We start from the raw sequence: 144,179 nt of genomic DNA, 5'->3' as shown, positions 1-144,179 counted from the left end.
GCCATTTGGGCCCCGGGGTCCCCATCCCCTGGGGCTTGGCCTCACGTTGGGGGCAGCGGTGGAGCACCAATGCTTGAGCCCCCCACACTTCAATTTTACGCATAGCTTTGGGGAGGTGGTGGTTCTTGGGGCTGTGTGGGAGGGCAAGAGCCCCCTACACACGTTCTTTAAAACATTGAAGCCCCAGGGAGGTGACGGTACCCGGGGCTTTGGAGTGCCAGCGAGGCCCCCTTCACATAATTAAAAAATGCCCCTGGGAGGTGGAGATCCGCAGGGAAGTGTGGGGAGGAGAAATCCCCCCACACACTTTTTGTATTTACAGAAAGCATCTGGAGGTGGTGGTCTCCTGGGCTGCGTGTCCCCTGCAAATCATTATATTTCCCTGGGTAAGTGGTGGTGCCTGAGGCAGCAGGGGCCCCTGCAGGTCCCCGCATCATAAGTAGGCTTAGTCCCAGGGACCTGGCCCACCCGGGGGCTTAATCAAACAAAGCACGGGAGACTGCTCTTGTTTTCTTTTTTTTTCAATGGTATTCACAAAACCTGAGCCAATCGTGCCGGAAATATGTTTAAAAAATTCTTTTTTTGGACTTCGGGGTCCCTGTGGGACCCTCTTTGCAGGCCAAGGGGGTCAGGATTTTCCTACCTTACCCCTTTTTTTCAATCTTTTTTCACTTTTTTATGCAACTTGGATCAACCAAGTCACAAGTGTTGACAGCCAATCAGAGTCATGCTCGTGATTGAGATGGTTTGAGGATCCACCGCGGTAACCAGATACTAATATTTTTTTTAAAAATGCATTTCTCAGGAAATACTGAATGGATATACACCGTTTAATTAAAAGAGTACTTTCTGAACCAAAAGCTACCTTTTTGCCAAATCTGGTGCAATTCCGTTCAGCAGTTCAGGCTGTAGCCATGTCTAAATGTTCCTATGGAAATTACCAGGGAGACAACACGTTTTGGGACCCTCCTTTTTTCTCAGCCCCCGCTTGACGAATCACTCTGAAACTTTCAAGACAGGAGCTGACTTTAGCGCCTCATTGGTTTTAAAAATTTCGCAAAGATTCATCAAACAGCGCCAAAGATATTGGCAAAAAAAACACTTTGTGAATAGAAACAAGGTCCTATCTATAACTACCTACTGGCGACTGCCAGTAGGTTATATATATATATATATGTATATGTATATAGAAACTATGTTAACTGTAAACTTAGTAAAAGTCTAAGTACAATGTGGGTAGCTGAGGAATACTTTGTACTACAGTTCAATGTGTATAAATGAGGAAATCTTCTATGTATCTATTCGGTTTTTAATGTTTGAGAAATTGATGAATTATACTGCTCTAAACTGAACCAATGCTGGGCCCCGGGGGAAGCACAGTCGCTGATTAGTCTTCTCCCGGGGTCATTCGCGCAAGATAAGACAGGGAGGGGAAGGGGAGGAGCTAGGGGGTGGGTATAAGGTGCAGGGGAGGAAGGGAACTTTCTCTTCCTGTACCTGGCACCATCGGTAGGGTTGCAAAAGGGGAGCTCAGGGTAGTGATAGCGTGAGTCTGAGTGTAGTTAGCGAGCCAGATTAGTTTGTGGCGTCGGGGGCTGTTTAACGGCAGCCGGGTTCAGGTATGCTTGAAGCGTGCTGTTTGTCGGCATGTCGGGCGTCTCGTCCGAGGAGGTCCGGGCGGCCTTGCTGTTGCTGGCCCGCGCTGTCAGGGAGGACCTGCTACAACCAGGTGTGTTGGGGCAAGCATGGGTGGGAGCCACGAGGGGCATGCGATCGGCCTCGGCAGGTGTCAAGGCAGCGGTTGTTGCGTGCCAGGACGACGAGCCATGCACACATGGGCAGGCGTTGGAGCGGAGGGGGGGGAGCGCCCAGAGACTCGGCGAGGGGCAGGAAGCGCAAGACCCTGCCCCGCGAGTCTTCCCTCCGCTCGATTTCCTGCCAGGGGCCTCTGGGGCAGTAGAGAAGGGCGCGTCCCCCCCGGGCAGCAACCGCTGCAGGATCAGGAACCGGAGGGCGGGGAGGGCAGGGTGAAGCAGGGTGACCTCCCAGCAGTTTCCACACTGGTCGCTTTGGGAGCTTGTGGGGAGACAGTGGACCCTGGGGAAGGTGAGCATTGGGAGGACACCCCCTCTGGGCTAGACTTGAGAGTAGGGGCTGCGACAGAGGAACTGGGGCAATGGGACGATGCACCCGTCGATTTGTCCACCAGCTCCAGGGCGCCCACCCCTGCCCCGTCGGGACGGGAGGCGGCCAGGGGGTCAACAGGTTTAGGTGGGTCAGCTGTCCCTGTCCCCCTGGGTGCTGGGGGGGTGGGTCCCGGGGAATGTTCAAGGGGGTTTCTTCCCCCCGGGGGCTGATTTTCTTGGCTATTGCTTGCCCCGCCCCCACAGATCTGGGGCTCCATGTCTTGGGAGGACAGGGCCAGGAAGCAGCGGATCCTGGAGCAGATCCAGGAGGTCAAGTGGGCGGAAAAGACCATGGCCAGAGTTGGGGCAGTGTGGGGGACCAAGGTGGAGGGGCCGCCTACTTCCACCTCGGAAGAGGAGCGGGAGGCAGAGCTGGAGAAAGCGCAAAGGTGCATGAGAGCCAGGAAAGTGGTGGAAGGGCCCCCCATGAGAGTGATGGCAGGCGTAGGGACAGCCAAGATGGCTTTGAGGCCCGATGGTGCTGGGGCCCACTCAGGCTGGAGCGACCTGAGGGGCGGGAGGGGAACCAAGCCGGCGGTGGTCAGCAGAGCCCGGGGGTGCCTGGCGGGACGCAAGACGGCCCCAAAACGCAGGACTGAAGCAGCAGGGCAGTCTGCGGCGGCTGTCCCTCCTCCGAGGGCTTGTGCTCCGGCGGCGCGTGTGGCGTCTGGAACGCGTGTGTCTGTGGGTGTGCAGAAAGGTGTGAAGAGGGCAATGAAAGAGGTAGTGAGTGCGCATGTGGAAGTGGAACCGGTGCTTGACTTGGATTATGGTGACGAGAGTTAGGAGCTGGAAGAAGGGGACGTGCGGGATGACGTAGATGACGCAGGCAGCGCAGCGGACAACGGCGCGCTTGGTGTCTTACAGGCCCCGACGGCGGTGAGGAGCAAAGCCAAGGTGGTGGCGGTCCAGGTGGCGGCGCCCAGAGGACGGCCCAGAGAGCGGATTGCGGAAGTCACAGGTGAGGGTGCTTGGTGGGCTGCTTAGGACGACGGTCCCCGAGGGGGTAGGAAGAGGACGTGCAGGTCGGTGGGTGTGGGGGATGGTTCTGCCCGGGAGTTGAAGGAGCCAACGGGCGGTCCACCTGAGGAGGGTGAGAAGGTGGACGGTAAGTCGGTGACCACGGGGGTACAGATGGACAAAGGGGAAGGTAAGGAGGAGAAAGGGTTGAAGGTGCCGAAGAAACTCCCCTGTATGGGTCTGTCGATGCCTTTGGGTTCGCATCTTTCGGAGAAGCTCAGGGCGCGGGTTTGGAGGCACGAGTTTGTGGATGTGTTCAAGTTGCTACATAGGGAAGTACAGGCCAAGGAGGGCTCGAAGGAGGAAGAGTGGGAGCTGACTAGGCGTCCCAGGGTGCCAGTGACAATGGAGAACTGGACTTCTGCGTTCTTGATTTATGCCAGTATATACTGTGAGAAGCATCTGGATCAGGCTATTGCGTTGTTTAAATACATGGACATCATTTGCAAGGCTCAGATGCAGTTTGGGGGATTTGCCTGGTTGAGGTATGACGAGGAATTCAGGGCACGGGTTAGTGCAAATCCGGAGAAGAGTTGGGGGAAGTTGACCAGGAACTCTGGGTACAGTGGATGTAAATGTAAATAAATGTAAATGTAGTTGAGCTTATATAGCGCACAGCTACCCGCAGTGGGTGTCCCGGCGCTTGCTTAGGGAACCCGTCCTGATATTCCCCTGTGTGATAGCCCCAGCGGGTATCCACAAGGTGAAAGTCAGGCATCCCGCCGCGAGGGGCCGTTGTGGAGATTAAGCAAGCTATTGCCCAGAGTCGCAGAGTGTGAACCCGTGAGTCGAGAAGGCACCGGAAAGAGAATGATCGAGTCCGTGGAATTTTTAGCCCAAGACCCGCCGAGGCGGGGAATTGAACCCTGGTCCAGGACCGATCTCAGCTTCCGGGTCTGCCACCTCTAACCCCTGAGCCACACTTCTCCACTGGCGTCCACGCACTCCACTGCATCTACGCAACAGCCAGCGGGTTGCTGGTAATGTATCGGTCCTTTCAGCCGCATCCCGCCCAAGGTGGGGCGGGGGGAGGTGCGGTGCCCAACACCATCGTCTCAGGTCAGCCGAACAAGTCAGGGGGATATTCAACGGGGGCTTGTTGGAGATACAACAGGGGATACTGCTCCAGATACCCCTGTAAGTTTAAGCATGAATGCTCAAAATGCGGCGGGAAACATGCCCTCACCCAGTGCCTCACGCTTGCCACTCCCTCAAAACAATGGAGGAACGCCAAAGGGCGGGGCCACCCTGGACAGAAGGGCGCCTACACCGGTTAGGGTGGAGGCAATGGCCCCGTGGCTCTCGTGCTACCCAAATCAGGAGATGGCATCGCAGCTTTTCTGGGGTTTCACGGAGGGCTTTAGGGTAGGTTATCAAGGCCCCAGGGTGCGTCTGTGAGCAGACAATTTGAGATCAGCTAAGGAGTTGCCCAGTGTGGTGTCTGCCAAGTTGAAGAAGGAGGTTGAGGAAGGAAGGGTAGCTGGCCCGTTTACTGATTGGCCTTTGGAAGACCTTATCATTTCTCCATTGGGGGTGGTGCCAAAGAAGGAGGAGGGAGAGTTTCGGATGATACACCATCTCTCGTGGCCGGAGGGCCAGTCAGCGAATGATTTCATTGCGGAGGAGGATTCTAGGGTGCTCTATGCTTCTGTGGAGGATGCAATCCGTTTGGTGAGGGTGTGTGGGTCGGGGGCTGAATTGGCGAAATGCGACATCAAGTCAGCCTTCCGTCTGCTGCCCATTCATCCGGCGGATTTCTCGCTCTTGGGATTGCAGTTTGGGGGGCCATCTACGTGGACAAGGTTTTGCCCATGGGGTGCGCCATCTCTTGTGCACTGTTTGAGCGCTTTAGCACTTTCCTGCAGTGGGCCATGGTAAGATTCAGTGGGTGCCGTGAGGTCACCCACTACTTGGATGATTTACTTTTCCTGGGGAGGGCTAATTTTGGGGATTGCGGCAGGGCCCTGTCGCGATTCCAGGAAATGGCCTTCCATTTTGGCGTGCCTCTGGCACCGGAGAAGACGGCTGGTCCCAGCTGTTGCCTGACGTTTCTGGGGATTGACCTGGACTCGGTACAGTGGCTGGCGCGCCGTCCTGCGGCTACGGTGGCGGAAATTCTGGCATGTTTGAGGTGGGCGATCGAAGAAAAGCGAATCCCGTTGAGAGCTGTGCAGAAACTCTTGGGCTTCCTGAATTTTGCGTGTAGAGTGGTGAGAGCAGGGCAGACGTTCTGTAGGCGGCTCGGCATGGCCATGTCGGGGGCGGTAATCCCACACCACAGAGTCCGGATTTCCATGGGGGTGCGGGCGAATTTGAGGACCTGGATTGCATTCCTGAACGATTTCAATGGTGTGTCCCTGGAATTTGATGAGTAGAGGGCAGTCTGGCAATGCCAAATTTTCTCTGATGCAGCCGGGTCAGCTGGGTTTGGTGTGTTCTGGGATGGTAGGTGGTGTGCTGAGAGCTGGCCTGCTCACTGGCTCAAACAGGGGAGGAGCATTGCTTTCTTGGAATTCTTCCCTTTACTGGTGGCGCTGGAGGTATGGGGGGAGGAATTTCGGAACATGTCAGTGCTCTTCCACGTTGACAACATGACGGTGGTGGAGCTGGTGAATCGTCAGAGAGCTAGGGACTTGAGAGTGCTGCGGCTGTTGCTGAGATTCATGTTGGCTTGTCTGCGGCTGAATGCGGTGTTTGCATTGATAAGGGGTTGTCTGCGGCTACGATCTCTGGTAAATTGGCAGGGATCGCCTTTTACTGTTCTTTGTTTCTGGGCTTTGATCCGACCAAGGATGTGATTGTGAGCAGGATGCTCCGGGGTTGGGGGAGGGAATGTAGGGGTAGGGGGTAGACTGCGGGAGGCGGTCACGTTTGAACTGTTGGTCCGGCTGGTTGGGGTGTTGCCGGAATGTTGCTACAATCTTTCGGAAGCAGGACTGTTTCGCTTGTGCATGGTGTGGATGTTTTTTGGTGCGTTTCGGGTGTCTGAATTGCTGGGTACAAGGAAGTTGGCTGGCAGGATGTTTGAGGAGATTCGGGTGGATGGGGCGCCTGGGGATTTGGTTGCGGTGCTCAAAGACTGATCAGTTGGGAAGGGGCAAATGGTTGTGGTTCAATGAGATGAATGATGGTGCAGTTTGCCCGGTAGCTGAGTGGCGGACCTTCCTGGGAAGAGTGAGGGTGCCGGCAGGTGAGATTTTCTGTCATGCATGGGGGGCGCGAATGACGGCTGGCCAGTTGTTGGCGGTGTTGCGAAAGGCAGTGAGTTGTTTGGGTTTGGATGCGTCTGGCTTTGGGACTCACTCCTTTTGTATTGGGGCCACGACAGCTGCGGCCCGGTTGGGGTTGTCCTGGGACAGGATAAGACAGATTGGACGTTGGAAGTCACGTTGTTGTGAGCGCTATGCGAGAAAGTGAGGTGACCTTGGTAGTCAGTTGATGAAGCATGGGGTTTTGTTTTCTGTGCTAACATATTTCTCTTCGTAGGTTGCGTGGGTGGACCGGGGACTAAGACGGTGACCTGGATCGTGGGGCACTCCTTCGTGCACTGGCAGTCTAAATATGCTGAACAACGGGTGTACGGCCGTAACCTGGGACTGAAAGGACATTTGCACGAGGTACAATGGTGGGGTAAAGGAGGCATGCAATGGGGGGCACTACTGCCCTGGCTCGCGAAGATGATCCCGCAAAAAGGTTGCCCGGATTTGTTGATTATCCATCTTGGAGAAAATGACTTGGTACAGCTGTCAGGTTTGGGGCTTTTACAGCTGATGCAGAGGGATCTGGAGGTATTGAAGTCTAGGCTTGCAGGGACCTGCATTGCCTGGACAGAGCTGGTCTCCAGGATAATGTGGAGGGGGGCGATGAAGCATGGGGGAATTGAGGAAGAACGAAGGAAACTCAACAGGACAATGAGACTTTTTTGCGGGGACAAGACATCAAAGTGATCTCGTACAGTCGAATACGACTGGAGGAGCCTTTAGTTTTTAGAGACGACGGAGTGCACATGTCACGTCTGGGAAATGCATATTACATGATGGAAATGAGAGATGTGGTGTGCAAGTTGCGGAATGAGGCTATATGGTGTTGCAAGGAGTGAGTGCGGACGGTGTACCAGGAGTGTGGGGATGGCAGAACCAAGGGTTTGGGGGGTGGGGCAGGGAACCGCCCTACAGGGGGTTCCCTGGTTGGCGGTACTTTGAAGGGACAGGGGGGTCAAGAGCAGGCACACCCATCCCTTGGGGAGGGAGTTTGAATGGCGGACAGAGGCATGACTGGAAGGACACAAGGATCGGGCAGGAGGACAGGTGATTGGTTGATATGAATGAGGTACGGTATGGGGCAGGTAGGGGTTTGTGATGAGGTGGAGCGGGTGAAGTGTATGAGAAGTGAAGTGTGAGTTGGGGGTTTGATGTTAATTATCTGTTGATGTTTACTGTTATGTAAGATTACGCAGCCTGGTCTAATAAATGGCCTTTTACACTCAACACACTGCGTGGTCTGTTTATTGCACGATGCCAGGCCCCGGGGGAAGCACAGTCGCAGACTAGTCTTCCCCCGGGGTCATTCGCACATGATAGGACAGGCAGGGGAAGGGGAGGAGCTAGGGGGTGGGTATAAGGTGCAGGGGAGGAAGGGAACTTCCTCTTCCTGTACCTGTACCTGGCACCATCTGGAGGGTTGCAAAAGGCCTCCCATCTGCCCTGCAGTTTTGGGTTGGCTTATGGCGTGCCAGTTTAGGCCAGAGCTGCGCTAGGCAGTACTTTGAAGGGACAGGAGGGTCAAGAGCGGGCACACCCATCCCTTGGGGGGGGAGTTTGAATGGCGGACAGAGGCGCGACTGGAAGGACACAAGGATCGGGCAGGAGGACAGGTGATTGGTTGATATGAATGAGGTAAGGTATGGGGCAGGTAGGCGTTTGTGATGAGGTGGAGCAGGTTAAGTGTATGAGAAGTGAAGTGTGAGTTGGGGGTTTGATGTTAATTATCTGATGATGTTTACTGTTATGTAAGATTACGTAGCCTGGTCTAATAAATGGCCTTTTATGCTCAACACTCTGCGTGGTCTGCTTATTGCGTGAAGAAAGATAATATACACTTGCATCTTGAATGTGGAATGAGTAATGTTATCTAACATGCTCCAAAATGGCTCCCAAATTAACACAGTGAATGGCTTCGATGTGCAATGTGTTTGTCTATTGTTAATGTCAGTTTACACTGAAAAGTATTTAATGTTTAGTAAAATGGTGAACTGCATCATGAACAAGGCTCCGTACAGCAGCCGAAATGCGCCGATTCCATCACCAGGTAAATAAAGCTTGACTGAAAATAACCCCCTTGGAGTGCTGGATCATTGCCTTGGATGTAAGGGAACTGGTTCGGGATACATAGAAAACCCGGTGAGCATTTCACAACCAGCTCCCGTGGCAATCAGGAAGCACACCAGTACTGCCGCCATTCGGATACTGGGAGAAAGGTGACAGGTGTGAACCCCCGCTAACCCAACAATGTAACCTGTACAAAAGGAACAGAGTTTATACATGAGGATTCTCGGGGCAGGAATCAGAGGATTACAGTCTGTGCAGGTGTACTCGCAGAATACTCGGTAAGCAGGGTGAGCAAAGAGGAAGTGGGAGCCGTGCTAAATAGCGACAATCTCTGCAAAAGGAAGTGAGGGAAGCAGAAAAGAGTCGCAGGCAGACTTGGGGCATTTCACCGGCAAATTACAAAATGAGTGATGAAGAATGTGCAGCTCAAGAGGAAGAAGCTCTAAAGCTCTTCGAAGAAACAGCCATACCGCTGAACATGGATAGAGGAGATTCAATTCCACTAATGAATAATGAAATTTGGGAAGCAATTCCAGGAGAATGAAAAATGAAAAAGCGGGAGATCTCATGCTGGTGGGAAGTAGCATCCCTGAGACACTATACCCAAGTAGGCAGCGTCCCAAGAGGATTGCGTATTATGATTACGCCTACATATGAAAATACCAACCCAGAACTCTTACTAGAATGGGCTGATAACAGTGCAGACAGCTCCACCAATTTGATCAGGATATTAATTAAATATTCAGAAATAGAGAGACAAGAAGTTGTAGCGAAAATCATGGAACTCAATGCCATATTGGAAAAGAATGCAGACCAGAAAAGAATAGTCAAATTTAAAGGAGATTTGAAGAATAGGCCGGATTAAAGACAGAAAAGCGACAACATTTTCACGTGACCGATTAGGTTATGAAAAAGGAAAAATATACATGTTTGCATAGAGAATCGATCCAGAAAGGAGGCAAAAAGTTCCAAGTGGCAACATCACGTCAAGAAACCTCACAGAGTGAGGCTAGCTCAAATACTGGTTCGGAAGTGGAACAGGAGGAGTCCACTAGGAGGGTTGTAACAAATATGAGACTCACTGTCAGGGATGAGCTTCGTTATTTACAGCTAGATCAAAAAACGGTCCGCCTACCGACAAGAGATCGGGGAAGGAAAGAGGACGAGGAAGAGGAAACAGAGGAGAGGAGTGGAAGGATATGGGAGAAGCATGAGGAGAGAAAACAGATGGATCAATGCACTCCAGTACAAGAGAGATATCAAAGAAGTAACCTCCAACAATACGTTTATAAACCTAAGCAACTTCTTACTATAGGAGGACGACAAATCAGTATTGGAATTAGGTCTTTCATGCTGTGCTAAAAATTAATTCAACTATGCAAACTGCAGAATGGACCTTTACAGATTTTTACGCAAGCTAAAATTGTACAGGAATAATACAAATCTCCAAGGAACCTCAACATCTCCACCAATTGACATTCCCCCGAATGAACAATTCAGTTTAACTGTAATGGATATGCCCACCTTAGAAGATCTGTGGTCATTACACAATGAAAATAATGAGGTGGACTTTGCAATGAATGGACACCAAAGAAGCAATGTCCAGGTCCAGGCACCGCCAGACTCGTGGGGGTGCAGAGGTCTCCCCAACGCCCTTTAATGGAGTGTGCATTGGAACCGCCACAGCCCCGTTGCAGCCGCCAGGGAACCACTATTCCCTGCCAGTGTTGCAGTGGTGTAGAGGCATCTACATGCTTGTCTAGACATGCTGCATTTACTTGGCAGTTCCTTCTGAGAGGAAACAAAGGGGTCCCTATGGAGCCCCTGTTGCCTTTGCACCCTGTGGATGCACAGAGGGGGACACTGCATGTGCCCCCCTGGACTTTTAAGTCCATGCCGTGCAGGAACTGTTTTTGGCATTACCATTGTGGTGCCCATTTTTAGAGGCACCACAGTGGGATCATTAAGAAAAAGCCCGCCAGACAGGAGGAAACTCCTAATCTGGCGGGTTGCCTCACCATGGGTTTGGCAGTGTGACATCAGGACGCAACTGGCATTTCACGTTTAAATTCGTAATCAGGCAGTTAATTAAAAAAAAACTTTTAGTGAAAGAAATACTTGCAAAGGCACACAATTTTGATCCAGTGCATCCTATGATAGGGCCACACAATAGAAGATATCGTTGTGAATGTAAGGAAACACAATAACACCTCAAATCTAATTGACATATAAGTTAGGAACATCCTACGGGATCTAATAAAGCAAGCACAAGCTTACAGGAACTATGCTAAAAATATTATTTGCCAATTTCCTTAAGAAGTACCTAGATAACTTGTTGCCATAAAAAGTATAAGAAATTCCAATAATTAGAACAAGGAGCATTTCTAGGTACCATGCAAAAAATTAGAAATCACCCCACAATATGACACTAACACATACTAACCAACATTTCATACTAGATGATAGTGAAAATAACATAAAAAAGATTATTGGTATGCTACTGACAGATACTTACTAATCCTAACACAATGCAACACATGGATGAAGAATAGGACATTTAAATAGTGGCCAGGACCATTTACGCAAAACCACACTGTAATCAGGTAAACACAAATGTCCCTTTAATATATGCCTTAGTGTTAAATACGCAAAGTGAGACCTATTACAATACAATACAATACAATACAACAAAGCTTTATTTCGATATGTGATATCATAAAAGCACATTTACAAATTAAAACACAATCCATAATAAATACATTAAAAAGAGTATTTCTTTTAAAAAACGTATTTTTTAACAATGAATAGATAAAAAATGTATTAAACTTTAGCAGCTTTGTGGGAGTTTAAAAACGATTAATTATACAAATTCTTCATAAAGCCTTTAGTCTAATCAACCATGCCCAGCTTAGAAATTTAGCCACCCTACAGGCTAGGGTTGTACTGGCATCAGTCTTAAGTATTCTAAGTGCAACAGAGTGGTCCCTGGTTTCAAGCTGCAGGCACACAGGTTTAAGCCATTTCAATCTAGGTTTTATATAGGCTGGGCATACGAAGAAAAAGTGGGGGATATTTTCAACAACACCTGCACAGTTTGGACAGTCCACAGGCGTTTTGTGCGGGGGCTTCCATTTGCTGGTACGATCGCGAAGAGGAAGGGTACCCATTCTAAATTGGATAAAGAGAGTCCTGTCTCTCGGCTTTGTAATAAAGTCCAGATAGGGCTCCAGGCGAGGTATATGCTTGTGTTGACGAAATACCTCAGTCAGCCTGCATTGGTTTGGGTCCCTCTGCTCTTGGTTATCAACCCATGCCCAGAATGCTCTCTTGGTTTCTACCTTTGATAACACTGCCCCAGACTCCCAAGCAGTTAAAAGGCCAGTGGCCAGAAGAAGCTTCCTTATATTAGCTAGCCATCCGATCTTATGTGATCCTTGGAGATTCATGACCTTGTAGATTCATGACCTATTACAATCCTAACACTAACCAAACAAAAACAATTACAATGTACAAAAAATTAATTATTTACTTTGAACATGTTTTGATGTCAACAATTTTTTTTTTGAACCCCCCCCAAAAAAAAAAAAAATTCTAAATGTATCCTCACATGTAGCAATACTAGGTTGCTACTATGATGGTAATCAAAGAATAAAGAGGAATCTACAAAATGCAACATATACTTTAAAATACATCACATGTACAGTACAGAATTTCCAGATGATGTATACTAATTGATAGCATCAGCCATCGTTCCTGTGACACATGTAACCAAACTTTGCCACTTCTTAATAGAGTACCAATACTACCAAAAACAATTAACAAAGTGTCTCCACCGATTTAACTGGTTTGAGGACATTTACGCTGACCACCTGCACCAAACAGGATGCAGGGGCCTACGCAGATTAAACATCCATTGGCGGAATGTCTATGATAACACATTCTCCCAAAAAGAAAACCTAACAATATAGTGGAAAGGTGACACAATTCCTTCCAAGGAAATCATGGAGAAGACACTCTATAATTTATCATTTTCTAGAAATATTTAGAGATCTAAGACTAGAACAATCCATATCACAACTAAAACCCCAAAAATCTCCCAAAATTAAGGAATGCACAAAATGGTAGCACAAAGTGTCATTATTTACTAATAACCATGGCCCACGCTACCTTGAAACAATATCCAAAACACTACTGAATAAATATCATCAGAAAATAAGTCATACAAACACTAACTGAAAAAACTAAATAAGAATAACCTGCACAATATTATGTACAATAAAACCTTACTACCTTATTATCCCCCTAAAAAAACCATAAAGCCTTATATTAGAAATCATTTATTCAGACAGCTAAAAAAGTACAATAGTTAATTATTAAAAAAACAAATGCTCAACAAACCATAATAAGCATGCAATATTATACCACACACTTAGATAAAAACACTTTATAGCATACAAAAATCAAATTATTCATATTTACAGAATGGAAACAAATATACAAAACCAATAAAAACAGATCAGTCTAACCAACAATTAAATAGCATAAAAATGCATTAATCCTTTTCAACCATATCAAAACCTAAAAAAACATTAAATATTGAAAAACTACTGCAGGAAAATTGCAAAAGACCAATGCATATATTTTAATTCAAAAACATAGAAAATACTTTAAAACTGTTGATATAAGTAAATAATAATTTTAACAATTTTACATACAAATGTAAATTTACCAAAAAATCCACATGACATGTAATGAGGTAATATATAGATGAATGAAAATGGAAAATGGAAACCTAAAAACACTTAGGGCCTAATTATGATGTCAGGCAGATCACCGCCGACAGGTCATTGGTGGCAGTCCGTTTGAAATCTGAAGGATTAGTCCTACTGCTGGATTATGATACAGGCGGTCCGAGCACATTGGGGTGGGGGGAAGACCGCGGACTCGCCTTTCAGGGCAGTGTACAGAGCATAATCCCTACAATGGAGGGGTTGCCTATGGAGACACTGGCGTAGGGATTAGGATGTCTGTTTCGAACATCATTTTCATGGTGGTCTGACTGCTATGAAAAGGATGTCGGAAAGTAACTTCGGGGTCTCCTAGCAGTGCCCCCATCACCCTTGGGTCTCTGCTATGTGCCCCCCCCCAAACATCCATGAACAGTGCCCCACATGGTGACAGGCACAGGGTGCATAGATGTTCAACACATCCCTTTTTCTATTGCAGCTTTTGCTGTGGCCCTTTTCCGTGCTATAGCACAAGCCTGCAAAAGAAAATGTCATGTTTCAGAATACCTACACGGTTGTTGTATCTTAATTTGGTGGGTGAGGCCCCCCACTACATGTCAGGCGGCCTCCATCCCGATACAATGGTTGTCAGACTCTTGCCCGACCGCCATCATAATGAGGGCCATGGTGTTAAAACAAATATTAAAAACACAAGGCATGGAAAATTGTATGAAAAAATCAACAAAATGATTATGCGTATAAAAATATACATATATTGAATGTATTAAATATAGTTCAAAATATACTATGGGGCCAATTAGAATGTCGGTCAGAGAGGTTTCCGAATGGCATTCGGTTAGTCTGAATCCCAGTCTGAAGCCTTCTTTCTGACCAACTCGGAAACATTTCCGAACAACAGATTACGGTGGTTGGAAACCATTCGGAGTGGTTCCGAATTGCGTCCAAATGGCATTTGGAGACACCTAGTCAGTCAGAGTTGACTCGTACATCTGTACGGACCGCTTTTGTGACCGAGTGATTATGATGTCAGATTCTGACAGCCTTTCCAAATCGGTCTGTCTGACACGGATCTGCTATCAAAATCTGACTTTGGGGGCCCATAACAGGCCTCCCTTCACCTGGATGCCTCCTGTTTGGGTCTGTGGGGGTATCTATGGGTCCACTATTTCCAACCACACACCGTGTGGTAGGCACCAAGGGGTGCCTTCCACAGGGTGCACGGTTTTCTGCAACCATCCCTTCTTACAAAGGGAGCCTGTGTTGTCATTCGGAACACAGACTCCAATTGAAATCAATTAGTGTCCGACCCAACGATGTTCGGAAACATTGTTATTGGTCGGTCTGACACCCTGGATCTGAATAGTTCAGAAAACATTCCTAGACCGAGTTGGTCGAGCTGCTTTCCGACCGACATTGTAATGAGTTCCTATGTTATACTATACTGAAAAAATTAAGGTGAAAAAATGTTCGCTTTGTGAAAGATGTCTAAAATTATTTTTTATTATTTCTTTGTAAAATATATAAATAATTTCCTTTTTTCAAAACTACCCAACGTAATCACTTTGGTTAAATTGTTAGAGTAAAATGGATTGAAATGTGGTATTTCTGGTCCATCCCTAACTATATTGTGGCAAGTTCTGGGCTTGTGGGGCAACAAAACATTTTCAATTCACACTCCAAACTTATCCACATTGGGAAAAGTGTTGCACTTTGGAGTGGGTTGTATTATCTATTCCAACTCCAAATGTAGCCATATTGGAGAACGTCTTGATCTTTGGGGGTAGATGGCAGACCTAATATTCACACTCCAAATGCTGGACAATGTGTTGAGTCGGAATCACTATTCCTATTCCAAAGTTAACATCATTGAGGAAAGCTTTGGACTTTGTTGACGGTTGAATTTAATACATTTTCATCCCAAATTTAGTGACAGTGCAGAAAGTGTTAGAATTTCACATGGCCTGGATTTACTACTCCCATGCCAAACTTAGGACCTGATTAGGAGTTTGGTGGTCTTACCACCATTCCGCTGCAGCGCCGGTCCCAAGTACTCCATGGAGTCAGGGGTCTTCCACCCACGCTAGCAAGATGCATACAGCCTAAACTGCCTACTGCATCAACAGAGTGTGTGGCACCTGCGGCGCGGCATACTGCAATGTTGGTGGTTTATACTGCATTGCCATTAGGGCCAAAGGTTCCTGCCAAGCAGATTAAGAAAACACAGTTTACTGGTTGTCCCTTTGCAGCGATTTCCAGAAAGTGGTATGGCATCTTGGTATGCTCTCAGCAAAGCGCCATAAAAATGGCCATTGGATGGATACTAGTACAACACACCTGTTTATTGGCTAAATGGATATAACTGCAAATCACACTATAAAACACAGCCTGTTTCATGCCATGATCCTCTGCTACTCAACTGCAGCATAGTAATTCTCAGGCAACATTTTGGTGCGAGAATTTAGGCCTTTTTTCACCATACCTTAGGCTAATCTCCACACACTTTTCCAGCACATTATTTTTTCTTCCCTTGGTGCATTTTTGGTTGCATAGTCACTGACTGTAATTTGGGGACATGGCCAGGCAACAAAATACACATTTTTGAGAGACAGAGTTGTCAGCAATGATGTATGAAATCATAGGATCCACAATTGTTTGGAACCCAAGTCCAAAATACTGCTATCATTCTGAAAAGGGATATGTGGACCAGAATAGTAGACAGAGTGAATGCTGTAGGTACCACACTGCGCACACAGAAGGGAATTAGGAGGAGATGGAATGACCTGGGGGGGAAGGTGTGTTCCATGGCCTTCAATCAACACCAGCAGGCCCAGAGGACTGGTTGTAGTCCTCCCAGCCCATCAATAAGATTGTTATCCTTTTAGGAGAAGGTATTACGGGTCTTACATCCTGAAGGCTTGACAAGAATTCCTGAGGTAGAGGAGTCTGGTAAGTTACACTTCACTAACTGTCACAATACCTCAATTTCCTGTTTGCTCTCAACCCAGCTTCTGCCATAGTATTGTGTACCTAGTTTCCTAACATGCAATCTTTAAAGTATCAGAGATGTTGGATTGTCTGTGTTAATGGGTATTGTTGCATGTGAGATCACATGTCTCAATCTCCATTACCTGCTACATGTTGTAATGGTGTTTGTAAGTGTATTTCTATAACAATTTAATTCCAGGACCCATGTGTTGATATGTGAATGTATGGTCTATCCCAACTATATTTTGACACTAGGTCTGTTACACTAATCATTCTGCATGTGTTGGAAAGTAGGCAAGACAGGGCTCCTTCACTCCAGAGCCCCCTGGCGGGGGCCCCAGCAGCTGGCCAATCCCCTAGTTAGTCAACTGGAATAGGCCACTCAAGCACATAAATATGCACATCGAGGAATCCGACTAAGCAAGTATCATTAAAAACATCATTGGCTCAGTCACATTAAGTCTAAAGGAGTCCTGGTCATCTCTCAAGCTTCCCCATAGAACAGCAAGCTCAAGCCAGACCCTACCCCATGAAGGGGGACGATTTCCTGTCTTCAGCAACCAGTCCAGCAAAAAAGGGGAACATCAGGTACTTTACTCGGTCCTGTGAGAGCAGCCCCAGATCGGCTTACTCCTCCCGCATCAACTGAAATTAACTCAACCTCCCACACACCCTCAATTCAGGACACCAAAACCAATGTCAGAGCACAAGACGGTTGTTCAGAAACAATGCAACTACAAACATCAACTGCCTGCCCATTATTTCATCCAGAATACAAGTCCAAAACCATATTTGATATTCTATACTGTGGCAACATCCTCAAGCTAATCTGAACAAGAGACATGCAGGGAGAAGTTACATTACAACAGATCGTACCCATTGAGTTCATTATGCCTGGGCATGGCCAGAATAATGACACAACTAAGGTAACCTGGTAAACCAGAGAGTTAGCCTTGAAAATCCTGAGACAAATGAACATCTTCAGAAAGTGGGGGAATCACCATCACCCCGGCTAAGGAACCAGGCTATTCACACATCCTTGAAAGTCAGACGGATGTGGTCAATTTAAAAGCTCAGCCCAGTCTGGTATACTCGGTCCTCAGAGGCGCATTAGGCAAAACACTGGCACCCCTAATAAAGCAAACAAAGGGTGACCATAAAAACCAATCTGCGGGCCCAGAAAAAGCAGAAAATAGGGCATGGGCTACAGGGGCTATGAGCTACACCCGACTGCTACATTGACAAACCAGCCTCCAAACCGGACTCTCTGGGCAAGCTGATCATAAGTATTTACCTACCCTCCTTTAATTTACCAAAAGAGACTTGGTCACAGACGTCACATAAACTGGAAGACTATACAAATCAATACATTCCCACAACCAAACAACATAATTATGGCAGTAGCAGTGGAGCCCTTGCAATTTATGTAGCTACTAACAGACTAATTCTGATAAATGTTTACATCCACCCCAACCTAGGCTCAAGGACTGCTCTCTCCAAGAAACTGATCAGCACAATTTTAAACCTCATATCAGAGAATGCCAGTATTGACATTATAATATTAGGAGATATCAGGACATGTGGCTAAGACCAAAATATCCGCAAACGAGATAACGCAGGCCCAGGATGGCGATTGGGCATTACCATCTCAAGATCATCCAGGGTGGCACAAAGAAGACTCGAGAGAACGGGCCCTCCAAAGAAATCTGGAACACCTTGGTCTGAGGGATCTTAATGGTCAATTCCTCCCTGACAAGCCACCTGGCCTCTCATATCTAATGAACACTGGGGCTTCCTAATTGATAATATACTTGTCAGCCTTCCCTTATTGAACAAAATCACTTCATTCGGCTTTGGCGAAAAAATGTTCAGTGACCACTGCCCTCATCGGGTTAGATATGTATGATGCTGCAGCTGATCAAGGCTTTAAAAGCTATACTATTAAGCTCAAATGTATCAAGTGCTTCATCAACACCCTCCCAATCTTGGTTGCAGAATCTAAACTATTATCAGCCAACACTCACAGTTTTGAGTGAGACTTAGTTAGTAGCTGGGCAACGTTCACTGAAAAACTGGAAGATCAACACGCTAAAGCCAGGAGTGGTAAAGACAATGTCCCTCAAAACCCAAAAGTTGCATTCCGCACAATAAAGGAACCAGCCACCTAATATGGATCACCAAAAAGGTTCAACCAGCTGTGGACAAGCATTAAAAGGTTGTCAATGGACCCCAAAATAATAAGCCGCCTAGGGGACGCTCGAAGACATCTGAAGGCGGTGAAAAGGGAAAACCAAAGGAAGATATGGAACTCATTCTGGACAAAACTACTGTACAACACCAGGATAAATAACTGCAAACTTTTGGTGCACTATAAACAGACTGGGTGGCACTCTCCCGAAAGTGGCCTCCTCCAACATCTCAGAGCCAGTGTTGTAACATTTTCTATACAAACACTTCAACAAGCTATCACAACCTGATCAATCCTCTATTCTGGGGGAAGGTTCTCCGGCAAGCAGTTTCTCAGAACATCTTACAGTGATTGCGATCAGGCTATCTCCAGGTGCCCCATCACAGGCACCCTGATCCAAAAACCTATTTCGAAAGGACACAGAGACGGGGCGCCAGGACCAGGTGGCAGTTCACTGGCCCTCTATAAGGAAGACTCACCATCCTGGGCTACCCAACTAGTCACACTCTATCCAGCTTTACTTTAGAATAACTGCATCCCCCCTCATGGAATGGTTCGATACTCACTCCAATATTCAAGGGGGGGAGACAAAAACTATTTTCTGATAGCTTTCATCAACAATGAAGCAAAGTACTTTACTGGCATGCTGCTGGACTCACTACAAACATGGGCTGAAACGAAAGAAATAATACTCCAAACCAAATTGGGTTCATAAAGCATACAGGGACAACCATCAACCTTATTGCCCTCTCCTTATTGATTGACCATGCGGAATTCAAGAACCATCATGTCTATCTGGGCTTCATTATTACAAATCCACCTTCAACAGGGTTGATAGGGGAAGCTTTGGCAGAAACTTGTGTACCTCAACATCCCAGATATTTTCACCAGTGCCCGGCAGCTGCTGCGTTATGACACGTGGGTCAGAATAAAAAGTGGAGACAGGTCTTGCCTGTCAAGGCCTATAACCACTATGCAAGGTGTCAGCAAAGGTTGGGTTCTAGCACCTACCCTATTTAACTTGTTTCTATGTGACTTGACCTTGGCCTTGAACACAGTCAACTCTCACATTCCCAAACAGGGCGTCTTTCACCTTTCAAACCTACTGTATGTAGGCAACCTGGTTCTCATCATCAAAACAAGGATTTGCCTGCAACGCCTCCTGGACGCAACTGCCACATTTTCAACTAGGAACAGTCTGTCAATCAACAAGAAGGAAAGTAAGATCCTGAACACAAAAGCTGATGTAGTCTATGGAGCAGGAAAAACTAGATGCAACCAAATGCCATTAGGACCTAGTAGTCCACTTTAATGACAATGGTAGATACAGCAGCCAGATGAACGAAATAAAAAAGAAAGGCACTGCACTATAGTTTGCTCTTAGATCTGTATATACCAAGATAAAAGGACCCAAAATCATGCCTATCCCCCAAGATGCCCAGACAAAGAGTCTCCCAGCCTTAACATATGTTAATGAGGTACTTAAAGGACTGGAGATTGTGACACTTAACGGAACACTCACAAAGGTCTACAGAACAATTTTCCAGCTTCCCTCTCATACATCACAGGTTCGAATAAGACTGGAGTTTGGCATATGCAGACAGTTGCTGGCACAAAAGGCGGCCTTTGCAATAAGCTGTTCTAAGCTTAGGGCTGCAAAGGAAGGCACTCTTGGCCACCACCTATGGACTGAACTGGCCAGAAAACAAATGTCAGGGGGGAAAGTACTATCATACTCAAGCCTTGAGCAAGCTTGGCTTGACAACTACTTGTAACTTAACCATCAACAATCCGGAATTCAAAAGGGTGACAAAAATCTGTAAAAAAAACAACATTCACTCACAGAAGATAAGGCAAGCCTCGCTGCACCAAAACACGGCTGGACGACATTGTGCACCTATAAATTCTTAAACTACAGGGCTACTTAAACAAGTTTTACAATGACAGGACAAAGCCACCGTTCATGAAGCTGAGGATGAAGGTAATCCCTATCCCAAGTTATCTTCCAGCTCGGAAAAGGTGTGAGGAACAAGCAATGTTTGACCTCTGCAAACAGAAAAAAGAGGGCATAATACATTTACTTGCCTGTGCCCCACGCTCCTAGAGGATAAGAGTGCTCTTCTATGAAGGAGGAGGATCGCTAAGGGCATAAGATTCGGTCAGGAAGCAGTGCTGGCCTGCTTTCCAATACTATTTTAAACTGTGCTTTGGTAAATGTATTTCCATTTATCAAGACAGATAGAGGCCCTGGATCACACAGGTGAAGGGCTGGGAATCGACTAGGTCACCACTGAACCCCTTAATACCTTGATGTTTGAATGCGCTCTGCTGAGGGCATCCCCCCCTTTTCTTGAGATTACTAAAAATGACCAAGCTGACACCATCAAGTTAAGGAGCATAGGCATCTAGACAGAGCACAAACTTCTTTACCCAAAACTATTGCACCCTATCACTTGACTAGGCCTACATTTGTGCATCAATGCAAACTCCTCAGTTTCTCTTATTCTATTCAGGCACACACTTTACAATGTTTCACAATCACTTTCGAAATATGTAAACTTGGATATTAGGTCACCTTTTTATGTTCCAAGGACTTTTACTTTCTATTTTCTTTATGTATGTATTTTACAAAGAGGCAACCTTTAATGAAATATGTAAACTTGGACTTGGTGTCATTTTACTCCTGTTGCAAAGGTTTTAATTAATCATGCAATAAAGTCCTTACCAATCTGAAAAATAAAGTGTTGGAAAGTACAGATTGAAATGAATACAACAACCATGTGACCCTGTTTCTGTAACTCAAAACAAGATGAAATTGTGATTTTGCCATTTCTCACTTGTCATTTTACAACTGTTGTTCATTTCTCATGGAGTGGGCAATCTACATACAATGCTCATTGGAAGAGCTGTAAGATGAATGACAGCCCCGCCCCCAGCAATGGTGGGTCATTCCTGGCGTGCAGCAGACTGGCGTTCTCGCTCCTCCGGTCCTGCTGAATGATTGCGGTTTGCAGCTGATCCTCGGAATAAGCAGTGAAGCGGAGCATTTCTTTTTCGGCGGTGTCTTTTTCCCCTGCTTAAACACGAGAGCATTTTCTTGAAGGAAGGGTTTATGCTCCCTTGGCAGGTTTAGACGGAGCCCGCCGCAGGTCAGGAGAAAGAGGCGAAAGAGGCCACGGCGGCCGCTTCGATGTGCGAACGCTGTTCCTCACTAGAGCTTCACAACGCTGAGGTCTGGGCATAAGCTGTGAGCCCCCGCTGACGAATTGATAAGGGGACAGTAAATAGTGAAAAAGACCTTTGCATCCTGCATGGCCTGCTGTAAACGGAAAGCATGATAGATTCTGGCTCCACTTTTTTCTTCCCGCACAAGGTGTGTCCTCCGCTCTTCTGCAGTTTGCAGCACGTCTGCCTCAACTCCATGCTGCATCCTGGGAGATATTTTGTGTGAACTTCATGCCTCATTTTGGGAGAATCTGTTTGAATAAAAGAGGCATAAATCTATAAGCGCCTTCAAAACTATCTTGGGGACTTGGGCTGACACTGACCTGGGAGGTCTTCATTTGGGCTCTTCGTCCACCGCAGCCTCAGCACTGAATTGCTGCAACACTCACCAGGCTCTCTACTTCTCTGCTGCCTGCCGCTTCCCAACTATTGCGGCGAGGCGGCAGATCAGGGACTACATCCCCCAGCACCACCTGCGCCTAGGAAGGCGTGCATCCTGTCCCGCCCCCGGAGGTGCGCTTAAGGTCAGCGCGAGCCCCCGCGTCGGGGGATCATGCGCGGGTCGGCGCCCGGGGCTAAGCCGGTGAGGGCGGGCCCTCAGAGGCGCGAGGAGGACGGGACGGGCCACCCCATTTGATCTTATCACAGGAGGAGGTATTGTGATGCTTCAATTTTATTGACTGTTTTGGCGTATTCATTACTATCATAAACATTATGTCCATTTGGGAAGAGCTCAACGCCCTGTGTGGCACAAAGTACGTCCCTGATGTAATAACCTCCCCTACTGTGGGCACCTATTGTGTAAACTCTAATGGCTCCCCACGGGACCTTGCTCCTCCCGTAAATAAAGACCACAACCAAGTAAACGCTTCGCCCCTGGGTCTCAACATTAGAGGGAAGCATGACAGCGAAATTGACAATGGGAACTATGCAAGTACACAAAATCTGTGCACCAGCCCAATATTATCTCCCGCTAACCCAACAGCACTAATGGAGGACCCGCGCGGGCAAATTAGATGACCCTGTCTTGTCTCCCCAATTGACTTTATTGGCCCGAAATGAGCAACTGTTGTCAGCTGTAATCTCACCCTTGGTCATAAAAATCAACGATTTAGGGGAAAGGCTGATTAGCATCGAGGCAGTAATCAGAAAGTATCCTCCTCCAACTAATACAATGGTTACATCCGTCTGCCCTAACCCTTCCATCGCCCCCGAAAAGTATAAGTCTGGTACTTGTAAGAACGGTGTCACTCAAATACAGCCTACCTGTATACCTATTCCAACAGGCCCCAAAGTAATCTTAAAACCTGTATTAAAAACTCATACAGTGGCTAGACCCGCTCTGGTTAGAATGCCACGTATCAACCTACCTCCTGAAGCCGCCCCATATGTGTCTGTCCTCTCTGGGTCCCTGCCCTCACCCAGGGAACACACGAATCCCAGCAGGACCTGCTAAATAAGGCCATTTTCTGGCTACAAAACAATAGACCTTTGCCACCTGAGTTAGATGGTGGTATCTTGAGTGTCAGGAGGGTGGGATGGTTAGGCACGCTGCCCAAAGACATCGCTGGGGACCTGGTACTAATCAAATTCAAAAACAGGAATGTTGTCCCCTATTTACGATTTTGCCCCCCCCCAAAGAAAGACATGGCACCATTCGCATTTGGGATCTGTACGACTTTTACCCGAGCTCCCCACATATTACATAGAACCAACTTTTTAGCCTTTAATGGTTTTGAACTTTTGTCCAAAAAATAGTATTTTTAAGACCCCACTATTAATAGGCCACTCATAAGTTTGAGTACAGTTGTTTCATTGATAACGAAATCCTTGCATATTGATTAGCTGATTCGTTATATTTATTTAATCTTGTTTTATTAATTTTGTAATGATCCGTTACTGTGTCTACGAAATGTTACGGTTTTTATTTATGTATTGTTGATGCTTTTATGATTTTTAAACTAAAATCGAATAAAGCTTATCTGATATGATATGACATACAATGCTCTACTTTGCTTTTTCTGTTCTGGTCTCCTCAACTGAAGCAATTTATGGAATTAGTGTCACCATACCAAGTGTGCGGCTGAAATATTTTTAAAGCAAAAAGAAAAATTGATTGACAGAATGTTGCATAATGTCAAACATTCACCCCCGTACAGAGATCTGGACCTAAATCCATTGCTTTGCTTGCTCCCCCATGCAATACCAGTTTAATCCTAGCCATATGCAAATCAATCTTGACCCTGCTTCCCATGGGAACAGTCCAGCCAGGCCAGGTCTACCCTGGACCAGAAACAAGAATTCTGGTAGCGGTTTTCAGGATTTCACCCCTCATCAGCCAGGCTAGCTTGACTCAAGTGTCACAGAGAGCACTGACCCACACCTGGGAATACCTGTCCCACTTGGGGTGACTAAAGCAATTATTTGTAAGGATTGAGGTTTACTCAGTTGATTAGAAGTGGCAGGTAACACATTGACTCTGCACAGATCACATGATGACTATTGCTAAATATACAAGCAAGTTGTGTGATTGCCTGTTTTGTACAGTTAGGCCCTTGAATGGACAAAAACACAATGCCTCTCCACTATGTTGGCTTACATGTTTAGGAGATGTCATGTTTATTCCTTAATCCAAAATGAAACATCTTAGGATGTCTAATGAATTGCTTAATTCAAGTACATGTATTTAACATCTCAAAATTCTTGTTAAAAATGTCAATACCAACTGAAATATAACACAATACTAATCTCTACCTATTTTATTTTTCCTAGGTTTGAAATTCCTGTGTCACAAAAGATTTGTGTGTAGACACCACTCTTACACAGGTCCCAGTGGGATAGGGAACACTAGGCTGAAGGTACAGGCTTGTGGGGGTAGGAGTTGTGGAAGGGTAACTGTGGGCCGGCAGAGTGAGGCCATTGAGGCCACTCACACCCAGGCCACCATCGACCAAGTCTTACAAACCTATCATGAATCCCAAGAAGTGGGAGATGAAGCAGCAGCAGACAGGGATACAACATGAGATGTAGGCCCATATTTTTAACATGGATCTTAATGAGGGTGCTGCAGGACATACACACGCTTGTGCAAGGATTTTCCAGCACCATCAGACTCATCCTGCGGTCTAACAACATCAGGCCCATCAACATTGGTTGCAGTCACAGGTAGGATAGCCCTGACAGAGGAAGACACACCTACAGACACCCCTATCCCTGCAGCTGTGGGTCCCTTCCACAGTGCCAGGCAGGTAAGTCCACACAATTACTAAGAGGTTGTGGATTGCAGGACCTCCACCTCCAGTATCAAGAAACCTCAAACTTTAATTCCTCCAATGTGTGTAGCACATTCACTCTGTGGGCTTTTTCTAGACACATTTACCTTTCTGATGGTGGGGGTATTATGGACATTGGACTACAAATGATTTGGCATCTACAACTATGGTTTCATTCAACATGACTGACTTCTCACTTTTAATTTTTCCTTTTTGGTTTGTCCAGTGTTTCTTTTCGCCTCTCACTTAAATAAATTCACTAATCTGAAACGCAATGCCTGCTGTAGTATAGCTCCCATCTAACAATGTATATATGTACTCCCATCTTAACTTTAGAATGGCAAAAAAATCAACTTGTGTAAGCATGGCTATGTTGCAAGTACACAATGTTTAGCTCAGCATCACAACCATTTTCTCATCAAAACATAAATACAAGTGTGTTCTCATATAACACCTCTATACCATTGTATGGACAATAGGCTGGCATTATGTCAGAAATATAGCAAATTATACATGACCCCAATAATTTCTGTACAGTTGCATGCCTTAACAACTTAGAAGGAGGGGATACATTAGACATTTTCCTATTAAAGAGGAAAAAATAGAATTGGTCAATGTCATCAGCTGAGCCCTATTGCCGAGCTCACAAATGGAATCCCACATCAATAACACCACTGGACAAATGCATGGTAGTACTTAATTTTCTGATCACAGTATCATTCCAATACATTGTTCAAGTATCTGGTGGAATGTACCAAACAGATTTCTGTGGTGTGCCACAAGTACTTTGCCCTACAATGAGGAACCACATCAACAGCAACATACACCTTAAACAAAATGAGGATTTAGCCAATGTAAATGGAGAATAGCATGATTTGGCTCCACAACAACATTTGTTTGAGCATATGATGGCACACATATTGTGTTAAGACCACCACATGACAAGAAACAAGTCCAATGGATTCCTCATAACTTCCATCCTATAACTGTGCAAGCCTTCTTGGAACAGAATGTCGCTTTCATTTCCAGGAACAACCTATGGCACCTTTGTACTTCCAAACAGCACCATATACCCGCAAATGTCCCAACTCTGACATTACCAAATGAAGATGCCATGGTGAAGGTACCTAAAACAGACAAAACTAAAACAAATATCTATCAAGCCATACATATAAGACAATTCACATAGTCAACTTCTGGAGAACACCGTCGATGATAAAACTCTAAGCAAAACAAAGCAACACAAACAAAATGACCATGTGTCAAAACCTAGTTCAATTAACACCTTTCACCTGTATTTCCCAGAGCTTGCCCTTCCTAATATTTTACTTTAATATACTTCTCACATTATTCACAGCAAGAGTTGCTGTAACAGTCAAAGTTATGACATTTGACAAAATAATCAAACTCATGAGAAGCAGTTGTTGATGAGATCATGATGCAAGCCAACTCCTTCCTCTTCACTACTTTCATCATCATTTGGCATTTCAAGATCCTTACCGGTGGCACGTCATAGTCTCCATCCTTGGCAATAAAAGGTATGTTCCATTGCAGGACGATTTTGTGGAGCATGCAGCATGCCACACGATTTGACACACCTGCCCTGGTGATTAGAGGAGGGCTCACCAGTTTTGGCCAGACATGTAAATATTGCCTTTAGTACCCCAAAAGCCCACTCTCCTGGCGGCCATGTCCTTCACTAGGCCTCATTAAAGTGGACTTTCCCTGGCATTGTTGGATTCCTCAGAGGCTAGGTGGGATAGGCTGTTTCCCCTAGATGGAAGAAAGACATAAGTGCAACAGTAAGTTACACACTTTTGGATTATACTATCTGATATTACCCACACAAGGTTAAGACAGATAATACTTACTACCAAGCCAGGCCCTCTCTGATAGTAGTTGTGACTTTAGATTGAGCATGGAGCTGTTCTGTAATACAAAGGAATCATAAGCTGATCCAGAGAACCGGGTACAGAATTTTGAGATATACAAATCTGATGAGCAGACAGCTTGCACGTTGATAGAATGGAAGTGCTTCCTGTTACTGTAAACCTGTTCCTTGGCTTGAGGTGGCACTAAGGCAATATAGGTGCCATCAATGGCTCTAATAACATATGTTAGGCTGGAAAATCCATAGAAGTTGACCTTCACATTGGCTAAATCCTTAGGTCTGGGGAACAGGATGTAGCTGCCAATGTGTCTCATCATTGCCGAAAGCACGTCTTGTAGTACACCACAGAACATTGGTTGTGACATACCACCAGATATTGCCACAAAGTATTGAAAGGAACCTGAGGCCCAAAAATACAAGACTGCCATGAGTTTCACAGTTTGGTGTGATACATGCAGGATTAGTGTTGTGAGGCAGGAAATAAGGCCACAACTGATTACATAAATCCAGTATGCTTTGCCTAGTCAAAATAAAATTCTTGATGATATCCCTTTCTTCCATGGTATGAAGGTCTGGAAATAGGCAGTACACTGTAGGATGTCTTCTTCTCCCTCTCCCAGGGCACCTATGTGTGACTTGATAACAGTTTTTGAACTTTGGTCACAATGTCCACAGTAGCATATGTGAAGAGAAAGCCAAAATTGATGTGACAGGACATAAATGTTTCAGATTGCAATATACACATATTATTTTTTAATAGCAAACTCTGCAACATCCATCACAAATCCCCATTGTGGGCTTGACATTTGTCTTGACCATTAGTCTTTAAATAGTACGTCTTTGATTAACTAGTTTCACCCTTACTTATTTTGGGATAAAATGCTGTCAATGGTGGTGTACACTGCATCGCACTAATAAAGCCAACATGCACACTAAGGCTCTAGACAAATGAAAAGTGTAGTTGATTTTAAGTTCATTGAATTTGTATATATTGAAACATGGAACCCCTCATTTTGAGTTGTGGTGATATAGTTAACTGTCACCAATACAGTACTTTCAACTGCTAAAATGGCAGCTGTCTGACCTCGCATAAAGGACATTATGGATCTGATGCTGCAGGTGGAAGTCGACCGCGCAGTGGGCGGTTGACTCCATGATGGATATAGCCATAGGCTAACATTGGTGATTGTGATCGTAGAGGGCCAATGGCTGTTTCTATATGTGTTGATGCACTTGTACACCATGGTTTGAAACATCCTTCACTTGACTCCTCACACTGCTGCTAGCAAGATCTCCTGGATTTTAGCTGCTGTTTGCCACCTGTTTGAAATCATGCCAAGCTAAGCAGGTGAGAGGGCCTATGCCTTCTACGCAGAGGAGCTGGTGCTTCAGGCTGATGAGGTCATTTTCCTATATGGCCAGCTCTATGGCTCGGAAGAGGAACAGGTAAGTCTCTTACATACACATGTTACTCTATTTTACTCTATCATTCCCAATCCTACAGGCTACAATGTGCCTCTAAGTTCCAGAGTTAAGTCTGATTTCTGTTGTTACATTTAGTAGTCCGTAAATAGGACAATCATGTCAGGGACTGAGGAGCACTATACATTGTGTACTTAACATCACCATTGGGATGTATGAGGTGTCGAAAGCCCTATACTCTACTTCTGGTGCATGTACACATATATGCATGTATAATTTTATGGTACCTATGATATATTTACTAATCAGATCATACTAACTGTGCAAACAAATGTATAGCCTTTACAGCAGGGGTTCTGTATGTATCCTGTAAATTGAGGTGAGGATGATGCTTGGTATGTGTCCAGCCCCACATATCACTCAGCCTAGGTCAGGGCTCACCCAACTGTTATCTGGAAGTTAGCAATAGCTCCCATACCCCTTCCGAGTTCCACACAGCCGTGAGGTCATGTAGTGGATGGCCACAAGCTGAACTGTTATATATTGACCTAGTGGATATGTGATGTTCTTGTGGGTGAGTATGCTTAGCCTACAGAGAACAGGGCCTGACAATGAGTTGTGCCCAGTCTGAACCATGGACCAGGCTGGGGTAGAGTTTCTGTGGCAATACAACTTATGCACAGAGTAAAATCCCTGTAGACCTGTAGATCCTTGGATGCTGACAAACTGAGTTTTCACAAACAATAGTAGCCCTGATTGGTTATACATGGACTATATTTGGAATGGTAAATGTGGGAACTCATTGACCCGATACTTCATTCCATAGACCCACATTATCAATGTATGTCATTTACTAATAGGTCTGTTTTCACTTTTCCATAAGTCATACTTGCACTGTACAGGCCTCTTTCACATGTGACACATTAATAGTGCAAATAGTTGATTACTTCAGAGGAGATTTTGATACGTGAATCGATCGCTTTTTTGCAATCAACCAATCAAACAAGAATTACAATGGTATGTTGATGTCATCCCTGTAACAGTACCATATATGGAAAAAGGGTTTTCCTGTGATGCCAGTACATACCACACAAGCTCAATCAGAAGTAGCATGATATCTCATTAAGTAGTTCACATGCCCACACATCCCCAGAGAGGAAACTCTCAGTGACACACATGGCAGCTTTTCCATAGGGACCTAAATCTTAGGGTATAGTCTACACTATGGTACCAGGTTGTATGGATTGTATGCAGCAAGTTAATGGGCCTGACTGTAAAGGTGTCTGTACAATAATGCACAAGTAGTTTACCCTTCAAAAGGTCACAATGCTATGTAATGTTTCATAGTAGCTCACATCACAGTACATGTAGGATGGTCCAGGGCTACATGATGTTAGTGGGCTGGCTTAGCCAGTGTAGGACATGTTCAGTGATGAGGATAGTCCACAGATGACTACAAAAGTGTATATTTATGTTTTCCTCTCTTGTATCCATACAGGTCAACACTCATCAGAAGCGGGCTATTTGGAAGGCCATCGGCTGAAAGATGTGGACCCCAGGGGGTCTATGGCCGGCACAGCATTCATTGTTTTAAAATATTGGAGGACCTGAGGCGATGGACCCAGAAGAATGCAGAAGTCGAGCTGCGGAGGTCCTTCCAACGTGGATGGGATGTGCACTGCACCATGACCCGATAATTGCCCGCATACTGATAGTTGCCTATCAGGAGCTTGATGGCCAGTTGAGGGCCCAACAGCAGCTAAAAGAGGGTGAGTCGTGGCCAGAGTTATACATGTTACATTGCCAAATTGTTTAGTTAGGCAATCATTCTAACAAGGCAATTGGTGTTTGCAATACAGCATAATGCTGTGATGTGCCATCCCATTTGTACTAAAGTCATTCCACCTATACAAGGCCCAGCCCTTCCCAGAATCTGTACTCCTGAGGCACAGCCGGGAGCTCTGTTGGAAATTGGATCATTTTTAAAAATATCGTGTGTGAATTGATTTTAAAAATTTACGCTTCTTTCCCTCACCTGCTAGGCTGGTTGGGGCACTCATCCTGTTACTAATTACCCGTGTAGCCGATCTGAACGCTGCCCCGGGGTAGGAAACTGCTAGCACCGCCATCAGCGAGCGAGCCTGCTCACAGGCCACGCCCACTTCTCCAAGCCACGCCCCCTTTGATTATATAACGCGCCGACGCCCAGCCCTTCCCAGAATCTGTACTCCTGAGGCACAGCCGGGAGCTCTGTTGGAAATTGGATCGTTTTTAAAAATATTGTGTGTGAATTGATTTTAAAAATTTACGCTTCTTTCCCTCACCTGCTAGGCTGGTTGGGGCACTCATCCTGTTACTAATTACCCGTGCAGCCGATCTGAATGCTGCCACGGGGTAGGAAACTGCTAGCACCGCCATCAGCGAGCGAGCCTGCTCACAGGACACGCCCACTTCTCCAGGCCACACACCCCCACGTCCTTTTCTCTGCATAAGAAGATGTGTAACACCCGGACGCGCAGCGGACGGGCGCAGCGGGCGCGCCGCCAGCGCGCCGAAGGCGCGCCAAAGGATAAGTCCGTCTGGGCCCGTCCGGCCCAGCCAGACCCAGGCCCAGGAACCCTGCCGGATTCGCAGCAGAAACGTGTGGTGTACACAAGTGACATGCTCCGAGCCCTTCGCAAGGAAAAAAAGCAGGACTGCCACTACGACCACGCTGAGGGTAAACCCTTCGTCAACTGCGCACGATGTAACCCAGCCGATCAAGGCTTGGGAAAGCCGGGACGACAGATGGGCCTCCTTAACTGCCGCTCCCTTCCTAAGCATGCTCACGAAATCAACTTGTTGATACAGGATCATGGCCTGGACGTGCTGTTTCTTACAGAAACTTGGCTTTCTGCTAGCACGGACTCGGACATTGTCAATGCCCTTCCCCCAGGCTACCTCATTCAAACTTTACATAGACCTAAAGGGAGAGGAGGGGGGCTGGCAATTATCCACAGAGAACGTCTCGCCTGTAGGACTAGTAACGCCAACATTGCAGACTGCGAAAGCTGCCATTTCGCCCTTCAAATCTCCCCGACACACTCCATCTCAGGACTGTTGATCTATCGCCCTCCGGGGACAACAGGGAGTTTTCTCAACGCCCTCATTGACATGGTATCACAATCAGCCTCCTCCGCCTCAAACTTTCTCCTCGTGGGCGATCTCAACCTTCACCTCGGCGACCCCACAGACCCCTTAGCTCTGGATCTCCTGCAGGACCTTAGGTCATTTAACATCCGACTTGTCAACAACAAACCCACCCACGATAAAGGTCACCTTCTGGACCCCGTCCTGACTAACATTGGGGATATCACCTCAGTTCCCCCCATCCCTCTTCCGTGGTCAGACCACTTTCTCGTTCCCTTCTCCTGGGACCTTGCCACGGCACTCCCCCAAGCCCCCAAAATCCGAGTTACGGACCGACGTTGGCACAAGCTTGAACCTGCAGAGTGGGCCAGTCTACTCTCAGATTCGACACCTGCCCTCTCCATGGATCCTGCCACGGCCGACGAACAATTCAACTCCTGGCTCACATCCTCACTGGACCAACTCCTCCCCAAAACCACCACTCTTAAACATAAAAAAAGAGTGGCTCCCGCTCCCTGGTATACTCCTGCGCTCAAATCCTTGAGACAGGAATGTAAGAGAACAGAACGCTTTTGGAGGAAGGACAAATCTAACGAAAATAAGGCAGCCTATCACACCGCTTCACAAATTTACAAAACCGCCCTCCGTAAAACCAAAAGTCTATTCTTTCAAGATAGAATAGAACACTCCGCTAGCTCTAGTAAAGAATCTTTTACCATTTTAAAAGAACTCCTCAAAGTCCCTGACTCGGGACCGAGAGACCCCCCAGACCCCAAAGCTGATGAGGAAAAGTGCCACAAGCTGGCCAATTTCTTCAAGGAGAAAATCCAAAAAATCCTCGATTCCATCCCATCCACAAGTTCGAACGAGGAGAGAGATGCCAGCAACTCTCCGACTCTCCCATTCCTCACTTCCTGGGGACAGGTGACAGTAGAAGAGGTCGAAGCGGATCTCCCAGGGACCCGGCCCCCCTACGTATTCTCAAAAAGGTAGCACCCTCGATCGCTCCTTCTCTCACTCACCTCATCAACGCCACCCTCCAACAAGGAGTCATCCCCCCCAGCTGGAAGGCGGCAGTCGTCAAGGCACTTCTAAAAAAAACCTCCCTTGACCCTGCCGACCTGGCAAACTATAGACCAATCTCCCTTCTCCCGGGAACCAGCAAGATCGCGGAAAAAATGGTGAACAGAAAGCTCTCACAATTTTTGGAGAACAACAACCGTCTAAAAAACTCGCAGACGGGTTTCCGCCCCGGGCAGGGCACTGACATTGCCCTTCTCATGGCGGTGGAGGAGGCCAGAGCACTCTTAGACGAAGGAGGATCAGTGGCAGTGATCCTCCTCGACCTCAGTGCGGCCTTCGACAACGTCATCCATCAGCTCCTTATCCAACGACTCATGAGCGTCGGTGTGGAAGGAACCGCCCTGTCCTGGATATCGTCCTTTCTGAGTCAACGCTCCTTTCAAATCTGGTGAGAATAACACCTGCTCCTCCGACACTCCCCTCCAATGTGGTGTGCCTCAGGGCTCCTCCCTGAGCCCCACATTATTTAACATCTACATGTCCCCATTGGAGGAGGTTGTTGTCCCGTTCGGAGTGAGCATCGTCAGCTATGCTGACGACACTCAGTTAGTGGTGTCCCTTTCTCATCCGAAACAACAACCTGCGGACCTTTACAACTGTCTGACACAGATACAAGGGTGGATGAATAGATCGTCTTTGAAACTCAACGGTTCAAAGACTGACATTCTCCTCCTTGGTCAGAAGGGACCCACTTCACTTCATAACATCTGGCCACCTTGTTTAGGCCCGATCCCAGATCCGAAACAAGAGGTAAAAAGCCTGGGCGTCTGGCTTGACAAGGAACTATCTTTTGCAACACAGGCAAAAAAGGTAGCCGGGACGTGTTTTGGACTGCTCAGGTCAATTCGAAAGATCTTGCCCCTACTCCCCCACAACTCCCAAAAACTGCTGATCCAAGGACTGATTCTTTCTAGGCTCGACTTTAGTAACTCCATCTACTTAGGGGCCCCAGAGGCAACCCTGAACAAACTACAAAGGGTCCAAAATGCTGCTGCCCGGATCCTTACTAACACCCCAGCCAGAGCCTCAGCCAAACCAGCGCTAAAGTGTCTCCATTGGCTTCCGGTTAGAGAACGGGTGATGTTCAAGTCCCTCTGCCTTGCACACAGATTGCTCCAAAACAATGGCCCCCCAAGCCTAAAAAAATTTATCAAACCATACAAAGCCCCTAGATCCCTCCGCTCGGACCAGGAACACTTCATTGTCACCCCCAGAATTAAGAAGGCCCGAACAGGAGGAAGACGTTTCTCGGTACACACCGCACGTCTTTGGAACGCCTTACCGCACCACCTGAGAACCGAATCCAACTACCTACGGTTTAGGAAGCAACTGAAAACCCACCTCTTCCCTTAAATTGTCTCTCCCCTCCCCCTGTTGACTTCCAGTTGTACTGATTTTAGCGCTGGGATACTTACGGGTGACTACGCGCTCTATAAAATTAAATAATAATAATAATAACATGTCATAAATATTCACTGACACACAACAACGTTCAAAGGTGTACTGGCTGTTAGGAATGCAATCTAAGAGTTATGTTGTCACCAGTAGCAAGCATGATTGGGGATGTTAACAGGGCTATATGACGTCTTATATGTGCATTTGTAGTATATACCTCCCAATACTTCGGCCCTGTATATCTGCAGGCTACTTTTCTATGCTACATGTTATATTAGCAAAATTCCTTCAGTACAGGTGTAATTTGTCCATTTTGACAGTGGACATATGATGAAGTTTTAATTAAAACGTGACATTAGTGTGAAATGGGCCTCTGCATGTGACATGGTTTCTGCTACAGCACATTATGCTGCCACATTGCTGTTTTAGTTGACACTCATTACATCATAATGTTCTTTAAGGTAAATGAACATTTGGTGAATTCAGGGGCTTGTGTGAACTGTGTGGTAATGTATTTTGTGCAGCCTTCCTATTTGATGGCATCAGTTCACTATGGTTTAGTACAAAAACCAAAGTATACATAGTAATCAACTATCCTAGTATATACAAAATGATGGAGTGTAGACAAGATCATTAATGGTACTGGACCTGTCTGGTGTTCTGACATCACTGTGACCAAATGTTTCCTAGTAAAATAGCATGCATGCATGTCCACATACTAATGTTAAAGCCTATATAGTGAACCATGAATCTGGTGTAATCTGTGGACTTTATAATTGTTTTGTGCTTACATGTAGTGGTTAGGTGTGTTAACGAAGTTGCAATAAACCAATTTTATAAATCATTTCAGGTTCTTCCCAGGCAAGTAAAGGAGAAAGGGAAAACATCATTGGGGAGACAGCTGGTAACAGTTTTTCCAGTCCTGACAGTACCGACACTGAGGGACACAGTTAGTGAGAGGATGTGGGGAGATCCACAGAGGATGCAAGCTCTACTTTGGCTCTTCAGAGTCATCCTCCAGTGCACACTCCCAAGTATTGGCGGACCCCACAGGATTTGTTCCAACATCATCCTTGTCCGGCAGTCCTAGTTCCATCTCAGCCTCCCCTGTTGCTCCCCAACCAGTTGGCCAGACCCACTCAACTAAGAGGGGAGCAGTGTCCTTCGCTCCAGGCTCCTCAGTCTCTGCCCCTGCCCCCAGCTGTGCAGAGTGAGGAAGCTATTGACCTCCTGAGACTCATCTCTGTGGGTCAGACTGCACTGCTGAATGTCATCCAGGGGCAAGGCGGTCATCTTCAGCAGATGGTTGCCTACTTGGAAGGCATTCAAAGTGCAATATCTGACCTACAGACATCTTTTCAGGCTCTTGCCTTCTCCCTCAGTACAGCCTCTTATCCCCCAGCCTTGTGTTCTTTCCTCTGCCCTTATCCATACCATTACCCTATTCCAAACCTTTCCAAACCACATGCAAACATTTGCACACACACACTCACATAGACCCAAGCAGCACATTCACACATAAGCACGAACCCCACAGAAAAACCTGTCATGCATCTAACTAGACAGATTGTGCACCCACAACCACACCCACAAACACCTCCTCCACCATCATATCCATGACTACCACTGACACCACATCGACATACTCACATTACTCCCCTATCACATCCCCACACATCACAGATACATGCACAAACATACACCCACCATCACAGACAACAAACCCACATCCACCTCCTCCATCCACCATCACTTCCATACACACACCACACACAACCACACACACAGTTATTACCACATCGGCATCTACAAAACCCGCACCCAGCACTTCCACGAAATATCCACAGGTCCACCAGGCACATACTACACACCTAAGAAATGTAGACGCACACAATCAAGCACCCAATTGACAGTACAAAAACAAGATACACCCCTACTTGCAACACATACCTCTGACACTCATGCACCTGTGCCCTCAGCAAACCAAAGCATATCACACACAATCACTCCCTCTACTTTCAAGACCCGACTCTTTCCAAAGCGTACAACTAGTATGTACCCTACTAAAGATCTTTCAATTTACCTTGCCCCCCACCCTTCCAAACCTACAACCACATCCAAGGCCACCCCTTCTATCTGTAAATCGACCCTTATTCCTGACCCAGTCATCCATTCCACTTGCCAAGGCACCTCTGCCACACATTGTTCCATGGATTAAAATTCCCAAACCCCTACTCCCAAATGTTAGTCCATTCTTTCCTCTTCCCAAACACCACGTCACAACCTGGGACTTCCTTACCAAAATGTCCTCTTCCCAAATAATATCTTTCAGGTGCCTGCCCTGCCCAATGGATGCCCCTTCATGAAGAGGTTACCCATGCAGTGTCTTTCTTGGCACATTTTCTGGCACTGCTGTGTGCAAACCAACACAAAGTCTGTATGGACTGGCCATTAGCCTTTTGTTATGTTTTGTCCCTGTGTTCTATTCAGACAAATACATTCTGGTTGTTTTTTTAGCACATTAGTCCGGGCATTACGATTCCCTAGCAAGTTTTGGGAACCTAGTAATGTTTCAGAGGTTATATTTTGATGCAATGCTACTGTGCCTGCACATTATAGCTCGTTAAACTACATATATGGTTAGAGAGTACTTTGTTATGTATATGCATAATTTGTTTTGCTATGTCATGGTGACTAATTTATATGAGCAAGCATCCATCATAGTGATGCCCACTTGCACCACCTATTGTATGTGATTTGATACATTTGAAAGTGTGACTACAGGTGTGTTTGTTTCACCCTTATGTGTGATCATAATGAACATGTTTGTATATTAGAGATTGAACCTGTGCAGGAGTCTCACAGGAGAAAGGGAAATGTTCCATAGAAGGATAAGTGGGATGAATCCAAATTGGGCCAAACATTTATTTGGATGGTATTTCAAATGGTTTCAGCTTGTTTTGAGCAATGTCTACATCATTTTACCTCCACTTCTCCCCATGATGAATATTGGATATGTTTTAAATGTGTACAAGTTAGGTATTTGATGAGCCACACCAGAAGGTTGTATAGTTGTCATACTTTTTGTTGTATATTTTTGGACATGTTGATTATTGTGTGTGTACATTTCACCTATTATAGTTATGTGAGAAGAATGCTGTTACAGTTGTGTTTACTGGAATATCTTACATATATACACATCACACACATATGCATGGCACTTGGTGATGCTGCTGGTTGTCCTGATATACTTAAAGCAATGGGACCTGTGCACAGAGAAGTTTAGAGTCATAGGCAGAGTGGTCTCTGACCCAGGGAGCCAAACTTTTGGGGTGCCGCCTGAGTGCGCCAACCATGTTCCACAGAGAGTCTTTGCTTATGATGAAAAACTTCTTTAACAGATTGTTTTAATGAACATTTTCCAAAAAGTTCTTTTTTATGTTGGTGGTGTGTGAGAGTCTATTACACACATTTTGAAGAGAAGGTGTGCTTCTATTTCATGAAACATCAATACTTATGCCTTTTTCATATCAAAACAGGACCTAGCATGTGAGAAATAGGAGGGTGTCATAGGGAGTAATTGCTCTAATGTGAATGAGGAACAATATTAAAAACATAGATCATTATCAATAAATATTAGATGTGAACACATTTTGAATTTGATTGAGAGTACTTGTGCAGAGTAAGTGACCTGGCCAAAGAGGACATCAAAGAGCCAAATTTGCATCAGATATTCAAAGCTGTTCCAAACAGGGACCCATAAAAATAGGTTTGCCCTTCAGCCCCCATTCACCCTAAGAGGCTCCTGCCTGTGCATCTGTTACCTAAGAAGTCAATAGAAACTGGTTAGAATGTGGCTTCCTGTCAGTTGCATCCGTGATTGAATGTCATCAAGCAGCAGGTCAAGACATGTATGATCGGATCCCTGGTGGTAGAGTTTGTGTGAAACTGTCTATAGTTGAGTTACTGCCTTATATCTGTCCCTTTCTGCCAATTCAGGTGTGGAGGTTTTGCCTCCACAGTCACGTCAGTGGGAAGGGACATTGTGATTGGGCTGGCAGGTAAACTAGTGGTTCAACCTCCAACAGGCATATTGGCCTATCCCACCGCCATCGCGGTTGAGATTTCCTGGCAGCAAGGGCAGTCTTTAGTCTGTGCACCCACTTGCTTCACAATTGGACAAGCAAACCGTCAACTTGGCGGGCCTGGAATCCCAAGCTGTTTCGATGGCAGAACCCTTTCTGCCAAACTCCTAAGCAGGCCCCTAATCACATTTGTAAAAATGTTCGACATTGGAAGGATGGATTAACTATTCTAACTCCAAACTTAGCCACATTGGATAAGTGTTGGATTTTGGGGTCCCACATTAGGGAAAACATTGGTAGTTGGAAAAGTTGATATTACTATTCCCACTCCAAACCAATTGGGAAGGCTCCGGTTGCAGGAGGGGCCGCAACGGGCCCTTACAGTCTGATTCCGAATACCAATTGGAGTCGGACTGCATGATTTAGAAAGGCTGTCTGAATCCACCATCGTAATCAGTCGTTTAGAAATGCGGCCCGTAGAGACGTATGATTCTGCTCTGTATGGCTTAGTCATTCCGAATGCCATTGTGTTCGGATTGGAATATTCCTAACCCCTAACTCGCATCATACTCGGTCGGTCGTAAACCTTTCCAATTCTGTCGGAAAGACATGTTCCTGATCCAATTTGGACTGAGCAAATGCTGGTAGGAGGCCTTCCTAACCGCATCAGAATCGGGCCCTAAGCTGTACCTCACAATGTTTTTTCATTATGTCTTGAGTATAGACAAATTAATATGGTGAAATATTTAGACTGAAAAAAGGCTATCAAGGAAACATGTATTTATGAAATGTGCATCAGATATGCAGTTTATGTGTATATTTCTTATGGTTATAGGTACATCTCTGAATTTGTTGGTGATTCTAGGGGCATTTTTAAGAATTCCTACTTTCTAAAACAGTGGCTACATTTGGAAGTCATAAATGCAGTGAAATCCAAATAGTTTAAACCTCACATTTTGACCGCTAAAAATAGTTTTCCTCACATTTCTGTGATGGAAAGTTCTGCAATCTGCAGTGAGCCACAAACCTCCTACCAACCAGCATTCCTCCAATTTTCCCATTAAAAATGGTGCCTCACTTGAGTGGGTAGCCAAGGGGAAGGGCAACATTTTCAGTTCTGCTGGTGGAATTTTAGGAATTAGGAAATTCTGAGTTACCAGAGTAATGAATTACCCATAAATTCTGATGCTCAGCTGGCTGAACCAATGTGCACTGATGACACTGGCAATGCCAGTCTGCGATCCTTCACGGTTGTAATAGCATACAAGTCTTTCTGTCACTCTCAAGATGTCCTTTTGTCTATCCTTGGAGGCACTCGCATCAGTAACACTCCTTCCCCAACCACACATTGTCTATTATGGCACTCAGATGGGCTATGTTGTGATACCACATACCTCAATTCTTTGTTAGTGTTGCTCCTTGGCCCCAGTCCAACGCAGCGTGTGCCGTTGCTCGGATGGCAGCTTGGAAGCAGAAGCGCGGTTAGCGCTCCAGACTATTAGCAGCATTAGCTACTTAGGGGGAAGCCCATGCACACGCGCAGCGGACATTGACAGTCTGATGTTAGTTGCGGTGCGGACATTCAAGCACTGATATCGTGTTTTAAAAACTGTATTTCTGTATTTTTAATTTTATCACTCCACATACCACAATTCTTTGTTAGTGTTGCTCCTTGGCCCGGGTCCAACGCGGCGTGTGCCGTTGCTCAGAGGGCAGCTTGGAAGCAGAAGCGCTGTTAGCGCTCCAGACTATTAGCAGCATTAGCTACTTAGGGGGAAGCCCATGTGCACGCCCAGCGGACGCGCGCAGCGGGCGCTTTGAAGGGGTGCCAAAGGCAAGCCCATCTGCGCTCGTCCACACCGGGCCTAGGGCCAGAACCCCTGGAACTTTGTTACTTGGGCACACTAGTTATTCTAGGGAAGATTTATTGAGATGGATGCCTATACCCACGATGTCTTGTTGCCCTAGGATCAATCTGCTTAGGGAACCAAGTAAGTACTCAAAGTGCAATCTGTGTTTCATATTTGAGCAACCATCGTCTCTGACCCGTTTTAAACAGCAAGAGTCCTCTATACAGACTAGGGCCATGTTACTTAACAGCCGCTCTTTAATTAAACCTAATATAGAAATGGCGGAGTTGATAGATAAACCAAAAAGATAGCACCGACACTAGATGTGTGGGTGTCTCTTAGGGCACTGATTGATACACTAGAAACTCCAGTCAACCTTCAATAATGAAAATTGTATGTTGAAACCAGTTGTTTTCTATATCCAAAGTATTTTATTCATACTTCCATATGGATCAATGATTATCCATGAATTCATAAAAATACATTTCTATTTGATGAATTGATCACCACAAAACTTCCACTGCATTTCGGCTAATAGCCTTCATTGGGGAAGTCTGTAAAGCAAAGGATATAGCTATAACCCCTCTATGTTACACAAAATCATTGTATTAACAAGAATACATAACTTCTACTCAGTTATATCATAGTATTTACATCATGTTCTGAAAATGTAAACGAGAATGTTATGGAAAACAATGCTGTAAAAATCAATATAATAAACGTTACTTCTAGTGTGGCAGTAGAATCATAGAAGTCCTATAATTATCGTTCCCTAAATCGAATACAATGAGTGAATGAGCAAAATAAAACATGATGGGACCAACTTATGTAAATGTTATCAATGCCTTCTCAAAGGGTCAGGATGTTGAAATATGCTCAGTGCGTGCACTGCATCCACACACAGTCAACGATGGTCTCGCTATAATAGACCTCTGTTAAGTGAATCCTCCCGGGCTCAAAAAATAAGCCTCATCAGTGATCTTACCGTATATCTAAAGTGGTGGCTTCCACGGAACAGGGTAGCCGCCCGTAAGGTCCATGCGGTTAGGTTGGTGTTTGACATATGCGGAAATAAAGTAGCAAGCTGATATCTAATGTTATCGCGAGAAGACGCGATGAGGCATGTGACGTATACGGAAGAGTTTAAAGTGATCGCAAATGAATGCGGTGTAAACATGAACGATTAAAGCGATAGTGTTACACATGGTCAGTCGAGATAAACAATAAAGATAAACAACAACACTAAAGATTCATGGTAGATGAATGCATAAACAATAATATTAGATAGCGGGTAGAAGACTCTAAAAACCTGAAATATGGTAATGCATGAAGATGGTACGGTTACTATTTGCCAAACAATATCAAACTATGCGCTGCACAATGAAATATCTACAGCAATTCAGCACTGTAGTTGAATGGTACAGTATGGACATGATTCTTAACCCCTTCCATGCTCATGACAAGGTCAGCTCGTCATGCAGTACACTGGAGCTGTGCTTATGACGAGCTGACCTTGTCATGAACAATGGTGATTGAATAAATACAGCACAGGACGGGAATTCCCTTAGCATTCAAGGTGATAAATAGCAAGAAAATTCTGTCCGTTCATTCATCCCTCTCGGTTTGAGAGTTTGTAGATGATATATCCAAAAGTTCTCACGCATTAACAGCGCAACAGTTGATAGATAGCCATAAACGTGATCTAGTTTTCGTTACGGAAACTTGGGCTAACGAATCTTTGGATCCAGACCTAATTATGGCAGTACCCCAGGACTTTCACATCACGAGAGTAGACAGAATACACAAACGAGGGGGCGGACTGGCAATCATCGCTAAAAATGACATTTTGTTAAAAGCCTCTTTAGTGGGTACCTCACAGGACTGTGAACTACTTGAGTTTCAAGTCCAACTCAACCATAACGATTGTTTGAATGGACTTTTAATCTATCAACCCCCTAAAGCACAGCATGCTTTGCTTGAAATATTGACGCCATTTTTGGAATCTAGCATAAATCATTCAAACTATACCATTCTAGGGAACTTTATTTATCACTTAGAAAATACATCAGACACTCATAACAATGATCTGTTTGAGGTAATGAATGGACTTAGCCTGGAACAACTGATCAAAGAAAGTACCCATGATGCCGGACATACTTTGGATGGCATCTTTACGTCGGACCCTTTGGTCAGTATTGATAAGATTCTCCCGCTTACCTGGACAGATCATAGAGCCATTATATTTACAATGAAAACAATTTTGCAAAATAATATAGGGCCTACGCCATCTCCTGCTCTCCCTTTTTGGAACTGGAGTAAAATTGATCTTGAGCTTTTTTTATACATGTCTTCAAGACAATAAACCTAAGGTAGCCCCAGATACCGAGCTAGGAGTCTGTAATCCTAATGATTGGATTTCTCAAGCAGCTAATACTGCTGCTCCCTTGCTAACCTCCTCAATCCGAAGAAAAAAACCATCAGTGTTAAGGGTTAATATGTATTTTAGGTTTCATGGTATCTTTGAAGGCTTGAACAGAAGAATGCCGTAATCTGTGATGAATCACAAAGCTATTGGAAGTGTAAGTCCTGTTGTATTTATGGTATGCATTCTCATTATTGTTATGAACTGCTGCATTTGCCAATGTTTGTTGGCTTTCTTAATATCAGCGTAGCCATGCAGAGAAGGTTCCACATTAAACACGTTGCTCAGGCGCACGTGTAAACTGTTTTGGCCCTCACGTGTGCAGCATGTGTTCACAAGCCGTCAGCAGGTATAAAAGGCAGCTCAGTACTCGTGATGATGCTTCGCTTCATTCGAGCGATCGCAGCTGAGGAATTCTCCAGGCCTTTTATCCTCCGCCCCTTTTTCCTCAAGAGCTTCCGACTCCAGAAATCCCTGGAGCAGTTTACTGGCACCCGCATCCCTCCCTCAAGACTTACCTGGACCCTTGAAGTCTCCGGACGGCGTCTTCAATCCAGCATTTCCTGGGGGTTCCGCTTCCCGTTTTCAGCGCATCATCTCCGGTCTCGGAGTCAAGTAAGGTTTCATTAACCCCTACCTTCCTGAGGACAGAAAGAACATTTTAAAAGAATACTTTACTTTGGAAGACATCCACTCGGTGAGAAGAATCTTGACTTTTAAAAGCTGTTCCGTTAATTTCTGGAACTACTATTCGAGACAAAAAAAACGTTGGTCCATTCATATTTACAATAAGCATTGGTCCGTACAAAAGGACAAGAATCTTTGTAAAGAAGTTGATATTACTGTTTAATGCGAGTGCACATTAACCCATTGTATTTTGGTGAACATATTATTTGTAATCAATGCTGTGAGAGAAATAACAAGCATTGTTAAAGCATAAGAATCATCAAAGAGAGAAAGCATCACTAGGGTGCAGTTATTTTCTTGTTTTGTTTTGTTTTCTTATTTTTCAGATCAGAACCCCAAATCCAGTATAAACAACAATTACTCAGGTATGCTACAGTTGTTAGAAGTTGTTTTAGTTTATACTAATAACACTAATAAGGGTGTGTGGTGAATAACAAGAATTTGGTTCAGGATTCATGATGTATATTCTATTTTAAGGCTTTGTCAAGAAAACGAAGAGTTTGATAATTGTTGAAGAGTAAGCCTGGGCCAAAAGCTAAAAGGTATGTTCAGATTGACAAAGCATGATAATTGGTAAAGATTTGGGAATAAACAACTGTATTGATAAGTGTTATAATTTGCACAGCAGTCGAAGTCAAAGTAGCAGGCCCAGCACACTTACTCTGAGAAACTACACTGACCAGAAGAGATCCTGTGTTTTGTCTCTTGTTTCTCACTCTACTTCCCCTTTTCCTTGCGGAAAAATCGGAGTAATCAAGTGTTACATCCTTGTTACCTGATTGGTCCAAAAGGGAGTTGGGAGTTTGCAGCAACGAAAGGAAACAATCTCAGCAGCATCGTGGTGGAAGCTCAACAGAAAGCGAAGCCAAAAAACAAACTATTGTTTCCTTTGATTGCTGCAAACTAAGAAGGATTTCAAGATGGATGTTGATCAATTAACCCAGTTGGTACAAAGGTTAAATGCTGAAATGCAGGAACTGCATTCAGAGAATCAGTCGTTACGACAAAAACTTGACAGAACCAGAACAGGTTTTACATCTTGGAGAGAATCTACAGAAGAAGGGCACCCTATTTTGCCCCCCCTAAGTTTGGAGTATCAGCTTTTGGTTCGCAGACATTTCGTACTCAATCAGCCCCTGTCACAGAACAACCAGTACAATTGACAGTGGTAACCCCCACTCCAGTTCACTTGGCAAACCCAGAGCAGTTCACAGGAGATTCAAATAGGTTTTCAGCTTTTATGAGCCAATGTCAGTTACATTTCTAATGCAAACCACAATTCTTTACTAATGATACAGCTAAGGTTTCTTTCATTATTTCTTATCTGGGTGGGGTGGCAGCTGATTGGGCAATGCCTGTAGTGGACAATGATGATCCTCTTTTGGACAATTCAATTAATTTCAAAACAGCTATGACTATTTTTTTTGGTAAACATGTTTTTTTTCAAGCCTCAGATAATGAGTAATTGAATCTACGACAGGGTTCTAAAGATTTAGTTACCAATGTTACCACATTCAACAGATTACTTGCTGAAACTCATTGGCCAGCTGAGAACAGAATTTCACTTTTCTTTCGGGGTTTGAGAGATGAGATTAAAGATTCGCTTGCTCACATAGTTGAATTACTAAACGTGTTTGGTGATTTTCAGGAATTAGTAATCAAGTTAGATCATAGACTTAGAGAACGCAAAGGTGAAAGACCTAAGCATGATTTTAAAAATCTTCACTTTAAGTCTGAAAGAAAAGAAATAGACAATAAATCCTCTTCCATAGAACCAATGCAGATTGGAGGGATAAAAGGGCCATTATCAAATTATGAAAAAGAAAGACATAGGAAAGGAAATCTTTGTTTATATCGTGGAAAGGCTGGTCATTTTGCCAAGGACTGTCCAGTAAAACCTGTTAAAAAAAGCTCTTGTTATCAGTACAGACAGGGAATCGGAAAACTGATTATCCCACATCCCAAAACATTTTACAGTAAGATTACTTCTTATTTTGACCACTCAACAAAGGCATAGTATTTCTGTGCTCATTGATTCAGGGACTACAGGTAATTTCTTTGACATAACTCTAGCTAAAACTCTGCAATTACCTCAGATACAAAAAAAAGAATCAGAACCTGTGATGGCGGTCGATGGTTCAGCTTTATCCTCAGATCTGATTAGGTTTAACACCACGCCATTATTATTTGTTGCTGAAAATGGTCATTCTGAGTATGTAGTTTTTGATTTGATTGACACTCCATCTTTTGGGGTCATCCTTGGCATTCCATGGCTGGAATTCCATAATCCCAAGATAGATTGGCTCAAACGTACTGTGACTCTTGATTCTGCCCACTGTAGACTACACTGCTATCAAGACAGTAGAAATCCGATCATGCCTCTGTGTTGTGCTGCTTTAAAGTCCTCTAATCCTAAATTACCAGTTGAATATCAGGACTTTAGGGATGTATTCGATCCAGTTAAGGCAACTACTCTCCCGCCTCATAGAATCTACGACTGTAGAATTGATCTTTTTCCTGGGACGAAACTACCATGTAGTAGAATATATGCCTTAACGGACCCAGTAAATCAGTATTTATGAACCTACTTAGACGAATTTCTAGAACTAGGTTTTATTCGGCAGTCCACCTCACCAGTCTCGTCGCCTCTTTTCTTTGTAGCGAAAAAGTCTGGCGATTTGTGCGCCTGCATTGACTATCACGCGATTAATAAGGCAACTATTAAAAACAGGTATCCCTTGCCATTGATCCCTGTACGTTTAAATCAGGTGAAAGGTTCTAGTATATACACTAAACTGGACTTACGTGGAGCCTATCATCTAATCTGCATAAAAGAGGGCGACGAGTGGAAAACCGCTTTTCGTACTAAGTTTGGGCTTTTTGAGTATACAGTGATGCCTTTTGGTTTATGTAACGCTCCTGCAGCGTTCCAATACTTCATAAACAGAGTATTGCATGAATTACTTGACATCTGCGTCATAGTATATATTGACGATATTTTAATTTACTCAAAAAATCAAGAAGAACATACTGAACATGTGCGGTTAGTTTTGAAAAAACGCAGAGACAATGCTTTATTTGTAAAACAGGAAAAATGCTTATTTAATTCCTCTAAAGTGGAATTCCTGGGATACTGGTTATCTCCAGAAGGTATCACTATGGATCCAAGAAAAGTGGAAGCTATTCTCAATTGGCCTTCACCAAAATCAGTAAAAGATGTTCAGCGCATTCTTGGATTTGCAAATTTCTATAGGCATTTCATTGCAAAATTCTCAGAAATTGTGGTACCAATCACTGCATTGTTAAGAAAAGGAAAAACATTTCTTTGGACTCCCGAAGCTGAAGAAGCCTCTTCAATTTTGAAGAGGACTTTTACCTCAGCTCCTATTTTGGCACATCCAGATCCAGATAAGCCTTTTTTTGTAGAGGCTGACGCTTCCCAAACAGCAATCGGGCGGGTTCTAATGCAAAAAGACAATAAAACAGGCCATTTACATTCAATTGCCTTTTTTTTAAGAAAATTGTTGCCGGCTGAGCAAAATTACACAATAGCTGAGCGGGAATTGCTAGCTGTAAAGGCAGTCCTACAAGAGTGCAGACGTAATCTCTTTGGAGCTAAACACACTGTGACAATTTTTTCTGATCATAAGAATTTACAATTCTACTCCAAAGTGAAGGCCTTTACTCCAAGACAGATGAGGTGGTTACAATTTTTCAGCGAATTTGATTTTATAATCACATATCATCCTGGAGAGAAGCAATTACTTTCGGACACTCTTTCTAGATTAGTATGTGATAAACAAAAAGATTCAGTCAGAAGTTCACAGAGCATAATCCCTCCTGACAAAGTATGTGCAGAAATTTCTTCTGCTACCTTCCTTAATCAGTTAAAAAGTAAAATGCAGTTGCTTGATCAAAAAGAATGGTTATCTCAAAAACACAACTCAATTAACAACGATTTTTTCTTTCATAAAAAGAAATTATTTCCTCCAGACTAAGAGTTACGTCAGTTAATAATTAAGTGGAATCATGATTTAGGAACGGCTGCACATCCAGGAATTAATACAACTCTAGAACTTTGCCAGAGACACTTTTGGTGGAAAAGTAAGTTTTTTGATGTCCAACAATTTATTAACACATGTCCAGTTTGCACTCGTCAGAAGTCAGTACACACAGCTCCTAGAGGTTATCTACAAACAATGACCATACCTCCATACCCTTAGCATACTATAAGTCTACATTTTATTACAGATTTGCCTACCTCAAATGGATTTACCACAATCCTGGAAGTGGTGGATTTACTATCAAAAATGGGACCTTTCATTCCCTTACACAGGATACCATCTGCAGAAGAATTTAGTCAAATATTTTTACAACAAATAGTAAAATTACATGGTTTACCGGATAAGATCATTTCAGACAGAGGGCCTCAATTTGTGTATAAATTCTGGAAGAAACTCAGTAATTATTTAGGAATTGAACTGGGATTATCGTCAGCTTTCCACCCTCAAACTGACGGTCAAACTGAAAGGGTAAATCAGCATATTGAACAGAGCTTACGTTTTTTAATTAATACAGTATCATCAAATTGGGATGAAACATTGCCTTTAGCATTATTTTCTTATAATAACACCCACCACACTGGTTTAGGTTGTTCACCTTTCTTCTTCATGACTGGTCTACATCCACGTTCTTTACCAGAAGTAATTCCCGAAGTAGAGCAAGATATGCCAGCTGTAGCCGAGAGATTAGCCAAATTACAGTTTATTCAGGAACAAGTTAAGAAACCCCTGGCTAGGAACAATAGTAAAATGAAAGAGAACGCTGATAAACATAGATTACCTAGTCCATCCTATAAGGAAGGAGATCAGGTTTGGTTATCAACCAAAAATATCCAACTAGATGGACCCAGAAAACTGAAACCACGATTCATAGGACCTTTCTTGATTGAAAAAGTGCTAAGTCCAGTTTCTGTAAAATTGCGGCTTCCAGAAGACTATGCAATTCACCCAGTTGTTTATGTTTCCCTCCGAAAACCCTTTATTCCATCCACTAGACCAGATAATCCTCCCCCACCGATAGTAATTTGGGATCATCTTGAATATGAAGTACACAGAATATTAGATGCTAAAAGATTTCATTGTAAACTTTATTATCTGATTGATTGGAAGGGTTACGATTCTAATGAAAGATCTTGGGAACCTGAAGCAAATGTTCATGTTCCTCGTCTGGTCAAAAGATTCCATACCTTGCACCCAGAAAAACCTAGACCCATTAGACGACCTTTGGAGGACGAACTGTTAAGGGTTAATATGTATTTTAGGTTTCATGGTATCTTTGAAGGCTTGAACAGAAGAATGCCGTAATCTGTGATGAATCACAAAGCTATTGGAAGTATAAGTCCTGTTGTATTTATGGTATGCATTCTTATTATTGTTATGAACTGTTGCATTTGCCAATGTTTGTTGGCTTTCTTAATATCAGCGTAGCCATGCAGAGAAAGTTCCACATTAAACACGTTGCTCAGGCGCACGTGTAAACTGTTTTGGCCCTTACGTGTGCAGCATGTGTTCACAAGCCGTCAGCAGGTATAAAAGGCAGCTCAGTACTCGTGATGACGCTTCGCTTCATTCGAGCCGTCACCACGATCACAGCTGAGGAATTCTCCAGCCCTTCAGTCCACCGCCCCTTTTTCCTCAAGAGCTTCAAACTCCAGAAATCCCTGGAGCAGTTTACTGGCACCCGCATCCTTCCCTCAAAACTTACCTGGACCCTTGAAGTCTCCGGACGGCGTCTTCCATCCAGCATTTCCTGGTGGTTCCGCTTCCCGTTTTCAGCGCATCATCTCCGGTCTCGGAGTCAAGTAAGGTTTCCTTAACCCCTACCTTCCTGAGGACAGAAAGAACATTTTAAAAGAATACTTTACTTTGGAAGACATCCACTCGGTGAGAAGAATCTTGACTTTTAAAAGCTGTTCCGTTAATTTCTGGAAATACTATTCGAGACACAAAAAACATTGGTTCATTCATATTTACAATAAGCATAGGTTCGTACAAAAGGACAAGAATCTTTGTAAAGAAGTTGATATTACTGTTTAATGTGAGTGCACATTAACCCATTGTATTTTGGTGAACATATTATTTGTAATCAATGCTGTGAGAGAAAAAACAAGCATTGTTAAAGCGTAAGAATCATCAAAGAGAGAAAGCATCACTAGGGTGCAGTTATTTTCTTGTGTTATTTTCTGTTCTTATTTTTCAGATCAGAACCCCAAATCCAGTATAAACAACAATTACTCAGGTATGCTACAGTTGTTAAAAGTTGTTTTAGTTTATACTAATAACACTAATAAGGGTGTGTGGTGAATAACAAGAATTTGGTTCAGGATTCATGATGTATATTCTATTTTAAGGCTTTTTCCAGAAAACGAAGAGTTTGATAATTGTTGAAGTGTAAGCCTGGGCCAAAAGCTAAAAGGTATGTTCAGATTGACAAAGCATGATAGTTGGTAATGATTTGGGAATAAACAACTGTATTGATAAGTGTTATAATTTGCACAGCAGTCGAAGTCAAAGTAGCAGGCCCAGCACACTTACTCTGAGAAACTACACTGACCAGAAGAGATCCTGTGTTTTGTCTCTTGTTTCTCACTCCACTTCCCCTTTCCCTTGCGGAAAAATCAGAGTAATCAAGTGTTACATCCTTGTTACCTGATTGGTCCAAAAGGGAGTTGGGAGTTTGCAGCAACGAAAGGAAACAATCTCAGCATCATCGTGGTGGAAGCTCAACAATCAGAACCATGGTTTTCAGAAAAATTGAGACTGCAGAAACAAGGTTGTCGCAGAACAGAGAAACAGTGGAGACCGACTTATACTATAGAATCGAAAAGGAAATATGCCCTGTCACTGGCCACCTATAAAAAATATATTAAGGAGGAGAAGAGCAGATATTACGAGGAAAAAATCTTAACATCCAATAATTCAATAAAAGAGCTCTTCAAGACTGTTAAGAAACTGGCCAAACTACCCGAAAGAGCTTTCTCAGGTGATGTTGCCAAATTCTGTGACACTCTGGGTCAGGCTTTTGTTGATAAAGTGCAAGCAGTCTGTGACACTTTTCAAAATGTTGCCATCGAACCCCAGGCTGAAATTACATTAGAAAACAACCCTCAGAGTTTTTGTTTTCTTCCACCCATCAGAGACCAAATCGTACATACCATCAAAGAAATTAAATCAGGAGCTCCTTCCGATCCCTGCCCCCCTAATGTATTCCAGCTCTGTTCCTACAAACTCAGTACTCAGTTATTGGATGTGTATGAGGAAATAATATCTTGTGGAAAGTTCCCAAGGATCTGGAAGAAAGCTTCCGTGCTCCCATTGTTAAAAAAACCCAATTTGAGCCCTGACAATGCCAATAATTATCGCCCCATCTCCAGAATTCCATTCTGTTCTAAGGTCCTGGAGAAACTTCTCAATTTGCAGTTATCTACTTACATCTCCTCTAATAATCTACTAGATTATTCTCAGTATGGATTCAGAGAAGGACATGGAACTGAATCCGCCTTGATCACGGCAAGCGAGGAGCTCAGGAAAATTCTCGATGGAGGCAGGAAGGCCGCCTTGATTTTATTAGACCTCTCGGCGGTCTTCGACACCGTCAATCATAACATCCTTATATCGAGAATCCTAGAGCTTAGGGTCCACAGTCTGTCTGCAACACTGCTGTCATCCTATTTAGCGGATAGATCTTTCAGAGTGGAGGTAGGTGAGACTAGCACACAAAGTTTTGACTTGCATTGCGGAGTGCCACAGGGCTCTTCTTTGAGCCCTACACTTTTCAACGTATATGTGGCCCCGCTAGCCGCTCTGATTAGACAGTTCGGCTTCTCAGTAGTTAGTTATGCAGACGACACACAAATTGTGGTGTCCATTTCTAATAATGAAGAGGAGATGGCAGACTGTTTTAACAGCTGAATGTCACATGTTAATAGCTGGATGCAGGCAAACTGTTTAAAATTGAATGGCACAAAAACCGAGGTACTACTGTTGGGTACAAACCCTCTGAGCTGGTCGCCAAAATGGTAGCCTACTGAATTAGGTGATTGCCCCGTACCAGTATCCAAGGTCAGGAACTTGGGGGTGATCTTCGACTGTCACTTAACTTTTGACAGCCAGATTAACTCCCTTACATCTAGTTTCTGGGCCATACTGAAATTGATTAGGAAGATTTGTGCGTTTATTCCCCCTGAAGCCCTGAAAACAGTCGTAATTGCCCTTGCCATATTAAGGCTGGATTATGGTAATGCACTGTACCTCGGGATACAAAAACAACATCTGAATAAGCTCCAACGCCTGCAGAATGCGGCGGCCAGACTGATTCTAAATGTACCAAGGCATGAATCAGTGGCACAACGGTTGACAGCACTTCACTGGCTGCCAGTCCGGAAAAGAGTTGCATTTAAAGCACTCTGTATTACATTTAAAGCACTTCATGGCAGCGGCCCGTCCTACTTGACTTGCAGAATAAAGTAGTATGCCCCATCAAGGAGTTTGAGAACCGCTCAGCAGAAGCTGCTCCAAATACCAAGGGCCTTATTTATGAAAAGTGACGCATCGCTGCGTGAAAACAGCGATGCGTCACTTTTCACTGCTCACTCCTTGCGACACCAATGATGCGTCATATTTAATGTATGATGCATCATGTCGCAAGGGGTTACAGATACGTCAATATTTCTGACGTATCTGTAAGCGCAAAAGTGACGCATTGCTGGAGTGTGTCACAAAAGTGACGCAACTCCAGCAGTGCATCCTTTCACATGTGGAAAGCCCCATGTGAAAGCCCCATGTGAAAGGGCTTGCGTCAGTCTTACGCCTGCTGTGAGGCAGGCGAAAGATTTTGACGCAACAGCGTCCTAAAAGTGATGCAGTGAAATCTCATAGATTTCACTGCGTCACTATTACGAGGCTTTTTGCGGGGGAACGCCCCCTCTGCATACATTATACCTGGCGCAGGTATAATGTGGCGCAGGGGTTTAAAAAGTGACGCATCTACCTAGATGCGTCACTTTTTAAATATGGCGCAACAAGGCGCATGTTTTACGCCACCGATGCGTCACAAAAAGTGACGCATCAGCAGCGCAAAACTGACGCAAGGCCTCATAAATCAAGTCAAGTCAAGTCAAAGAATTTATATAGCGCACTACATACCCAGAGGGTCTCAAGGCGCTTGGGGAGGGAAGGAGGCCCCAAGATTCAAACTGGTACGCTGGGGGGGCAGGAGCTTTCTTTTGAGAGAGGCAAAACTTTGGAATGGTCTACTTATTCCGATTAAAACTAGTGCGAATCTTACCACTTTCAGGAAAGACCTGGGGCCTCATTTATGAGGCCTTACGCCAGTTTTGCGCTGCTGATGCGTTACTTTTTGTGACGCATCGGTGGCGTAAAACATGCGCCTTGTTGCACCATATTTAAAAAGTGACGCATCTAGGTAGATGCGTCACTTTTTAAACCCCTGCGCCACATTATACCTTCGTCAGGTATAATGTATGCAGAGGGGGCGGTCCCCCGCAAAAAGCCTCGTAATAGTGACGCAGTGAAATCTATGAGATTTCACTGCGTCACTTTTAGGACGCTGTTGCGTCAAAATCTTGCGCCTGCCTCACAGCAGGCGTAAGACTGACGCAAGCCCTTTCACATGGGGCTTTCCCCATGTGAAAGGACGCATTGCTGGAGTTGCGTCACTTTTGTGACACACTCCAGCAATGCGTCACTTTTGCGCTTACAGATACGTCAGAAATACTGACGTATCTGTAACTCCTTGCGACATGATGCATCATACATTAAATATGACGCATCATTGGTGTCGCAAGGAGTGCGCAGTGAAAAGTGACGCATCGCTGTTTTCACGCAGCGATGTGTCACTTTTCATAAATAAGGCCCCTGGCTTTTTCAAACAGATATCTAAAGTGTCCTCCCCTACTCAGACTCGTCCTTTTAGTTTCCAGCGCCAAAACGCCTCCGGGCATTCGTTGCGCTTTATAAATTTATAAATCAAAATCAAATCAAATACATTGCGTTACTATAGGCACTGAGTCTGTGATGCAAGGTGGCCTGTACTTCTGTTGCGAAAGATGTCACTTGTGGTTATAAAATAATCAGGAGGCAATAACAAGAAAAGGGGAAGAACAGACTAGCCAAGCTGAGCTGTGAGTTGGGATTATAGGTGTCAGGGGCTGGGTCTGCTGCAGTTGATCACTGCAGTGCAGAAAGAGGTGAGAGCTGCGCAGCAGATACTGCAACTCTGAATGATTGTGTGGCTGCTAATCCCATCAGCTTAATACATGCACTTATTCTCCAGTGACTTCTGAACTCTACATAAGACTCATGCCACCATCACTTCTGTTAGCACCCTGTGGCTCTCAGGCACACCGGCCGGTGCCATCCTGGAATTACTAATCATGCAAAATGGCAGGGGGAAGCTGGAAGTGTCACAGCATTAATACAACCACAGCTTCTTACAAACAAGCACCTGCTGGAATCCTTTGTGACAACATTGAACTGTACTGCATGTCAGAGTGCCAGCTTTGCACAGCTCACTGAACTGCTCTAATTCTTTATAGAATTTGCCCACTTAAACATAGGTTATAAACTTCATGAAGGAGTGATTGCAGAAGCTCCATTACAATCTTTAACATGATTTCTACAACCTACAAGATTTAGAGCTGAGCCCTTCTCTGTATTTGTCTTCAACTCCTCAAGGGAAGTGTGAGTCCACCCATGTGCCATAAAATGAGGGCCAAGAGTGCCTCCATGCTCCCTCAGAAATGGTTCTGCAAGCAAATTTGTTTGCTGCACAATTTTCTTAAGGAAGTCAACATCCAAAAAGAGATAGAAGTAGGCATCAGAAAAGGTTTGCTGCATCTACTTTACATCCAGCATCTACAGTGAACAGGTGAATTGGAGGCTACACTAAATTGAGGATCTGCCAAGAGAGAACTCCATCTGAATTTGCTGTGCATGTGCCTGCTCTCTGTATTGGTCTATTCTGCTATGGTCGCCCTGCTGCACAGACTGTGATTGTGAAGGAATATCATGAATACCATGACCATGTTCCTCAGAATTGCTGGGAGACAAGTCATTGCATGGAACTCCAACAATTAGAAAATCGCTTTCAGATTCTGCTCCATTTTCATCTTCCTTTGATGCTGTCCAGTATCCCATCCTGCCTTAGTGCTGTCCTCCATGGTTGTATGCTGGAACAACGAGTTCCACAACAACAACTTCCCTAACAAGGAGGGCGCTTCCACAACCTCGTCTAAACCACGTATGTTTTTACCACTCATTCCTTCACCACGATTTTTCATGTAAAAGGAATGTGTGTTAAAAAATGCTTACTAACTACTACTCTGATGCCCCCCAATCTCCCACCCCTAAAAATGAATTCCCCCACCCTAAATATAAACAGGATCACACACACCCCCTAAAAACTAACTCAACCCCATAAAAACTATCCCCCCACACCCTATAAACAAACACAACCCCCATACTCTCTAAAAACTGACCCCAAACACCCACCCCTAAAAGCTAACTCAAGCCCCTAAAAACAAATTCCCCCACCCTAAAAATAAATAAATAAAGACGATCACCCATGCCCCCTAAAAACTAACCCCAAACCCGCCAACTCCTAAATACTAATCCCAAGCCCCCAAACCATAAAAACTAACCCCAAACCCCTCTCACCTCCTTAAAACTAACCCCAAACCCTGCACCCCTAAAAATTAACCCCAACCCTTCCAACCCCCTAAACCTAACCTGGACACTCCCACCCCCCTCAAAACTAACCCCACACTCCCTAAAAACTAACCATGTACACCTCTTACTTATTTCCATGCGACACTCCTCTGAACTCTGCCCTGTTGGAACACTAGACCGAATCAGCCTTAACCACGCACATGCGTGGCTAAAGCTGAGTCGGTGTTTGGCTTGCATGATTCCGGAACTTGCTATTCTGGAATCATGGTGAAGGTCGTTTCCCACCCTCCATAACTCGAGTTAGGACCTGGGCAGCAGTCATCCATCAAGACGCCATCTCTGCTGAAGTGTGTGAGGTACTGGGTCAGTGAGTGGATGTGTGAGGGGCAGTAGGGGCCCTTGGTGGGAGTGCTGCTTGGCGCTGATATGGGGCGGGGAGGGGCAGGGTGGGGGTAGTAAACTATGGATTATGACCAATTAGAGGTAAGTAAACATATAAATGAATAAAACAAATTTTGTTGTGCATGTTGGATGTCATTTGGCAATGCAGCGCGTGTGACAAAATTTGTTTTATTTATTTATATGTTAACTTACCTCTTCACATCGAAGGGGACCCGTCAACACCTCCTGCAGAGCAGTCACAGCTGCTGTTCACTGATGAAGAGGAGGACAACACCAGCCTCGACACCCAGGTCATGGTGCAGCAGCGGCTTCACTGTCGCTGAAGCGCTGTCGTCGGCTGACAACTGGAGTCGATGGCACCGGCATCAGTGGGCCAAGGCTGCGGTGCAGAATGAGGGCGGTACGTTGTATAACTTTACGAATGGTGCCCCCGAACCACGGTGCAAGCAGCCGTGTCAAATCCGGCGTGGAGCATCGTCGTCGGGGATACCAACGCGTCGCTGTGAGGCGGTGCGGAGTGTGGTGCCCACAGATTGCAGTGCGAGCAGCTGCTCGGTGGCAGCATCAGCAGGTGTCGTCGGTGAGACCAGGGTCGCAGTGCGGCGTTGAGGCAGTGCTCTCTGTGGTGCCTTCAGGACACGGTGTTGGCAGCGGCGTCATAAATGGAGTCGTACTTGAAGTCTTTGATGTTCCTGAGACTTCGTGAACAGGGGGCAAGCTCTACCTCAAGCCCTTGGATACACTTAGCACAAGTAGAGAAAGTTCAGTCCAGTCCTTTCACTGCCCAAGGCAGAAGCAGCAACTGCAGGCCAACCCAACAAAGCAACAACTCAGCAAAGGGGCAGTATTCTTCATGGCAGTTCTTCCAGCTCTTCTTCCTGGCAGGTTCCTTGAGTCAGAAGTAATCTGAAGTAATCTAAAGTAATCTAAAATCTTGGGGTCTGGGCCCCAATATTTATACCAGCAAATCCTTTGTCGTCTGAAGGTAAAGGGGCCTGGACATAGTTCAAACTAGTTTGGGGTGCATTTTGCCAGGGTGCACCTTCTTCCTTTGTCAGTGTGGGCCAGGGTCCTCAGATGCACCACAGGAGGTGGAGCCAGAATTGTGGAAGGTGAGCTTAGCCTATTTCAGACCTAGGCACTACTCCTCCCTCCCATCTAGGCGTAGATGTGCCTATTCAGCCCAGCTGAATCACACTGTCTCCCTCCAGCTAATGTCTCTCACAAACCAGACAGACAATAGACACGCTAGCAGAGGCAGGCTGGATGGTTAGGTCAGAAAATGCAGACTTTATAAAAGTGGCATTTTCAAACACAGAATGTTAAAACCAACTTCACCAAAGGATGCATTTTATCATTATGAGTTCAGGCATACTAAACTCAAATTTCTACCATGTTCTCTGAGTCAGTTAGGATCATAGAATGTAATTACCAAACTGCCAATTCTGGCCTAGGGAGAACAGGTAGCCTTGCAATAGTGAAAAACGAAATAGGCTGTGATTCACTATCAGGACATGCCAGACACACCAGGGCATGCCCTACCTTTTACATACAATGCATCCTGCAAAAGGGGGTACCTTGGGCCTACCTTAGGGGCGATTCACATGTAGCAAAGAGAAGGTTTAGGGACTTGCGAGTGTGTGCACTCAACAAGCCGGCACTGCAGCCACAGGCTGCTCACAGGCGCTGCGATGGCAGGCCAGAGTTACACTTTACTCGCTGTTTACGTCGGAGGCACAATCCAGTTCTGCAGCCCACCAACAGAATTTGATTTATTGGCCCAGGCACACGCAGTGCCCTTTCCTGGGGACTGACACATAAATCAAATATACCAATCTTGGAAACACCAATCCATAACACATTTTAATCAGGAGCACTTGCACTTTACCACTGGACCGCGGTGAGGAAAGTGCACAGAATCATTACACCAACAAAAACAGAGTCAAAAAGTCAGGGGATACACGCCAAAAGATGCCAGGTCTAACAGACCTCATCCACCATTCACCTCCAGGATCAGGGCAGGCAGATATATTGAGGAGACCCCACCCATTACACAAAGCACCCAGCAGGAGACACCCACAGACCGACACTCCCCCAAGACCCCCAAGAACAACACACGGCCTTCCAACACCATGTGCTGGAGTGCCAGAGGGAGACTGCAGAGCAGGTGCGGTAGGGCTTCGGCAACATGAAAAGCAAACTTGACACCATCCTTGGGTGTGCAGCCCCGCTCCATGGTCTCCAACGCGCCCTGACTGACATCACTGGAGTCATGACGCGGAGAGAAGAACACCTGTCCGCTCAAAGCGGCTCCAGCGACACCAGCCGTGAGCTGGCACACATTAGGAGGTTCATGGAGGACAGGGTGAGGATGGAGGTGGAAAAGATGGCAGCCACCGCTGCACATCAGCAGAATTTAGCTGGAATCTACAACGCCCTGCAGGTCCTCATCATGGAATTGCTGCCACAAGGTGCGGCGATGTTGAATGCTGCTGCCCCCACACCATCCACATCTCCGCCCCCTGGTGTGTCCATGCCTCCCTGTGCAGCAGGCCTAACCACTCCCGCACCTGATGTTACAGCGCCACACAATGCGGCCGCCAATCCATCTCCGGCACCTGAGGTGTCATTGGCACACACTGCGGCTGACAATCCACCTCCGCCACCTGAGGTGTCATTGGCACAACGTGCGCCCGACAATCCGCCATTGGCACACAGTGCCTCAGCTGGTACATTAACACCCCCAGGTGGGGCAGGGCACACATCTGGGGAGCAGGACGTGGATGGGATTGTTATCAGATGGGCTCAGTAGGATTCATTTCCGCCACCTGGCCTCTTCTTGGTTGGTCCCACAAGTGGCCGCATGACCTTCCACTGACCCCTAATTCACTCAGATGCACTCACTTGGAGAGCGACATGGACCGCCACATCCTGTTTGATGACCAATGATACAGCGACCAGACTGCGGACTGCACCCCTCCTCTTCCACAGTACTTGTTTTCCATGGATGGACTGTGGCTGGCCTTCCACGGGCCAAATAGTGTGGTGTATTCTGCAGTGCTCTGTACCACTCCAGCTGCGGAACTGCACTGAATGTGCAATAAACATCCAGTGACGAACTGCTTTGTCATGTCTTTCATCATTCATGTATGTATGTGTGGATGAATGTAGGACAGTGATTTCCCTTGCGTCAATGATGCTCATCCTGTGGGATGCCATTCAGAGGGTGCTACATAGCGATGTGTGCACGGGTCCCGTGGAAACCCCTATAAGGACACACACACCAGCTATTTTTTTGTCTGGACATGGATTGAACCTCGCCCAGTGCCCACGATTCATTTTTGCATGCCCTGCGCTGTTCCGGCATATGGCAGGCCAGACAACTCCACTCACGCTTCTAGGGGGGCCACATTGCTACCCATCGCAGGCAAACTCGCTGGTGTACTGCAGGTGACTGGTCTAGTTGTCAGCATGTCATAGCCACTCCCTGAGGGCAGGTTTGCACTCACACCACACCCACCCGGCACAGGCATCACAGACCATGTGACCTCGCAAATATAAGCGCCCAACGACATCATAAACTCCTCTGCCGGTGGTGACTGGATGACGGCCCTGTGACCTTGAGGCCGGCACTGGCCTACCACCATGTGGCACTGACTGGGGTTGAATAGGGTTTGTGGCACATGCGGCATTGCGTCCCACCCAGGCACCCCACCACGGGGTGGTGGTAACTTTGGGTGCGCTGAGTCATTGGCACCTTGAGCTGCTGAGCGGGTGTGCAGCCTGCGATGTTGTCCCATCCCGGCGGTCCGGACTGCTCAGGATTAGTGTGCCTTGTTGGACCGCAGTGTAGGCAGCGCCAGTGGGCTGCGCATGCCTACCACCATGTGGCCTCGCTTCCAGAAACACAAAGTTGGTGGCACCCAGTGGGCTGAGCAGCTGTGCAGCCAGCACTTTTTCCGGGTGCCCTGGGATGTCCCATCCCATGGTGTAATCAAGACCCAGCACCAAATGTGAGACTTGGTGGCCTGCGCAGCATGGCTGCATGGTGTGAGGGTGCCATGTCTGCGGGTCCCGGGCTTGTGGCTTGCAGCCGCATGTGTTGGGGCCTGTAGTCTACATGCCAGTGGCGGAAGGTGAGCAGTGAGGCCCATGTGAGCATGGGCGGGCATGCTCCGACCGGCTGAGGGAGGGTCTGGGATGCCTCTGCCTGGGTGTGCATGGGCGGGCAGGCGAGCAATGTTATCTTATGCAAGTGTGTGTGTACTGTGCCAGTCATGTCTCTGGACTCTGTTTCAGATGATGGCTCTGTCTCAGATGTGTGACCTAGTGTACTATTATACGTACCCGCAAGTGGTTGGAGACACACCGGAGGCAACAGGTGAGCAGTGTGGCCTCGGTGTCCAAGGTCGACTCTCTCTCTCTCTCTCTCTCTCCCCTCTCCTCTTCTCTCTCTCTCTCTCTCTTTCTCTCTCCCCCTCTCATCTTCTCTCTCTCTCCCCCTTTCTTCTCTCTTTCTCTCCCCCCTCCTCTTCTCTCTCTCTCTCCCCTCTCTTCTTCTCTCTCTCCCTCCCCCTCTCTTCTCTGTCTCTCTCCCCCTCTCCTATTCTCTCTCTCTCTCTCTCTCTCCCTCTCCGCTTCTCTCTCTCTCCCTCCCTCTCTTCCCTCTCTCTCTCTCTCTCCCCTTCTCCTCTTCTCTCTCTCGCTCTCTCGCTCTCTTCTCTCTCTCTCTCTCTCCCCCTCTCCTCTTTTCTCTTCTCTCTCTCTCTCCCCCTCTTCTCTTCTCTCTCTCCCCTCTCTTCTTCTCTCTCTCTCCCCCTCTGTTCTCTCCCTCCCCCCCTCTCTTCCCCCTCTCTCTCTCCCTCTCCCCCTCTCTTCTCCCTCTCTCTCTCTCTCTCCCCCTCTCGTCTCTCTCTCTCCCCCTCTCCTCTTCTCTCTCTCTCCTTCGCTCTCTCTGTGTCCTTTGATGTGCGCAGGACACACCTTCTCATCATGTTTTTTGTCTTGCAGGCTGTGACCTTCGATTTGTGTCGAGGGGAGCCGCCATGTCTCTTCATTAGATTTCTGTGTTAATTTCAATAAAGTTTCATTTTTTGCTTAGAAAAGTGAATGTGTGATGCTCATTTCTGTGATGACACATGCGTGTCACCAGTTGTAATTGTGTGACCTCAAGTGGATTATTTTGTACATGTTTCGGTGTAGCTAAAGTGGCATGTCTTTGGTCGGGGTGCCAGGGTGGGGATGGTCCTGGGTGTGGTGTCGGTGGGTGTTGTGGTCCTCTTGGGTGTTAGTGCTGCATGTTCAGTTGCTCTATGGCATCTGTTTGTCTTCAGGTGTGGATGTGGGCTGTGCTCCCTTTTGTGGTGCAGGCTGTGGTCCGACTTTTCACCAGATCAGAGCAGGAGTAAATTTGCAGCTGCTAACACGCCTTATCGCGTGTTTTGTGTTCTTATTGACGATCTGTCTGATCATTGTGAATGTTGAGGTGTGGTTTTGTCACGGGTTTTGTCACGGGAACACCTACTCTGAATCTTATTAGCGATAGTTGCATAGGTCCTCTGTGGCGATGTTTTTTGCGGCTGCTATCTCAGGGAACACTGATACTGTGGGCTGTTAGCACCTGCTTGGAAATGGTGGGGTAAATTTATCACAATTTTGGTTGCGATAAAGTGCTGTTAAATCGGCGGGCGACAGCTCGTGAATATGCCCCTATGCTTTTTATGTTTCACAGTAGAGTTAGAAGTCTGCAGGGCCGGCTCTAGGCATGTGCAAGCTGTGCACCTGCACAGGGCCACCAAACCCCAGGGGCCACCACGCCAATATATATCCTTAATATAATAATCCTCTGAGGATGGATACATATTTGCGTGGTGGCCCCTGGCAGGGATTTGGTGGCCTCTGGCTCTGTTCGACTTCTAAACTCCCTGACCCCCTCCCCTCTTTACTGGCCTGCGCGCTCCGCCCCGCCCGGACCCCCTCTTCCGGGCCCCATACCTACGCTCCCTGCCCAGGGCCACCATGAGCCTAGAGCCGGCCCTGAAGTCTGGCATGCTTTTCTTCAGAAGGGCCGACTTGATATCCAAGTATCAAAACCAAGTCCTGCTGCTCAATCCACTGATTTGCAGGCCAAAGCTGTTGGAATTAAACTGTTGATTCATTGCCTTCTGTGTCAGACTTGAGAACATGTGATAATGTAGAGCTTGCTCATCCCCAGAATCTCACATGGTTGACCATCATCCTTTCATGCGCTTGCATAAAAAAATGATTATTCTTGAAACCCAAAGTTGTTCCCCAAAAATAGAACTAGTAATTGTAAAAAAGTTCCTATATTTTATACTGGATTATTTTGTCGGCTCACATTGTCTACAAGTTTTGAAAAATGTGTTCTGACAGATCTTTCATTTGTTCCTAATATCGATAGGAAATATGAAATGAGTTGCGAACCATTAATAAAACAAAAGCTCTGGGTCTCTGATCTACTGATTAAATGTCAAAGCAGACAGAGCCCACAATTCAAGTCTATATGACAACTGGCATGTTGAAGAGAGCTGCAGAGACAAGGAAACAAAGGGGTAGGAATTCAGTATAGCTCTGAAAGCTGAAAATGTTTTAGTTATAAATAATCCAGCAGAATAGCATTCATCAGAACAGCTGCAAAATATTTCTGCGAATATACTGTGAGAAAAGATTGATTTAACGAGAAATGCAGAAACGAGGCTAAACCGAAAAAAAAAAACTTCCAATTTTGTAATTGTGCCTTTTTGTCAAAAAAGGGTGTTGACCAATATTTTACTCCTGAGACAACGTTTGTGGATTGCAGAGTGAAAATTACTTTGGTTCATTTAAAGGTATGCATGCAAATGGTGACATAGGTGAGGCCCACTAGCCTATGTACTTTTATGGTATTAGTCTTCTTCAGCTATTTAATTACTGATACATTCCCGAGCCTCGGACATTTTAAATTCAACTTCTAACTTTTCCTCGCCGCTGAAAACAACATCATTGCACATCTGGCGACGAGTGCCGCATGGGGCAGTGACACACAGTGTGCTATTATACTGCTCATGGCGAGGCAGATCCTTGTGAATTTCGGCGGTGGGCTGCAGGCTGGTGGCCTGCTTTCGAAGCATGAGTATTACTATGACCCAAACATCCTGCGACGCCCTAGTCTCGTCGAGGCCTCCTGAAACGTGGGGCTCTGTTTTGTCCGGTCTGATGTTGGTTTCTATTCAGGCCCTGATGTTGGTGCAGTTGTTAGGAGTGCGATGCGGTAGGCCTGGCGCACTTCCAGCTTCCATCTACCTGGTTGACTCCCAATGCCAACAATAAAGGCACAACTTGATGTCGGCACTTTAAAGTAGGCGTCAACTGACACTGTATTTTACCAATTAGAGAGAGATACTAATTGACACTAAAAAAGTACTTTAGAATTGAGTACAAGAATATATTCCCCTCGCAGGTATGGGCAGGTTACACGAGGTCAATGATGGGTGGAAGAGTCTTTTGTCCGGAGGTAGAGCCGGCCTCAAACGCTTTGGCACCTGTTGTAAAGTCCCACAAAACCTGTAACATTAGTAAACATCGACCTCCTACATGCCATTTCTGAAGATTACAGATGCCTACTCAGAGACCTTCTCCTAACTAAGACTTTGAATTGTTCCTTATTTTATATCTAGCAAGTGATGCAGGTCTATGTACCACCATACCTACCATCGCAGTCGCGCAAACCCCAAACCCTTACCTTTTCACCATCCTTTATCAATGTAACAGGCCTGCATATTTCCAAATAGCTGTGTGCCTAACGAATCCATTACCTCACAGCCGTGCAGCTTTTACAACAAGGTATTTTTATTTTCTCTGAAAATTCACATGACGCTGTTTGATCTGATCAAATGTACTATGGCCTGCCGTCGCATTTCCTTAGATGTGGCCAGCCATTTTAGGAAATTAAATAGATAAATTAAAGACTGCAACAGTGCAAACAATTTTGCAAAGCCGTTTCGCAGAGGCAAACATTGTGCCAAACAGAGGTCCAATTGCTTAAATTTCAATACAGATGTTGCTATTCAAAACTATCATATGTCTGAGGTTATTTCTGTGTTGTTGTTTGGTGTCATTAACCGTTGAAGCAAAGTCCCTTTGTTGCAAGGTGGAATATTAGGTGGTATGCAAGATACCACTCATAGCAACTTGACATTACGTATGGTATCACAACATGAAAACGATATCACAACATGAAACGACGTGACAAAAAGACACGCGAGATGAGATGAGACAGCACACTGTAACATATCAGGACTTTGCCTTATTAGTACCTGCCCATACGGTCTGACAAGAATAACACGCACTGAAAACGGGCAACGTGTCGCCGATGCTAATTTTGCAACCCGCTGCTCTGCTACCCTTTCCGGTGACTCCCAGAGAGTGGCACGCGCTCTATTGCAGATGGATGAAAGGAGACAGCAAGAGGCGGACGAGCTAATAACCGCGGAGTTTGCATTGAATCAGAAATGCATTGAGATACCGATATGTGCTTCAATCAGTGGAGTTTGTCACTTGTGAGATTAGTTGTTTGATGTGCTGTCAAAGTGCTGAGGGAAAAGGGCTTTCTAACAAGCAACCACACTTGCTGAGACATCAGTTTAGCCATCAAAGGGCTTTATATAAATAGAGGTTCTAAAGCTGGGAGCTGAAATAATGCTGGGGTGTAGTCGAGGAGGCAGAACATTGATTCGAGAAAGAACTTCTTTGAACAGGCTCTATAGAAATGTGCACGAACAGATGCACAAAACACTCTAGAAATCGCGGCAAAGCTATGTTTGCAGTGCCCAAGAAATTAGCAAGATTTTTGAAAATGCATCTGAATAGTTTATTAATTTTTCCTTCGTGTGTTGTGCTTCTTGAACAAAAATAATCATGTGAGGTAGCTTTTTCTATTTCGTTAATGTTATTCTGATTGTTAACGTGAACATGCTATCATCAGAATCCCCGAAATTAATTTTATTGTATTTTGAAGTTCATATTCAACTTTGTACTACGATGTTGTAGGGTTGGTTAATTGTGTTTCACTTGCTATCACCTGTGTTTAATTTTTGTTTCTATAGTTAGTAAACACACAGTGCACTCTTTCTTTAATTTGTGCAGGTGTTTAGCTTTGTCAGGGCATTGGCTTTTAATTTTATTATAGCAGGTCCAATCTAGGAAGAGTGCAGCGTTTATTATTTTTAGTCATTATTGTAGCACTTTTGAATCAACAACTTGGCATATTTATCACATGAAATGTATTTCTCCTTCCTTCTGCTAGCACTAAAATGGCCATGTTTAATATCTTCCCGTAATACTGTCATGCACGATATGCTGATGAAAGCATTTCCCTTACCGCTGATTGGATCTAAAAACAAAAGAAATTGCTTACTAGAATAGACAAATTAAATAAACTAAACATCTATATTGTTCCATCCGGAACTCTGAAATACATCACAATGTTGCTTGTGCGGAAGATTCTAGCTCACCTTGTCCATTTAAGTATCTGTACAAATATGCAATGTAACGTTTTGTATTGCTTATTACTTTAATTGCAGCAATTACGACGCGCAACGGGTTTGCTTGCACATCATAAACCCCATGATAAATGACTATTGTAAAGAAAAATCCCATCAGGTCAGGCCGTCTATGTGTAAGTATGAATTCCTGAATCAGCACTGTTTAATCTAGGGCTCCTCGTGGTGCTCAGTAACCTTATCAACAGCCCAGATCTCGTTCTCATCCATCCGCTTATAAATGTTCCCTAAAGTGTCTGAGGCTGACATGTTTCTCACCCAAAAAGATTTTTGAAAGTTTTCTTTTTTCAAATGTCTGCAAAAGCTTTCGATAAGCTTTAACTCTGTTGTAATGTTGGTGCCCTTGCTCTGAAAATGAGAAGATTATAAAGCCTAGATTTCGAAACAACACTGTGGATCATACATTTAACAAGGATTGTTGCACCTAAAGTTAATAGATAACGAAAAGTATATCTTATTCTGATTTCGATTGAGAGTTGTGGTATCCTGAAACCGGATTTCCTCAGTGTGAGGTTGCAGTCCTAAACAAAGAAGTGAGGGTACTAACCAATTCAGGTAGTATGTGTTGTGGGTGACCCTTGGGGAATGGTTGGACCGCCTGGCCACTGCACGCCCTGCGCGGGTGCAGGAACTCTTGCGCTGCAGTGATAGAGACCACACGCTTACTCAGGTCGGAAGTGACAACCTCGAGCGGCCGCACCCCTTTTATTAGCAGCCCCGCAGGCCACGCCTGGCCTGCGGATGTAGTGGATTGGTGAGTGGTCGCGACTAGACCGCTGACTATTACATCCCTATCCAACTCAGTTCTTTTTCCACAAACACAACAATAAACAGTCATATGCATGGTCATACAGTTTCTGTAAAAACAGAGAGGGACCCAGAGACCCAAAGGAGTTAGGTACCAAAAGACAAGTATGTCAACAGAGAATTCCCCTTTGGGTAAATATAAGAGTAAACCACAGTTTTATACCAAACATACATACATATACACAATCAGGAGCAATAAATGATTAACATGAATCAGACATACAAAAGACCTTGTACATTTTATTCAGATAATAAAAACAAATTAAAACACAGTACATTGTCAAAATAAGGATTACTGACTGATGCTTTGTCAGTGGAGGAGCACTAGGCTACTAAGGATAAGAAACTCCTACAAAATTGTGATATTTTCAAACCTGGAGTAACTTAATCTAAAATTACCGAAATACTGGTGGCTCTTCCCACGTTTTTAATTGGAATCATTTTCCCTATGCAATGTCCCACATTTTATAAGTAATCCTTATTTTGACAATGTACTTTTCTTTAATTTGTTTTTATTATCTGAATAAAATGTACAAGGTCTTTTGTATGTCTGATTCATGTTAATCATTTATTGCTCCTGATTGTGTATATGTATGTATGTTTGGTATAAAACTGTGGTTTACTCTTATATTTACCCAAAGGGGAATTCTCTGTTGACATACTGGTCATACAGTTTGACATATCAGTTCGGTACTTGCACTTGCTCCGGCCGATGGTATCCGGACACCTTTAGCAGGCATAGTCTCTCAGACGCTGGCTCGGGTGAGGGTTCGGCCTCAGGCTGTATATTTGGGTGCCAGTGCCCCGCCGGTGGTTTTCGGGCGGCGGTCTTCAGCGCGGGCTCCGGCTTGAGATGGTGGGTCAGCCTCAGGAGCCTCTTCCACTCCGGATTGAGATGGTGGGTCAGCCTCGGGAGCCTCTTCTGCTTTGCTGCTTGCTGATTCTTCTTCCCTCTCTTCCAGTGGAGCACAGGCCATGGGTCTCAACTGGTTGCTTGGGGTCTCCAGTGGATGCGTGGACGGGACCTCCTTGAACCATGAGACGTTCCTGGACACCTCCTCTTCTCTTTGTGTGGTTAACAGGTAGGGAGCAGGTCTCGGTGAGCTCCGTGAAGCATGAGAGCCCACAGGCTCCGTTGGGTTGAGCAGTGAGGAGTGCTTCGGTACTCCCTCAAGAACGCGCGTAGCCTCTGTTCAGGGTCAACTTGTTCCACTACTGCTATGCGGAACATTTTAAATAAAGTGCGCATAAAACGTTCAACGTCCCCGTTGGCTTGAGGCCATTGAGGGGTGATGCGGCGATGAGATATGCCCCACTGTTGGAGAATTGTGGCGAACTCAGCTCCTTGGAATGGAGGACCATTGTCACTGCGCACCTCTTGGGGAAGACCAAACATGGCAATGGTTTTCTCCGGCACTGGTCCGACATGGATGAAGGCAGTGGACTCGACAGGTTGCACGACAGGGTATTCTGAATACGCGTCGATGATCACTAGGGTATGACCTCCTCCAGGGAAACTCCCGAAGTCTACACTGACTTTTAACCACAGAACAGTGCAGGCTTCCTGAGTGATGACTGGGACAGGTTTCTCCGGGCCGCTGGTCAGCTGGCACAACGAGCAGCGTCGAACATATTGTTCGAACATTTCATCGAGCCCTGAAAACCAGACTTTCCTCTGCATCCTTGCTTCATTTTGGTGATACCTTGGTGTCCTCTGTGGGCTAATTGGACTGCCCGGTGGTGGAGGCTTCAAGGAATCTCGAGCCGTGACACCGTCATTGGTCACAGAAGGACACTGTCGTTGGTCGCACTGAGTTCGTGACGGACCCTCCACATCTCTGTTAGAGTGTCCCGATCTTCTGGGGTCCACGAGTTGGCCTGGCGAAGGTAGTCGGTCCATGAACCTCCCTGTACCGCCCTTAGGGTCCTGACGTATACGGCATTGTTGGCAGCAGCTTCTTTGACGTCGTCTAGGGACATGCTTTGGGGGCATGCTGCTAGAGCCACCAGTTGAGCATAGTCTTCATCCTCTTCTTGCTTCTCTGTCTGAACTGGGTGTCTTGAGAGAAAATCAGCCGGGTTTTTTGACCGTGGTCGATATACCACCTCAATTTAGTATGGTTGCAGTTGGATGGCCCAGCGCTCGATGCGTGGGGGTGGATGCAGTGCAGATCCTTTGAAGAGGGGAACGAGAGGCTGATGGTCGGGGACCATGGTGAATAGCCGTCCACAGAGGTACAGATTAAAATGACTGCATGCCCTTTTGATGGCGAGAGCTTCGCCCTCAATCTGTGCGTACCTTGTCTCTGTTGGGGTGAGGGACTTGCTGGCGAATTCTAGGGCGGCCCACTGGCCTGGCTCGCATTCATGAGCTAGGACGGCTCCAAGCCCTATGGGGCTTGCGTCTACTAACACCTCTGTTCGCTTCGCAGGATCAAAATAGGCCAGTGTTGCTTCTCCTAGGAGGACATCCTTAATCCCTTGGAATGCCTCCTCTTCCTTCGGGCCCCAGTGGCATGCTGCATCTGTTTTCGTGTGGGCTTGCAGCAGTTCACTTCAGGTGGCCAACCTGGGTATAAATCACCCACAGTACGTGACCATTCCCAGGAAGCTCCGTACTTCCGTCTGTGTTTTTGGCGCGGGGATATCCTTGATTGCTTGCGACTTCCTCTGGTCCACTTGTATGCCCTCTTGGTTGAAAACGTAACCAAAGAACTCGAGGGAGGGTTGAAAGAATTGGCAATTGTCTTTGTATAACGTGGCTCCGTATTTGCTGAGGTGTCTCAGCTTGCTGCGGAGATGCAGGTGGTGATCAGCGGCTGTTGCCAAGTGTATGAGGATGTCGTAACTCACGTTCAGCACTCCAGGTAGGTCTGAAAAGGGTTCCCGTATTGTGTTCTGGAACACTTCAGCCGCCGAGGATATCCCGAAATTCAGCCGTCTGTATCTCCTGAGCCCTAGGTGTGTGCTGAAAGTGGTGATGTACCGGCTCTCCTCTGATAGGGGTAGTTGGTGATACCCTGCATTTAGGTCAATTTTTGAGAATTACTTAGATCCGTTGACGTCTAAAATGATGTCATCTATTGTTGGCGTTATGTGGCGTTCTCTCTTAATAGCTTTATTGGGTAACCGCATGTTGATGCATAGGCGTATGGCTCCCGGCTGCTTTGGCTTTTCCACTATGACCATCGGGGACACCCATGGTGTCGGTCCGGATACCTTTCCGATGACCACTTGTTCTTCAAGGGCCTCCAGTTCCTTTTCCACAAGCGGCCCCAGGTGAAAGGGGACTCTCCTATGTCGCAGGGCAATGGGGGCAACTGATTTATCAATGTGCAGTTTGATGGGGTCGCACTTGATGCAACCGAGGCCTTGGAATAGCTCGGGGAACTGTCCGAGTAGCTCCTCTACCTGGTATGTCTGGATTCGTTTGGCGAACGCAATTAACTTTAGATCCTCCGCGGTGTAACTGCTCAGGAGCGTATCAGCCTCTCTATCGATGATGTGGATGGTCGCCATCACTTCGAGGTCATCTGCCTTGATGGGTACTGAGATCTTCTCCTTAACCGGTAGGGGTGTGTCTGTTCCGTAGGCATAGATTCTGGTTTTGGATGGCACTATAGGAGGGCGAGGACGTAGGCTCTGGAATTGTTGTAGGCCCATGATGTTGACTGTTCCCCCTGTATCGATGACCGCCTTGACCTCTGTTCCCCCCGTCTTGGACTAAGCATGTGGGTTGAGGTGGGCGGCGCTGTTTAAGCTCTCTTGTGAAAGAGACTATGTACACTTCTTCATCGTCGTCTTCTGACACATCTTCTACCGTTGGCAGGTGTTTCACTGGTCTCCTCGGTGCGTGGTCAGGAGATACGGTGTCTGTTACCGACAGCTGCCGGACATCTCGGGTTGGGGTTTCGGTCCTCGAAACTCTCGGTTTCGGTTGCGCCTTCTGCAGACTGATGCAAAATGATTGGGTATCCCACAGTTGGTTCAGGTTTTTCCTTGGGCAGGGCAGTCTTTGGCGGCGTGAGGTTCATGGTCACAGTATCCGCATCTCGATCTGGGGGTGTCTCCCTTTGTCCCTCTGAATGTCTCTCCTTTGGGCTTGGTTCTTACAGCGTCAGCTCGTTCTGTCTTGATGGATTCCGTTTTTCCATGGGGTTTGGTTAAGGCTTGATCCATTTCATTTGCTCTTGCCGCAGATAGGCCATGTGATCTGGCTAATATCAGTATGTCCTCCAGTGAGATTTGTGGTTTGCGTAGTATGAGTCCTCGTAGGGTCTTGTCGCAGCACCCCTAGATTAGTTGCCTCCGGGTCTCTTTGGGTTGGTCTTCGTCCGTGCAGGTGCTAACCAGTTCTCGGAGATGTGCATAGAACATGTCCATGGATTCCCCTTCTCTCTGACGGGCTTGTCCAAGCTTAAACACTTCGAAGTCCGGGTTCAGTTGTGGATCGAAATGGCCGTTTAGCGCTGTCACTGCTGCGTCGTAGTCATTAGCCGCCCCTTTGTTGGATAGGTGTTTGAACAGCCTTAAAATCTCATCCCCTGCGTAGTGGAGTAGCAGGGATCTTTTTACAGCGTCATCCGTCTCCCTGGTCCCGACAAAGTAGTTGTTGAGGCGTTCGATCCATATCCTCCAACGAGGGAAGGCTGACGCGGGATCTTCCAGTTCACTGAAAGGGGGCAGGACTTCTGATGCGTCGTGCTGGAACGGGGTGCGGACTGGCGCTGCAGCGTTGTTGTCGTCTCCCATGGTGCTTGATGTGGGTGGTCTGTGACTGTGTGGGTATACTGGCGGCACGCCACTTGCTCAGGCATGGTCTAATGGAAAATGGCGCGAGATTTCATGCAGTGCTCTGTCTTTCTCCTCCCTTTTCTCCTTCTGTATTTTTTTTCTTTTTTTCTTTTGGACCTTCAGTGGTGCAGTGCCCCTCCACCTCCTTACTTGATGTGCACCTTTTGAACTTCACTCTGGTGCATTGGATGTGCCCGTGCTCGGCCCCCTGAGTCTGTGGTGGAACTCAATACCAGCAGTGCACCCTTCTTCCGTTCTAGCAGGCTCCTGGATTTGCCAATGCTTCATGACACTTCCCTCCAGTGTCAGTGGCAAATTGCATATGAGGCAGGGAGCAGCCGAATAGCTGGGGCTCCAGTGGTGTCAGGCAGCATTCCTCACCAGCCGGGCCTGAAGCGGCGATGTGCAGCGGAGGTGTGGCCTAGACGCACTGCTGACGAAGGGCACACCGTCGCGGGGAGACTCGAGGCCTCGTTGAGCTCCCTGGCGCGTCCCGCACCAGATACGCGGCAGACGCTTAGAGATGAGGAATGGTGTGCACACTGCTGGTACACTGCCGCGGCGCCACGTTCGTGAGGCGGCCACCGCACGGAGCACAGATTGAGGAGGTGCGAGCGAGGGTTGGGCCCCCTCCGCTCGTCGCCAATGTTGTGGGTGACACTTGGGGTATGGTTGGAACACCCGGCCGCTGCAGGCCGTGCGCGGGGGCAGGAAAGCTTGTGCTTTAGTGATAGAGACCACCCGCTTACTAGGGTCGGAAGTGACAACCTCGAGCGGCCACACCCCTTTTATTAGCTGCCCGCAGGCCACGCCTGGCCTGCGGATGTAGTGGATGGGTGAGTGGTCGCGACTATACCGCTGACTATTACAGGATGCAAGTGACATCATGGCACGTGACTTTACAGAGTGACTTCACGGCGCATCACCACAGGAAGTGACATCACAGGAACTGGCATCAGAATACATCACCTCACCAGAAGTGATTTCACAAGAAGTTTCATCATATCTTAACACCTCAAACAGTACGTTTGAGCACATTGCATGATTTAGCAAATGAGAATTTGTGTCAGTGGTGCCAAAAGATTTGCCAAACCTGACGCATAATTTAATCTCTTTTTTTAAAAGTGGGCCCAATAGCAAACGCCAAACCAGGAGGGGACACAGCACCAACAGAGATAGAACCAACCACATTGAAGAGAATATCCAGGAGCTACAAAAAAACTAACAAGTGATCAACTGTTAGAAATGGAGTTTCTGCTTGGCTTGGGTATGCACCTAAGCCTGGCAGAACCCACCACTCTGGTCAGGGCAAGGGAGTTACACACTGAAGATAACCCCTGCCCACCCCCTTGGTAGCTTGGCAGAGCAGTCAGGCTCATCCCAGAGGCAATGTGTAAAGTTTTTGCGTAACACGTGCACACAGCTATGGCACACTAGGCACATCACAAAGGAAACTCCACACAAGGTTATATCAAAATATCCTTCGCATTAAATATACCTCAAAACACATTAGAACATAAATCACTTTGTAGCATGGAGAGCACTTTTGACCACATAACAAATCACTGCGAAGCATGTAAAACAGATCAGTCCTCATACCAAATTACTGTGCTGCGGGGAACTGGCCACAAGAATGCAGGTCATACCATAATTGTACCAACAGTTAATTGTCAGAGCTGTACCTGAAGTGTAGTACAGGTAGTACCTATAGCTGGCACTTGTCATAAAGAAAGAAAACCTTATCGGGCACAGGTTCCACTTAACATCACTGTTAGCGCAACTATGCTCACGTAAGAGTTGTGTAAGTCAGGAATCATCCCCTTTGCACTTTCATAGGAGCCCTAGCACTCCCGCGCTTTTCATAGGGGCTGCACAGTGAATATGGGGGTAGGCGCAGGAATGGGACTTCCATTGAGGTTTACCACCCTCAACTGCATCTCCCCCTGTCAGTCATAACCAGATGGTCAATAAACATCAGGTAGGTACAAAGACATAGCACACAGAATTGCCTACTTATAAAAGTTGCATTTCTAAAATAGTAATAATGAATCCGCTAACACCAATAAGCAGCATTTATCACCACTATTCCAAACATACCAAACTTGATCACGCTACTCCTCTCATGTCAGGAATTACCACTGAAGCACATACCAGGGAATCCCCAATGCATCGCTATGAGAGGGCAGCCTCACAGCAGTGAGCAGCCAAATAGGTTGTTTGTCACTACCAGGACATGGCACACAGTTAAGGCACTTGTCCTACTTTTTACCTACACTGCACCCTGCCCGTTGGGCTAGCTAGGGCTTACCTTCAGGGTGACTGATATGTAGTAAAAGGGGAGTCACAGTTGTGGCAATCACTTTATGTGCCACGTCACAGCAGCGGTAACCTGCGCGCACATGCTCTGCTGTGGCAGATGCCTGAGACAGGTTTTTAAAGAAAGGCTACTTTGGTGGGTAGCGCAAGCAGAGCTGCAAGCCCACCAGAAGCATTTAATTTACTGGCCCTGGGTATATGGGATACCACTGTACAAGGGACTGATAGGTACATTAACTATGCCAAACAGGTGTAGACCAATCTTACCAAGTTTACAATAGCGAGAGCATGCACTTTTGCACTTATCAGCAGCAATGAAGTGCCCAGAGTCCTAAAACCACAAACAGCGGGTCAGAAAAATACAGGAGGAAGACAAAAAGTTGTGGGATGACCCTGCAAAAAGGGACAAGTCCAACAAAACCCCCTTTTAGCCTAACACCAGGGTAGACCAATCAATAACTTGAAGGGCTTCCCTGCTTAGGGCGATAGAACATGGATGTGGGCCTGCAAATGGTAAGCCTGCAAATGCTGGGGCAAGCTCCTAAGTTACGCCAGTCTGACCCCATGTGGATCCCTCTGTCTAAGCTCCCAGGAGCCGCTATGCTACCTCACTGGGACTCCTTACTTGTCCGTGGCCAGGACCTAGGCAATCCAGATATCTCTGGTCCTTGCCATGTTGCAAAGTGGGGAGGGGTAGCCCCAGGTACCTAGTATCCATGCTCCACTCTTCCTCTCATCAGTGCAGTTCTACTCTGCCACTCTTCCCTCACCCAGGGTCTGCACCCTAGGGCTGCCCAGGGGTCACAGGCAAGGCTTTCCTCTCCCTAATGGTTCTTCTGGGGATCTGCACTCTCGTCCTAGGAGAGGCACCCTCAGAACAAAAAACTGTCAGGACGCTGATATCAGCCCTCCTACACAATTCTTCCACCACTTCCTCATTTACACCATGAAACTGGTGTCCCAACCCAGGGACCAAATCCTCGGGTTGAACCAGGGCCAGAGGCGAGTACTCCCTCCCTTTGCACACTCTTCCAGAGTTCTGCACCCTCCCACCTGGAGTGGTACCTCCAGAAGACAAAATGGTAGGGGCGCTGCTAGCAGATGTCCTTACCTCCAGATCAGGCATTACCTCCTGAAACTGGCCTCCCAACCCAGGGACTACACCCTGCGACTGAGCATTTGCCCAGTAAGCCATGACATCCTGGGAAGCACGCATGCCCCCCTCAAGGGTAACACATACCTCATTTGTTGGGTGACAATCTTCCTGGCTCTGATCTCCCAACCCCTGCTCATCTGACACTGCATGAAGACCCCCCAAAACAGAAGTAGTGTCACCATAGTCATTCCTAGAAGGCTCAGCCCTTAGAGCTGGTCCCCGACCCACTGGTTCTCCCACTAGGGACCACCTCACCCTTTCACCCCTCCATCTGAACTTTGGCACATTCCACTCAGGAGTGGCACCGCCAAACACGAGAACTAGGGGAACACTACTTACATATACCCCTTTGAAGTTCTCCTGAAACTAGGAGATCCACCTCAATGGATGTCCTTCCAGTAAAGCCTAAGCTCCCCACCGGGTGTTCCATTAGGGAACCCTCTGACCCTGGAACTGGGTTTCGGGCACTGTTAGATTTGGGATTCTCTAGTTGGCACAGATAGGTACGTGTGACAAATAGGGACCATCTCCTCTAGTCAGGATAAGGGGGATTACACTCCTAAAATAACCCCTGCTCACCCCCTTGGTAGCTTGGCACGAGCAGAAGGGCTTTACTTCAGAAGCTTTGTAAGTTAAGCAGTTGTGGCCACATACAGTGACCCAGTGACAACACTACACATGGACACCACAAAGGTTTTATATAAATAATAAGTAGACTTTATATAGAGTTACCACAAGACCATAAACGACAAAAATACACACTATGATTACTTTAAGATGGTAGATTTAAGCTTATCTCAGTTCAGTTCTTAGATGCAACACTCTGCGTCAATGTACCTTAGGTTGCGTTGCGCTTCCATGACAAGCAATGTCGCAGCGATGGGAAATGCGGCAAAGTTCAGATACATAGAGATAAAGACGTGAAGATCTTTCAGATGCGGCACGCTTCTCGGGGATGCGAAAAGTCCTCAGTTCGATGCGTGGACTGCAGCGGTGACACCCTTACGATGCACTTCAACATTCAACACTGAAAACGACATCAAAATAACTATTAATTGGATAAAAACTCAAATAAAGAAGGGGAAAACGGAAGGAGCCCCGGGCCCAAACGGGATACCACCGTCAATATTCAAGCATGACATCGAATTCTGGAGCGATATCTGAGTGCCACTCTTTTCGAGCACACTGGAATTAGAGACATGCCCGGAATCCTGGAAAGGATCTATCGTAAGCCCTATCTACAAGCAAGGAGACAGGAGCAATCCTGCCAATTATCGGCTGATAGCCCTACTAAATATAGAGGCCAAATATTATGCTGGCATACGACTAGAAGAACTGACTTCATGGGCAGAGACAATGCATATAATTCCACCGACCCAAACAGGATTCTGCAGAGGACAAGGTACTTCCACAAATATCATGGCTCTATCCCTGCTTACAGATGCGACAAAAATTAGGAAAAAACTCGCTGTTTCGGTGCTTCATAGATTACAGCTCAGCCTTTGACCATGTGGACCGGGGTAAATTATGGCAAAAGCTTGAAAAATGGGGGATACCCCACCCCTTCTTGAGGCAACTCATCCTACACCACACCAACACGTGGCTCAAGATCAAGCTGGGAGACGGGACGCACCTTTCAAGGCGAATTAACACCTCCAAAGGCCTGAAACAAGGGTGCGTCCTAGCCCCGACCCTGTTCAATTTTACCTGGCAGATCTACCAGGGGAACTGGACAGTACCAAATCGCACGCCCCGCGGCTAGGGGACATTACGCTGACCAATCTCCTCTATGCCGACGATCTTGTCCTAATAAGCCGCACTCCAACAGGCCTCCAACATCTTTTGAACACTACTAGCTCATTCTTGCATCGTAACGGCTTAACCATCAATTTGAAAAAAACAAGAATCATGGTTGTGAACTACAAGAAGGCCAGGAAGAACAATTGGCTCTTGGATGGTCACAAATTGGACCAAGTGACGTGCTACAAGTACCTGGGTGTCCTACTGGATAGCAGAGGGTCGTTTAAACGTCAATTAGAGTCGCTACACCGAAAAGAAACCATGACCTTCCTCGCGATGAAACCCTTGAAGAAGCATCTGCCTGACCACACGCTCGACCCTTTTTTGCAGGTACTGAGAGCTCGTCTCCAACCGACACTAACATATGGGAGTGAACCAACTTTTGGAAAAGACGCTCTGACAATAGACAAAGTAATCGCCAAAACCTACAGGTCAATCTTCCAGCTTCCTAGTTATGTCTCACCAGCACAAATCCGTCTGGAGTTTGGGGTACAAAAGCAAACAGTGGAAAGAAGGGGCAGCTTCATAAAATGCTGGCACAAGATCAGAAATGCAGAGCCAGGCACCCTAAATTCCCACCTCTGGACTGATCTGCAAAGACGCGAACGATCACACGCTGGAGAGTATCTGACGGAATCTCTACAAAATCTCGAGTTGACTGGCCTTTGGAACAGCCAGTAGACCATAAAAACTTTAAAAAGCTGGTAACAAAAGTAACTAAAATAACATCCTTGCTGGAAGACAAAGAAACTCTGGCAAAAAGGGCACATGGATGGATAGTCTTAAACGACTATAAAACTCTAAAGCCTCAAGTGTATTTAGATCAAGGATTTAAACAGAAGATTAAGGAAAAATTCCTAAAGCTGCGGTTAGGCATTCTTCCAATTCTCCCTCATCTGGCTCCATGGAAGAGGATTCAGGACAACAAAATTTGTCGACTCTGCAAAACCGGTCCTGAAGACCTAGTCCACACAATATGTATTTGTCCCAGTTTAACGGACCTAAGGAGAACATTATTACGTGCAATATGGAATCAGAAGGGGATTAGATCCTGCCGACAGGCAGTCAAACTGTGTTTCAATCCGCAAGAGATCCAACTAAACTGCAGAATTACAAAATACCTAGACGCAGTGGCAAAAAGAACTAACGAAGCACAAAAAGATGTAAATGTGCAATAGCCAGACACTGCACTGAGCAACTCTGAGCTCACGATCCAAACGAAGTACATTAACTGGCTAATCGACAATACGTACTACGCAAATAATTTTAAGTGTTTGATAACCAATTTTTATGTATTTTAAATTGTGAGTTTTAATTAACTGTGCAATAAAATGTACTTACTTACTTACGATGCGACGACAACAGCTCCAGCGGCGACACTCTTCTCCCACGATGCGTGAAGCTTCCGCTCGATGCGACAACTACTGCAGCGACATCCAAGATGCGACGGCAGCAGCTCAGACGGCGGCGCTCTTCTCGGGGATGCGAGGGGCTCTTGGTCCATGCGGGCAATATGACGGTTCCAGCGGCGACACCCTCCTTCGGAGTTGCGACGGCAGGCACAGCGACGCCGACACACTCCGACCTCGTTGTGAGATTCTTCTCCTGATGCGGTGTAGTGCGACGATTCCAGCGGCAACACCCTCCTTTGGAGTTGCGACGGCAGCAGCAGCGATGGCGACACGCTTCCTCTTTGTTGTGGCACGCTTCTCTCTGATGCGGTGCAGTGCGACAGTTCCAGCGGCAACACCCTCCTTCGGAGTTGCAATGGCAGGCACAGCGAGAGCAATACGGTTCTTCTCAGTGAGTCGCACTTTCAGCTCCTTGCGACACGATGGTACGGCAGCAACGGTGATGGCAACATGCTTCTCCCTCGTTGCGAGACTCTTTTCCTGATGCGGTGCAATACAACAGCTACAGTGGCAACACCTTCCCTTGGAGTTGCGACGGCAGCAGGAGCGATGGCGACGCACTTCCTCTTCGTTGCGAGACGCTTCTCTCGATGCAGTGAAATACAACAGCTACAGCACTGACATTCACAATGCGACGGCAGCAGCAGCGACTGCGACGCGCTTCTTCTTCGTTGAGTCATGTTTCCAGCTCCTTGCGACACACAGTCCCTCAGAAGGCCCAAAACAGCAGCTGGCACTTCCAAAAGGACTCTAGGGAGCTGGGGGTGAAGTCTGTTGTCCCTGAGACTTTAGCAGGAGGAAAGCTCTTTTCCAAGCCCTTGAAGATCCTTTACAAGTTGAAAGCAATGTACACAAAGTTCCTTTCTCCTTCCTTCAGCAGTAAGGCAACCACTGCAGGCCAATCCCCCAAGCAGAACTTGTGAATAGTCTTGCCTCAGTTTATTCAAGTTCCTCTCCTCAGTAAAGGTTTCTTCTTGTAGTCCAAAGTGATCTAATTTCATGGGATCAGGGTCCCAATATTTATACCCAAAAATCCTTTGTTCTTTGAGGGGAGAGGGGCCTTTGCACAGTCCAAACCAGTTCTGAACACTCTGTTTACCAGACTTCTCCTTTCCTTTCACAGTGTAGGGCATGCACATCAGATGCCCCACAGGAGGTGGAGCCAGCATTGTGGAAGGCAAGTACAGCCCTGGAGCACTTTGCTTACAGGACCCCTTCTCTTCTTTCAGTGTGCAGGGCAGAGACATCAGCCGCTCCCCAGGGGGTGCAGCCAGCATTGTGGAAGGCAGGCACAGCCCTATTCAAGGTTCATGTGCAACTCCTCCCACCCATCTAGATGCAGATCTCTCTATTCACCACCAGGTGACTCAGCCTCTCTCCTAGAATTCCCCAGCCCTGTCACTCACAAAACCAGACATAGGAATACACAACCTAGCAGAGGCAGGTTTGAATGGTTAGACAAGCAAATACCTACTTTCTATAAGTGGTATTTGCAAGCACAGAATATTAAAACCAACTCCACTAAAATATGAATTTTATTATTCTGAGTTCAGGCATACTAAACTCAAATTTCTACCATGTTCTCTGAGACAGTTAGGATTTTAAAATGTAATAACGCTGACAGACCATTCTGGCCTATGGAGAACAGGTAGCCTTGCAATAGTGAAAAACGAAAATTGCTGTAATTCACTATTAGGACATGCCACACACATCACTGCTTGTCCTACCTTATACTTACAATGCACCCTGTCCTAGGGCCTACCATAGGGGTGACTGATATAAACAAAAGGGAAGGTTTGGGGGTGCACTTGCCCAGTCAGTATGACAGTACCAGCCTGCACGCAGGCTCTGTAATGGCAGACCTTAGACACATTTTACAAGGCTGCTTGTCTTGGTGGCACAACCAGTGCTGCAAGCCCACCAGCAGCATTTGGATTTACACGCCCTGGGCAAACTCAGTGCACTAGACTAGGGTCCGACAAGTAAACCAAATAGCCAAACATGGAACTACTGATTCATACATCAATTTACAATAGGGAGCACTTGCACTGTGGCACTGGATAGAAGTGGCACAGTGCCCAAAGCATCTAACACCAGCAAAAATACATGAGGCAACAGCAAAAATGGAAGGGGGTCCCACGCCAATGGTGCCAGGTCCAACAGGCACCTTGGGATGCATCCCATTTCCAATCCTCTGCAGGGACAGGGCATGGGCCCCTACACCTCTCCAACTACACTGTGACCTATCTGGGCTACCAAGAACCTTCCCACCAGCTGTGGTTGGGAAATACCTGAGCCACATCCTACAGGATCACTCCAAAATACCTTTTCAGACCCTCTGGCATTCACCCAGTGGTCTGCCTCCCACTCAAGTTCCCTGGGATCAGGGAACTCACACTCTAACTGGTGTTGCCGTAGCCCTAGAAAACAACAACGGAACATGTGCTCTCTCACAATCAGATTGAACAGCCCTTCAAAATCATTTGCTGTACTACCCATCACCCAGACTTCCAGTGCATCACAAAATTCATCAAAATTCATCCACAATCTGGTGAGACAGTTTCCTACTGCCCCTGAACCTCAAACTATACTTTTCAGGTGTGACACCCTCTTCCTGGGAAGTAGGTATCATACTCTGGGATCTGGGTTAGAACTTCCTACACTGGACACAAAATTGCTGCCACCACACTTCACCCTCACTGGTGAATCCAGAACACTAGAACAAAACTCAGCGGATAAACTATCCTCAAGAGCTAGCTCCTCTCTTGCGAAGGCCCTCTCTACCTCTGCCACCTTCTCCTGCACTAGGACCCTTTCAGTCTCTAGCTTTGACTCCACCACTGCTAGCTCTGCACCCAGTTTAGCATGCTCTAATTTGAGCTTCTCTAACTCCAGCTGGTGCTCCCTTTCATTCTGCCTGTCCAACAACTGCTCTGAGGACCAAGAAAGGGAGGAGGCACTACACCCAGCACTAGACACAGCACGGGACTGCCTCTCTATGGGGTCAACACTACCTACTGGCGTCCCTGCCCTGTCATTTCCTTCCTCTCCTTCGGACTTTTCGGGATCTCCCTTAAAACGACCAGTTAGTTATGCAGAGTGGTAATCCGCAGGGTTCTCCAAATTCTCTTGAACTACTCCCCTGTGGGTTTCTTCAAAGAGGAACAGTTTTCTGAGGAAGTTGCCTTCTATTGGTAGCCCCCTTTTTCTGCAGAAACTCTTTAACTCCTCCTCAGTGTACTCCCATAAGTCATCCTCATTATAGACCCCATTCGCAAACTACACAATCAACAGTACAAATCAAGATACCTAGTTGTAAGACCTGAAGCAGAAATTTACAATTAAAAATGACATTTTGAGGAGAAAAAAACAGAAGATATCCCCAAAAATGTCATTGTCTAAATGCAGAGCTTGTAGTGCAAGTGCAACCATTTGTTACTGCAAACACACAAGTCTATCCTCACCGCTGACAACCAATGTTAGAAGTTGGGTTTCTGATGGGCTAGGATATGCACCTAAGCAAGGCAGAATCCACATCTCTAGTAAGGAAAAGGGAGTTACACGCTGTAGATAACACCTGCTCACCCCCTTGGTAGCTTGGCAGAGCACTCAGGCTTATCCCAGGGGCAATGTGTAAAGCATTTGCACAACACTCTCACACAGCAGTGACACACTAGGCACACCACAAAAGAAACTCCACACAAGGTTATATAAAAATAGTCTTTGTATTAAATACACCTCAGAACACATTAGACCATAAATCAATGTGTAACATGTAGAGCACTTTTAGACCGTATATCAAACCACTGCGTTGCATGTAAAACACATCAGGCCACATAGCAAATTACTGTGCCGCGAAGCACTCATAACAAGAATGCAGGTCATACCATAATCTTATGAAAAGGCAATTGTCAGAGCTGTACCTGTAGCTTAGTACAGTAAGTACTTATAACTGGCTCATGTCTTAAAGAAAGAAAACCTTATCAGACACAGGCTCCACTTAACATCACTATTAGCGCAACTATGGTCCACATAAGAGTTGTTTATGTCAGGAGTCATCCCTTTTGCACTTTCATAGCAGGCCCAGCGCTCCTGCGCTTATCGTAGGGGCTGCACAGTGAATACGGGCGGGAAGCGCAGGAATGGGACCTACGTTGAGGTTTACCACCCTGTCCAGCCCTCAACTGCTGATGGTAATGCACCACCAAGAACTCTTTGTGGACTGAAATCTCAACAGGCGAAGCTGCCCACGTACGTCGTCCGAAGACTGTTCCGGCTTTGGAAGCTTTTCAGGACTGTCACAAACACCACGCCACTTCTGCAATATTCCTCTCGGTGGGAAGACGAGAGGCTGGGATTGCTCAGGCAACCCTAGGGCAGGGCTAGTTACCCTTACGGCTCCCTTGTTGCTGTGGCAATGGGCGGGGTGCTGCGCTTGGACTCCTGGCATGGATGCAGCTTCTTAGAATGGCACAGCAATCTGCTCTGTACTGTTGTCTTGGAAATGCAGCTCTTCATTTAGGGTGCGAACTGCAATGATGCAATAGAGCTCACCAAGTGCTTCTTGTGTTGAGTGCACACCCGCACTGGCGTCCAGGTGGGAGAAGGAGAGCATTGCCTCCACCAGCTCTCCTCTCCTTCTTCTCCACACAAAGCCCTTTTTACAGCGCTCTCCAATCGCTTAGAGGGCAACAATAATGAAGGGCTCAGCCTGCACTCCACCACAGGGAGAGTCGAGCGCGAAGCGATATATTCCTCTATTATACAGCACAGGAGCCTCCCCTCAGCCAAGTGCATAGGGGCTTTTTCAGCAAATGAAAGGCCCTCAGTAGGCTATGGCCAAAGCACAATGGAACCTCAAGTGAGAGCAGGGAGTTCCAGTGAAGCAAAAAGAACACAAGGAAGACTTTGATAAACCTGAGTCTTCCACAAGAGGAGGCCAGCACCCACTGGCCCTTGGAGATCTCCTTCAAGCAAGAGACACAGCACAGAGCACAGTCCTTCTCCTTTCCTTGGCTGAAAAAGCAACTGCAGGACAACCCTATACAGCACACAGAAAAGGGGCAGTACTTCTCCTTAGTCTCTCCAGCTATTCTCCTTGGCAAAGGGTCCTCTTGAATTCCAGGGATGATCTAGTCTTGGGGTTTTAGGTGTACTACTTATACCCCAAAAGGTATTTCTTCTCCCCTGGCCTAGGGCTGTGAGCCCAGCACAAACCAGTTAAGGGGGGACTTTAGAATATATTTTCAAATGCACCACCATCTCTATTGTGAGTGCAAGCCTTGATTACAGAGACCTCACAGGGGGAAAGAGACATCATTGTGGAAGGCAGGCACAGCTCTATTCAGGTGCTACTCCTCCCACCAATCCAAATGCAGCCGGGCCTATTCAGCCTAGCTCTGAGTCACCCAGGCAGGGCAGTACACACTTCAACCCCCTTCACATTAGATTTAGAACATTATACACTCACAGCTACAGCCTACTGGTTATCTCCATGGTCACCACGATGCGCTTACCAGACCTCATTGATTGTTCTGAGTATAGATTTGTCGAAGTGTTTGGTTAAGTACTTGAAATCATTTAAACATAGGATACATTTAACTGCTTTCTACTTTAGTGAAACAACCATATGTTTATTTGTATGTCTACTTCCATTGTCATTGGGAACACCCAGATTTAATATGCCTGTATCAGTATGTTTGACATGCAACACATCTTGTTTTTTGAGCTTACTATGAACTTCAACAGGATTGTAATATATATATATATACCATGCTGCCTTCCACAATCTCATGTTCACTTGGTTGTCAATTTGGGACACTTGCATTATTGATTCTTCTTTAGTACACAACATGTTTTATATGCAATGCACCTGTATCAACAAGTTTTATATGCAATACACTTTTATCCCTGATTTCACTATGCACTTCAACAGAATTGTATTAGCTATACCATGCCACTCTCATTATTTATCAATTGAGGGTGAGTATCTGTTCATTTGTTGTGCCGCTTTCATGCCTTGTTATCCTGATGCATAAAAATCTCTTACACCTACTTCTGGGTTTCACCGTCTAAACATGACTACGGACCTGAATGCGTAACAGCAGGCTTACGTCTGGTGCACTGACTTCTGTACTCGCCATAAGGAACACTGATAGTTCCTCTATAACTCCTTATGTTTGGATGACACTTCACAGATTGCTTGTAATATTGCTGCTGACGTGCTGCAGTCTCATGAGCTCTTTTCACCCGAGATTCACTGTTGCTTGCTCTTTCATGTCTTCTATCATGAACTCATGTGCCATGCTTTGATGTCATGGGTTAATGAGTTTGTACTCACACACGTTGTAAACCACCTGGCATTGACTGTGACTGGATGTATGTCGTTACTACGCATGCTTTTACAACGCATGCCTTCACCATGCAACTTTTACAACGCAAGTCGTTAAAACGACCTGCGTTGGGGGGCACTGGATAGTGAATAGTTTAATTTACTATTCCAACTCCAGTCCCCGTGGATAGTAGGGAAGGATTTGGATAGTAAATGAAACCATTCCCTATCCTACTTGCGTTGTAAAAGTTGCGTGGTAAAGGTAGAGCGTGGTAAATGTTGCGTTGTAAACGCTGTTCCCCACTGTGACTAGCTTTCCCGTTTCGTGCACTGAGCACTGTTTTGATTCAACCGTGCCGTCTAGTTAAGGAGATTATCCACATGTAAATATTGGGGTTTCCTGTTATTACCTGAGATTTTTGTTACATGCTTTCTCACTTATTCTAGTATCAATAATAAATTCATTTGAATGTGCACAAGTGTTATCATTTCTTGAGACCCACAGAAATGCTTAAAAGGATCGTTTGCATATTTTTAAGACCCAAATATACCGGCATCGTACCATCACTTTTATCATCTTTTGAATCTTGGAGCACTCAAGAACCATCTAATCCATGAATCACTGTTCAGAAGTATTGGCTCCACATCATATACATCACCCAGTTTAGATCACTCAATCAAATTTTTAATATATTTTTTATCCTTTTAATTTGGGAGTACATGAAGACCATCTGATCTACGAATCACGTTTTGCAACTACCAGCACTACGTCACATATACAACATGGTTTAGATCCACACATGTTGCCATAAATATCCATTTGAGACCTGATTCTAGTTTCATCTTTTTATTATCCCGGCACAGACCTAAATATCCTCTTGTGACAGGTTAGCAGTTCTGTTGGTCTCCCGGTGAGAGGCTGGAAGAGTCAGCAACAGTGGGAAAGCCAGACGACAGTGCTATCTACAGCCAGAGATGTTGTCACCACGTGACCAGCAACCATTCCAGCTCTGGAGCAGCTAGGATCGGCTTACATGTGCCGATCACCGGTCCGCTGCGCTCTGTCCACAGAAGCTGCCCTGCCATGTGCAAGCCCATCCAGAGTGCCCCGCCCAACAGAGGCAGACGGCCTAGCATGAGCCGAGATACACGGTAGAGCGCCACGCCCTGGCACGAGCCTGCATGAGAGGCATTGCCATGCCCTTCGCAAGGAGGAGGCCCAGCGCCTGCAAGAAGAAGGAGAGGCCCTGGGTGAAAAGAAAAGGAGGAAAAAAAACAAAACAACATTGGGCAGTGCAAGCACAGAAAATAAAAAAAAATCACAAGGAAAAAGCCTAGAAGACAGAAAGGAGAGAGGTGTGAATGAGCCCAAAAGGGCTGAGAAAACATCTGCAAAGAGAAAAAAAAACACTCAAAGGCAGAGGACAAGGTGAAACAAATAAATAGCACACATACAATCCAGGTGAGGGTGTTACTGCCCACAAAGATTCATACTCCTATGACATAGGGGAGGAAGAGAATGCATCCCTGCAATCCAGCCGAATCGTAATGCAGCATGCACTTACCTGCATACTACCCCCATTTAGTGAGCCCACCGACCCCACCGCAGCGTCCCCATGGAGGAAGATATGGTTAGGATGCCTGGAGAATTACTTTGTGGCAACAAGGGATACAGAAGGTGCAGTCAAATGGTTGTTACTCCTCCATTATGCAGGAGAAGAAGTGTACCTCCTGTTTAAACATCTCCCAAACACAGGAGAACCCACTGATTATGATGCCGCCATAGCAGCACTCAACGCGCACTTCGATTCACAATTAAACCCAGATTTCGAGCGATTCAAACTACGTCAGGCCCGACAGAGAAAAGGGGAGGTAATTGATGATTTTTATGCGTGACTGAGAGAGCAGGCAAGCACATATGCGACCGACGACAGGGCCAAAGAAGAGATTTGCTCCCTGATAATACAGGGGTGCCACAGGAAGATGCTACGGGGCTGTTTCTGAGACAACCGAACATTGCCTTGGATGAAATACTGGTCCTAGCAAGGACACATGACCTCTCGGCAGCAAGGGAGGATGAGAGGGACTTAGCCCTGACACAAGCACAAGAGAGAAGCGTCACTGTCAATACAAAGCGGGCCGATGCTATGAGAACATGAGACAAAGGAAGTGAACAGCGAGGCCTTCCACCTCAAGGCCCAAAAGGGAAGTGCGGGTACTTTGGGCTAGAGCAACACCCCATCAAAGAGCAGGAATTACAGAAGCTCGAAGACCAAGGAGTAATCGAGATAGTGTCAGGGCCAACCCCCTGCGTGTCCCCTATGGTCATCGCAGAGAATCTGCCACAACCTGGGAAAATCAGACTATGCATAGACATTCGCCTCCCCAGGAAGGCCATCCAGAGGGAGCTCCACTTAACCCCAATGATAGATGACATAGTGGCTGACGTCATTGGATCCTGATGCTTTTTAAAGTTGGACCTAAATGCAGGGTACCACCACCTAGTCCAGGCCAAATAGAGCAGATACATTACAATATTCAGCACCAATTTGGGGCTCTGGTGCTACACGCGTCTCAATTTTGGTGTATCCTCAGCCATAGAGGTGTTCCAGGACTCAATAACAGAAATTCTGATGGAGTTGCCAGGCATGCTAAACGTCAGTGATGATGTTCTCATTCACTCCTCCAACGCGGACGATCACTATTGGCATCTCTGAGGCATCATCAAACACCTCCAAGACCATGTGGTCACTCTACACCAGGAGAAGTGCCTATTCTTTTAACGAGAATAAGAGTTCTTCAGATATGTCTTCAACCAGAAGGGGATCCAGGTGGACCCGTGAAAATCTCAAGCCATAAAACAGTGTTGGAAGTTGGGAGCTACCTGGGGATGGCCATGTTCTGTGGCAGTTTCATTTCTGACCTTGTCACCATCGCAGAGCCACTAAGGAACCTCACATGAAGAGATAGCAAGTGGAAGTGGGAACAACAAGAGGAATCAGCATTCCGGAGTATCAAGAGGTTTCTCCTTGACAACACCACCCTGGTGTACTTTGACCCCACCAAGCATACGGAACTCCTCATAGATGCCAGCCCAGTGTGCCTAGGGGCAGTATTGGCACAGGAACTAGACCCAGGAAGATCAGCCACCCTGGCATTCACCAGCAAGTCTCTCTCACATACTGAAGCATTCTATGCCCAGATAGAGAGGGGGGCTCTAGCCATAAAGTGGCGTGCATGCACTTCCACCTTTATGTCTATGGCCAACCCTTCAAGTTCATCACCCACCACCAGCCTCCGGTACCCCCTTCAAAGGATCATCGCCTCATCCAGCCCCTCGGATCGAGCGCTGGGCCATCGGTCTGCAGCAGCACCAGATGGAGGTGATCTATCGACCAAGTGCAAAGAACCCGGCAGACTTCCTCTCCTGACATCCAGAACCCCAGGAGGAACCAAAAAGGCTACCGGAAGTCAAAATAATGGAGGCACACATCAATATGATCTTGGCGGCTGCATGCCCTAAAGCCCAAATCCTAGCGGACTTTGAAAAAGCAGAAGAAGCTGACCCAGTCATTATCAAGGTGAGTGGCAACACTTCCTAAGGGACACCAATGACTAAGCAGGACAGGGGAATGAACATCTCATCAAGATGTGGAGAATACAGAATGAGCTAAGTGTGACCCAGGAGGGAATCCTGCTGCGGGGGTCCCGCATTGTAGTCCCCCAACATTATCACTCCACCCAACTGGATCATGGAAGACACCAAGGGGCCATGAAGATGAAAGTCAGAATGAGACAAAAGGTCTGGTTCCCAATACTGGAGGAACAAGTGGAAGACATTGTGAGACAGTGTCCAGCCTGCCAACTGACCAGCACGCCTGGAACCTGTTAATAGTTTCTGCTATTTAGGCATCACCTTTTCGGGAAATGGGAAATGGATTAATGAACAAAATAGTGTCCTTTTCAAAATGGCCCGGAATACAAACTGTATATTTAGATTTGCTGCTAAACTAGGGGATCGCAGAATTCGTGAAATGCTAACCCTTTTTAATGCTAGATGCATTTCCTCAGCTATATATGGAGCTGGAGTATGGGGGTATGATGTACAGTGTGCCAAATCTATCCAGGTGAGGGAGAATGTGTTTTTAAAAAGACTAATCAGTGCTCCAGTTATGGCTTCAACGGAGCTAATACATAAGGAATTAGATATGTACTATATCAATGATCTAATTGCCCTTCGTCCTCTATCCTTATGGCGCTCAATATGGGCAAAGGAGGAAACCAAGTTTACGCAGGACGTAATAACAGATTGTATCAAACTTGATCGCCGATCGAACATTCCCTGGCTGAAGCATATACATCATTGGTATAAAACATTATATGGACTGGACATTTATAATGAATTAATAATGGACCCTATTTTATCAAAGCGGGAGCTGAAGGTCTCGTTTATGAAATTTACAGAAGAGACCAGGATGGAAAAATATACTAAACAGAGTACATTCAATCTTTACCAAGAATATAATATTAATGTAGGCTTCCAATCTTATTTTGTAACAGTTAGTATTCCCTCCCATCGATTTGTTTTAAGCCGTCTCCGCCTAGGAATTGTGCATCACCTTGTGGCTTTTCCTGTGCCTAAAAAACCTGGAACTTGTGTATGCCCATGTGATGGCAAATCAAAACAGAGCACGTGTCACTTTATGTTGTCTTGTACTTTTTATACTTTTTAAAGGAAATACTATTTGAAACCCATCTTTTTAAAATATAATACGCATCATCTACAAACAGCAATGACACTAGTGTTTAACCTAGAGTCCCCAGATGTATGCTTTTATGTGGCTACTTATATTTTAAAATTTATCTCTGCAAGAAAATCAATTATTATATGAATTTCTCCAGCTGCTAAATGTACTATGCACTTTAAATTAGATGCTGCTGAATTACGTACTTGTATTTTGCACACATATGCTTGTTGGACTAATTGCTGCTACTGTATTATATTTATCGTAGGATTGGCTTATCACTTGCACTTTGTCTTATTTATCATTGTTTTTAGTTAATAGACAGTCTAGGTGCTGTTAATTGCATATGCACTTTAGAATTGCCAATTTGCACATATACTAATATAGAGACAATATTTAGCACTTTAAATTGCATATTTGCACATAATTAAAGGTCGTAGGATTGTTAAAATCTTAGCCAAACTTGAATGACCTAATGACTATGCACTATTGATACTGTTAAATGTTTCTATCATGAGCGCTATTGTGTAAGATTGTTTTTTTGTGATAGCTTATTTTAGTATTGTGTTAAATTTCTTTTTATGTGTATGTTGCTATATGGTTGTATTTTTTTTTACAAACCGAATAAAGCACCTTTTGAATTGACCAGCGCGCCGGAACGCCCCGCTCCCATTCAGACAGAAGAGTCCGCAAACACACCAGGGGAGAAAATAAGCATAGATTTTGGGAGCTTTCTGGATGGCAGGATGAGGTTAGTTTTAATGGACAGTTATTCAAAATACCCTGTGATTGAAGTCATCAGCTCCTCCCCATTCACCCGTGTAGCCCCCATGTTGGAAAAGGTATTTGCAATGTTTGGATGCCCCAAGGAAGTCAAGAGCAACAATGGATCCACTTTTCAAAGGAGGGGTGTTTCAAGAGTTTAAGCCGCTTCATGGAGTATGACATTGCCTGATCACCCCGCATTGGCTGCAAGATAATGGAGAAATGGAAAGGTTCATATAGATGCTCAATAAGATGCTGTGGATTGCAGTCACTGAATGCACAGACCCAGAAAACCAACTACGGCTGTTTCTGCTGGATTACAGAAGCAGGCCCCACAGCACCACCCAATAAGTGCCCTGAACGCCCCCATGGATAACAAGAAGAAACCCTAAGAGTGGTGAGAACGGCAGAATCGGGCAGCTCGCCATAAGAGGAGAGCCAGGCACCACAGTTTGCAACCAGGGGATCAAGTGATCATCAAGGACAGGAGGCCCGGGGAAAAGTTCCGGACTCCATACAAACCTGGTCACTGGACATTAAGAGATGTAAAAGGGACTATGGTGACAGCGGAGAGAGATTGGGAAACGGTGCCCAGGAATGTCTCCTGGTTCAATGAAAGGAAAGAAAGCCTTTGACTTCAGCTAGTGAAAACTAGGCAGCAGTGAGTGAGGGAGAACTAGGGGACTATGAAAGCAGTCATCGGGACGACCAGATAGGTGGCCAACCCTTACCATTGATTGAGGCCACCCCAACACCAGGAACGATGGGGCCCTGAGGCAACTGAGCGCCAGGATGGACGAGGTCAGCACCTCAGGTACCACATGCGAGAAAATCCCCACCCAAGCTCTTGGCTGCGAGACTTTGCATGCCACACCACGACCCACTCTCTGAAGATAAGGAAAAGAAACTGAGTTGAGATGGAATGTGACAGGTTAGCAGTCCTGTTGATTTTCCAGCGAGAGGCCTGAAGTGTCGCACTCACAACCTCAGGCCAGATCAGGCCTTCGGCTATGAATAAAGCAGAGAATTCACACTCATGGTTATTGGCCCATTAAACATAGCATTGCATCTGTGTATAATTATTGCCCTCACGGCTTGAGTTATCAGTCCTACCCCCACCCCTCTCACCTCACAACACCTCTTACGAAGGACTTCCAGCTCAAAATGCATTGGGATTATTGACTTTTGAAAACTCACACATTAATTTGTACACTGATTTGCATGTAAATGGAAACAATTGGAATGCTTTAAATTTCATTGTCATGGAAATTAATTAATAAGAAATGTAATTCAAGAATAAATCAAGCATCTTTTGGAAATTTTGGCTGAAACAGATGAACTTATTTACATCCCCCTTGTGATTGAAGTGGTGTGATTAGGGCACACTTTCTCTAGTGGAAAGCGCACCATTCTCAATATGGTCACGCCTTTAATCAGAAGACGATAGGAAGGGACAGATAGCTATACAAGAAGCAAGTCTTGTTTGGGGAACATGGCGCCTGCACACTAGCAGTCACTTGCTCCTGGAGCTCCCGCTCCCGCCTTTGGAATCATTTAACCATCTAACCCGCTAATATACCTTCCGGGCTTATACCTCACCATTTTCCCTGGGCTTTTTCTTTTTGAGTTCACTGCGGTATTTTGAAAACCGGCACCGCTGCAGGCATTCAGCCGGGGGGGTGTTGAGGCGAGACAGGTGGACGCCTCTCCGTTCTACCTCGCTGGTCTGAGGCCGCCCTGGAGCCCCACAAGGGTCACAGAGCAGCCGCTCATGGTCATCTCCAGAGGAGCAGTGGGCAGAGACATCATCAGCATTTATTTCCGGACCCGTGAGCAGAGAAACCAGCAGGTTGCGGTGAGATTTTGGTGATTTCTGCCCTAACGGTGGAGTCAGGTACAGGGGCAGTGAAAGGGGGGTAGGATCACCAGATATTACAGCATTCACAGGAGGCTTTGGTCCCTGCGTTCCAAGCCCCCCAAGCCCCTCAAGAGGTTTCCCCCCTTTTTGAAAGTTTTGCAACCTGCCATTGTTGCTAAAGGGGGCAGGTTTGGGTTTAGGTCCTGCAAGGTGACACAAAAAAAGAATTTCAACAAGGGCTCTGTTATTTCCAACTGTGACTCAGAGTTTGACCATGACCCATGCGCTTATAAAGCCACACCTGAGTTATTAGATTCTCCACTTGCCCTCTTTGTGCCTGTTTCAACTAGCCTTTCAACTAGCATTTCTGCCTTTCAGACTTATCTAGTCAAAGGCAAATCTATTAAACCTAAGAGGTCTAAAAGTAACCCCACAACCACCACAGTCAGGGTTACCCCATCATTGCTCTCATATTTTAGGGTTCACCAGAGGTTTTGGACATTATCATACAGGACGACGCCCTTAGGATAAGCCCAGTAATTTTAAATACCTCAACAACATTGGTACCGGTACAGGCTTTGCTATCTAAGAAAACCATGGAGGCAGCAACCAACTTTTTTTCTCTGCAGGGCAATTCTAGTATGGTTTTGGAACCCGCCGCGGCCACGAATAGCTCTACTACTAGCCCTCCAGATTGTTCTCAGACTCTGTCCCAGCCGCAGCTGCAGCTACCTGCCGTACCCAATAGCATCCCTTGGAGAGATGAAGTCGCAGCTGGAGCATCATCTTCAGCCCTGGAAGCTCTCTTTACCACATTGCCTGAAGATATAAAGAAGGGCTTCATGGTATCTGCTGTCAACCAGGGAGAAATCAAAAGTTTGTGCGAATCTTTAGAGAAAAAAGTGGATTTATTAAACTCTAGGACTGGAAACCTTGAGAACATTGTCGGTCAGTTTAAAAGAAGACCTTGTAATGGCGAAGTCGGACATTTCATTGCTAAAGAAAGAAGGGGCAGATCTTTGTGGCAGAATGGAAAGCTTGGAGAACAACACGGCCAGAAATAACTTACACCTTTGAACATCCCAGAAGGGAGTGAATGATCTGATCTTAGAGAAGTGTGACTCAATGATTAGAGTGGCAGACCCTGATGCAGAGGTCTAGCCCGGGGCCAGGGTTCAATTCCAAGCCTTGGCGGGTCTTGGGCTCAAAAATTCCACTGACCGGATCATTCTCGCCTTGGTGCCTATTCCAATCATGGAGTCCCACTCTGCAACTCTGAGCAATAGCTTGCTTAATCTCCACAACGGCCCCCACAACGCTAAGGATGCCTGGCCTCCACCTTGGGGGTGCCCAGGAGTGGACGTGGAGTTCTGGACTTTTTGGTTCCGTCCAGAGGTGTCAGGGTACAACACCCAAAGACCCCGGAGTCCCACCTGCCTTGGTGCACAAATGAACAGAAACACGGGCTTCTCGATGGTGGCGTCAAAGACCAAAGGTTTATTACTGCAGGGACACAGAAGTCACAGAATCTACACACGGGCAGAATCTAGGAGACTGTTCGATTTGTACAAAGTGGGTTGCTCCTTATATACTAAAAATTGTGCTCTAGGCAAATATTTCACATGTCGGTACATTCCCAAACCTTTGTGTCTCTAAACAATAAATATTTGGCGTTACACAGGAACTGTCGATAATATCTGATACCAAACATCACGAAGAGGGGTTCCCACCAGTCCATCACAATCCCTTGTCAATATTGCATTCAAGACCCGGACCGCCTCATCGTAAAGTTCGTTACCTCCCCCTAATAAAGGCCCAGAAGGAAAAGAGTAGAGCCAGGTGCAGGAGATAGAAAAGCGGGATAAGAGATGTTTGTGGGTTGTAAATGGGCAAGGCTACCGGCTTCGGCCGCCTAATCATGATCAGGTACAATGGACAGGAAAACCAGTTCAGGTGGGCTGGCCTCGGGCAGAGGAGGCAGCCTTTGTCGAGTCATGCAGCTTCAGCGTGATCTGGTTTAAGGTGCACGTGTCATGTAAGAGGTGAATCTCCGGCTAAGGCTACGTGTCCTTAATCAAAGTGAAGTGAATGAAATGATCAGAGGCTATTGCATATGTGAGGGCAAGGAACCACAAAATGGCGGCCATGATCTAAGATGGATGCCGTGTGTATATCCGAAATGTGTCAGTGGAAGGAGTGCTCTTGCTCGTAGCGTAGCGAAAACACTAGGATATACTAAATGGATCATTTGCGGTTCGCTGATACTAATTTTATGTATTTCCGACAAACTTGAAAACACGGGTTCAAGTCGTCACGGAACCGTCACGGAACCTCAGACCCTCCTTTTGCCCTTACATAGGCAATTACTCAATCTATGTCTGAATCTAGTTCTATGCTCATCAGGTCAGTGACATGCTGTTGTATCATCATCCTTTCTCGTGTCTTTTCTCCAAATGCAGGTGGTTTCCTAAAACAGGTTGTAGCACAAAGACTACACAGAGCAGGACCACACTGGATAATCAGACAACATGAGAATAGTAATATTAAGATGACACCAATGACCATTAGAACCTTCCATCCCCACGCTGAGATCAGAGTCCAAACCCACTCCATAAAGGACCAGTTTCCCTCATCTACATGTATGGAGTCCGAAATCTTGTGCAACTTAGAGATCGCCTCGTAAACTGTTGGAGCATTATTAGGAATAAAGACACAGCAGCTCGATTGGATCATTCTGCATACCCCACCTCGATCTGCAAGTATAACATCTAGAACCATACGGTTCTGCAATGTCATGAGCCTATCCGCCTGAAGCTCAGCTGTCAGATTGCTAAGGGCACCAGCAGTTTCGGTAATAGTAGATTCAACTACCCGTGTTAGCTGACGTATGTTTCTACTATTGGCCATAGGCCCCCAGAACGGAAGGAAGCCTTTGAAGAAGTCTCCAGCTTCCTGACCAGCTGTATCTTCCTTGCTGAAGACACCTCTCGCTACTCTTGTTCTGTGGTAATCAGGTGAAGCAGTGTATGTCGGAGGCAATAATCGAGCAATATAACATGATCCTGAGAAGTCGGCAGGCAACCATGTATAAGCTCTGTCTCGACAAATGAAGTAGGTACCCCTGGCAGTAAGGAAGGCAGGGGAAGAGTTAGCCGGAAACACATAAGTCTCTACGCACTCACTCCTCCCTAGCTGAGCTCTCGGATTTCTCCCATTACCTTGCAAACAGACCTGACCTCGGTGAGGTACGACCCAGATTGGAGTTGAGCTTTTACGCTTGCTTTCTCCTAAACTAAGGCGATACTCTGAAGTATTCCAACTTAAATATACTCGCAATTCGTCTCTAGGGTATGATGGAGTATTATTGACGTCTTTGACCATGTCAATAATTCCCTGGACTAAAGCTTTGTTAGCAGAGTTATATTTAGTGGAACGTGGTGGACGTGGAGGATAAGTTTCAAGGGCATAAGCAAAGATGGTTTGGAAGGCCTGAAATGATCCATTATAGCTGTAAGGCAAAACCAAATAGGGAATACCTTTATCCATAGTGTGAGGTATCAAGCCACACACCCAGCAGTCTGTAGTGTTAACTACCAGTTGGTGTTGGTGCAAGAGCTGTACAAAAGTATTATTAATGAATTCTGAGCGTCGAGCTTGCTCATGTTCCGGAAACGAGTGAAAAGAGTGTATAGAAGAAACAGTAGAAATAGCAGGATCAAGGGGAGGTACTGTAGATACTGGCACAAAAATCAAATTTATGCTAAAGACAATTCCACCCACCAGTGTTGCTAAAATAATCAAAAATGTAATGGCACATTGCATCAAGAAACATTTGCTGTGAAGAATTCTATTTAGTCTGTTTCTGCGAACGTAAATCACATTTTCTCGTTGCAGCGCAGGAAGTTCCATCTTCTACAATCCGCTCGCGACCACTGATGATGTGTACGTAGATGAAAATGCCTCTGTCAGCCCTGGGAGTTCCCAGTACTAACAGAAAGATCGACCTTGTGTCAGACCCCTGCAAATTCAAACTAGGCACACAGCCACGACCCTACGGCTACCCAGACGGCAAGGCAATTTTAAAAACAATAAACAATAACAAACTTCCTGGCTGAAGGCAAAAGTTCAAAATATATATATATATATCAAAATCACAGTATGCAGTTGCCTGCTTTATTAGTCCTTTTTATGGCTTCTAAGGTTGTATCTTTTCTTCGCTGGTACTGTTTGATCGGAAAATAGTGTATCACTAGCAGCTGTTGCAGAGTTTACGTTCGCAGATGGCAAAGTTTCTTCTGATGCTGGAGACAAATGTTCAATGTTCAAAGTAGTCTTTTCAAGAGGAGAGTCACGTTTCAAAGTGTCAGAAATCAAATCGGCATCGCTGAAAGGGACAAATTTTGGAGTTATTTCAGATTCGGAGGCACCAATTCCCTTCTTCACCCAGTCGTCGTAGGGCAGCGGCAGTGGAACACGCTTTACGTGAGAAGCGTGGATCCAGTGCTTGCGACCAGCAACACGTACAGCTGTCCTCGTCGCCAGCAGGATTTGGAAGGGGCCGATGTAGCGAGGCTGAAGATTCTTTGTCCTCGCAAAATTTCTGACCACCACGTGGTCGCCGGGTTTCAGCTGATGCCCTGGACTCTCCGGAGGTTTTGGCAAAGCATCAAAGACCTGTTGATGAATAAGACTTAATTTAGCAGTCAAGTCGTAAAGATAGTCTATCAACATAGGATATTCAATGGAGCAGAATTGTTTAGGCCTTGGCACACCCCAGACATTTGCCGGGCGGCCAAATACAATCTCATATGGAGAAAGCCCTATTCTAGAATGCACTGTTGCTCTCGTTGATAACAAGGCCAAAGGAAGTGCGTCTGGCCAAGCCAAACCTGTGGATGCTTGAATTTTGGCTATTTTAAGCTTGAGGGTGCCATTGTAACCCTCGACTAAACCAGCAGACTGGGGATGGTTCGCACTATGAAATTTTTGTTTCAATCCTAGACCAGCACACACACTCTGCATAACTTTCCCTATAAACTCACTTCCGTTATCTGACCATACAATCCGTGGCATTCCAAACCTAGGGAAAAATTCTTTGAGAAGAATTTTGGCAGTTGATAAAGCAGTGTTGTCCTTTAGTGGGTATGCTTCTATCCACCTGGAAAAAGCACAAACCACCACCAGGACGTATTTTAAATTGTTGCAGCGTTCCATGTGAATGAAGTCTAACTGTATTACTTCAAAGGGACAGGAAGGAGGAGCAAAATGACCAGCTGGAGTTGGAGTTCCCTTGCCAGGATTATGCATCAAGCACACCATACAATTTTTCACCACTCTCTCTGCACACTTACTGATTCCCTCATTCTTCCAAACCGGAGCTAACATCTTACATATCCCTTTAGAACTTATGTGCGCCACTCCATGCGCCATCGTCACTACTGCAAGCACATACGCATCAGGCAACATCCAACGCTGCTGTTCTGTCAAATCGATCCAACATCCATTCGAGTCCAATTTGCCCGTACTTTCTCTCCATACGCGTTTCTCTTCCTCAGTCGCTTCTTTCTGAATCTCTTTCACACTTTCCATTGTGTCCTCACACATTCCAGACTCAGCAATCCATCTTGCAGACGTAGCAACATACATTCTACTCATCATGTCTCTAGCTGTCTGTTTAGCGGTTTCATCAGCAAAGGCATTTCCCCGACCAACATCATCCGTGATTGCTTTATGAGCACTGCACTTCACAATCGCAACTTCAGTCGGTAAGGTTAGAGATTCTAACAAGTCGTTAACTAGCTGACCATGTTGAATCTTAGTCCCATGGGACGTAATGAAACCCCTTTCTCTCCACAACCGGCCAAAACTATGGGCCACGCCAAATGCGTACTGACTATCTGTAAACACATTCACTCTCTTTCCCTCAGCTAAAACACACGCTCTCGTAAGAGCTATTAACTCTGCAGCTTGGGCAGAATTCTGACTCACTCTTGCAGTCTCCACAATCGTCTTCAAAGTCGTTACCGCGTAGGCAGCAGTCACATCACCATTCTCCAATTTAAAACATGACCCGTCCACATACAGCGTACCATCTGGGTCGGATAGGGGAGTATCTCTCAAGTCGATACGACCTTTTGTCTCTTCTTCCGTTTTGAAATAACAGTCATGTGGCTCAGAATCACTCGACTCTTGATCAGTCGGCAACAATGTTGCTGGATTCAATACATTGCATCTTTTGATCTGAATATGACTCGCTAATAACGTCAGCTCGTAACCAGATAATCTCGCACTAGTAAGGTGTTGTGTCTTCGTTCGGTTCATGAGTGTGTCCACTGCATGAGGAACCATGACCACTAGCATATTGTTCATCACCAAACCAGCAGATTGTCGAATGGAAGCTGCAGCTGCCGCTGTAGCCCTCAAACAACTAGGCAATGCTCTAGCTACCGGATCTAATGTTGATGAGAAATACGCACAAGGGCGTTGTTTATCACCAAACTTCTGTGTCAAGACACTCAACGCGCAACCTTCCCTTTCGTGAACGTAGAGCGTGAATGGCTTACTGTAATCAGGTGTGCCCAATACAGGAGCTGAACACAAAGCTTTTCGTAATTCAGCAAAACTCTCTTGACATTCATCAGACCATGGCACCGGACTCGGAACATTTTTCCCAGTCAAAGCTACCAACGGTTTTGCTAAAAGTGAAAAATTTGGGATCCATTGCCTACAGTAAGAGGTAATACCTAGAAAGGCACGTACTTCCCTCTGTGTGCGTGGAACACTCATCTGCATAATTGCTTTTATTCTTTCTGGGGTCAACTTCCTTCCCTCCTTTGACAAGAGATGACCTAAGTAGGTTACTTCTTGGCAGCAGTATTGCATTTTGGAAGGTGACACCTTATGATTCAAATTAGACAAATGATGCAATAGTGAAATTGTAGCTGCCTTGCAAGTTTCCTTGTCATCGGCAGCCACCAAAAGATCATCTACGTACTGTACTAGGGCAGAACCTGGAGGAAGGACAAAAGAATCTAACTGGCTTTTTAAAGCTTGACTGTAAATAGATGGACTTTCACAGTAGCCTTGTGGAGCGCGTTTAAATCTGAAACTGCGACCTCCTAAACAGAAGCCAAAAATATCTCTGCTTTCCTCGGCTATCGGAATGCTGAAAAAGGCATTCTTCAAGTCGATGACTGAGAACCATGTAGCTGTAGCAGGAATCAATGTTAACAAAGCAGTAATGTCTGGCACTACAGGAAACTGCGGAATTACAATCTTATTAACTTCTCTAAGGTCTATGACAAACCTATAGACTGGAGGCTTTGTAGGATCTGTTCGTTTCAAAATCGGCAATACAGGACTATTACAAACATTTCCTCGCGTTTCTTCAACCACACCTTTTTTAATCAAATCTTGCACAATCAATAAGAGTGCACGCTCACCTTCATTCGATATTTTATATTGAGGAATTCTTGGAAATTTCACATTCGCTTTCAAAGTTACTACATACGGTGGAATCTCTAGTAGACCTACATCATTGGGACCAGTCGCCCAAAGAGAATCAGGGAGTGAACGTAGCTCCGGCGGGAGTTTGTCCATTGACAAGTACATCGGAGAGGTGAGTCTTTTACCCAAAGTAAGCTGTACTCCTTCCGGAGAACAGTACAATGTCGCATATAGTCGTTTTAACAAATCTAAACCAAGCAGATTTTCATTACAACCTGTCGTCAAAATTAAGGGTGCTTTCAATTGACACGGTCCAACAGAAATAGACAAAGGACCAGATATCGGGTTGTACACAGGGGCGCCTGAAAAACCTACGGAAACATTTGTTGAGCCAGACAAAGGTGCGCCAGGGAGTTTCGCATGCATGATAGAACTTTTTGCGGCACCAGTATCCAACAGAAACGGTTCGACTACACCTGATGTTGCTACTGCGACATAAGGCCCACTCTGATCCACTGGAACTGATACTACTCCCTCTCTCTGTCTATGGCTGTCCTAGTACCCATTTTGTTGAAATCCCTCTTCAACTTCACAATAATCCTCAACAAGATATTGCTGAGATCTATTCTGTTGAGCTGACTGTACATTTCGCTGATCAAAGTGATTAGAAGGACGATCATTAGTTTGTGGAGGCATAGCACCTCGTCCCCGACCTCTAGAATTTTGTGCAAAACCACCACGACCTCTCTGAGCTGCTGCTGCATTATTTTGCGCTAAAATCTGACAATCATTTTTATAGTGACCCTCTTTCTTACAGTACGCACACTGATTCCACTGGTATTGAGGCCTGGTCGAATTATAATCTGTCTTTTGATACGAATTCTGTTGCATATTAGTCTGATTCGTGCGAGGCGGATACGCCTGCTGTAAGAGAACTTTAGTCTTTAAATCTTTCGTTTTCTTCTCTGATTTCTCCTTTTCCTCTTTATCCCTATTTTCGTAGTACTGTGCAGTCGCAAGTATTTGCGCTGTCGTAGATACAGCCCACGCACTTTCTGAGTCTTTCAATTTATTGCATAATTCGGGTAACAAATTATGCACAAATTTATCGACAAACAATCTCTGTCCTCCTTCAGTGCTCATATCCTGACCACTATGGTCTACGAAAGTCTCTTCGAACCTCGTGAAGAAGTCGGAGACACTTTCGTCTTTCTTCTGCTTGCATGCGGATAATTTATCCCAATTAACACGCAATGCTGGCATCAGAGTCTTCATTAAATGTATTATTCTACCTGGAAGATTAGCAATTAGGGGTTCGGGTTTCGCACCACCTATTTGTTGAGCGTCTGCTGCAGTGATAGCTGCCCAATCACCACCTAAAGCAGCCTGATGATCCTCTCTACGAATTTTAGCCCACACTGGTTGTGGAACTACATTACCAAACAACATATCAATGTCGGCTAAGTTCATTATACAAGCCTCAACTGTCTGTGTCAATTCCTTGTAATATCCGGCTGGATTCTTACGTGGATCTGGCAAGGCCTGTTTCACTGCTAACACTTCAGCTCGCTTCCACGGAATATGTATCCATACTCTTTGGAACTGTGCTGGAGCAGCTGCAATACCCGCATTATCATCACGTTGTACTGCTTCGCGCCAAATTGGAGGAACTTCCCTCATAGGATATTGGCGACTTAGCTTCATTCTACCTTTCTCTAAATCTCTCGGCGAACGAAGAGATGGATCATTCCTAAAACTCAAAATGAGTTCCATCGCTTCCTTTATATTATCGCCCACTATCATTCCAGCAGCAAACTCTTTTTGAATCTTAATTAAATCTTCCAAATCTGATTCGACATCGTCTTCTTCTATTTCCTCACGCAACAACGAGCACATCTCGTCGAAGACGTATCGCTGTGTTGGCTCTCCCCATTGCATAAATGTCTCTAACACATCTTTCGTACTATATCTTCTAACTTTTGTAATCCATCTGAGAGCCGTGGAGTCTAAAACTCCCCGTTCCTCAGTACTTGGAAGCTGACTCCGTCTCTGAACAGAGTCAGGAGTAGGAGTCTTAATCAAGGTTTTATATATAGGCGACAGCATATTAGTAACAGAATCAGTAATTCTTCGACGAACAGAAAGTGGAGTTAGTACACTCGCAGACATAGAGAACGCAGTAGAGGTAGGAATAGATGACGAAACAGTAGGAGTATCGAGGAAAATAGTTTGAGGACCAATAGGTACAGTGGTAGATATAGGAGCGGGCAGTGCAGGAAGAGGAGGAGCTGTAGGAACATTTACATTCACCACAGGAAGTATAGGAACTTGATTCTGAGGAACAAGAGCAGGAGCACCAGGTTGTCCAGCAACCGGCAATTGAACATTCGGTATAAGTGGAGCCGTAGCACCTTGTGCATACGGTGGAGGCGACCGTAACAGATAAGATAGCAGAGGATCGTTTTCGGAATCCTCCAGTATCTTAGCCATTTTCGATGGCAAGGCAGGATAGCACTTGTCAATCGCTAAGTTACGCTCTCTAATGGCTACATCTATGGCTTTCTCACACTCGTCAGCCTGCAACTGCTTAGTCGCTTGCTCTAGAGTTAACTCTTCTAGTTCTTTCTGTTCTTTTTTCAACCTTTTCATTTCTCTCTGTTTGGATTCTTTCCGCCAATAACGAAAAGAGTCAAACATTGCCGGCCGGGCTTTCTTCCTAAACAATTTCGCTTCTAAATTGTCGAGAATCTCTTGTTCAAAACTACCATGCAGTGGCCAACTAAGGACACCATCCTTCTTACAATAACGGACCCATATCTCATTATAAGTTATAGGACCCACACCATACTTACAATATAGGTCATATAGGGGAGTCCCAATCGGAGGAACCAGACAGGAATCCTCTAATTGTGAGTCACTGTTGCAACTAAAACAAGACAACATTTTCCGACTTACCATTCTCAGTCCGGAACACAAAACAAACAAAACACGAAACAAATTGTGCACTTGAACCAAGAACTTAGGCCTACCAAAACGAACTGATGTATCGATACCCAAAACTGAACCAAATAGATTATCGTAACCAGAACAACTAGTGATAATCTTACAAACCAAACCAAACCAAGAACCGATCAAGGATTTTTAACAATCCTCACAAAAGTAACCAGCTAGCTATCACTAAATACTTAACTGAGGCACTGAAGACGTCACCAAGGAGAAACCCGTCACGTTTCGCCGTACTAAGGACTGCACCACTTCGGGTCCAAGACAGGGCGACGGTCAAGGCAACGGCCCACTGCAGCCGTCCTGAACGGGAAACCCTCGTGGAAGAGAACTTCAGGGCCACTTTTGCGATATGCCGGGATCGATGAAGTGGGGCGCCTCCCTCAGGAATCTTCACACGAAGCTTCTCGAACTCTTCAGGCTTTTGGACCGGTACCGAATGACGTCGCCCCACGTTGGGCGCCAATTGGAGTTCTGGACTTTTTGGTTCCGTCCAGAGGTGTCAGGGTACAACACCCAAAGACCCCGGAGTCCCACCTGCCTTGGTGCACAAATGAACAGAAACACGGGCTTCTCGATGGTGGCGTCAAAGACCAAAGGTTTATTACTGCAGGGACACAGAAGTCACAGAATCTACACACGGGCAGAATCTAGGAGACTGTTCGATTTGTACAAAGTGGGTTGCTCCTTATATACTAAAAATTGTGCTCTAGGCAAATATTTCACATGTCGGTACATTCCCAAACCTTTGTGTCTCTAAACAATAAATATTTGGCGTTACACAGGAACTGTCGATAATATCTGATACCAAACATCACGAAGAGGGGTTCCCACCAGTCCATCACAATCCCTTGTCAATATTGCATTCAAGACCCGGACCGCCTCATCGTAAAGTTCGTTACCTCCCCCTAATAAAGGCCCAGAAGGAAAAGAGTAGAGCCAGGTGCAGGAGATAGAAAAGCGGGATAAGAGATGTTTGTGGGTTGTAAATGGGCAAGGCTACCGGCTTCGGCCGCCTAATCATGATCAGGTACAATGGACAGGAAAACCAGTTCAGGTGGGCTGGCCTCGGGCAGAGGAGGCAGCCTTTGTCGAGTCATGCAGCTTCAGCGTGATCTGGTTTAAGGTGCACGTGTCATGTAAGAGGTGAATCTCCGGCTAAGGCTACGTGTCCTTAATCAAAGTGAAGTGAATGAAATGATCAGAGGCTATTGCATATGTGAGGGCAAGGAACCACAAAATGGCGGCCATGATCTAAGATGGATGCCGTGTGTATATCCGAAATGTGTCAGTGGAAGGAGTGCTCTTGCTCGTAGCGTAGCGAAAACACTAGGATATACTAAATGGATCATTTGCGGTTCGCTGATACTAATTTTATGTATTTCCGACAAACTTGAAAACACGGGTTCAAGTCGTCACGGAACCGTCACGGAACCTCAGACGCCTCACAGGGAAAGCCAGGATGGGTTCCACAGCGGTATTCGTACAAGCGCCTTGAGACCCTTGCGGGTGAGTAGTGCGCTATACAAGTATCAATTTATTTATTTACCCTACATTGTCTCTCTACTTAAAGCCTCCCTACAGCTTGAGGACTCAGAAGAAGCACTGAGTCATGACATACTGAGGGTGCATAGGAATCCCTTTCATAGAATCTAAGCGTAGGAAAATACTAATCAATATCCTCACTTTTGCTTTAAAAGAAAAGATCCTTAATTTAGCGCTGAAAATGAAATCAGTGAAGGCAAAAGACTTTTCGTTTGAAATCTGTTCTGACCTTTCCAAGCTTACACTGGATAGGCAGTGGGAACTGAGAAGGAAGTTGGAAGATTTTAAAAAACATGGTGCAGTAGCCCAGCTAAAATTCCCCGCCTTCCTGAAAGTAATGCATAACAATAAAATTCATAACCTAAGATCAGTTCAGGAGGTGGATGAGTTGCTTGATATAATCAGCAAGGGGGCTTCATAAGAGGTTATCTTGGCCTGGGTTTTAGCCTGGAGCTCGCTATTGTATCTACTTCTAACAGCGGTTTGTCTTCTTTCTTTTCTTTTTTTTTTTCCCCTCCTTATTAGTACCTGATCGTAAATTTAATATTGAACATGGAGTTAGAGCAATAGGCAAACACACGAAATAGTGGCAGGAAGTGGGGTGAACGGGGTAAGGAATTGAAAATAAATGAACCCAACTTTACTCATTATTGAAAGGAAGTCATCAGAGTATAGATTTAAGGGGAGAAAAGTACATTTTTCTTAATTAAGAAGGAAAAAAACGAAAAAAACAAGGGGAAACAAATAATATACAATTAAAGGGAAAAAAGATAATAAAAAGGAAAATAAATAAATTAAATAAAATTAATAAATAAACCCTACGCACAAGAATAAGCAGACGTTTGTGATCACCCTTTCTTTCTTAAATGGTCTTCGATGGCCTTTTTAGGGTCGGAAGGGTCCCCTTTTCTTTTCCTCCTTTCTTCTCATACTTTCCCACTTGTTTGAAGGCAGTTGGGGTGGGTACCTCTGGGAAGCAACTGTCTGGACTACATCTGTCCAGATAATTGGGGTAAGGGTTCACCAGGGGTGGGGGTAGGGGTGGGAGGGCCAGGAGGGGCACAAAGCTAGGGGTTGGGAGCAGCGGGTTAAAAAAATAAAAACTGTCCTCATTCTCCTTTTTTAATCTTATCAATCTCAGTTTTAAGAGCAACAATCATGGAATTATGTTGGTTTGGGTGCTGGTGCTGGCTTTTTCAATCTCCCCTCTTGGTGACAGGTCGTCGGTATGACCCACCATGAGTTCCATACAGATTCTGTCCTGGAATGTCAATGGCCTGCGCACTAGACTGAGAAGATACAAGAATATGCAATATATCGGGGAGGTCCCTGCGCAGGTCATTGTCCTCAAGGAAACACATTTACTTAAAGAAGAGACTGTCAGTCTTCCTAAAAATAAAAGATTGGTTGGTCTGTACATTTGCACTAGCCAGTCAGCAAATATTAGAGGGGTGCTAGTTTTATTTAAGAAATCCGCTAGGGCTCGTATTTTACTACAGCTAGTCAACCCAGGTGACAGATGGGTCATTGTGAAAGCTATTATAATGGGGATCCAGTTTACCTTGGTTGGCTATTATGGGCCACCCACCAACCCACCAGCTCGTTGAAGGAGCTGAATTCACTTTTGTAGCAGCACAGCCGACTGGCTATGTACGAGAGGAGCAGCAGCTGCAGACAGGTGTGAGCGCTGAGTTAAGCGCTGTAACAACAACACCGCTGTAGCCTTGCGCTTGGCCCCCTTACCAGCTCCAACACTGATGACCAGAGAAAGCCGGGGAAGCCAGCAGCCAGGAGAAAAGAGTGTTCGTAAACCGGTGAGTCAGCGCTAAGGCGTCAAGGCACGGGGCTGCCCGGGACTGGGGGGGGTGTAATCTGCTGACCAGGTTGTTGGCTGAGCCCGGTACTGTTTCGATCGCTAGGGGGTCTGCTGCCAGCTACCGAGGCTGAGCTGCTCACAGACCCTTCAGCTCCCAGCCCCCAGCCCTCAGACTGCTCCTGATTGACGCTGTCTTTGCAGCTCTGTAGGACCTTTCCATTACCTCTGGGCATTCAACACCCACGAGAGGGGACAGGAGGTGTGCAAGTCACGACCCCGGCTAGCCCGCAAAACAATACCCTGCGGCCTCACCATGGAAAACTTCAAGCAGCTCAGAAAATTACCCCGGAGAAAGGGCACTACTCTCCGCTCTGCCTCTCCCGGGGAGGTTCAACAGGAGTCACCACCATCTCAAGATACAACGTTACACTCAGGCGGCCTACCATTGCAACCTCAGATCAGCGACTTCTTTGGAAAAACTCCTCTCCAAAAGGGTTCTCCTTCCATCCACTCATTACGGCTCGACGCGGATTTAAAAGCTGACATTCAGGTTGAAAACCATTGCTCTCCTAGCCCCGCTCACATTAAAAATCCAACTCTGGAGAAACCTTCTCCACCCTTGCCCAAATCTTCTGCCTTACACGAGATACACCAGCTGCATACGCTTTCCCAGGAGGTCGCCACTACGACCCAAGATAGTCTTTCCGTTTCACTATGCATCTCCCCTGCAGCCCCGGGAAATTCATCCTCACCAGTCATCAGTTCAGACTCCTTAAATATCACTGTACTAAATACTGTGACTAAGCTGCAAGTTCAAGCCCTGGCTCATGGTAGTGTCCAGTCAACACCACCAGTTTTTCCTGATAACTGTAACGCGGCTGATCCAACCCTGAACCCCCAACCACAACACAGCCCAAGCTTATGTCCAGAGGCTCCTTTAGTCGGCCACAACGACCATTCATCTTTAAATAAGAGTTTTAACTAGGATGGATTTTCATTACCTAACAAACTATCCAACCAATTCTTGGCCTCCTTAGAAGCCTGAATCGAAGAATCACTTGCCCACACACCAGGCTTTAGCCTGCTCTCAAACTCTTATTGAACTTTACTAGAAGACCAGGAATTCCCAGTGTTTACCTCCTCGGACACCACAAACTCTATCTCTGTCTCACTGAAATGTCTTCATGCAAAGCAAGACGCAATCGCTAAAGCCACGTTATGGCAATCGCAGAAATGGAGTTGCAGATCGATTTAATGCAAACTTTGGCCTCAGCACTATCGGACCTGGGCTCCAGGTTAACCTCTCTTGAAGTCATGGTGGCGCTAATGGGCAACTCGATTTCCTGTCCTTGCTCTCCAATAATTAACAAACTCTCGTCTCTTCCCGAAATCCTGGGTGCAATTTTGAAAAGTGTGAAGTGCTACAGCAACGGAGAAGGGCCACGAGAGCCCACGCAAGAGTCTCTAATTTCACCCCCGTTGAAGAGTCCTCATGTTCTGCCATAGTACCCAGTCCACCCCAGAGAGAAAAAATACTTCCCCTTGTGTCTTCCCAACTACTAAAAGTTCAGCCTGCCTCTCATTAGGGACTAGCCCCAGTCCCCCCATAGCAGGCTTTAAACTCACTGAAACTATCAGTCGAACACCAACGCATTTATCAACCACACGATCTGTCTGCACCGACACAGCCCATATGGACATGGCCCACAGCTTTCCTAACCCTTCATTGAAATCATCACTGTCAAGGAGGGAGAAAAAGAAACTCAAAAAACAATCTAAAAAACAACACTTAGCGAAAAGGAGAGCGGGGCTTGAAGGGTCTGCGGCACTCAGTTTGCCAGCCATTAAATCCAGGGTCTCCCTTATTTCCCCATTTTCAACTTGCCCTCAAAATCCAAAATAAAAACTATAGAGACAAATACTACCATCGAGGGATCAATCGACACCAGTGAACAGCCCGGTCTATCAACCCTGGGAGGCCCCGGGCCCACAACAACCATTGAATTCAATTTCCCAACAACAGTCAATGAACCATCGTCCAACAAAACTACAGCATCAATTATCCTCGACCAAAGACTTAGGAGTCAGAACATCACTGTACAGACCGTTGCAGCAATGACAGAAACATGGAAGAGCCCACTTAAATGCCATGTAATGGCGGACCCTCAAAGTACAACAGAGGGCAAAGTAAGAGGCCGCTGTGCCTACCATCTGTCGAAGGACCCAACTAAAGCTGATTGGGACTCCTCCACGCACATGCAGAGGCCTCTCCGCCCCAATTGCCACAAGTTCCAGAAATGATAAGCCATCCAGGGGGGAACAATCACCCACCTGAAGCACGTCTCCAACTTTTGATGGCGCCAGCATCTTTAAATGAACCAGCTAGGAGTCAGAATGTCCAGAACCTGGAAAAGGGAGCTGAACTAGTCCTTTTTTTCCCCACTAAGATCATAAGGGCCCATAGGACATCGTTAATAGAGGTAATCTCATTCAATTACCTGATATTGGTCAAGTTCTCCACAATACCAGGGACAGGGGGTCAGAGGCCACCACTACATCGTGGTCCCAGGAATCCATTAGGAACGCAATCCTCAGGGAAGCCAATATATTTGAAAATTGGGGAATCGCAATGTGGGTTCCTACTCATCAAAAATATCCCCACGTTCTCCTCCCCTAGGCCCCATTGAAGCAGTTTACCAGCGTACTGAAGGGGTCCCAGGGCGCAACCCACGCTTGGCTCCCGGAAGCGTCGAAAGTGGACAATCTCTTAAATATCGCATGCCACAACAATCAACGTCTGATAAGCTGCAAACTTAACTGCCCTGCCTTCCAGCAAACAACGTCTGCCATGGTCATCCTGTCTTTGAGCCTCCTACCAACTCTGTCCAGCAGCGCCCTTCCTAACTCGGGTGCCAACCGGTTCAATTCTAAACTAACTATCACATCCTGGAACGTGGCCGGGCTAAAGTCAATTCTTGCCTCAACATCAGCTGTGGATTTCCTGAACAAAAGCGATATCATATGTCTCCAGGAGACCTGGTCTCTATCGCCATCGCATCTGCTTCGCTATTACGAACTTTTTCAACCAGCCATCCAGGCCAACTCCCATGGAAGACCCTCTGGGGGCCTCTCTATCTTCATTAAACACAGCTGCAAGATAACGGTCACACCTATTCTTCGGAACCTGACAACAGGGCAGACAGTACTTATCACCGGCCTCTCATTGCCAGGTAGGGCCCTTTCAATTCTCCTAATAAACTGTTACCACAACATAGCGAAAACCTCCAAATCAACTGCAACTGAGCAACTGATAAAACATCTGGAAGATCTTGTACTTGAATTTGCATTTACGGAGGTACTGTTAATAGGAGACATTAACATTAAAGACCTTGCAACAAACGGCCTCTTAGCAAGGAAAACCAAAGAGCAGGAAGCGATGACCATTTTTCTATCAGCCTATAACCTCCGCTCAGCCCAGCAAATGACACTGAAACAGTACCCGGGTGTTCATTTTTTGCCAACGTTTAGAACCATCTCAACCATCGATTATATTTTTCTATCACCTCTTCTGGGCAATAATCTGGACAAGTTGGAAATTCTCGATCGTCTGGAGAGCGACCACAACCCCCTAATGGTAACAATGCATTTGCAAACGCCAGTTGCCGTTGAAATAACAGAAGTGGGGCAATCATCGCGGGCCCGAACTCCACACCCTGGCTAGAAGAATTAAATCGGACTCATTAGGCCCTGTTAAGGTGGGAACTTGGCTTAAGGACGAAATACCTAACTTCAGACTTGATGCTCCCACAGAGTTACATCACCTGTGGGATAACGCCATCGTTAAATTACAGAATCTTCTGGTAAGCCGCGTGGCTCCGTCTAGATCATCTGGGCCACTTCCGAAGTAAACCTTTGACCCAGTACTAGCCTCCCAAAGAAAGACCCTTAGGAGGGCTGTGCGCCGGCATCAACTGATCGGAACTGTACATACTGCCAACAATGTGGCATTGCTGCGGATGATCTTTAAGAAATCTTTATGGGAGACCAAGAGACTAAAAGAACACTCTGAGTGGCTAAAAATATTTGCCCCGTCCGGGGAAACAGCCAGTCCCAGTTCTGGAGGTACATGAACAAACTCCGTTCTATGAACAAGATGAGAGGAAACGCGGTTTGTGAAGAAGATTGGGCCTTGCACGTGTCCCAACTATATAGCAATGACACCCCGGCAGTGGGCACCCGTGGTGATTGAATTACGAGATCGTGCTGAATACATCCAAACAGAAACTCACGAGTTGACCACTGTAGTCGAGGTTTCTAGGTATCTGCAAAATATGAAAAACGACGGTGCTCCAGGGCCCAACGGTCTTCCGGCTGGGGTATTTAATTGTGCCCTGGAAGAGTGGGCGGATCTTTTGAATCCCCTATACAACAACGTGTTCACGATATGCCAGCTACCATACTCATGGTTAGGTTCGATTCCTTGCCCCATATTCAAGAAAGGAGACCCTACGCTTCCGGCTAATTACCGACTTATCACACTATTAGATCTCGAGGCAAAGGCATATGCCCGGTGTCTTCTTAGGGTGCTCAAAAAATGGGTTGCAGACAATAATATAATACCATACTACCAAACTGGGTTTCGGGCATCGGCCTCCACAATAGACAACATCAACACTCTAGCCATCCTGAGTCAACAAGCAGCCCAAAAAAAACACCTTCCACTTTACTGCTGTTTCATTGACTATAGCGCGGCTTTCGATAAAGTGTCCCGGAATATCTTGTGGAGGAAACTGAATAAATGGGGATCCCGCAGAGCCTTCTAGGAGCACTCATCTCCCTGCACAAGAACACTTGGGTGAAAATCAAAACCGGCCCAAAGACAGTCTCTTCAAGAATTACTGTTGAAGACGGACTAAAGCAAGGCTGCGTTCTTGCCTCTCTCTTGTTCAATCTTTATACAGCCGATCTTGGATCATTCTTAGAGAATAGCAATCTTCTCCCGCCAAAACTGGGCCCTGCCAAAAGGTCTTTGCATATATTACAATACGCGGATGATATTGTAATAATGGACCAAGCAAAATCGTGCCTCCAACGTGCTTTAAGTACGCTTTATATATAATCAATCAGGCAAAGACCAAGGTTCTGATTTTCAGCAGATGTAAGAATAAGAAAAGTTTAAAGTGGAACATTGGGCCTGCCAGGATCAATACAACCGAAAAAATATAAATATTTGGGAGCTTGGTTCAACGAGATGTCTAGACCTGCAGCTCACCTAGCTGCCTTGCAAAAGAGAGCAGGAGCAATCACATACTCCCTGACCCGGTTGAATCTGTCCATGAGCAGTCCCTCTGCAGAAGTCATCCTGAAGGTAATCAAAGCCACTCTTCTTCCTGCCTTAACCTACGGGCATCAGGCCTTTCCCGGTGCATGCTCTACTAGTCTTGATCTCGCCCAAATCTCCACCTATAAAAAAATCTTCCATCTTCGAAGTTTTATTCAGCGGGCAAGACTACGCTTGGAGCTGGGCCTACAAAGACATTCAATTTATTGCAAGGCCGATACCCTGACATATTTTATAAGGACACTAAAAGCAGGCGTCAACACTTTAAAATCCCAACTAAAAGAAATGTTTTCCAGTCCTGGCATCCCTTGGAACACTCAGATTGCAAAGGCCATAAGAGTGCTAGAGATGGACAACGCATCTCTTTTTTCGGACACTATTCCATACTCAGCCTGGAAACATGCCATCAACAGGCAGGTCAAATTAATCTCCCATTGTAGGGATCTGCACTCCGTAAAAACATCTACCATTTTGCTCCCCTTGAATTCTTCGTATCTTCCCGGGAAACTGCAAGCTTATTTCCAGGAAAATTTAAACGCAGTGGCACGGAAGAATATAATGTTCATGCGTCTTCTTGGCCTGCGTTCGACGGCTCTCAATAGATGGGCTCCAACAAGTGAGGGGGGGGGGGGGCTGCAGATTGTGCAAATACCACTCTGAATCATGGCTGCATCTTCTATGTTGTTGCCCGGCCTTAGCTGCCCCAAGAAAGTCTCTCTTGAAATCTTTGTATTTAAGATGGGGCATTAGGACATGTTGGGAGGCTTCGGCCTTCTGTTTTGCGTCTACTGACACTCAAGTGCTTGCAAGGTCTGGAAAATTTGTGAGACTCTTGGACAATCTTCTGTCACCTTCTTCGGTCCCTGCTCTCCTACCCCTTCCCTCTCTAAAACTCATTACAGATTTTTTCTCTCCCGTTGTTTAGTATCCTTTGTTTTATTCATCTCTTATTTTTGGTCTAGCGCAGCAAAATGTTTACATCAGGCAACTATAAGACTGTGTTTTTACCAGCATAATGGTCACTAAGCCTTGAGAGCTGTCTCTCAGCAATGTCTTTTAACATGACAAAAGTGTTAATGCTGATTTTATAAATGCGCTAATGTTGTCTTTTTATAGCAATGGTTTTAAGTAACTGTGCTAAATTAATAAAAACTTCAAACTTCATTATGGGCCTAACCATGATGATCCTTCTTTTCTAAAGACTATTTTCTTCCACTTGTTGGATTTCCCTGAACCAGTAGCCCTAGCAGGGGATTTTAACATCATCTTGAATCCCTTACTAGACAAGTCACCAAATAATAGAGCTATGGTCCCTTCTAATTCTTGGGCTTTTCTACTGGGGGCAATGAAGCAATTCGCCTTCTCTGACATATGGAGGGAAAGATCAGGCCAGCAGTTAGGAGTCTTGTATAGAAATTATAAATATCAGCACCAATCTAGAATAGATTATGTGTTGATAAGTCAATCGCTAAGAGGTAGAGTAAAAAAAAGTCTTACCAGGCATCTCATCTTTCAGACCATTCTGGTATCTTGCTGGGCTTAGAGTGTCCTTGACCTAGTCTTACCAGGTCATGGTCTTTTGACCGCGCCCTACTTTTGGAGGAAGAGGAGATCTCCTTCCTATCCCAGGAAACTGAATATTTTCTGAGGGCGAATTTAGATTCTGCTTCAATATCAGTTGAATGGGATTCTTTAAAATCTTTCCTGCGAGGTCAAATCACAAGCAGGTTGAGCTATAGAAATAAAAAGTATAAAGAAGAGATCTCATCAATCAAAGCTAAGCTGAAGGCTGCGGAGGCTGATCTAATTGGTCAAGCTCCCCCCGAAATCCAGCAAGAACGTCAAACGAATTTTGATAATCTGAAGGGTCAGTTGGAGAACATCATCCACACTAGGCTCACTAGAAAAGGGGAGGCAAGTAAAATTGCCCATTTTGAGTATGGAGAAGGGGCAGGAAAGCTTCTCTCATGGAAAACTAAATCAGACCAGGTTAGAAACCACATCAAAGAAATTATTATGGGGATGTTACACTTTCTTCGGATGAAGACATTTGTGATGCATTCCAGACCTTCTTCCAGGATATCTACCAAGAGGACAAAAGGGTGGACAACTCTAATGTCCAGAGCTGGCTGGGGGCATCTCTCTCCTCAAGCTGAGGTTAGGGAAGCCATATCACGCTGTAAGCACGGAAAAGCTTTGGGTTCCGACGGGCTCCAAGCTGAGAACTATAGACTAATGAGTGATAACATTGTCTCCACCTTGACGCTCTTTAATCAGATATTAAAGGAGGGCTTAAAGCTCCCAGTCTCGTGGAACTATGCCACAATCATTCTGATTTTGAAACCTTCGAAATCTCCATCAAGTTGTGGGCCATATTGGCCCATCTCACTTTTGAATGCGGACTATAAAATCTTTGCTTCAATATTGGTGGCCAGATTGGGACTTGTGGTGGGAGACATTGTTCATCTGGATCAGAAGGGCTTCAGCAAGGGACAGCAGTTATCAGATCTCACTAAAGACTTTATAGGGGCGATTGATCTGGCTTCCACATATTATCTCTTCCATTAGCAGCCATGACCTTAGATCACACTAAGGCCTTTGACAGGGTGAATTGGATCTACCTGTCAGAAGTCTTGGGGAAATTTAATGTTGGGAAAAAGTTCAGTCGAACATTGCGATTGATCTATCAGAACCCAACAGCCAGACTTTGTGTTAGTGGTAATACCATGAACTTTTTAAGATCTCAAGGGGGACCAGGCAGGGCTGCCCACTCTCCCCTCTTCTCTCTGACCTATATATTGAGCCATTTGCTCAACTTCTCAGATCCTAACCTCCAGTCTTTTAAGTATGGGGAGTGGGAAAGGAGGGTTGCCCTGTATGCTGACGATATGTTAGTTCTGTCGGCCAACTTGCAAACAGCATAGTTTGGTCTGGTCTCAGGCTATGAGATCAACACCACGAAGACAGAAATTATGGATTGAAATCTTGAAAGGACCCAGCATCAGCACCAGATAAGCCCTAAAATTAGATACATGGGGATTAACATTGTGCAAGATATCAATAAGCTTGCCAAGACAAAATAGATATGGTGGTTAGGGAGTGCCAGAGGCTGAATAAATGCTGGGCCCTACTCCCTTTATCCATTCTAGGAAGGGTCAATCTGGTTAAGATGTCAATACTCCCTAAGGTCACCTTCCTCTTCGATTGCATTCCCCTTCACTTTGAAAAATCCATTATTGACAAACTACAGCAGGATATTAATTCATTTGTCTGGGCATATAAATCACCAAGAATAGCATGGAAAAAGCTGAGGCAGAGGAGAGAGAAAGGAGGCTTTGCTCTGCAGGTTCTCCAGTTCTATGCTTGGGCCTTTCAACTTACACACTCGCGTATGCTCTTGAAAATGCCTGTAAATACTGGTGTGTTGAGGGAATGTTTCTAGCCATGTTTGTAAGCGCCAACTTACCTGTGGAGGGATTTTTGTTTAAATCTGGGGACCCAAAGTTTTTTTTAAAGATTAAGTTGAATGTTCTTCAGGGTTTTGCTAAAACCTGGGCCAAACTGAGGGGTATGGCTGGCTTTGTTACTTTTCTAGCCTGGCTCCCCTCTGGGACTCTCCTGGTGCTCAGGAATGTTTGAGGGATAGGTTGGCAGTACCCTTGAGGGAAGCTCGGTTGGTGGTCCGGTGGGACTTGGTCACCAACGGTATTCTTTTTTCATTGGAACAGCTTAAGGACAAAGTCGGAGTAGGCCTCTGAAGGTTTAAATATCTTCAGTTGAAAAGCTGGGCCCAATCGCAATAAAATCATAAGAACCCAATAGGGAGTGGCAGCTTTCTAGAACTTCAGCTTGTGGCTAAGCCCCCGGGGAGGAAGGAGGTTTCTATTTTGTATCAAGCCATATTCGAATTTGTGGATGGCGAATTTAAACTGGCCGAAGAACTGTGGGGTGGTTTCTTACCTGCACAAGAGTGCGCCTATTTACATCAGAATTCTTGCAAGATCTAATATGAAGTAGTAAAACCGGCATGGCTGAAAAGGAACCACCTGTTTACCATTCACAGGGCTTATTTCTCCCCACTAAAGCTCTCTAAAATCACTAAAGGTCCACTGGTGAACTGCAAGAAATATGGGCTGGCATTAGCTTCTGACATTCATTTGTTTAAAGAATGCCCTGCCTTGGCTACCTTTTGGGATAATGTCGGGAATTTTTTGGCAAGTACTTTGGGGCGTCTAATCCATATCGACTTACCTTTGATTATTTTTGGCTTTACAGACAACGTTACGGGCCCTTCTAGATCGCTGCTTTTTTATGTTATCCTGCTAGCCAGGAGAAAAATTTGCAAAATATAGATAGAATTCACTCCCCCCTCCTTCTCAGACGAGTTGACTTCAGTTTTGGCAGTCTCCAAGCTAGATTTAGATAGATTTTGCAGTAAGAAGAAGAAAGCATTTTAGGACTTGTTGCAACTTAAATGGGGCTCAGAGTTGATTGATGAGTTATTTTTTTTGTTGTTGTTGAGTACTATGATTATGCTGCCTCAATACTCTTCGGGCTATGTCGGTTACTCTCAGTTTCCCCCTGGAAGCTTCTACGACAAGTGTCAAAGAGCTCTCAGAGCTTGGCGGAAGAGTTATCTCAGCTGGTTCTTCATTAGCACCCAAGTAAGTCTTGGTACCTGTAGGCATGTCCCCACTTTCAATTGCCTACCTTTCTCAGCTTGCTGAGTATGGGTATAGACATCTTTGGTGTGAAGTGAAGTGAGGTTGGTGGTGAATGAGGGTATATAAAAAAGAAAAAAAAGAAGACAATTCAGTATTGCTAGCAAATAAAATGGACTAAAATGTATAAACCACTCACCAAAACAGGATGCTCTGGCCAGCCCTTTGATAATCAGAATCAATTACCTCACCAAAAGTGATATCACAAGAAGTGTCATCAGATCTTAACACTTCATACATGTTTTGCAGGTCTATCATGAGAACATTTGAGCACATTATGAGATTTAACAAATGAGATTTTGTGTTGTGGTGGTGCCAAACAATTGGCCCAACCCAGATGCAAGATTGTGGTCCTCAATGTCTAAATGTATTTTTGTAAAACTCTGCTACAAATAAATTGTCAACAAGGAAAATCATGTCAGTAAATCTATTCCACGTATTTGATTAAAAAGTCTGCATATCAAAATATCTTATGAGGTTAAGGCCCCTGCTGGAGAGATCTTTGTGTGCACAGTCAATACAATCCCAGGGAACAGTAATAATGGTAAGATAACTTTGTAGGGTACTGCAATAATAATGGTAAGATAACTTTGGAGAGTAACGCATTTGCTGGTGAAATCTGTGTTTTCTGTATTTCCCAGTTTTGAATAAAAGTAGCATAGAGGGTAAATAAATCTCCTACAACACACATCTTCTAATATGCTGATGATAGATTTTTATTTCATAAAGGTAGGCAAGTGGGTGACTGCGTTTAACACAGAGATTCTTTTTTTACTTGCATTTTATCAATTGTAACCCTTTCTAATAAAGTATAGCGAGCTATAAAGTGCTTGTGACTCCTTCACCTTGTAACCCTCACTGTTTTATGTAACATATCCTGTAGATTGATTAAGACATTTATATGCGTGAAATATAGTTTATTAGTTAATAAAAACCATACACATTTAGCATACAGTGAACTAGAATATCATGACCATATAAAAAGGTAAAAAAGCAGAATACAAGCATAAATTTAAAACAGACATAAAAGAAAATAAACCATAGCAGCAGATGAGGAACAAATTTAGACCTCATTAAATTCAAGATATCATATGGTGACATGACATGCACTCAGCACTTTTGATTTGACAAATCTCCTATAAATACCTCCCCCACCATAGCAGCACATTTTGAGAACTACAAAGTATACATATATATATATCATACGACAAAGTGTGTGGTACAAAAAGCAAGTACATATTAGAAGCTCAGATGTACACAGATATAGAATCAATATGGCCATAGCAGCAGAAAGGAAACACAACATTTAGGCCTCACCGAAACCAGGACATTATATGGTGACATATACACAACACTTATGTTTTGAAAGCTCTCCTGTAAATACCTCCCCCCATGGTAGCAACACATTTAGAAGGAACCCATATAGGTATCATACAATAAAGTTCATTATGGAAAGAAAACATGAAGCAAGAGCAGGCATTAACAGATATAGCATCAGTGTGACCATAGCAGAAAATGGGCAATACAGCCCTCTGGCCTCACCAGGTTGAGGGCATCAAGTGGAGGCTTAAACACATCAGTTAAGATTTAACAAATCTCATATGGATACTGTTCCCCAGAATAGGAGCAGGTTTAAAAACCTGGAACATAGCCACATAGTGCATGTCAAAGGGCTGGATGGAACCAATTACCATTGTGACTCTAATCTACTTGTGTCTGTCCGGGAGCCTGGGAGAATGTTCAAACAAAGTAACTACTGAATTGCAGTGGCATCAACATGATAAAGGGACACATGATAGGGCACCTTCAGCCAACTATAGCAGCAGGAGATGTAAAAAGGGCTTAAGCCTTGTCATGTTACGCACCCAAACCGACAGACCATGCACGCAACCTGGGCTTCATCCTGGACTCCTCCCTCTCCATGACCAGGCAAGTCAACAACGTCTCCTCGGCGTGCTTCAACATCCTACGCATGCTACGGAAGATCTTCTGGTGGATCCCCACCGAGACCAGGAAGACCGTCACCCAGGACCTCGTCACTAGCCGACTGGACTACGGCAACGCCCTCTACGCCGGTACCACCGCCAAGCTCCAGAAGAGACTCCAGCGGATCCAGAACGCCTCAGCCAGACTCATCCTCGACATCCCACGTACCAGCCACATCTCCGGACATCTGAGAGACCTACACTGGCTCCCCGTCAACAAAAGAATCACCTTCCGCCTCCTCACCCACGCACACAAAGCCCTACACGACCAAGGCCCGAGCTACCTCAACAGCCGAATCAACTTCTACGCTCCCAAACGCCACCTCCGATCAGCCAACCACGCCCTCGCCGCCGTCCCCCGCATCCGAAGAGCGACTACAGGAGGCAGGTCCTTCTCCTACCTGGCCGCCAAGACCTGGAACTCCCTCCCGACCGACCTGCGCCTGACCCAAGACCACCTCTCCTTCAGGAAGAAGCTGAAGACCTGGCTGTTTGAGCAGTAGCGGCACCCCCCCCACCCCCAGCGCCTTGAGACCCTACGGGTATGTAGTGCGCTCTACAAATGTCTTTGATTGATTGATTGATTGATGTTAAATCATCAAAGGGATTTCTTTCCCCGTCATAAAGTGCCCGCTTAAAAATTAAGCTATAAAATGAAAAGGGACTAGGAAAAATACAGAACAGTCGTAAAGGGCATTGAGGCATCCCTATAGCTCTTGGAGACCCACAGACCGGATGAGGACCAGCCTCACTTGCCCCATAGCAGCCCATTATTTGGTAGGCCTCTATGCCCAGCTGTGCCTGCTATTAGAGCCCTTACTGGATTAAAGTAAAGTGTAGCCCGGTATGAAAAGGACCTTTCCTCTAGTCAAGTCCTTGAAAATGGCAAGAAACTGCAGCAGGCAAATGTTCCACTTGAGATTTTGAGGGTTTATATGTATGTCTGTATTTCGATACTGTATAACTTCCCGCTGGCTAGATGTTGATCCACCAACCTTTCATCATTGGCAGTCTAAATTACTAAATACCTATCAAATTGAAAAAAGGATTTATAAACTAAGGGACAGGGAAGAAACATCTTTGGTAAAAAACTCTGGGCTCCTATCTGTAATTGGATTTAATTACTAAGGGGCCGATTATGATCGCGGACTTGCGTCTGTCCGCGATCATTGAGGAGGAGGGGACGTCCGCATGGGCTGCGAAGTCCCCTCCTGTGCGATTAGGATGTGACCGCCAGGGTGGCGGTCACATCCTCTATTTTTAACATTGCGGCGGGTGCGGCTTCAAGCTGCACCCGCGGCAATGTTATAAATGCACGCATTGCATTTGCATGCAGAAAGAGGCAGGCACCACGCGGTGCCTGCCGCTTTCTGCATACAAATGCAGGGGGGTACCATAGGTACCCCCCATGTGCACCCCCCATACCCCCTTCACCTAGGGGGCCCGCTACGGGCCCCCGCAGTGAAGTTACACATGCTTTTCCACGGCGGAAAAGCCGCCGCGGAAAAGCATGTTTGCAGGCACATACTAATCTGGCGGACGGTGTCTGAGAGACACCGTCACCAGATTAGTGCTTTTCCTCCGTGGTTGGCTTACAAGCTGCGGACGGAAACCGGGACCCACCAGCCATCCTAATGTGGCGGTGGGGCTTTGGTGGGTCCGCTGCGGATTTTCCGCATCCTCTGGGCCGGCGGTGGCTTCCGCCGGCCCGGAGGATGCGGAAAATCCGCAATCATAATGAGCCCCTTAGTTTGGAAATTAATGCTATAGACCTTTCTGCATTCTGAATTTCTTTCATAAACATTTTTTTCTTCTCTTTCTTGCTCTACCTTTGCTCTACCTTTGAAATGATGCTATGCCGGAATCGTTTTTTGTTTTTCTCTACTTTTTTTTATCTCTATGTATTCATTATGTACTGTACCATGTATAACTATCCGCTGTCATAAAATCAATAAAAAAAATATTGATAAAAAAGAGATTTTGAGGGTTTAGGGACTCGATGGCTGCTGACCTGCAGGTTCTTATTCCTAGGGCTAGAAATTCTTTATATAGCAGGCCCCTCCAATGCCCCGGTAGGCAAGGAAAGAGGCAGAGTATATGCAAAAATGGCTCCTTTGTCAGATGAAATAAATGACTCCTCTTGTCTTCCAAGCACCCTTCTCCTGCCACTTAGGAATAAGGTCCAGGGAAGGGAAAAGTATAAACCTCATTGCAATGATTTTTCTCATAATGGTTACTGAATATGCGTTAGACCTGGCACCATTGGCGTGGGCCTCCCTTCCATTTTTGCGGGTTGCCTCATGTATTTTTGCTGGTGTTAGATGCTTTGGGCACTGTGCCACTGTTGTCCAGTGCCACAGTGCAAGTGCTCCCTATTGTAAATTGATGTATTAATCAGTGGTTTCATGTTTGGCTATTTGGTTTACTTGTCAGACCCTAGTACAGTGCACCGAGTGTGCCCAGGGCCTGTAAATCCAAATATTGCTGGTGGGCAAGCAGCTCTAGTTGTGCTAATCACAGAAGCAGCCTTGTAAAATGTGTCTAAGGTCAGCAATTGCAGAGCCTGTAGAGTAGTTCCAATTTTCCCTATAGGCCCTGCGCATTGGAATAACATAAACAGCAGTGTAGACGTAGAAGTGCGGTCTTCCAGGTCTCTACTGACTATGTTAGACTTAATTGGGGTTGTACCAACTAGCTCAGAGGTCACTGGAAACTTTCTTGACTGAATAGGAAGTGATCAGCTTCCCTGGCTCAGACAAGAAGGGATTCAGTTTTCCAACAACCGCATAAACATGACAACTTTGCTCCTTAGAATAAGAGTCAATCTCTAGAGTTGTGTGAAACAATAGACAGCTATTTCACTCAGTCAGTTGTGCAAGAATTACTTTCACCAGGATGCAGAGAATAGAGAGACGGGCGTTTTCAATAAAAGGTATTATTTATTGAACAGTCTTTCTTCTCATGCAAGAGAAATGAATTGCCACAATTGCAAGACTTGTTATTATAAAAAGTGCGTACAGTAAAAGGAGTATTGCGAAATAATACAGTAAAAGCATTGATATGGTTTCTTAGCCATACAATAGTTAAAATGAATAAAATATATACATTCATATATACATTTAGCTAACGTCCTCAACTGGTGCTTCTAACTACGCCTACCCCGGTGTACCTCACCTAAGCCTAATACATGGGAGGGAGTAAGTAAGTAGCAGTTTAAATTAAGTTGGTTTTGCCAAGGGTTTGCTTCAAGAATTCTCTCTAAGGGTTTAGTCAACATCGTACCTCTGGAATAGAATGTTGGAGGTCTGGTATCTCCCCTCAGGACTCGATATTCCAGTTACCCACAAGGGTAGGCTGGAAACGCCGGAGCTGGATTTTCTCGGCAGGAGAAAAGACACCGTCTTTCTCAGCGCGTCAAGGAGGAGGAGGGGCAGCGTCCGTGGGCTTCTCGCATCTGCTGGGCTCTGCAAGGGACAGCTGTTCTGCTCCTGTATTCACCACCACCATCGCATTTGCTTAAGGCAACGTTGGTATTATTTATACCTGGAAGGTGCCTTGTTTGACGTAAGTTTTTGGACATAAGACGTCAATAAAGATGTCACTAAGAACTGGTCGTTCTTACAGTGCTCATTAGAGTTCTATTACTAATAAAAACAAAGCAAGCGAGGCTTTCCCAGGTTGCTGGGGGTTTTATCTGTTGAAAGAACTCGGTGTGTAATCTAGGAATCTAAGATAGTGGCTTCTGCTGTGTCATGTACGGTAATGAGCTGCAGAGACGAGTTTCTGAAATATGGCTCTGATCGTTTATGCCATTATAGGGGTATGGATTGATTATAGCCGTATAGGGGCATAAGGTCACAATATATTGATCGGGGTCCTATATTGATCTGGGTCCTAGATAAAATGCACAACACCCACTCCACAAATTTATGTCCATCAAATTACTAAAAACTAAAGCAATAAGATGCGCGTGTAACACTTCCCACCCCAAAATACATATTGCATTTGAAATGGCGTATTTGAAATACACGAAAGTATAGGTACTGTACGTCTTTAAGCATAGGAATCATTGAAAAATTATTGCATATGTAATTAGTTGAACGATTTTTCGAAAAAATTACACATGAAATGTCTCTTAATACAGAAAAGAAGGGCGAGACTATTTCATCACATATAAATGCAATGCTGTAAAATGTGCTAGAGGCCGAGGTAAAGTTATTTCGTCTCTAGATCTACTAAAAATAGAAGTTCTGTTCTTTATGAATAGTTCTACTTTAAGTAAAAGTATTTGTGCCAGAAAAAAAGTAAATATTTTGAAAAAAAATTCAATTAAAAAAAAATTCTTTCATGGTGAACGGGGGAATAGAGTTCCAACGCTTTTTCAGTAGTTTTTGTTGATCAAAACTGAAGGCCGAATTCAGAGTTCATGGGAACGCTGTGCACCGGAATGCTTTTCAAAAATCATTGTTTCTGTTCAGGGGAGAACATCATATCAGACAGGCTCTCAAAGAATAGGTCTACATATTCAGGTGACAGTTCGACCAAGTTCGATAATGCTGTAACTTGGCAGGTGTGAGAATGATTGCTATCATCGATTTCTGGATCAGCAATGCTCACAGAAGGCCGTACCTGGGTGATGTTGCTTTTATGTATCGCTTCACTGCCGCCACCTAGTCGTAGCGCAGGAGTCTCAATGAATGCCGTCATCAGGATTGGTAGCCACTGGGGACAACACGATGCATGAGCCGTTACAGGATTTAGCAAAGTATCGATATCCATTGGTACTGCTGATGGTAGTGCAAGACAGGTGTCTAACACGCATTCTTCTCCGCATATCATACATCGAAGCACAGGTAAGATGCAGGTCTGCCATATAGGTCTGAATGAAAGAAACCAGGTCATGCACATCTATGACCTCATTGAGGAGGAAGCTCCAGACGTATTTGCCATGACGGAAACATGACTACAGGACGCTGATACCGCTATTACCAATCTTGCCTGTCCACCCGGCTATTCTATGTACACCCTGAATAGGCTGTCTAGGGGTGGAGGTATCGCGTTAGTGGTAAAATCTATCTACCCTTGCGTCTGGAGTGCCCTAAACATCTCCGGGTGTGAAAGCGCCATGTTCAAGGTCTCTGTCAGCCCTGAGTTTACCCTGTCTGGGATGGTCGTCTATCGCCCACCCGGCAGCGATGTGGCGTTTAGGAATGCTTTCCCTGATACTGTTGGCCCTTTGGTTGCCGACTGTGCCAACTTCTCTATCATGGGTGACCTAAACCTGCATTTTGACACCCTCTCAGGCCTGACAGTGCGCTCCATTTCTTCTGACCTGGAGGCCTTTCAACTTCCTCAGATGGTTTCCCAGCCTACTCACCTGGGGGGGCACATTTTGGATCCCCTGTTTACCAATCTGTTGGGGATTCAAATTACATCTGTCTCTCCGGTGGAATGGACAGACCATTTCTTGGTGTCCATCCTCTGCCCGGTCTCGGCCACTCCTTCCATCTCTACGGCTAGGCGGGTTCAGAAGAGGGCTTGGAAAAAGCTTCGGTTAGAGGACTTTCACCGTCTTCTATTAGAGGAGCCGCTGGGCCCTTTGACGGATGTGGAAAGGGGGTATGACCTCTTCTGTTCATGGATAACTAGGGCCTTGGACTCTCTGATACCCATCGTTTCAACTAAAATCAATCCCAGAGAGTCGAGTCCCTGGTATGATGGCACTCTCCGGGCCCTAAAGGGCGCCTGTAGACGAGCAGAGAGGGCTTGGAGGAAAACCTATGGGGCTGACCTAAAAGCCGCATACGCCAAGTCCGTTAAGCTTTACCATCGAGCTATCTGCCGAGCCCGTGCGGCTTTTTATGCCACTGAATTCCGGAACAGTCCAAATCCGTCTAAAACCATCTTTAAGGCTGTTAAAGATCTCACAGCGAAGCGAACTACCTATACGACCGTGAGCTCCCTTTCCCATTGTGAATCCCTTGCATCTTACTTCTTGGGGAAGGTCCAAGCTATATATAGGACATTCCCTAGCATAGGGTTCACTGAGGAAATTATTAATGGGGTCCACCATCAGACTACACTGCTTGCTTTCCCCCCCCTCACCTTGGATGGTTTTGACAAACTTGCATTGCAAGTCAAATCTGGGTCTCCATCTGATCCAGTAAGGCCTGCTCTCTTTCGAGACCAAGCTTTTATGGGACGTACAGCTGTATGTTCCCTTGTCAACCTTTCCTTGGAAACGGGGACTGTTCCATCCAAGTGGAAACAAGCTGTGGTGTCCCCGATTATTAAAAAGCCCACCCTGGACCCTTCCAAGCCTGAAAGTTACCGCCCCATTTCGTTGTTACCCTGGCCAGCCAAGATCACGGAGGCCCACGTCAACCTGGCCCTGTCTGAACATCTGACTCGGACCAAGGCCCTCGACCCCACACAAAACGGATTCCGTGCTGGGCACAGTACGGAAACTGCGTTACTTGTGATGGTGGAACATCTCCGGGCAAAGTTGGATGCTGGTCAAACGGCGGCGCTTATTTTGTTAGATCTTAGCGCCGCCTTTGATACGGTAGATCACAGCATCCTCCTACGCCGGCTCGAGGAGACTGGTATTGGCGGTCAGGTGTTGAAATGGTTCCGCTCCTTTTTAGATGACCGCTCCTTCTGTGTTGCCATCCCTCCCTTCAAGTCCAACTACCAGCCACTGGCCATGGGGGTTCCGCAAGGGTCCTCGCTGAGTCCCACGTTATTCAACCTTTACGTGAGACCGCTGGCTGATGTCGCTAGGCAGTGGGGCCTTACCTTGGTCTCATATGCCGATGACACTCAGCTGGCGGTTACTCTCAGCGGGGATGCGGAGATTGAGGCCCCTAGGTTTCAGTCCGGACTGAAGGCAGTGGCTAGCTGGCTGACAGGCAATTGCCTCCAGCTAAACGCCACTAAAACAGAGGTGATGGTCGTCGGGAAGGGAGTGGAGCTGTGGGGTGACCACTGGTGGCCCTCAGAGTTGGGACCTACTCCGATCCCTGTATCGGAAGTGAAAAATCTGGGGGTATGGCTGGATGCGGGCCTCTCTTTTGTAGGCCATACTAAAAGAACTGCGGCCTGTTGTTTCGGTCTCCTGAGGGGCTTGAGACCTGTTCTCAAGTTCTTTGATGCCCCGACCAGGCAGTTGGTGATCCAGGCTACTATCATCTCTCGCCTGGATTACGCCAGCTCTCTCCTGGCCGGGGCTAACCAGGCCGAATTAACCCGCTTACAACGGGTTCAGAATGCTGCGGCAAGGGCGATTGTGGGTTTGCCCAGATTCTGCTCAGTGACAGGTGTCCTTCGCTCCCTACACTGGCTTCCGGTTAGGAAGCGTATCCTCTTCAAGGTCTTGTGCCTTGCTTTTAAAATCTTGAGAGGTACAGGCCCGGAAATCCTGTCGAGCTGTCTGTCTTTTTATGTCCCTGCCCGTAGCCTTCGCTCTCAGGGTCTGGCCCTTGCGGTGGTTCCCAGATTCAGGCTTAGCCGTATGGGAGGCCGCTCGTTTAAGGTAATGGCTGCGTCAGCATGGAACTCCTTGCCTGTTGAAATCCGCTTGCTGGAGGACCTTCTGACCTTTCGGAGGGCTATAAAAACCTTCCTGTTTTAGCTGTCCCTTAGTTTTGCTCTTAGCCTGTTGTTGTGTAACGTGCTACCTTGTCTCTGCGCCAGGACGCTCCTTGGCTGGAGTATCTGTGCGCACAATAAATAGTCGTAACATAACATAACATAACATGTTCTGATCTCTCAGCCTGGCCAATCCAAGGACTCTAGTTATGCGGTCCCGGTAGCGTACTGCTAGGATTGTTTCTTCCATCCTTGCCAGAGTCATGTCTGTGTTTTGGCTTGCCATATCGGAGCAGGAGGGTCAAAAATAAAATGCCTGCTACAAGTCCCAAAATCAGGGGTATGCCGCCAAAGACTTAATGGACAAAATTAGGAATAATTCCCAGGATTGCTTTGAACGGTGTTAACAGTCCCGAAAAAATCATCTTAAATACGTTTGAGATACCTACGGCATCCGACATATTTAGAATTTGGCTAAGCATTTCTGTGAAATGCATGGGGCAATTTGTTGATAAAAGGTCATGTATCTCTGATGTTGTCCTTGCAACTTGGAGATCATACGTCTCTTTCGATGACATGATGGGCACTGTTGTCTGTAAAAGCACAGACTTCCTTCTGCTTAAAGTATCAATTCGTATAGAAGAGACATTCAAAGGAGGCCAAATCGGCGTCTCGGAATCTCCAGGGCCGTTTGGAAACAATGCTTGCATACAGCAAGTGACCATGGAAGTTACGCTTATGAGATATGCTTTTCCTGGCACCAAGCCACAACAGCTGTGATCCGTCATTAGAATGTAACTCCCGTTAGAAAGCTGCCTAAAGAAGGGCTCTATCTGCGTTGCAGGTGTGACATGTTGGTGGCTGATTTTTTTATCAGTAAGGTTAAAGATGGAAAACAATGACGTTGTGTTGATTAAACGCCTTGGCACATAGCCTGAACGAAGATTTTGCAGCATCCAGCCTAGCAAGTCTTTATCTATTATATCGATGGCAGATGATACAATACTGTCCAGTGAATATATTCTGGAGGACAGAGTCATTAACCCATTGTCCACAACAGAAAGTGATTTTTCCAAATTAATACAATCAATTTCTCGTATTTTTTCAGCTGTTTCAATTTGCATTACTTTCCATGCCTCGTTGTAAGCCTCATATACACTTGCCGCTATGAAACGTTTTTGACGCTGTTTGCGTGGTCCCATAATGAAATCGCGCAAATCAGCACCATCTTTAAGTAAAGATAAATGTTGCTTAATTTCTGCCAGTGTGGATGATTCTAGCCATTCAAGGCACAGTTTCCCTACACTGTATGTTGTTACTATTCCTGGATGTTGTCTCTGGGGGTATCTAGGGTCTGGTCTGGTCATTTTTAACCCCTGTGTTTTGTTCAGGAATCTATCTTGACAGTTATTCGTGTCAATAGGCCAGATTGACCACTTTTTCCAATCAGGATGTGTTCTGTTTAGATGTAAGATTTTTGATAAGTCTATTTCAACCTCTGTGGTTGCATTATCAGGTATTGGTTTTGGAATAGACGGTTTGTTAAGGTCTTTAATCTTAGCTAGGCCAAGACAGGATGTTTGGTGAATTGTGTCATTTAAGAACATTATTTGTTCTGGGATCATGCAGGCTCGAAATAATGCTTCTAGACCTTGTACCTGCCAATCTTTTGTGCCCCAGATGGCTTTTGTTTCAATGTTGTTTTTCCAAAAATCAAAACCAAATCTCATAATTTTTTCATAAAATACTTCTGAGTATATCAATTTAGTATTTGTCAGCATTGTTTTCAACCCTGTTTTATCCAACAGTTTATAATAAAATGTTTCTGCATCACTTGTGTTAAACCCTGAAAAGTACTGGAATTTCTCATAGAATGTTTTCAAACTACTTTTAGGTGGAGTAGCACAATGTTCCCATTGATTATATTTAAAAACATTTCTAGGTTGTGCAGATTTATGTAAGTAGTGGTCTCCGTAATGCGAGAAGCAGTACATCTGTTCATAATTAGACGAACCTTGTAAATAATCATGTTCTTGAAATCTTGCTGACAACACTAAATCCGACATCATATTATTTATACTTTCAAAATCCCAATCATCAGAGAATGTACTTGGTTTTACAAAGTCACTTAATGAAACCTTGAACTGGTGAGGATATTTCAAGATCTCGACCGGGCCATATACTTCATAGTCAGTCTTGTCCCACACTACCCAGCCGGGTATTGGAATGGCTGTGACATTCACTGATTATAGTCCTCTTTTCCTGACATGAGATGATTTGTGTGGTTTCAGGACTAAGTTGATGCTCTGACTTGCTGTGTCCATTGAACTGTAATAAACTTTCCTAAAATTAAAACCAAGATTAGGCCTAGTAGGAGTATAAGTACCCCTGATACAATCCAGTGCTCAAAAAGTGGTGCATTCAGAAATGCTTCCTTGAGTTGTTGAAAGAGTTATGTTGCCTTTTCTTTAAGAGTCTTTGTTTCTGGCGTCACTTCAGGGTCGTTTTGATCTTCAGAAAAGGTATCGAAGTTGATGAAGTAGCCAGAGGCAGTTCTGTCAATTGTTGGAATTGTTTTCTCAATTTGTCTTTCATTAGCACATTCTGATGCCACATCATTGTAGACTGGTGTTTCATGACGAACTGTTTTAATCTGTGTTTCAAAAGGCATGAAATCCATGGCATTATTGCATAGTCCCTCTCTGTGCACTGCAGGTTTATCAAAGGTGATTAGTCTTTCAGTTTGAACCTCTTGGATTGTTGCAAATTTGGGTATGCTGTTATTTCTTGGGAGTCCACTTGGCCTACTGTTGATTATAGGCCACATGATTGTGGTTTTACCAGGTCGATTGATACAACTTGGTTCTCCTTTTTACCAGCAAGAGGCGGTAGTACTACTGATCTTGTTCCGTTGATTGCCAAGACAGGTACTGCTTTTCTGTAAGAAGGCCCAAATTCCTTCTCCACCTCTATTTTCTCTCTGACCAGATCCCCAATCTTTGGAATCCAGACAGGTCTTGCTGGGACTGGTGGTGTGTCTTCAGTGGTAGTTGGCTGTTGCTTTATTTTTATGTTGCTTAAGGATTTTCTTGTTTCATTCAAGTCCTGTAAAACAGCCAAACGATCTTTGATGTCAAAGTCTTTATTCTTATCTTTTACCACTGAAGCCTGACTATCAAGATCCTGAATATGCATTCTAGTTCCGAACAATAGTTCGTACGGGCTGAAACCTTTTAGAGAATTTCTTGGCAAATTATTTAGACTAAGTTGGACACTTATTAAATGTTTGACCTACCCATCACCCGAACCTAATACCTTCGCCGTGATAGATTGCTTTATGTCTCGGTATTTTCTTTCCACTACACTGTTCCCCTCAGGGTGGAATGGACAAGAGAATCGCAACCCAACGCCCATACTGGCCATGGCCTCCTTATAAGCTCGAGAGCTGAAAGCAGGACCCTGGTCAGGATGGAACATGGCAATTGCGTATGTGCCGATAAAGACTCGCAGATCTTTTATAACAGTTTTGGCGTCAGCCGAGCGCTGGGGCCACATTTTTTAAGTGAATGTAGTATTAAACAATTAATAGGACGCTGGATTGCATATAGACAGCAATACCCTGTCCACAAACGGTAACTGGGCAACAGACTTGACCGGTTCATTACTGCCATCTCTGCTGCAGTCTTGACAGTTTTTTGCAAATATTTGATGTTGCACGCTCATCCCCGGCCACCAGTACTCTGATTGTAATTCAGTCAGAGATTCTTTGATCTTTTTGTGCCTCCGGCCCAATCCCATGTGTGCGTCTGCTATTAAAAAGATTCTCCGATTCGTGTTTGGAATTACCCTATCCCCCACTCCAGGGATTCGAGCAAAAGGAACGGAGTTTGCATCAATTACGTATGCATAATTGAGTGGATTGTTCACGGGTAGTGCTGCACAGTCGCCTTTTAAGGCCTTTTTTACTGCCAGCATGGTTTCCCCGTCTATATATTTTTCTGAACGCTTTTTTGTGGATACGAAGCTGGTTTAGTTGCTTCCGCTGTGGCTGTAACAGCCAATGAATTCCCTGCAACGTGAACGCCATCACGTTGATGACTCAGAGTGTGTATCACGTGAGTCTTTTGTAGTTCTTTCTGTAAAAGAACTACTTGCTTCCAAAGCATTTTATGCTTGATTGTGGCACCTGTGTCATCTTTGTAATCGTTTTGAACCCAGCTCTGCAACTCATTATTGTAAGAGTTGACGCAAAAATGCGAATCGCACACGATTAGTGTCGGGAATTCACGTTCTGCATTTTCAAGCGGCATCTTTAAAGATCTGATTTCAGCTCGCTGAGCCGAACATTTTCTCAGTGATTCAGTTTTTGTTATTTTCGGTCTGAATTTACCGCAGAGCCAGCGACCTTTAACAATCGCGCAGGCTGCATCGTAGGATTTATTTTCTACATTGTAATGCTGTACAAATCTGTCTGTATAGATTATACAGGAGTACTGTTGGAGAGGTAGAATTTTGATTGGCAGAGGATATTCTTTTTCATAAGTTAAATCATTCAGTTTTGTCATGTGCGGGGCGAAATAGTATTTCACGTCTTCTGCAGCAAGAGAATTTTCACACTGTATCCTTTTCGGATCAAGTGACACTGTAGGCAGGTTTACTGGGCTGAATAGTGCCTCGAAGGTGGATTCCGCTGTGAGAACAGTGATCCTTTTGCCGTGTGCTAGTTCTCGTTCATTCGCTATTGCAGTTTGCACTGCTTTCAGAGTATTTTCTGTGAGACTGAATGTTTTTTCTGCTTGTGTGTACAAGTGATATTTGTAAGCTATAGGTACCGTTTCTCCTTCATTAGAGGTCAGGTACGTGAATCTGCATCTTCCAGGGATGACTCGGATTACAAGATAGCGTGTATTGTCACGTGTTTCTAATTTTGTTTTTGCTAACATGTCTGTTTGCAGTGATCTCAAAATTTCTGTATCTTTTTGAGTCCAGTTGATTGGTTTAAAATCAGGTTTAATTAGTTCGTAGAGAGGTTTAACTCTCTCTGCGTAGTTTAATATGTATGTTCTTCCAAAATTCAGGAAGCCTAGAATCGATTGTAAGTTCTTCAGCGTTATTGGTGCTTGGAGTACAGCGCACTTCTCTAAGAAGTTGTCCGCTAGGCTTTTCCCTTCACTTGATAATTCGTGTACTAAAAATTAGACTGTCAGATGGGCAATTCTTGACTTTTTAAAGTTGAATTTGTAACCCTCTACAACAAACCCAAGTATTATGGTGTTCACCCTTTTCAAGTGAGTCTCCAAGTCGTCGTCTGTTAGATAGATGTCATCGACATAAGATAATGCCTCATCATCATATATTTGTATTAACTCTGTTACTCTGGCTGAGAATAGTCCTGGGCTGTTCTTGAATCCCTGTGGGAGCCTACAGAAATTTTTCTGTGACCCCATTACTGAGAAAGCGGTCAAGTACCTGCTTTCTGGTGCAATATTTTGACAAAAGAACTCATTAGATATGTCTAATGTTGTTTTGTATTTTTTGCGAACTATGTTATTCATTAGTGCAGCACTATGCGAATTTTGTACTGCAAATGTTTTGCAACATGAGTTAAGGTGTCTGTAGTCCAAGACTAGACGATATGAATCGTCCGGTTTGGAGACAGGAAACAAAGGATTGTTCATTTGAGAGATGCATGTTTCAATCACCCCTTGGTATTCAAGTTGATCTAAAATCTCCCTGACCTGTATTTTAGCTTCTTGCTTAATTGGATCCTGCCTTCGTGCAGTCGGTTGACTTTTTAACTGGATTTTGTGAGGAGGTCCTCATCCCATCCTACGTGATTCTTGTATAATGCTGGTGCCTGGGCTACTGCCCATTTCCTTGCATATATATATTTAGTGTGAATCAGAATGTGATTCGAGAAGGCAGGCATAATCATTTCTTTGCCATGAGGGCACTCCCTGACAAACTCCGGGGGCCAATCTTTTTAAGCTAACAGGATGTCATAGCCTTTTGAGAGTTTATCCCAAAATAGACCACTTATTTTCCTAGTCTTATCACCCTCTATACGCAGTGTTAGTTCGTATATCTTATGAGGTTCACTAACTCTGGTGTCGGCAGTTTCTACTTGAATGTATTCATTCGTGTCCACTGTCTCCAGATGACTCATCAGGATCTTTCGAGCTATGGTGATTTCTGCTGCACTGTCTAGCATTGTCTGTGCCCACTCCCCGTTTTTCAGCTGTGTCCTCAGTATTCTCTGCATGTTCGATTACTCTAATACTGGCTACCTTCTTTCTTGGAAATTGTAATTTTTTACTTTGAGCAGGTTCCTTGTCTTTGGACTTGGTGTGCTCTCCTGGGTCTGACCGTCCTCTTCTTTCCAATTTCTGCGAAAAAGATCGAGAGGGACGTGTATCAATACTTTGATATCTATCAGGCTTCTTCAAGTTATCCCTATTTCTAAGGTTATATCTTTTCTCAGAGTGCTGCCTCTGGGGAGACTGGTGTTCTCGAGTCGGAGTTCTTTCCCTCCGTCGAGGAGATCTTCCTCTGGACTGGAAAACTTTTTCTTTGGGAGTGGATTGTTTATTTCCATCCCAGCTCTTTTTAGGAGTGTTTAAATTATTTTTAATAAATATTTTTTCAGGATTTTCGAGTAGTTGGGGTTTTACTGGTTTCCCACCCAAGCTGTCTCTACCTAATTCTTCATAACATTTTTCTATAATTCTGGCAAGCTCAATTGGTTGATCTGTTATATCTGTTTCCTTCAATTTCTGGTGGATCGCCACAGATGCTGCTTCTCCTTTTATATTGGCTGGTAATATAGCCGAGACCTGCTTGAAGTCTTTCAGTAATTTCATACCAAGAGTTAAAGCAGGTTCTGGACCGTATTCATTCTGAATCTGTTTTAGCACATCTGGTATTACCGCCATAGATGGAACACCATGTGTTTTTGTGTAAATGGAAGCAAAAACTGTACCCAAGTGTCACAGTCCTCCACGTGTGGTGCGACCCCCATTGGAAGGCAGATGGTCAGAATTCTGTGTTTCTCAATAGGGGTAGTATTCGGAAATACTGCCTCTATTTGAGTAATTTTCTGCGCTAACCAGAAAGGAATTTGTTCCCATTTTATGGGTGTTTTACCAAGACATGATTGTATGTTCTGTGGTGTAATTTTATTTGTATTCCCCTGATGAGGGGTCAGCTGTGGAACATTAACAGCTGTTTGGACTGTTGCAGTCCGCATTACATATTGGACTAATTGTCTATGTATTTTAATTAATGTTTTTAGCTGTGCTAAAAGTTCTTCTTTTGACATTTTATCAATGTCCGGATGTGGTGTGTAGCTGGCTAGAACCGGCCACGTTGCTCCTGGTCTACCTAGTGGACCAAGCCTGGTAATATGATCATTGTGTTTTAGGGTGCCTTTAAACCAGAGCAGATGCTCTTGGTATTTAAATGGAATTTCAATCTCCTCGAAAGGAGCGTACTCATCCGGTGGATCCTCTATTTTGTAATAGTGGAACTCGCGTGTTGCAGCGTTTGCCGCTGGAAATTTTATCCAAGAATAGAATACCTCTGTCTGCCGATATTCGTGTGCCTCTATCACGAAGATGACTGTGCCACCTTGTGAGGTAAGTCCGTTTTCCATAAGTTTTAACGTTATAGTTTTTCCTATGTTGACCGGATTGATAATCACACCCGGTTCATTATTTCCTGTTTCATCGGGACCTTGCTGAGTCGCATTTACTGCGGCTTCAACGGTTCCGTTGTTTTCTACTGACATTGTATAAATGAAAGTTTTGCAGAGCAGGTCTCCAAGGAGACAAAGATTAGGTGCACAATATTTTGGAACACTGTATCCTTCAACGTTGAATAAAAGAGAGCTTTACATAGGAATCTCTTCCTACTAAGTTCGGGCGGATTTTAACCTTTCACCCACTCCAGACGCCTATTGGAGTATTTACGGGAGAAAGGGTCTGTGTGAAAAAGTACGACTTAGTTACTCTAACGTCTTGCGTAAGTTTCATCGCCTTACCAAACGTTGGGCGCCATGTAGTGTAGTTCCTATTTTCCCTATAGGCCCTGCGCATAGGAATAACATAAACAGCAGTGTAGACGTAGAAGTGCCGTCTTCCAGGTCTCTACTGTTTATGTTAGACTTAATTGAGTTTGTACCAACTAGCTCAGTGGTCACTGGAAACTTTCTTGACTGAATAGGAAGTGATCAGCTTCCCTGGCTCAGACAAGAAGGGATTTAGTTTTCCAACAACCGCATAAACATGACAACTTTGCTCCTTAGAATAAGAGTCAATCTCTAGAGTCGTGTGAAACAATAGACAGCTATTTCACTCAGTCAGTTGTGCAAGAATTACTTTCACCAGGATGCAGAGAATAGAGAGACGGGCGTTTTCAATAAAAGGTATTATTTATTGAACAGTCTTACTTCTCATGCAAGAGAAATGAATTGCCACAATTGCAAGACTTGTTATTATAAAAAGTGCGTAAGGTAAAAGGAGTATTGCGAAATAATACTGTAAAAGCATTGATATGGTTTCTTAGCAATACAATAGTTTAAATGAATAAAATATATACATTCATATATACATTTAGCTAACGTCCTCAACTGGTGCTTCTAACTACGGCTACCCCGGTGTACCTATGTAAGTAAGTAGCAGTTTAAGTTAAGTTGGTTTTGCCAAGGGTTTGCTTCAAGAATTCTCTCTAAGGGTTTAGTCAACACCGTACCTCTGGAATAGAATGTTGGAGGTCTGGTATCTCCCCTCAGGACTCGATATTCCAGTTACCTGCAAGGGTAGGCTGGAAACGCCGGAGCTGGATTTTCTCGGCAGGAGAAAAGACAGCGTCTTTCTCAGCGCGTTAAGGAGGAGGAGGGGCAGAGTCCGTGGGCTTCTCGCATCTGCTGGCTCTGCAAGGGACAGCTGTTCTGCTCCTGTATTCACCACCACCATCGCATTTGCTTAAGGCAACGTTGGTATTATTTATACCTGGAAGGTGCCTTGTTTGAGGTACGTTTTTGGACATAAGACGTCAATAAAGATGTCACTAAGAACTGGTCGTTCTTACAGTGCTCATTAGAGTTCTATTACTGATAAAAACAAAGCAAGCGGGGCTTTCCCAGGTTGCTGGGGGTTTTATCTTTTGAAAGAACTCGGTGTGTAATCTAGGAATCTAAGATAGTGGCTTCTGCTGTGTCATGTACTGTAATGAGCTGCAGAGACGAGTTTCTGAAATATGGCTCTGATCGTTTATGCCATTATAGGGGTATGGATTGATTATAGCCGTATAGGGGCATAAGGTCACAATATACTGATCGGGGTCCTATATTGATCTGGGTCCTAGATAAAACACACAACAAGCCTGAGTGCAGTCTGGTACTGTCATGCTCACTAGACAAGTGCACCCACTTGCCAGTCCCTAAACCTTCTCTTTTCTTCATATCAGTCACCCCTATAGTAGGCCCAAGGGCAGGGTGCATTGTAAGTATAAGGTAGGTAATGCCCTGGGGTGTGTGGCATAGTGAATTACAGCCATTTTTGTGCGTTACTATTGCAAGGCTACCTGTTCTCCATGGGCCAGAATGGGCTGTTAGAATTATTACATTTTATAATCCTTACTGATTCAGAGAACATGGCAGAAATTCTAGTTTAGTATGCCTGAACTCAGAATCATAAACTACATCTTTTAGTGAAGTTGGTTTTAACATTCTGTGTTTGAAAATACCACTTTTAGAAAGTAGGTATTTTCTTGTCTAACCTTTCAAGCCTGCCTCTGCTGTTTGGAGTTTGTGAGTGACAGGGCTGGGGGGCTCCAAGACACCGGATGAGTCAGCCCAGTGGTGAATAGAGAGATCTGCCCCTAGATGGGGGGGAGGAGTGATAAGTACAGGCCTCAGCAAGGCCCGTTAGTGCAAAGGGTTCGCCCTTCTGTGCACGGCTGTCCGTGTAAACATTCACGCATAACCCTGTACTAAGCTCACATGCTCGTGTCAATGCTATCAGTTCCGCTGCCTGAGCTGATTTCTGCGGTATGCGTGCTGTCTCCACTATTGCATGTAGCATAGTAAGTGCATATGCTGCTGAGGTAGTATCTGGTAACTTCAGGCAAGACCCATCCATCCACAGCTCTCCATCTACATCCGTAAAGGGCGTGTCCTGCAAATCAATACGACCCTTTGTCTGTTCATCAGTCACAAAAATGCAATCGTGTGTTTCCTGCGCCTCAGGCTGAGTCGCCGGGAATGGCAACAACGTGGCTGGGTGTAGTGTTGCACATTTCTTCAATGTAATATGAGGAGCCAACAGCGTCAGCTCATATCCTGTTAGACGAGCGCTAGTTAAATGCTGCGTCTTTGTCTGATTCAAAAGAGCATCAACAGCATGGGGTCCAACACCAACAACTTATGAGATAACACGACCCCCTTACTATGGTGTATTGACACTGCTGTCGCTGCAACCGAGCGAAAACAACCAGGTAGCGCTTGAGCAACAGGATCAAGTACTGCCGAGAAGTATGCGCAAGGGCGCTGCTTATCACCGTGCATCTGCTCTAACACTGATAATGCGCATCCATCTCTTTCATGTACATACAATATAAAAGGCTTCGTGTAATCAGGAGTGCCTAACACTGGTGCTGAACAAAGGGCCTGTCGTAATTGCTGGAAAGCATTCTCACACTCATCTGTCCAGGAAAGGGGAATTGGAGTGTCTTTCGTCAAAAGTGCCAACAGTGGTTTAACTATGTGTGAAAAACCCAGTATCCACTGCCTACAAAAAGAAGTAAGACCCAAAAATGCTTGAACATCCTTCTGTGTAAGGTGCTGGTGTGTCCAAAATTGCTTGAATACGATCTGGTGTGAGTGCACGTCCCTCCTTAGACAAAAGGTGACCTAAGTAGGTTACCTTTGGTCTACAATATTGCAGTTTCTTCTTCGATACTTTGTGATTGTGTGATGCCAGAAAGGAAAGCAAAGACGATGTACACTTCTCACATTGCTCGGGGGTGTCAGCCCCCAACAAGATGTCATCAAAATATTGTATAAGCGCCACACCTTCAGGCAGAACAAAAGAATCCAATTGTTGTTTCAACGCTTGGCTGTAGATACTAGGACTCTCAGTATAGCCTTGAGGAACTCTAAAAAATCTATACGATCGATTATTCAAAGTGAAGCTGAAGAGATATTGGCTATCAGGATGAATAGGGATCAAAAAGAAAGCGTTCTTCAAGTCTATAACGGAGAACGTGGTCGCAGTTGGTGGAACCAGAGTAAGAAGTGTCTTAATGTCAGAAACCACTGGGTATTGAGGTATCACTATCTTATTCACCTCCCTCAAATCAATAATAAATCGATAAATCCTAGTGTCAGTGTCTTTCTTCAGAATCGGTAGGATAGGACTGTTACAAACATTATATGGAACCTCTTCTACTACCCCCACTTTAATGAGATCCTGCACAATCTGTATAAGCGCCTCCTCCCCTTCCTGTGAAATGCGATATTGAGGTAGGCGTGGCAACACAGCTCCCTCCTTTACTCTAATGTGCACTGGGGGGATGACCATCTGTCCCACATCAGTATCTGAAGTAGCCCACAAAGTACGAGGTAAAGAGGCCAATGCAGTATCCTCTTTAACCATACACACCGTCTCCATTGTCAGATAGTTGTCATTTAAAATAGCACGTACTCCTTCAGGGGAGCAACGTATTGTCGCTCTGAAATGCTTAAGCATATCCAAACCCACAATGTTATCAGGCGTGTTTGGGGAGAGCAAAAATGGACATGGTGCAACAAACTTATCTACATGAAGTGCAAGAGGTAGTGACAATGGGCTAAGGGAAGGTGTTCCATCGAACCCTATCGATGTAATCGTTAAGCCAGACAGGGGAGCCCTCGGAACCCAAAACGTGTGCTGTAACATAAGGACCCCTCTGATCTACTGGCACTTCAACTGATTCCTTACCCCATCCTACGCAATCCTATGCATACTGTGAATCATGATATTCAGAGCGTTCGTAATCAGATATTTGGCATTGATGTCATCGATCAAAAACATTAGACCAATCTTGCGGTCGCATATTAGAATCAAACCTAGCACGATCATTCGAGTTTCCCCTAGGGTCTGAAGAGCCCCCCCGATTTCTCATTGGGCCTTGACCACGTCCTTGCTGCTTCGCACGCAACAAGGGACACTCCTTAGCCCAATGGCCCATCTGCTTACAATACGCACATTGATCCCTAGCCAAGTTCGGACGAACAAAGGAAGAACCATAAGATCCTCGACCACCCCTGTCGGTGCCTCTATGGGGTGGTCCACACACTTGTGCTAGCATAACCTTCGTTTTCAAATCTTTAGGCTTCTTTTCTTCATTACCCTTAGCTTCTAATTCCTGACACTCATAATACTGAGCCATCGTCAGGAGGGATGCCGGAGACAAAGTCGTCCAAGAGCTTTCACTCGCTTTTAACCGAGCTGCCACTCCTAGTAATAAATTGGAAACATACTTATTAACAAAAAGATGTCGGCCCGTGTCGTCTGTAAGTGACTGACCGCTAAAATCATGAAAAGTTTCCTCAAACCTTGTAAAGAAATCTGAAACTGATTCATCTACCTTTTGCTTACACGACACTAACATAGTCCAATCAATCTTTTTAGGGGGGATAATCGTCTTTAATTTAGTCAAAATGGCAGCAGGAAGGTCTAAAATCAACTGGGGTGGCTCCTGTGCAGGTTTCCGTTCTCTATCCTCATCCTCGAGATCCGCCCATTTTGCTTTAAAGGTTACAAGATCATCTACTTTCCGCACAGATCACCACATATCAGGGGGTAATATAAGCCCAAATGTCATAGTACAAGAATTTAGAGCCCCCTCAACTTCCTCATAAAAGGCGGCAGGATTCTTTCCTGGATCGGGTAATGCGGATTTTAATGCCATCACATCTGCTCTATTCCAGGGAGTGTAAACCCAATTATAAATGAAATACCCTCTAGCATCAGGAGAAGATGTATCCGGACTAGTACCCGCTCCTTTAGGAGGAACATACAAAGGCGCTGCCTCTGCATAGGCTTGACATGCACTAGGTCGATCTTATCTGATTGAAAGATAGATGACTGCTTCCCGCCGCCGCTCGGATTCGTTTGCTCCTCCTCCGCTTTCTTTCGGCGCGCTTTTTCTCGTAGCTGAAACATCTTGTCCCGCAACGCAAACAGCCGTCGAACCGCGTCGGGCACCTGGGAAGGAAGAAAAAGACCTTTACACAATTCTTTAAAGTCTGACACCACATCCTCAGGTTAAAGAATATCGGAATATTTCCGAAAAGATGCAATCACTTCATCAGAAAGAGATTCCGCAAAATATAGTTTTTCTCTATCCTGCCATCCTTCAAGAGACTGCATTAACTCAGGAAGAGAAACAGTAGCCTTGAGTACTCGATGAGCGATCTTTCAAAGGTCAGTCATACGATCGTTTGACAACATAGACCGTGTGTCTACCTTCTCTGCGGGCGATCCAGAATCCTCACCTCCCCCTCTCGGAGCGGACGGGCCAGCGTACGGAGGCGGAGAGCGATCTAATAACGAAAAATCATCATCAGCTTTATTAAGGACAGGGTAAAGAGGCTGTCGAACAGCAAACTGACCAGATATCTGCAATCTGCGTTCCTTTTCCTGTCTTTCTTCCAATTCCTTTACTTCACGCTTTCTTGAATCTTGTGCTTTCTCACGCTCACTCTTTCGTTGTTCTTTCTCAATCAGCGCTTTCTCATGTTTCTCGCGCTCATGCACTTCTTTCACCCTCATACGCACACATTCAAACATGTCTTGCCTCGCTCGTCGCTTACACATACACTGTTCCACATACTCAATTTTACGCAAATCAAACGATCCATACAAAGGCCAACGTAACTCAGGATCCTTTTTCGTGTATTTCCTCCACAATGTGCTGTTCATTATAGGTGAAAGACCAAACTTCACATACATGTCCCTATTAGGCGTCCCCTCTGGGGGAGACAGCTGCGATTCCTCAAGTCTTAACCGGTCACTTCCAAAACAGCAGCCCCACTTATGGAGTGCGCTAAAGGCAGGCATGTCAGAAATAATGCAAAATATGCAATATTATAATCGAAAATGGCACTTAAAATGTTGCGCCGCTCAAATCCAAAGTTCAGGAGAAATATCTCCACATTAACTTTATTTTTATTTTATTTATTTGAGATTTTTATTGCACGACAATTACCCGTGGGTGTCTCAGCGCATATGATTACTCAGATAAGGACCGATGCCCACCAGCTTACTGGTCAAATAACCAGGTTTTAAGGAGCTTACGGAAACCTACCAGGTTGGGGGCGGTTTTAATGATCAGAGGGAGGGTGTTCCATAGCTTGGGTGTTGCTACCATGAAACGCCTATCTCCCCAGGTCACTGTTTTGGTTCGAGGGACTGAGAGCATGCAAATGTTTGCAGATCTGAGCTGTCTCTTTGAGGTGTGCAGTTTAAAGGCCTCTCTCAGAAACCTAGGTCCTATATTGTGTACGGCTTTATAGGCAATACATAATGCCTTGAATTTAATACGGTTTTCCACTTTTAGCCAGTGAAGCTGTCGAATGGCTGTAGTTGTCGGATGGTGTCGGGGAATACCGACCAGAATTCTGGCTGCCGCATTCTGTATGGACTGGAGTTTCATTAGGACTTGTTTTTGAGTGTTCAGAAAGAGGGCATTCCCGTAGTCCATCTTCGAGAATACCAAGGTAGTAATAAGAGTTTTCCCTGCTGATTCTGGAAGATAGGGCATGAGTTTCCTGATTTTCTTCAGGACATAAAAGGCGGATGATACTACCTTGTATACATGATGGTTAAAGACCAGCTTATTGTCGAAAATAACTCCCAGGTTTCTGACCTTGGCAACTGGGACAGGCGGGGGGCCCATCTGGCTTGGCCACCAGATGGGTGACCATTCCGGGGATAGGTTGCCAAAGGTCATAACCTCGGTCTTATCCGAGTTAAGTTTCAGACAATTTGTTGACATCCAGGAGCAAACGACCAGCATTGCTTCTTGGAATTTTGCTGCCACCACTGGACCATCCTTATGCACCGCCAGGACTAGTTGGGTGTCGTCTGGATAAGATGTCAGACGCAACCCATGGGTTTTTATTACCCTCACTAAGTCAGCTACATAGATGTTAAACAGCGTCGGACTTAGCGAGGAGCCCTGGGGGACCCCACAGGGGATTGCGGAGACAGGAGAGTAAAAATTACCTAATTTCACTGTCTGCGTGCGACTGTTCAGGAAAGATGAAATAAGATCTCCAACCAAGTCGACAATCCCCAGGGCTGTGACACGGTCGATCAAGATGGCATGATTGACCGTGTCGAAGGCCGCGGACAAATCCAAAAGAATAAGGCCTGCCGCTCCTCCTTGGTCCATGATGGATCTAATTTAATCAGATGCTTTTATTAGTGCAGTCTCGGTCCCATGGCCCTTTCTATATCCGAACTGAGTATCGTCTAAAAGATTGTGAGAGTCGACGAACTCAGAAAGCTGTTGGTTCATTATAGCTTCACAAATTTTTGCCGGAAAAGGAAGGCCCGCAATTGGTCTATAATTGGCCGAGACTGCAGGGTCCAGAGATTGTTTTCAAGGGTTTTATGACCGCATTCTTCCAGCCGTCTGGATATATGCCAGTTTGAAACATGGCATTGCATATGTCTGTGAGAGGAGAAGAAATTGCCTCATTTATGGCGTTCATCACCATCGGAGGACAGGGGTCGAGAGGGGAGCCTGCCTTGGTGGTGGCAATAAGCCTGCTAACCTGGTCAATAGTGACTGGATGAAAGGAGGGGAAGGTGGCATGTCCACTGTTAGCTGGATGGCTTGCCTCCCTGTTCTCCCCTCTGGGGTTTCCGGTAAAAGATGAATAGATGTCAGCAACCTTAGTAGAAAAGAACATAGCCAAAGAGTCAGATAATGTTTGTGAGGGTTTGATTCCAGGTCCTAAAGGGGGGTTGGACATAGTGTTTACCACCGAAAACAGCTCCCTGGCTGAATTATAAGTGGTCTCAATTTGAGTAGAGAAGAAAGCACTTTTTTGAACAGCGATGGCCTTTTTATAGATTGCAAGCGCATCTTTGTAGGATTGCTTGGCTATGGGGCAATACTGCTTGCGCCACCGCCTCTCCAAGTTCCTGCAATGTTGTCGATGTAGCCTAAGCTCCTCAGTGAACCATTTTGCCGAAGGAGAAGTTCTGTTAGAGAAAATAAATTTCTCCGGGGCCACCTGATTAGCCGCGTTCTGGATCCACTCTTGGAACTGGGCTGATAATACATCCGGGCTATCAGAACCTGTGGGTGGGGAGGAGGTCAGAATATCCATAAACCGCGGGATATCTGCACTTTTCCATGCCCGAATTCCTATCCTACCTCTTCGTTTACATTGAGGAGGGTTAGGGGCACGTGATTTTATAATAAAGATATTAGCTTTGTGATCAGACCATACTAATGGCAAAACATCCACCATCATGACATCGGGATTGTTGGTGAATAAGCCATCCAACGTATGTCCGGCTTGATGTGTAGGGCCCTTCACTAGTTGCTGCAGTCCCAGAGTCTGCAAGTCAGCAATAAGCTGCACGGCATCGTTGTTCTCCTGATCTTCAAGGGGAAAATTAAAATCACCCAGAATTAGGTAGTCTGGGGATCCTATGATATGAACATTAAAATCGGGGAGAGTGGCAAAAAATTTGTTCCGTGGACCCGGGGGTCTATACAGGAGAATCCCTTTAAGGGCTTGCTTGTGGTTGAGATTGATAGCGAATGTTGCAGATTCACAATCTAAACCCTGGAGGAGGTCAAGTCTGGAACAATATGTATCCTTATGAATAATGGCTATACCACCACCTCTTCCTGTTGTTCTATCCTGCCTGGCCACACTATATCCTTCCAGGATTGCCTGACAAAAGTCAGGTCCTGAAGCGTCGTCCCGCCAGGTTTCCGTGACAAAAAGTATGTCCAGGTCCTGGCTGAGGATACATTCCCTAATATGTAAACTATGGCAAGGGAGGGAACGCACATTAATAAGTGCTGCCCGATATATAGACTTATGTGGCACTTCCGATCTGTGGCAGGGAGGTTTACCTAGTACGCCGAGGGCAACGTTCTGAGCAAGGCTGGGGCGGGGCAGTTGGTAAGTGCACCCAGGGCATATCTCAGGGATATAATTTATGTTAGTGGAGAGGGGCCTGCACTTGCATCGCCAACTGATTGTACCAGGATTCTGATCCCTCAGACCCTGACTTCCTCCGCTCTAACTGGACTTCCCGCGGCGACAGGGAGAGGGTTGTGCAATTAGCAAGTGCAAGTAGCAAACACCAGACAATGAGCACAGTGAGTGAACCAATTTTAAAAACACGTATCAATCACAGTTTAAAAAATGATTTTAGCAACACGTATTAGGTCACGTTTAAAAATGAATTTAGCAGCAACAATATATTAAAATTCTAGCAGCAGTGGTGTGTGTCTCCTAGCAATCAGTAATAATCTGGTCTACAGGTATATGCACGATGTGCATGGGTCCAAAATGATAATCAAATGCGCCCAGCCCTCGCTCCGCCTAAATAGCTGCCTCTCGTTCAGATTTTCAGAGGCTAGAGCGCGTCCCGAGCCGTCCCAATATGGCGGCTGTGCTCGTGGGCGGCTCTGAAGACCCTGACTCCCTCCGCTCTAACGGGACTTCCCCCGGCGACAGGGAGAGGGTTGTGCAATTAGCAAGTGCAAGTAGCAAACACCAGACAATGAGCACAGTGAGTGAACCAATTTTAAAAACACGTATCAATCACGGTTTAAAAAATGATTTTAGCAACACGTATTAAGTCACGTTTAAAAATGAATTTAGCAGCAACAATATATTAAAATTCTAGCAGCAGTGGTGTGTGTCTCCTAGCAATCAGTAATAATCTGGTCTACAGGTATATGCGCGATGTGCATGGGTCCAAAATGATAATCAAATGCGCCCAGCCCTCGCTCCGCCTAAATAGCTGCCTCTCGTTCAGATTTTCAGAGGCTAGAGCGCGTCCCGAGCCGTCCCAATATGGCGGCTGTGCTCGTGGGCGGCTCTGAAGACCCTGACTCCCTCCGCTCTAACGGGACTTCCCGCGGCGACTGGGAGAGGGTTGTGCAATTAGCAAGTGCGAGTAGCAATCACCAGACAATATGTGTTGCAACACATATATATCCCAAATCCAAAACCAAATATGACTAGTCACACCAAACAAATTAGTCACAGCAAGCGTATCCTAAAACTGCCTTGCCAAGCCAGACTACCAAAAGCTCGCAGCAAGTACCGACTACGGTTCTTACCAATCCAGAGCATCTAGATTCCAACTGCCAAGTTCCAAATTTGCCCAAACGGCCACTGCACAGCAAACCGACAGAAGAGGTCTCAGTGGAGGACCGGCGCCACCCAGATGTTCACATCGGAAGGGAAGGAAGAAACCCTCGGGATGCCTGGACCAAAAACGCCGCTGGCAGTCCCCGGCAAGGTTCCAATCCTTCGTCAAGACCAATCCTTCGAGCATCCGAGTCGCCGATGAGCCCCACGTGTCGGACCCCAATTGATAAGTACAGGCCTCAGCAAGGCACGTTAGTGCAAAGGGTTCGCCCTTCTGTGCACGAAGTCCTTAGACTATAGAAAGAAATTGGCACGGAAACTGCAAATACAAAAACATAGTTTATTAAACCTTTAAAGGTTGTCCTACTGTCATGAGCTCACACACAGATGTAGGGTAAAGAAGTTTTATGCTTTTTCTTTTAAAGTCAACTGTTAAGATTTGCCTTGTTTGTATCAATGCTTGTTTGTTTCCTTAGCCTGTACCGATCTCCCTTCATGGGTTAGCTCCTCACGTTGAACTAATTTTAATAACATTCTGCTGCAAACACGTGAAAAGCAACCAACGCCCAGATTTGGAAAGCTATATAAACCCTGCTAGCATACTCGGAGACGCTTCGCTTCCTGCCTTCCAGCGTCTTCCCGAGTGTTCCTGGCAACAGCTCCTGGATCCGTCGGACCTCTCCTTCTGCTTCCTCCGCCCTCTTCCCGCAACCCTTTCCTTGGTACCCCTCCAGTGATGCTTAACCCCTTACCTGCTCTCGTCTTCTCCGGTCATTCTCTCCGTGTGCCCACATCTCCAATCAGGTTTTCGGCGTCCTTCCTGTGATCGCGTCTTCGGCCTGACTTCCGGTTTTCTCCTCAATCAGACTTCAGCTTCCTGGAAAGACAGTAAGATCAGGTCACCAATCCTGAAGGCATCAAACCTTGGTAACGACAAATTAAACCTTTTGAGAGACTTGTACTTTTCAACAAGCATTGGCAAATCGTATAAGACAGTGTTAAATGATTTATGGTAAACTCTGAAAGACTGTGTTCAACAAGCATTGGTAAACTGTGAAAGACTGTGTTAAACAAGCATTGGTAAACTATGAAAGACTTTCCTAGAGATCTATTTCGTTAGTGCAAGCAGTGACAAAAACTGCTTCAAAGGACTTTAGTGCAGTATGAGAAGACAATATTGCGCTATTGAATATTAATACCTATTTGAGGGTTTGTGAATGCAGTTGGTAAATGCTGGCAGTAATTTGATATGTTTTTGTTGATTCACTGCATTTCGAGAGATTCTTATAATTTGGAAATTTCTACGTTCTCTTTTTATTTCTCTTGTCTTAAGTACAGAAACCCCTTTGGAAATGTCATCGTACAATTGCAAGGTAGGGCTAATGTATGGTGTGATATTTCTTTAACTCACTACTAACAACTAATCGGCATTTAGAGTTCGAAAATACTTTGTAAACCTATGCTGAGTGTCATTTTCACAGGTGTTGCTTTTTCACATTTGTCTTAAAGGTTGCAAACTTCAAAGCACCTGGCATTTGTAGAAGTGTTAACAAGGGCTTCTAGTTTATTTGGTATGCACAAGAGGACTAATGCTTTTAATTGGTTATTGAGGTGTAATACATTGCATAGATATAGACTGAAGAACCTTCTCTGGATATCCTTATAATTGTATGTTTATTCAGCAAACGGACAACAGAAGTCTTTTTGAATAAAGAAGCCCAGCA

This window comes from Lissotriton vulgaris, chromosome 3_2 (assembly GCF_964263255.1).
Source record: "Lissotriton vulgaris chromosome 3_2, aLisVul1.2, whole genome shotgun sequence".
In the NCBI taxonomy this organism is placed as follows: domain Eukaryota; kingdom Metazoa; phylum Chordata; class Amphibia; order Caudata; family Salamandridae; genus Lissotriton; species Lissotriton vulgaris.
Note: the sequence above shows the minus strand (reverse complement) of the source record.